The sequence below is a fragment of the Rhodamnia argentea genome, chromosome 5 (assembly GCF_020921035.1).
Source record: "Rhodamnia argentea isolate NSW1041297 chromosome 5, ASM2092103v1, whole genome shotgun sequence".
NCBI lineage: Eukaryota > Viridiplantae > Streptophyta > Magnoliopsida > Myrtales > Myrtaceae > Rhodamnia > Rhodamnia argentea.
This window is the reverse complement of record NC_063154.1, coordinates 27,091,335-27,209,170: the sequence shown is the minus strand read 5'-3', so window position 1 is coordinate 27,209,170 and position 117,836 is coordinate 27,091,335. Positions and strand designations below refer to the sequence as shown.

The 117,836-nt window shown below is 41.0% G+C and overlaps 7 protein-coding genes, 1 long non-coding RNA gene and 7 pseudogenes across 12 annotated transcripts; 7 read left to right on the top strand and 8 right to left on the bottom strand.

Annotated features, from left to right (window-relative positions):
• Window positions 1-7,186: 7,186 nt before the first annotated feature.
• LOC115755141 (glycine-rich RNA-binding protein RZ1A) lies at window positions 7,187-11,622 on the bottom strand. Its single transcript, XM_030694447.2, has 4 exons — window positions 11,414-11,622; window positions 9,937-10,054; window positions 7,524-8,057; window positions 7,187-7,448 (listed from the first exon to the last, which is right to left on the bottom strand). Exons 2-3 carry the CDS (start codon window positions 10,045-10,047, stop codon window positions 7,542-7,544), a joined length of 627 nt encoding a protein of 208 aa, XP_030550307.1. The 5' UTR covers window positions 10,048-10,054; window positions 11,414-11,622; the 3' UTR covers window positions 7,187-7,448; window positions 7,524-7,541.
• Window positions 11,623-12,342: 720 nt separating this feature from the next.
• On the top strand, window positions 12,343-17,143 carry LOC115755138 (tRNA (guanine(10)-N2)-methyltransferase homolog). 3 transcript variants are annotated; one of them, XM_048279422.1, is made up of 7 exons: window positions 12,343-12,771; window positions 13,858-14,069; window positions 15,289-15,606; window positions 15,698-15,772; window positions 15,954-16,028; window positions 16,149-16,205; window positions 16,400-17,143. In XM_048279422.1, exons 1-7 carry the CDS (start codon window positions 12,552-12,554, stop codon window positions 16,952-16,954), a joined length of 1,512 nt encoding a protein of 503 aa, XP_048135379.1. In that variant the 5' UTR covers window positions 12,343-12,551; the 3' UTR covers window positions 16,955-17,143. The 3 variants fall into 3 exon arrangements, with proteins under 3 accessions (XP_048135379.1, XP_048135378.1, XP_030550304.2); XM_048279421.1 differs by having other exon boundaries at window positions 16,149-16,250; XM_030694444.2 differs by lacking the exon at window positions 16,149-16,205.
• Window positions 17,144-18,108: 965 nt separating this feature from the next.
• LOC115755139 (peroxidase 43) lies at window positions 18,109-21,715 on the top strand. The gene is made up of 4 exons (XM_030694445.1): window positions 18,109-18,432; window positions 18,575-18,757; window positions 19,021-19,183; window positions 21,111-21,715. The coding sequence occupies exons 1-4, from the start codon at window positions 18,223-18,225 to the stop codon at window positions 21,530-21,532; spliced, it is 978 nt and encodes a 325-aa protein (XP_030550305.1). The 5' UTR covers window positions 18,109-18,222; the 3' UTR covers window positions 21,533-21,715.
• Window positions 21,716-22,870: 1,155 nt separating this feature from the next.
• Window positions 22,871-25,424, top strand: LOC115755137 (putative clathrin assembly protein At1g03050). The gene is made up of 2 exons (XM_030694443.2): window positions 22,871-24,006; window positions 24,198-25,424. Exons 1-2 carry the CDS (start codon window positions 23,367-23,369, stop codon window positions 25,274-25,276), a joined length of 1,719 nt encoding a protein of 572 aa, XP_030550303.1. The 5' UTR covers window positions 22,871-23,366; the 3' UTR covers window positions 25,277-25,424.
• Window positions 25,425-26,556: 1,132 nt separating this feature from the next.
• LOC115755136 (phosphatidylserine decarboxylase proenzyme 2-like) lies at window positions 26,557-43,927 on the bottom strand. 3 transcript variants are annotated; one of them, XM_048278629.1, is made up of 21 exons: window positions 43,598-43,927; window positions 43,390-43,469; window positions 43,220-43,244; window positions 40,836-40,895; window positions 37,972-38,040; window positions 37,777-37,869; window positions 37,647-37,697; window positions 35,964-36,053; window positions 34,731-34,822; window positions 33,594-33,749; window positions 33,418-33,502; window positions 31,698-31,809; window positions 30,792-30,892; window positions 29,474-29,521; window positions 29,112-29,258; window positions 28,660-28,755; window positions 28,510-28,584; window positions 28,335-28,427; window positions 27,298-27,384; window positions 27,159-27,209; window positions 26,557-26,930 (listed from the first exon to the last, which is right to left on the bottom strand). In XM_048278629.1, the coding sequence occupies exons 1-21, from the start codon at window positions 43,772-43,774 to the stop codon at window positions 26,781-26,783; spliced, it is 1,938 nt and encodes a 645-aa protein (XP_048134586.1). In that variant the 5' UTR covers window positions 43,775-43,927; the 3' UTR covers window positions 26,557-26,780. The 3 variants fall into 3 exon arrangements, with proteins under 3 accessions (XP_048134586.1, XP_030550300.1, XP_048134587.1); XM_030694440.2 differs by having other exon boundaries at window positions 35,970-36,053; XM_048278630.1 differs by lacking the exons at window positions 40,836-40,895; window positions 43,220-43,244; window positions 43,390-43,469; window positions 43,598-43,927 and adding an exon at window positions 39,729-39,832.
• A 2,177-nt stretch (window positions 43,928-46,104) lies between these two features.
• Window positions 46,105-49,253, bottom strand: LOC115755144 (pentatricopeptide repeat-containing protein At1g03100, mitochondrial). The gene has a single exon (XM_030694450.2). The coding sequence runs from the start codon at window positions 49,047-49,049 to the stop codon at window positions 46,686-46,688; it is 2,364 nt and encodes a 787-aa protein (XP_030550310.1). The 5' UTR covers window positions 49,050-49,253; the 3' UTR covers window positions 46,105-46,685.
• A 2,020-nt stretch (window positions 49,254-51,273) lies between these two features.
• LOC115755145 (beta-xylosidase/alpha-L-arabinofuranosidase 2-like) lies at window positions 51,274-56,182 on the bottom strand. The gene is made up of 7 exons (XM_030694451.2): window positions 55,408-56,182; window positions 53,530-53,817; window positions 53,256-53,425; window positions 53,071-53,168; window positions 52,627-52,977; window positions 52,112-52,522; window positions 51,274-52,022 (listed from the first exon to the last, which is right to left on the bottom strand). The coding sequence occupies exons 1-7, from the start codon at window positions 55,852-55,854 to the stop codon at window positions 51,451-51,453; spliced, it is 2,337 nt and encodes a 778-aa protein (XP_030550311.1). The 5' UTR covers window positions 55,855-56,182; the 3' UTR covers window positions 51,274-51,450.
• A 15,193-nt stretch (window positions 56,183-71,375) lies between these two features.
• Window positions 71,376-73,634, top strand: LOC125315051. Its single transcript, XR_007198422.1, has 2 exons — window positions 71,376-71,646; window positions 73,242-73,634. It is a non-coding gene; the product is annotated as an uncharacterized LOC125315051 (long non-coding RNA).
• Window positions 73,635-78,067: 4,433 nt separating this feature from the next.
• On the bottom strand, window positions 78,068-78,955 carry LOC125315287 (annotated as a pseudogene).
• A 2-nt stretch (window positions 78,956-78,957) lies between these two features.
• On the top strand, window positions 78,958-80,303 carry LOC125315286 (annotated as a pseudogene).
• Window positions 80,304-90,926: 10,623 nt separating this feature from the next.
• Window positions 90,927-91,805, bottom strand: LOC125315285 (annotated as a pseudogene).
• A 59-nt stretch (window positions 91,806-91,864) lies between these two features.
• On the top strand, window positions 91,865-93,142 carry LOC125315284 (annotated as a pseudogene).
• A 10,662-nt stretch (window positions 93,143-103,804) lies between these two features.
• LOC125315283 lies at window positions 103,805-108,094 on the bottom strand (annotated as a pseudogene).
• Window positions 108,095-116,642: 8,548 nt separating this feature from the next.
• LOC125315282 lies at window positions 116,643-117,521 on the bottom strand (annotated as a pseudogene).
• Window positions 117,522-117,523: 2 nt separating this feature from the next.
• Window positions 117,524-117,836, top strand: part of LOC125315281 — a 1,342-nt pseudogene continuing 1,029 nt past the window's right edge.

The following is a 117,836-nucleotide window of genomic DNA, read 5'->3' as shown; positions in this document are numbered from 1 at the left end:
ACCACCGCCACGGGTACCACAACGGGTAGCGACGATTGAGGATGAGGTAAGTTGGGGTTATCAAGGTAAAAGAACTACATGGACTTTGATTTTTCTATCCCCAAGAAGATATGTAGGCACTTAATGATAATTCATTAAGTTCAATCCCATTCCTCCTCTCTCTCTTTTTTCCCCACATTTTATTACAATGTACAATTTGGTTATTGATTATAATTTATAATTTATTATGTTTATTTTATTATTTATTATTTTAAAAATTAAAATTAAAATTAAAAAACAAAATCGGAATCGGCCCGAAACCGCCGGTTCCGAGCCGGAACAGGAACCGGAACCAGAACCAGGCCGAATGCGCCGGTTCCGGTTCCACCTTTTCGTGGAACCGGAACCACCGGTTCCGAAGAGCCGGCCATGTCTATTCGGAGGTACACGATGAGGAGACTGCGGATATGGCTACAATTCTCGAAGACGGTGATACAGAACAACCATAGCCTCAACACAATATAGCCACGAACAGATAGAAAAGGCAAATCAAACCACCTGTATGTTATGGTTATTTTGACATTGCCTATGTATTGATTGTAGGTGATGAAGTAGAGGTAGACGAGCCTTCTTCTTACTCTAAGGTGATGGCTAGTGCTAAGTCATCACAATGGCTAGAGGCTATGAGTGAAGAAATAGAATCACTCCACCAGAATCAAACATGGGAGTTGGTCAAAGAACCTAAGAGCTAAAGATTGTCGGGTGCAAATGGGTCTACAAACAAAAGGAAGGCATTCCCAGTGTCGAGGCAGCAAGGTACAATGTAAGACTCGTTGCAAAGGGGTATACTCAGCAAGAAGGCATCAACTACAATAAGGTGTTCTCTCTTGTGGTAAGACATACTTGTATTCGTGCATTACTTGCTTTAGTTGCTACACGGGATCTCAAGTTGGAGCGGGTAGATGTAAAAACGGCGTTTCTTCATGGTTGGAGGAACAGATTTATATGAAGCAACCGGAGGGATTTGCTATTTCGAATAAGGAGGATCATGTTTGCTTATTAAGGAAATCTTTATATGGGCTGAAACACTCTCCTAAACAGTGGTACAAGCGTTTTGATGCTTTCATGGCTAGTCGGGACTATTCGAAAAGTCATATGGATAGTTATGTTTATTTTAGGAGACTAGAGAGTGGATCTTTGATTTATCCGTTATTATATGTTGATGACATGTTAATAGCAGCTAAACAAATGTCCGATATTGATATCCTGAAGCGGCGGTTGAGTGCTGAGTTTAAAATGAAAGAGTTAGGTGCTGTTAAGAAGATATTGGGTATGGAGATTTTAGGTGACAAGGCTACGGGGATGTTACGTCTATAACAAAAGAAATATATTGAGAAGATTGTGGCACGATTTAACATGTAGTTAGCAAAATCTATAAGTACACCTTTAGCTGTACAATTTAAACTTTCTAATAAGTTATCACCGCAGACTCGGGAAGAGGAGGAGCATATGTCCCGTGTTCCATATTCTAGTGTAATGGGTAGTATTATGCACGCCATGTTATGCACTAGGCCTGAAATTTCACAAGTCGTAAACATTGTCAGCCGTTACATGAAACGCCAAGGTAAGACACATTGAGAAGTTGTGAAATGGATCCTTAGATATTTGAAGGGGACAACGGACGTTGGTATCATATACTGAAGGGATGGGAATGGAAGTTAGACCACGGGATATGTGAACTCGGATCACCCCGGTGAGTTGGATGGCCGCAGATCGTTAGCGAGGTACGTATTTAAGCTAGCAGGTGGTGCGGTAAGTTGGAAAGCATCCTTTCGGGATCATGTTGCTTTGTCTTCAACCGAGGCAGAGTACATGGCATTAACCTTTGTAGCAAAAGAGGCGATATGGTTGAAAGGTTTGCTCTCAAACCTTGGATTAGGGCAGAAAAGCGTCACTATATATTGTAACAACCAAGGTGCGATACATCTGGCTTATAACTCGATTTATCATGAGCAAATAAAGCATATTGATATATGGTACCATTTCATCCGAGATGTCATAACGAAGGGCAATATTGTTGTTATAAAAATAGCAACAGCGGAGAATCCAGTGGATATGATGATGAAGTCGGTTCCTTTGGCGAAGCTCGAGCTCTGCTTGAGCTCAATCGGCGTCTGTAGAGTATGAGCGCCCGTCGAGGCGCCGGGAGAGCTAGCATGAATAATTAAGCACTATAACTTGACTGCAAACGTCGAGCCAAGGTAGAGAATTGTTATAATTGTGTCTCGAGTTTGAGCCCATTTACGAGATCCGACACACGTGGAGTATTTATTGCTCAAGCCACGCACATCCTTTCTCTTCATGTGGGATGACAAGCAAAATCAGAAGATTTGTTTTCAGAGAAAAAGAATGAAGGATATGGAAATTCTAACATTAAAGAAGTGCATGCTCAATAAAGATGGGGCTCCATTAGTCTTCTTGCCTTTATGCTCTTATTTCTTTGCTAGCTTTTCATCACTTGGGCGACAAGAGGAAAGTAAAGGTCAGAAGAGTGCACACCCATTTCTTTTGGCATCCATCCACCATCCATTATCATTAGATTCCCCATCGATTATAGTGAACGTGGGAATCGAAAGGTAAGATATCATCATGGACTTTTTCAAAAAGAAATCTAGTGATTATGTTTTCTTGTCTCCTTTATTTATCCCATGAGAAGGAGCAAAGACCTCTGTAAAGAAAGAGGCAAGAGAACAAGAGCTCAAGAGACGATGAGAGTCTAGAGCTTGGAAAGGTTTGTTCATCGCTTCTAGTCCGTCGAGTTGAGTTATTAAACACCGTAGGTATCGGGTGTATAATCTAGGATTGGGAAACATTTGAGCGCAAGTGATTGTAATCCAGTAATTCTTCGATTTATTAGTGGATTATTTTGTTGGCTCTTTCGTGGACGTAAGTTCCGACATTCAGACCAAACCACGTATATCTTGTGCCCTTTATTGTTTCTCGTTTTATTTCTCTGTCGATTTCTATAGCTCTCGATATAATTGCAAAGGTCACGATCCGCTTCTATTGAAGTACCAATTTCGCAACATTTACCATACAGTAATTTTCTTTTCTTGTTTTCTTTTCGCAGTCAAAGTCTCAATTCCACAATAATTCAAACACAAAAACAACTTACTTATTCCGAATTATTTGGTTTTGAACTTTCACATACTGAATAATTCAATTCGGGTTAGGTTCATTAAACGGGCTCAAACTCGAAATATATTTTTAACAATCTTCACTTTGACTCATTTTTTGAGCCAAATTACAATCGCTTCGCTCAAAAATGAACTTTGCTATCATTCCCCCACAGTCCCAACGGGCTCAAGTCTCTTTAGGTGTCCGGGTGACATTGTCTCGAAGCAATTGGCGCAATACATCGACGGGTGATATTCGATGTCAAGACAAAGTGGACGTTGTCAATGTGAGAATAGTCATGACAGATCTTTCATGGGCCCCTCAAGTTGAGAAACTTACAAGGCCGTGATGATCAGGTCAGCAATGAAAGCTAAAAAATCACGTGGCCCTGTTCATCACTTGCGTCCATAACCTCCATTCTACCTTTGAATCTTTGAATTGCCCATGCCGTTTAGTAGGGGGCGACGACTTCAGTCTTTTCCGTGCATATAGGTACTCAGAGCACAATTAGCATGGTCTTCTTCCCAGTCATATTGAGACTAAAATAACGAATGTCCAGGCTCAATGAAACTGTTATATCACTATTTCCTGCCGAGCGTGTAAAATGAAAAGCATAGAGAAAGGTCAAAGTTGCAATAGAAGTGAAGTATTTGAGATCATCCTTTCTACAAATTACAATGTTATGGTAAAATAGTTCATTTCTCTACACAATGGCCCATCTTATGCGGTTGGAATATCATTTGTTTTTTTTTTTTTTTTAAGTTTGAGTATTGATGCCTATAAGCTGCTAATCATGTCACATAGGACCCCTAGCGTTGGCTAGATAACTACGCTGACAATTTCTAGGTTAAATTGGCTAGATAAATTACACTAGAAATTTGTCAAAAGGTTTGAGACTATATTGGCCAAATTTGAAAGATTATGAGTAAATTTGCAACTGGACAATAGATTTAAGAATTTCTAAACAATTTTTCCAAAAAAAAAAAAAAAAGGCACTTCCGAACCAAACCATCAAATGTCAGGTAAAATTTGCCACATGCTCGAACCATACAACATTTGTCTCAACCAAATCATATTATTTTAGCGACTAGCCAATTGAGATATGCTTGCCAATAAATGCTGCACAATGGACTCAAGTAAAGTTTCCGGTCCTTACCTCATTTTCTCCATCTTAAGCTCAATATCTAGGGGCGTCAAAGGTTCTGCTCGATTTGGGTTTTAAAACCCGAACCGAATTGAACCGTTAGGGATGAGCTTATGCTTTGACCCAACCTAGTTGAATTGAAAATCAGGTTCGGGTGGGTTTTTCTTTTTTCTGTTTTTTTTTTTTTCTGTCCCCTTGAACAGGCCTTTGTCCTCCACACTCCTCCACTTGACCACCAAACCACCGTGGACAGATCCCACCCCATCACCTCCGGCAACCGTCTCACTGTTGAGCTTTGCCAAGCCACCCCACACCCCCGCTGCCATTACCGCCGTGTCCGCGCCTCTCTGTGATTTCTGGACCTCACCACCCAGATACGAGCCCTCTCCTCCATCCGAAGTAACCCTAACACTCCACATTCGACCCCGATTTGTAGCGAAGTAACTTGGGCCGCACGATAACACACGAATCTTGCTCTAGCGAGCGCAATACTGATAATAGGTAGTTGCAGCAAAGAGCTCCGGTGGATGTTCAGAGGCGGAAGTTGCGGTAAAGGAACCCGTTGAAGGGGAGATCATGCAACATTGACGTGTACTGGAGTTGAGGAGCCTGGCACAAAACATGTATTGCTTCGTGTAGTGGGTGCAGCTTATGCACTTGGCTTGTCAAGTGAGGGGTTCTCGTGCGACGAAGGAACAAGGAAGATTCTTCACTCCAGTATCTTCTGCCCAAAAATACCCAAAATTTTCTATTTCGATCAGGTTTCGATTTGATTCTAACACCCTGTGACCTATTTTTGCCTCACCAACTTAAATTTCGAAGGAACGGATAAAAATCAACACACTTTAACTCGTGTTCGCATGCAGTACTGGCTTATTCCTTGGCCAAAGTTTCTAGACCGGATTTTATCCTAACAAAAAGGAACAGACTTCCCTAACACGAGGCTATAATTGCATGTATACTTTATATTAGATTAGATTCCTGCGACTTATTGCATAAGTTAGTGCAAATCACATGTAGATCGTAGAATTAGTAAGGAGACAAATTCTAATGAAATAATATGCTAAAATTCTGTCAAAGAAACTACTGAATGGAAAGTCCCTTTAATTAAGTAAAATTCAGTGGATTCCTCGACTGTTGAAAAGTGAGACGAATGGCTCTAATACCTTGTTTTTCGACCCCCCCCCAAAAAAAAAAAAAAACCTCTACTACTATGTTTGGGAGAAAAAATTGAGGATAGAAAGCACACATAGGTGATCAAAATAAAACAGAAAAATGCAATGTCTAGGAACAAGATTTGTCAGTTCCAAATTGATTAGATCTGGAGCTGAAGGGACTTGATTAGAAAAGTTACACAAGCTTAATTGATTGGATAAAAAATGACCAAATCAGGGGCCAAAAGTAGTTTTATCATTTAAAAAGAGAATACGAGGAACATAAAATAAGTTGACTTACCCTTTGAAAAAGGACACATCGTGCAAAACCTAAAGGCACAATATAATCAAACGAAAGGTTCGCACTACTTTCCTAATTGACATGCGTGAACAAGAACTTGAAGAGAAGAGAGAGACAGATCAGCACAACCATCTAGCTCTCTCTCTCACACTTACAAATGAAGCTGGGATAAAACTAATACAAATCACTGCATACAGCTTCCCACATCACAAGTCATACCCCAAGCACCCGCTTCCATTAAAGAAACAACTGTAAAGAAAGTCCATAGGATAACAGAAAATTGGCAGAACTGTCAACCTCTACTTGAAAATTTCCCAATAGTTGGTGAAATTCCTGCTGAGCACATTGATGAAATTGCAAATTTAATCTCTAAATTTTCTGACAAACATAGCAGGGAAATATCCATTTACAGAGCCATTATTGAGAATGCACAATAAACTCAACGAAGTCACTACAGACAAAAAGACTGCCCACTGAAAAGGAGATGATCATGTCCAGTTTTTTCTTATGCCAAGAGTAAACCCTAGAAGTCACAAGCCCAGAGCGAATCTCAGATTGCAGCAAGCACAACTTCTGAAAGACTTGGGGCAAAATACATGAGCAATCACAAACGGCCGGCTCAAAGTGTGCGGCGATGATCATTAATGCAGAGATGCAAGTTGATGCACGCGCAGCTGCCCAAGCAAAAAGAACCACGTATATCAAGCAAATTTGCCGATTCAAAGGGAGAGCCGTCATTACGCCTGAAGGGGAAACTTATCCAGGAAACCTAACAAGATAGCAGCACCATGCACATGGAGGAGACAGATACCAGCAATCTTCCACCGAAGATGGTGATACAAGACAGGAGATTGCTAGGAAGAAGACAATGCAAATCAAATTGCCATCCTCACCAAAGCTTCCAAAGATCTCCGCATTTTACTGAGAAAGGAACTCCTCCATCAGTACAGTGTGTGGAAGGTGAGACGGAATTTTACCGAGTTAATTGCATATAGGAATAGCTTCTTGAGGCCAAAAGAACTTTTCAGAATTTTTAAGACTAAAATCACGTCCTACGACATGAAAGTAACAGGACCGTGTATCAAAACACCACAAACAGCCAAGAATCCTGCCAAAAGCTTAGCAGAGTTAATATAGTGCAAACTATAGACATAAAGCTCACATACTAAATGTGTATGAGAAAAGTTTACCCGCTTAACTCCTTTTCAAAAAGTTAGACATTTGAAAAACCGTAGCCAAAACGGGCATTCATTTCTAAGGCAGCTTCTCTTTTGCAAAGAGAAAAGGCATTACTTCCACAGGTGAACTCTCGCCCTATCCTCAAAAGAGCCATCTAGACACCGCAAAGCTGTCCGCACTCCGCAGTCGCAAATGCCAATGAAGAAGTCAACCAATATTGATCTCGGACGGATTTGCAAGTGCTAAAGCATGTAACCGAAAGCGAATCCAGCACCCATCATAGCATTGATAGAGTAAGACCAAATTTGATTCTTGGAGTCAAGCAAGCAATGTCATCAGACCAAAACATCAAAACGAGCATTCACGGACATTAAACAGTTGAATCTTTTAGCCATAGTTCGCACATCAAAGACTGATCAAGCCGATTGGTCCACCCAGACAGCCATAAAGAAGAGATGCAACAGAAGAGACTTTGACACCTCCAGCAAGTAACAGCAGAACCTCCAACTGTGTCCTACAAGCACAAAATATTTTTCAATAAGCACAGAATCGACTGCTTTACTATGACTGGAAAAAATTGTGTGCATACCTATCAGGAGTATTCTCTCTACCCCGAACGGAAGTTTCCTGTACTGCGACGTTCATAGGGACCAGAACGGTCCCGACTATAGCGGTCATTTCCTGATCCTCCTCGAGTACCACTATCCCTATTGCGCCCGCCAGAGCGATCACCATTTCGATCAGGACCATAGCGACCACCACCTCCTCCTCCTCCTCCTCCATACCTGTCATCCCTCCCCCCATACTTACCTCCTCTGCCCCCTTCACTAGGACACTCCCTTGCAAAATGCCCAGGCTTGCCACACTTAAAGCACTCTCCCCCTCCACCTCCACGTCCACCACCATAGTCCCGACTAGGGCCACGATCACGGCCACGGTCACGACTGCGATCACCATCTTGGTCTCTACCCGAACCTTGAGGCTGAGCTTTTTCCACAATGATATTTCTTCCATCCAAGTCCATCCCATTCATAGCCTCAATAGCCTCTTCCATTGCTTGCTTCTCATCAAAAGTTACAAAACCAAATCCACGAGAGCGTCCAGAGAACTTGTCAACCACCACCTGCATTAAAAATATTCTTCTTGGACTTGGTTTGTGTCATATAACGGAAAATTATCATCCTCAACTTTGCTCCTCATATCAAGCACCCCATTCTTACATTTCAAAACCTACAATTTACCATCCTCACTTTTTGTTTTTATTGGTATCAAAGTTGCATCCCCAACCCCCCCCCAAAAAACCAAAAAAAAAAAAAAAAAAGACAAACAAATACGCACACAAATTTCCCAAAATTATCCCATCCTCAACATTGGATTTTCACGTTATGGGTGCAGATTTCAGGAATGCGTCAGGGCAAATGGGTCATTTTAGGTTGGGGAGATGGACAATGTAGACTTTGAAAGACAAGGAGGATATTTGATATGAAGAGCAAACGGGAGGATGGCTTTGCAATTACGCCCTAAATGATATTAAAATGCTTTTTTCATCCCACATTATCATATGAGGATAGTAATAATACCGAATGAAATTTCAGGAAATTGCAGCAAAGAAGCATCTCATGTTCCAAAAATAAGAAGCTTAGGTTTATAGAGTCAATAGCCTAAACATACAAACTAATCATAATGCTAGAGCACTTATTTCCCGTAATCACTGAACTAGACCTTACCGATCAAATTACAAAATATTGCGACCCACACTAGACCACAATGGAAAATACAACTGACCCACACTAGATCACAATGGAAAATACAAATTCCCACGCACATTTTCCGTCGCTAGATTTTTTCTGTCTACTGATCTATAAAAAGAGTCTACGATATTTTAATAGACAACATAAAACCAATTTGTAGATAAAAGCACCAATGCAGAACTTGTGAGATCTGCCCATGAACATGGAGTATCAACTCTGATCCATTCAAAAAGCAATGCTATTAGCCTCTAGAGCTCTTAACGTCGCCAGTTCAATCTTCAAAAGATAACTTTTTACAGTAGTCCCCAACAGCTTTACTTGTTAGTACCTTTTCACCTTTTCTTCTTCTGATGACAAGGAACCGCACCTTAAGTGAGTAAAACCCAGCTCATGATGTACATCAATGACATCATGGACCAAGTTAAGATGTCCATCGAACGCGTGGCAAATGGTATCTCAACCAAACTCATCCTTATAAGAATAATCACTTTGTTTCCAAAAGACACTGCTATATACTTTTCGCAAGTTGGTTCAAGCAATTATGATGAAGCCAAGGCTGACTAATGACGTGAAACTTAAGTCAAGAGGACAGAGAAAAGGTAAAGTAGTTGCAAGCACCATCTTGGAAAGCAAGAAAACATTGCTTGATCTAAGAATAGTGAAGACATTGCTTGATGTACGAATAGCAGTGTTACCAATCCAAGCCACCTGTATGGTTGAGAATGTAGTAGATCGAGAAGTTTAAATATACTACCAACACTTCGTCCCACTCATCTATCACTAGAATGTTGGTTCAAGCATGTCCTATAAACGATAAGTGCTCACATCTATAAAACGTAACGTGAATGAGTTTCAACAGCAACATAAAACAAGTGTCCATTACTTAAACACAATCTAAGATTGCCTCTTAAGGTAGATTATGCAAGTTGAGCATCTTCTACTTACTCACCACAATAACCCATGCAGCCAACCCTCATTTAGCTGGCATGTATTAATGACACAAAACAATATGTAGTTACCAATTGTCCCAATTGGATGGGGTTCAAATATCTCTTGCATACAAATTAAAGTACCGAAGTTTCCTGATGAGACTAGGCCTGTTGCTTTGGTTGGCAGCTTATAAAGCATGAAGTATCAAATTCTCTACCACCATAAAAGTAATTTCTAGAAGCCAGGAGGCGGTCATACATGTCTAATGGTTACCGTATGGATAAGGACTGTAAACATTTAATAGATGCTAATAAATTGTACCTTGGCCTCAAGCAGATGCCCAAACTTTTCAAAAGCATCTTTTAGACCTCTATCAGATGTCGACCACGAAAGGCCACCAATGTAGCAGCGGTACTCCACCTCTTCTGACATCTTCTAACTATATTTAATGCGTGATGTTAGACATGGAACTAACAAACTGTAGAGAACAAGCATAGCACGTCTAATGCAATTGCCCAAGAAATAGAGCAGAAATCAGCTCAGCCAAAAGTATGAAGTATATATCAAGCATAACTTCATAAATTTAACTTCTCAAGAAGATAAGGCAGAATAAAGAACAGTGAATAATCAAATGAACTATAGCGATCCACAAGTTCAAGTACATTAGTCAATGATTTGATATCAGACCATGCGGGCTTGTGCATCAAAGCGCAATCAACAAGCTTGGACAATAGTTAATACTTCTACAGAATTTTTAGCTCCAAAAGACCATAGCATATATATAAAAGAACCAGAACAAGTAGCTTCTCGAAGTAAGATTTTTAAACTACCATCACACCACAGGGCCTACTTGGCATGGGTTTGCACAAGTATTTATGACTAAATTCTTCAATGCACACATGCAATTTCTTTTACAAACAGCAATGTTACATTTGTTAATAAATTTCTTTTAAACACCTATGAAACTCATCCTTGAAGACAATCTACTTTCTTCATCATGGGAACATGGTGAGAAATGACAATGATAGCAGGAAAAGTCCATTCGAAATGAGAATGGTTCGTCATTCCATTATGACATCTCAGTCCATTCACAGAGAAATTGACAGCAATCGAACAAGTAATCCCACATGCTAATATAATCTTTTATTCAATCAACAGAAGCTTTCTCACAACATCAACGCAGCTAGCAGATTTATCAAGCAAAAAAAAGCTATAGAAAATTTACTCCCGGTGGATAAAGACAGACAGCCCTATGATATGACCATTTTAGGGCAATTCTTGCTACCATACGAGCTAAAATTGAACAGCTTTCCTTTTCTACCTGGCCCAAGGAGGAGGTTTCCCCAATATGAACTAAAAGCCGAGGAAATTGAATTTCAGACCGAAAAAGAAAAAGTTCTTAACCCGAAAGCATTTCGTCCAAGGTAAGTTAGATCTCATAAGAGGAAAAATTTTAATCAATCGGGTTGCTTCGGTATTTCGACAAACTATCGAGAATCATTCACTTTCTCAAGCCCCCATAGCACATACGCTTCGCCAACCTCCGTTCCCAAGTTAAAACATCTTAAACAAAGGAACATAAACGCGAGACGCCAGGCAACGGACGAATTCAAACTCGAAAGGTGATCAATTCAGCACCAAACAACCTCAAAACCAACACTATCAACAACCTCAAACCCAACCCATCATACCCACGAAACCCTCCGACAGAGAGCCAAGGAAAAAAAAAAAAAGCAAGACAAGAAGCAGATCTGGCAAAGGGTCAGCGTTCGGCAAACAAAAGAAGGGACCGACTTACGAAAACCAGACGAAAAGCAAAGCAGGTGACGATCAATAGCCCGGTCAAGCTCGCTTCACCTCGCTCTCGTGTCTGCTAAGAAGACGAAGGAGGAGGAGAAGACGAAGAAGAAGAAGAAACCCTAGAAAAAGTGAGGGAGAGAATCAGCATCAAATGCAAATGGCTTGGCTTTGGCTGGCTTGTGAGGGCAATTTAGGGACGCGCCCGAGAAAATCTCCGGTGAAAGAAGCTGCAGGATACGGTACCCTGCAATTGCATGCTCCCCTCGCTCTCGATGGCACTTTCGTAAATTTCTTCGCCTTTTTTGGTGCATCACGATTTCATCTTTTTTTTTTTTTTCAATTTAGTGCCACAAATTTCATATTAACTTTTTTGACCTTTTCTCTCTTCCAAATTTTGCCCTCCTCCTCATAATTTTAACTTTTATTTAACACAAAATCTATATTTCTTTTAAGATATTTTATATATAATTGTGTGTGCGTGTCTCGATTCATTCTAATTTACACAGCACGCTTTTTTAACTTGTTTATGAATGCGTAATTTCTTAAATCTTCACTCATGATTTGTTTTTGAAAATTTGAATGATATTTCGGGATTCAGCACTATTAATGAATAGAATATATATTTTTTTAAAATTTAATATTTATAAGAAAAAGTTGTGAATGATATTTTGGCGATTCTTAAATCTCGAATAATTTATCGAGTTTAAAGTAAGCATTGAAACCACTTTATGCTTTATGGATTCGAGACAAGTGGTTGATTTTGCCTAGGGTGCAAAAAGCTTTAGAATAGGATTGAGGGCGAAAAAAAAAAAAAGGAATCGTTACAACATTTGGGAATATTGTGGGGCCAATTGTAATAATCTAGGAAATATGGGGATCTAAGTATAATTATTCGAAAGAGTTGTCGTCCTCCCTTCGAGTGCCAGGGTTTTGGGTTTCGCGAAGTGAAGCAAATTTCAGTTCAGGCTGGTCCCTCTTCTCCTTTCTGCTTTTTGCCCTTCCGCCACCTCCTCCTCCTCCTCCTCCTCCGCCGCAACCGCCGCCGCTTCACCACCGGGAGGTATAGACTAGCTTCCGTTTAGCTGAGCTAGAAACAGAGGAACGATCGCAAAACGGGAAGACGGAAGAGCTAGGGAATGTGGTTTCTGTGCGTGTTCTACCACAGGCTGCTGGATTACCGGAAACCGGAGGTCGAATCTCTCGCCCTGATGTTCGGAGCGTTCGATTCCGACGACGGAGGACAGGACGGGGGGGAGCATTTGGAGTGGAGGCTTCCCGAGCACCACCATCCCGACTCTCCTTTCCACTTTGTCGACCTTCCTTCCGAGGACGTCGCTCGCGATATCGCCAATCGAAGTGAGTTTTTTTAACACCTCCATTAGACGTTTTAATAATCTCTTGCCTCTGCAGCTGTATTCGTTGCTTTATGATGTTTGAGTGGGTAAAAACCTGTGGGACTGGGAATGACAACAATTGTGAGTTGTGAATCTTCTGTTTTTACGACGATTGCATTGTGGATGCTGCCTTGCGTCTATTGTCGAATCCGGTGCTAGCGATTATGCCTCAAGTGCTCATCAGATTAACGATCAATAATGGTAGCTGTGGGTAACATCTCCCTGACATTTTCTGAGATGTCAATGAAAAGCCATCGCCAATATAGAGAATGTTAGTGTAATCTGAATACAAGAGAAGGAATGTTGATTCTATGGTGGGCTGGTTTCCTGTGGGCTAAGAAATGTCATGTTACTACGTATCTGATAAAACATTTCTGCCATAAGTTAAATTGATATGGTAATTTTTAGTGGAAGATGAAAGATGTACTTGGAAATTAGATTAAAGAAGAAGATCTGACAAACCAGGGCACGTGAGTAGACTTCAAAATGAACTTTAGGAATTAATGAACCACTCCCTGCTTGAACCATGAGACGGGTTGTTACACTCTACTTTCTATGAAATACTTGCCGTGGCAGTCTACCTTGAAATGAAGGACAATGAATTTTGGGACTTTGTTTGTGGCTTTTAAGGAATAATTCAATTTATTATTTAAACATCATGTGCTTAGATATCGACATGATAGTTATGTGATTCTATCACTTGATATGAAATTATGCTGGAGATGGAACTAGTCGACAAACAGAAATTTTGTTCCTTAACACTTTATCAGCCTTTGCAGCGGACAAGGTTAATTGTGCGTTGTCTACCTGATTCATAGCCATAATTCACCAGCGAGCATTGGGACAAAAACCTTTTTCTTTTCCATAGAATAAGTAAAGGAGCTTTTGTCTGCTGGAAGTACCAGTATTGTTGATGTATTCTTCTTTGTGTCGCTTCCTTCACAGTTAATGCTATAACAGTGGCTATATTTGGCATCTTTTCTTCCTTAGACTTAATTGTGTTTAGCAAAAAGCTTCGCTTTATTTTCTTGGATCTGCATAACTGTAGGTATACTAGTCAAGGGCATATACGAACTCTGGGGAGAAGGGAACAACTACGAAGAACTAGAAGATGCTATAAAAGATTACCCAGATGAGCGTAAGCTACCATATCTGTCTCCTGAAAGCACATTCAGAATCACAGTTGACAGTTTTGGGAAGGTCATTAGCTTTCAAGAGCAAAATGAGCGCATTCAAAGTCTTGCTTACATCCCATTCAAGGTGCCTTAAAATTTTGTCTTAAGGATCTTCAAATGCTAAATTGTGGATTTGAAAGTCGAATGTCTCACTTGTGCAAATTCACATGTGCCTACCAGTGGGAATATGGATGATGCATCTGAGGCTTGAATTTTGAACCTTTTGGTCCTGGGAGCTCATTCCTAATGAAAGATTTTTACTTTGTCCTGAAGTACCAGTGCAGATTCACTGTATGAGATGACGATGCTAATTGATTGATGGCCAAAGATGGAAATTTTTTTTTTGTTATTGTGTTTTTAATATACTGGTTTCCTTTAATTGTTGCTACTGACTTTGAGAGGAGGTAGGTGTTGACTTCTGCTGAGTTTTAGTTGCTGTTCATTTTGAGAAAAGAGAAAATCAAGGTGTTAATAAATGCATGAATTTTCAATGATGTTATGGTGTGTGCATCATCAGAAGTTGGCATGAGCTTTATACAATTAGGCCATGCCAAATATCAGAACGAATCTGCATTTCGGCCAAATTATATGTTAAGGTACTTACATGTACCCTTCAGTCACATAATAAAATTTTGTTATAAATCAGACCTAGATATCAAATCTGAGCAAGTGGATTTTCCCTTTTATCATATCCCTCAAACGCATTCTTGCAGTGTGAGGCCAGGCTGCACTACTCAACTGCCGGTGCCTAGGAAATCATATGGTCACTACCTATCCATAGTCCAACATACATGAATTTATTTCTGTGAAGTATTCATTTTTTACTCTGGTAGATGTGCAAGTATTCTATGAGTCGACAAAAGCAGGAACTGGTAGTTTTTCAGGTTGTTGCTGATTGTGATAGATCACAGTGATTATCCTCCAAGTGAGGACTCAAGACTGAGATAGGGGAATCCTTTTTTAATTTTTTATTGCTGAATGGTGGGAATCTTAATTTCTTTTGGTTGGTGAAGTATGTGGCATACTTGGGTTAGTGAACACCCGGACTCCTGTTCTCCCTCAAACCCAGTCATGTAATGGTTGGATCAATTTTGTGTTAACAGCTGATAATAATCCAGTCAACAAACCTTTTTTTGCTTGTGAATTTCCTTGTCAAAATTGTTGATAAGATAATGAGACTCATAAATAATTGTCTTTTCAAACACTTGATGATTTGGCGGTTATTTTCTATCAGCTTCTCGTTGAAAGAATGTTACCTGTTTGTGGTCCCTGTGGGAAGTATAAGCTGGTGTAAGTTGTCGCAGGGGCAAGTCAATCTAAGGAATCCAGATCACAAGTTCTGGCTCATGGAAACAGATGATTATGGAACCAACAATGGTCTCCCTCCAGTGGTTCAGAAGAGGATATTTTTTGGCCGTGAAGTTGGTGGTGCTGACCGGAAGCTTTTGCCCACATATCAGCTCAAAAGTCGAACCTACCTTGGCCCTACCGCCATGGATGCAGAAATGGCTTTCTTGATGGCCAATCAAGCAATGGTAAAACCGGGGAAACTTGTTTATGATCCTTTTGTTGGCACTGGAAGCATTCTTGTTGCCGCAGCTCATTTTGGAGCAATGACCATGGTTCGTGCTCTTCTCTCCATGTTGAAGTAGACCGGAAGCTAGTTGAATGGAGAAAGATTCTCTTGCCTTTTAACTGACATGAAACTTTCAGGGTGCAGACATTGATATTAGGGTAGTGCGTGATGGGCGTGGACCTGATTGTAATGTCTGGAGTAATTTTAAGCAGGTACCCTTAGCATTTGTTAGTGTGATTTGAATTGCTTTGTGATATCTAGCTGGATCTAGATAACTAAAATACTAACTGCGCACAGGAACTTAGAAGTTTTGCCTTTGGCTAAGTGAACAAAGTTCATGGATGACCATCAAGGAGGCACAAACCTAACATATCACTTATTCCCTCCTTGCAGTATGGATTGCCTACGCCAATTGGTTTGTTAAGGGCCGATAATAACCTGCCTCCATGGCGTCCTGGGTTAAAAGAAGTAAGTGCCTGTGGTCTTTCCTGTTCGTATCTCATAACTGAGTGAAAAGACTTGGTGGCTTTGCTCTTATCAGCAGAATTATTGTGGTGCTTCCTTTGGGAGTACCACCAAGTCCAGTAGTACCTACAGGATCTTGGTTTTTACTCAGGATCTTCCACTTTAAAGATGAGATGGAGGGTAATGTTACTGAACTGTTCGGTTGATCACTACCATGACAAAGATACGAGCTTGATTTCGTTATTTTTGTTAGTGATGCTAATAATAATCACAACTGAGTTTTAGTTGTTTGCTTCAAGTACAACTAAGGTTAACTTTTTCAATTTTGCTGTCCTCCTTTTGTTGGGCAATGATCCCTCATGTTAATTTTGTAGGTATTTGATGCCATAATCTGTGATCCACCTTATGGAGTTCGTGCTGGAGGACGCAAGTCAGGTGGCCGTAAATTACTGAAGGGGGTTGTGGGCCCTTACACTGTTCCCGATGACAAGAGGACAGATCACATACCATCGACCGCAGCTTACAGCTTGGTAGAATGTGTGCACGATTTGCTCGATCTCGCTGCTAAAATGCTCGTACTCAATGGCAGACTAGTGTTCTTCTATCCTGTATTGAGAGAAGACGAGTCCACAGAAAACCATTTCCCTGAGCACCCATGTTTCGTATTGGTTTCCGCATCAGAACAGATATTAAGTTCACGATATAGCCGGGTTTTACTCACGATGGTGAAGAGCAGTCCTTACACCGAGGAAATCGAAGAAGAGGCTAGGCTTAAACATCTGGAGTTCAAGGAAAACCACCTAAAGTGGATGGAAGACGGTAATCTTCATTCTGCGGTTTTTAGCCCAGGGGAGTCGGTATTTGTTGCAGAGGGCGACCCCAAAGTTAGTAAAGAAACAAAGCCGAAGTATAGAGGAAAATACGTGTAGTGCAGTCCTCCTAAAAGCAGAATTTAATAGGCTATTAGACTGAAGAGAGAGAGAGAGAGAGAGAGAGATTTATTGACGAGGGAGTGAAGTTACGAACTTATGATGCGGTACTCTCGTCAGTTTAAAGCAATTCAGTTTACTGATGCATTTTGTTCCTTCTCAATATGAAAGAGACGACCCTGCCTTCCACACCGATTCCATTTAGTTTAGTTGTATTCATGTCACTCGAATTTTGTTCACCAAGTTAAGTTGTGATATAAATGGTCTCTTAGCTGAGTCTTGAAGAATCTATGCATGTATAATTTCCAGTAAGGACATCATATTTGTGATCCTCTAGAACTAGCAAATTAAATCACCGGAACGCGAGCAGTCGCGCTTTCTGATTGTTGGTCAAGGAAAGTTCATCATGGGCTCCGATCAGGGGTGGTGGTAAGAGATTACTGCGATGTTAAGCCTTCAACTCTTTATGAATCTATGCCATTGGAAGTGCCCCTGGAGCAACACAATAGGGCATGAGAACACGACAGTTATATTGATGGAAGGAAGATATGAAGAAAGATCTCCCTCCTAGCCTATGTACAAACTTTCATCAATTAAGACTTCTCATAGAGTTAGGTATTTATCAATGAAATCGACTCCCTCCCTTTTCTGCTAAGATTAAAAATTTTAAATTTTATATATTCGCACAATTGAGTTTTTGGGTTTTCAAAATAGCGTAGAAATAAATAGAAAGAGAAGTGTTTCAAATCATTACTATTTGGCTCCGAGCCGTTCTGAAAAAAACTCGAGACATTTTGAATTGTTTGTCCATACGGGATGCATGTTGGGAAAACAAAGTAGCGCAGGAACAATGTTGGAAAAAACTGGGCGGAAAAAAAAAAAGATATTTCACTGAATTTCTTGAGAAGTTCCTTCAACCTTTTATTGTATCTAATTTAAGATGCCCCTGGGACAAGGCCAGCAGAACTGTTGTCTTTTCCTGGAAAGTCAGATGAAAAGCAACAGGAGAAGCAGCAAAGCAGAGAGGGAGAGAGAGAGAGGAAGGTGACAAAGTGCCATGCAGTAGTTTGGTTGACACATTGCTTCAGAACACCAACGTTGTCAGCTTCCCACCTGCCCCCCCAAAAAAAATTAAATCTCCTCTCTCTCTTCTTCAGTCCTTTCATCTTCATCCTCTTTGTTTCTCTCTCTTCCTCTCAACTTGTGATCTTCTTCAACTTCACATTCACAGTAGAACACTCACCGTATAACGACACAAGCACACTTCCATGGATCGAGAGCTCTTATGGGTTCTTACCCTACTCGCTTATTGTTGCTTGATGGGAACGTGCGATGCCCAGCTCAGGGTCGGCTTCTACGGCCAAACCTGCCCTTCCGCCGAGCCCGTTGTCAGATCCGTCGTCCGGAATGCGGTCGTGTCCGACCCCAACAAGGCCGCCGTCTTGCTTCGCCTTCACTTCCATGACTGCTTTGTTGAGGTCTCTTCCTCTCGCACTGTTGTTCTCATATTATGACTAGTAATACTTCGAAAGTTGAATGATGCCCGTTAATAGTATCCTTTCATCTAGGAATGAGAATGTTAAGGTCCGTCTCATGATTTTGACGATGTGTGCGCTTTAGGGATGTGATGGTTCAATTCTTATAGAGAGCGGGCAAAGTGCGGAGAGGAATGCGTTCGGGCACCAAGGGGTGGGCGGATTCGAGGTGATCGAGGAAGCCAAGAAGCAACTCGAGGCCGCATGCCCCGGCGTCGTCTCGTGCGCCGACATCGTCGCCTTAGCGGCTAGAGATGCTGTCGCGATGGTTAGTCTGCTCTTTCTTTCGGTGCTTTCTTGAGTTGCATGTCTATTAGTTATCTGCTTAGGACTATTAACAAATGTCTGTATCATGAGTCAATTCCCTAAGATCTCTAGGACGGATCGTTCCCGTACTCATGAATCAGGATCATGAAAGAATATGGATCACGAATAGAATAATGCACGAAATTAGTACAATGGCTGGTTACGAAATGATTGTATGAAGGGATGTGACGAACTGACAATACGCCGACATTGACGCGTGTGAAGCTAAATGGGCCGGCTTACGAGGTGCCGATGGGGCGGCTGGATGGGAGGGTGTCGAATGTGTCGCTGGCCGCGGACATGCCGGACGTCGGCGACTCCATCCAACAGCTCAAGTCCAAGTTCTCCCAGAAAGGTCTCTCCGACAGGGACCTCGTCCTCCTAAGCGGTACAGCCCCTCCCGCCTCTCTCTCTCTCTCTCTCTCTCTCTCTCTCTCTCTCTCTCTCTCTCTCTCTCTTACACGGTAGCCATGCTAATTTGGTGAGCTGATGTTGGTTTGGAAGCCTAGAAAACATGAAAAAGGTGTCATCAATCGTCATGTTGGAGTTGGAGCATCAAAAATTGAATTTTGCCAGCGGGTTTTCTAAGGGTAATTAACAGATTATTCTGCTCCCATTCTCAATTTCATGCATAACACATCCTTCAATGATGATCCTTTGGAATTAGACTTGGAGTAGTAAAAATTGCACTTTTGCTTAGTCATACCCCAATTTCGCAGTTCTAAAGTTCATGACTATGAGGATTGGGGAAAGATCAAAAAAGTCCTAAAACTACTTTATTGATATCAATTCGGTCCTAAAATTTTTAATTTCATCAATTTAGTCCTAAATCTCTTGACAAATTACCGGTGTAGTCATTCCAATCAATTTTGATCGAAAATCATTAACATGTACTCTCGTCATATTTAGTCGCTGATAGAGATTTTTTTTTTTTTTTGCATTTTTTAATTGTTTATAAAAAATTTGAATTTCTTTCTTTTTTTAATTTTTTCCTTCTTCCTACACTAGCCGTTGAGCCTTGTCGAATCTCGCAAGGGAAGAACCTTGCCAAATCTAGAAAGGTAGAGCCTCGCCTGAGGAAGGCAAAGTCAGCCTTGGCCGGACTCGACAAGGCCCGGTGACTAGCTTAGGAAGAAAGAAAAAATAGGAAAAAAAAAGAAAAAGCAGAAAAAAGGAAAAAAATTATATAAAAAACGAAAATTTGTCCCCTTAAGTGATGTAGGACGGCCAAAGTCTCTTTTTTTTTTTTTCAGCCAAAATTAGTCGGAATAGCTATATTTACAATTTGTCAAATAGTTTATGACTAAATTGATTCAATGCCTACATTAGGTGCTCTCTCTTTCTTCCATATATGATCAAAATTTTCTAGGAAAAAGCGTTCGAAAAGTCTTAAATATATTGCATTGGCACCAATATAGTCCTAAACTTTTTTACCTGAAGCCAATTTAGTCCTTCACTCTAAATTTTTGTAGGATATTGATGACGTGGATCTTGGATGGCCTACGCGACACGATCGGTGCTCACGTGAACATTTTTTGACAATATTGATATTTTTACTTTTTCTTTCTATTTTTTCCTATATTTTTTCTAGGTTTTTCCGGTGGCCGATGAGGGTGGCCCTCGCTGCACAATAGATGATAGGCCTTGCCGGGCGAGGGCGAATGCACTGTGAGGCCGACCCTTGCCCAAGCCAAGGCATCCCCCGGGCCAAGGCGAGGCTGGGTTGGCTTGGGCGAGGGTTAGCCTCAAGAGAAACCTGGAAAAAAGATAGGAGAAAAAAGAAAGGAAAAAAACAAAATCAAAAATAAAAAATTATTGAAATATTATTAAAGATGCTCATGTCGGCGCCAACGCCTCGTAGGCCGTCCCTAATCCACGTCGGTGATATTCGGCTAAAATTAGCTATGATGATGGAATTGGCTTTAGGTAAAAAGATTCAAGATTAAATCAGTACCAATGCAACAAAGTTAAGCTAAGAGCATGTACTTCTAGCTTCAGTCTTTGCAATATATATAATTTTTATTTTTAAAATGTTCACATGGTTGTAAATGTGAATATATTTTAGGTATTCTGTATATAAAGAACATCGAATTGCAAAGGATAAAGAGAAGGTAACAATGCCAATGTCTTGAACTACACGTTGATTTCTCCTGGACCATGAGCCACTTTGAGATTATTAAGTAAATTTTAAGAGGAGTTCGTTTATTAATTGTGCAAGGTCGCTTGCTTAAGTGTCTAATCCAACTGATTAGTGAAGAAAACAATTTGGTAAATCTCTAGCATGCATAACATCACTTCCAATTTTCATGTTTCAGCCGCGCACACCATCGGAACCACAGCGTGCTTCTTCATGACGGAACGCCTATACAACTTCATGCCCGGCGGCGGATCGGATCCTTCGATCAATCCCAACTTCTTGCCGGAGCTGAAAGCAACGTGCCCGCAGAACGGTGATGTGAACGTGCGGACAGGGATCGATCACGGCAGCGAGCGGACATTCGACGACCGAATCCTCCGCAACATCAGGAGCGGATGGGCCGTGTTGGAATCGGATGCGAAGCTAAACGACGACCCGGCGACGCGGGGCGTGATGGAATCTTACGTGGGTCTCTTCAGCCCGCTCTTCGGGCCCTCATTCCAAGCGGATTTTGCCGAATCGATGGTAAAAATGGGCCAAATTGGTGTCAAGACAGGTTCGAATGGAGAGATTAGACGGGTTTGCAAATCTTTTAACTAATTACTCGATCACATCTTAACTAACATGTGCATTTGTTGGTCTCATTGAATAGGTTGTCCTAGATCATTCGGAGTAATTGCCCCTTTTGTAAAGACATGATGTTAACAAAGTTTCACCACGTTCAGAAATTGTAACTGTTGTACGGATTTTTAGGTGATCTTGAAGTACGTCGGTGTCGTGGCTATCCATATAGCCAATCATAGATTGCTTAAACATTTTTCCAATGATTACTTGGGTGGAATATTACGAGAAAATTATACCAAAAAAAATTATTAAATTTATTGTACCAATATTAATCTCGTCTTAAACTTTTTAATTTGATCAATTTTGTCCCAAACATTTTAATAATTTACCAACATAATCTTTCCTATCAATTTTGACAAAAAATCACAGACGTAGACACTGGTCGTCCTATGTGATATTGCCGGTGCTAACGTGGAGAAATTATGCAATTTTTTCTAAAAAGATTAATTTTTTATATTCTTTTTTTCTTTTTCTTTTTTCATTGTGACCAAGGAGGGTCGCCTAGACCCTAAGTAGCATCAACACACGATACGACATAACACGACACGTTTGTACGTCATTCTCAAAATATAGAGAATTGCAACACGTTGAACACATTGTTATTAAACATATATTTTTACATATACATGATAAATTATATCGGCGACGAGTTTTTTTTTCTTCTTCTTTTATATCACGATTATTTTTTTTTTATTTTGCTAGTTGAGTATATTAATTTTGGAATGGTTGGGTATATATATCTTTGACAAATTTACATTTTGATCTCTAATTTATAGAAAATACTTAAAATTGACCCGTGCATGTCAAAATGAATTATCGGGATGCTGGACTCCTCGTATCGCTGTAGTATTTGGAGTGCTGACCACGGGTCGATCGCATGTCGGAGAGTATTAGACACGATATATAGACCCCCTAGAGCTTCATAGCCTAGACCTCGATATCCATAGTGAAAAAAAAAAAAGTTAAAAAATAAGAAATATATGTAAAGAAAATTCGGAATAATTTCTTACGTCTGAAAAATAGAAGGCACGAAGACAAATAGTCCAGAAACTTCCATTTTTGGTCAAATTCAACGTTTCTATTCGTGGCAATCTGACAGATACGTTTGCTCGTTGTCGGCACCACCCCTCCCACAACAACGTCCGAGCTTCGCGGCTCACTTTGCGGCCAATTCATGGTCGACCGGCAGGAGAAGGCGTTCGAAACAAGCATGGGAACAGAATAACAGAGACTGAGACGAGAGTTAGAGAGAGAAAGAGGGGTTAGAGAGAGAGAGAGAGAGAGAGAGAGAGAGAGGAGGAGAAACGCAGAGAAGAGAGGAGAGAGGCAACTCTCAGACATCTTCCCTTTCCCTTTCCTCTCTTCTTGTGCTTCCTCTCAGACATCTCCTCTCCTGGAGCTTTTAAAGTTCAGTTCTTTCCACGTTTATCTTGCCGGAAACGGTCCGTTTCGAGCTGCAGAAGGACTTTGTTCTGCTGTTATCTTCTGCCTTGGTCCCTACTTCATTTAGACCCGACAAACGGGTGGGTCGCGCTGCGGAAAGTTACCCGGCAAGGTTCGCCTAATCCTGCAAAAATTCGCAAACTTGGGTTGGTGCTTCGGACCTCGAACTGTTCAAATTCATTTAGGAAGTCAAAAAACTAATAATCAGTGAAAGTTGCATTTGATCTTTCACCTTCCAGGATGTATTACCTGCATATGACATGAAAACTATTGTATTTGACTGCTTTTCAATGGTTTCTTTGTCAGGGTTCTCACACAATACCAATTGGTGAGAGCATCTCCTTATCCATCCTTTTGCACTCAATCCATGGGTTCAGGCAAACTGAGGAGAGCCCTCGGAGCGGTCAAGGACCACACCAGCATCGGCCTAGCGAAAGTTAGTACCAGCAGCAGCTCGGTTGCCGACCTGGAAGTCGCAATAGTGAAGTCGACTCGGCACGACGAATTCCCGGCTGAGGAGAAGCACATCCAAGAGATCATTAGCTTGACATCCTATTCCCGTGCGAACATCACCGTGTGCATCGACACCCTCTCCAGGCGCCTCAACAAGACCCAGAACTGGACGGTCGCGCTGAAGACGCTTATTCTGATCCAGAGGCTCCTGGCCAAGGGGGACCCCGCGTACAAGGAGGAGATCTTCTTCGCCACGAGGCGCGGTACCCGCTTCCTCAACATGTCCGACTTCCGCGACATGTCGCGGTCGAACTCGTGGGACTACTCGGCATTTGTCAGGACGTACGCTCTGTACCTCGATGAACAGCTAGAATACAGGATGCTGGGACGGAAACGGAGACGTGGCAAGTACGGCCTCGATGAAGAAGAGGAAGAAAATGGGCAAGCTGGCGATAGATTCACACCGGTTCGAGACATGAAAAATGAACAGATTTTTTCAAAGATGCAGCATTTGCAGCAACTACTCGAACGTTTCTTGGCGTGCAAGCCAACAGGTTAGTCCAACATCAAATGCATCACTCAGAACACTTATGGGGAACTGATCAATTGGAATGTTCACGAATTTTATAGCTATAATTGCAGTACATTTACTAAGAATCCGAAGTAGTTATGAATTTTGCTATTATGAACTACCGCTTAAGTCGATGCTGATGTTGTTCATGTGCAATCTTTTGAAATGGAGCAGGTCGAGCGAAGAACGACAGAGTGATTTTCGTGGCCCTTTACCCAATAGTAAAAGAAAGCTTCCGAATCTATAATGAAATGATGGAGATCATGGCAACACTAGTAGATAGATTCACGGAGATGGAGATTGCAGAATGCATCAAGGTATATGAGATCTTCGCAAAAGTAGGGAAGCAGTTTGATGAGCTCGAAATATTTTACGCTTGGTGCAAGAATGTCGGCATCGCTCGTACTTCCGAGTACCCGGAAATTGAGCGAATTACACAGAAGAAACTCGATCTTATGGACGATGTCATTCGCGACAGAGTAGCAGCAGCGAAATGTGAGAGAGCGCCCAGTGTAGAGCCAAAGAATCTTATTGTGCAAGAAACAGAAGCAAATGAACCAGACATGAACTCGATCAAGGCACTGCCTCCACCCGAGGGCTTTTGCGAATCGACTGTCGAAGAGAAGGAAGAACCAAAGAAAGAGAACACACAGCAACAAGATGACCTGCTAAATCTAGGAGACGATGTGGTTGCCACCGGAGAACTCGGAGATGAACTAGCATGGGCCTTATTTGATGGCGGCGCACCATCGGTTGGTCCTGACCCGACACCCAAATGGGAGGCATTTGGTAATGATACGGCAGACTGGGAATCCTCACTTGTGCAATCGGCAAGCGGTTTATCAAATCAAAAGACGACACTAGCCGGCGGTTTGGATATGTGGCTGTTCAATGGAATGTATCAGCAGGGAGCAACAGCCGCAGCTAGGCCTAGTGCAGTAAATGCAGGCAATGGAAGTGCAAGTAGTGTCATGGTCAGGTCAGCCGACAAGTCGGCGATGCTGGCTTTGCCCGCGCCTCCGGCTCCAGCTGTTAGGGCAACCGATAATTTCGTCGACCCGTTTGCAGCATCACTCACCGTTGCTCCACCACCGTACGTGCAGATGTCGGATCTGGAGAAGAAGCAGCGGCTTTTGGTCGACGAGCAGCTCTTGTGGCAGCAGTACACGAGAGACGGAATGCGAGGGCAGTTCGGGATGGCGAACTTACAGGCTAATACATACAACATGGGAAGTTACACTAGAAGTTATTGAAGGTGTGTTATATTGTTTCCTAAGTACAGAGATCTGAGCAAGTGGATAGCAGAGCAAGATGCAAAGACTAATCATTGGAAGACACCAAGGTTCTGGATTTATGCCTTCTCCACATCTTCAGGCCGAAGAAGAAACCGATCCTGAGCATTGTTCTGAAGTGTTTAATAGGTCCACGGAGAGCTTTTACTTTCCTTTCCTTTCCTTTCCTCGTCCCTCTCTCTCTCCCTTCCTCACTACCTCTTTCTCTGCTAATGGATTCGTTCTCTGAATTCATGTCACTGTACTTTAGTGATGTTATTAATGTAGAGTGACGATGCGAGAATTACCAAAAAAGTCCTAAAATATGTTACATTTGTGTCAATTCAATCCATCGAGACCAAATTTGTCCGGCTGTCTTGACGTGGCACTTACAACCCTTGCCGACCCTAAATGTTGGGAAAATAAAAAACCAGAGAAAAGAAAAGAAAAGTAAAAAACCATAAAAATTTCAAAAAACTATTAAAATTTTATTAAAAGATCCAAGTCAACACCGACCGGCCAAAATTGATTAAATGCACTGAATTGGCACAAATGCAAAAGGTTTAAACTTGAATTGGCAGAAAAAAAAATTATTTATAACTGAATTGATACAATTGCAATAAATTTAGGACCTTTTTAGTAATTCTCCTGGGTGACATTCCATATACATCATATATCTCTATGATATCTACTTCAGAATTTTGCACGAAACTCCAAATTTGGGATAATACGCGGTAATATAAATGTTACTTCCACGTGTGATACTGAAAAAAATTGCAAGAAACGAGCCGTTCAACTGAAAAAAACTTGATTCGGAACTAGCATTACTCCATTGTATGGACTACCTTAATTGTTCTCCGTGCTAGACGAAAACTAGAACGTTTCAAGGTTCACACGTGTAAAAAAAAAAAAAAATGCACACATTGAACAGGAAATTTAACAATACGAAACGGCAGAATACGAACCACACACGAGTACAGTCTGCTGTGTAAGAATATCGTCTAATGATAGAACAAACCTTGAATCACGAATATTGACTGTGGAGTTGTGTCGATATAATAGTTCGACCTCTAACTCGATCAGTTAAAAATAAAGAGTACTTAATCGTAGATCACAATGAATAAGGGCATATACCTGCATTACTTGCAAATTTATCCATGTACAACTTCTTTTGTCAAAATCCATGTATAACTAAAAGCACACAGTTTTTACCATGAAGATAATCATGCCAAGCTTGTACCAGCTAGCAGCAAGGCACCGTTTACAAATGTTTGTCACGTCTGTCTGTTTGCAATTCCTTATAGTTTTTGTTATGGAAGACACGATAAATTGTACAACCTAAACCAACTTCTTGTTCAAATTCTTCTTTACAAACATGCCAATGTACAGAGTGAAGTATCCAGAGCCGATGGACGAGTTTGTCAGAGCTACTTTACAAACAATCAACAGGCAGTCAATTCCAAAAATCAACTGATATGAGCTTTCCTCAAGCTTCTAAGACCATCTTCTCCAGATTTGGTATCCCAGTTTCTGCTTGTTTTCTGGCCGCGACACCCAGCTTCATCCCCACAGATACTAGGGTTTCAAGTGATCTGCTACTATTCTCTAGGAGATCGTTGTCTATGTCAATTACATCCTGTTGAATTAACCGAAAGATGAAATCAGCTGCTAAACTTGCAACTAAGTTCATCTAGAGACAGCATTTGGGCAGAGAACTAGATAATAATGCAGACCAAATACATGAGTATCCAATCAATCTACAGTTACAGGAAATCTTGATTATTCCCTCAAACAATGTAATCTTCTTCAACAAATACATTTTCGAAGCTGAATTAGCAGAATAAAAAGTACATCTGGAACTGACCTTCTCAAAGACACAAATAACAGTGCTTCCTCCAAATGAGAAATATCCAAACTGCAATTTTTACAAATTTAAAAGCAAATCAAAATTCATGCCTTATGCAAATAGAGACAGTAATATTATCAACTTAATAACTGTTAACCTGATCACCCTTCTTAACACAATCACCCTCCTGCTTCAGAAAAGTGATGCTGCCTACCATGGTTGCTCCAATAGCAATGAATGCCACCTGCAGCCAAGATAATACAAAAAGATAAGGAAGCTAAGAAAGGCATACCCAGATTTCTTAAAATAAAGGAAAATGTACATAAAAGGAGGGGCAAAAACATGTAATAGATTAATATATGGACTACAATAAACTCAAAGGTTAAAGTGGATGCAAAGATCACTGGGAGTTGATTGTTTCCACAAGAAGATCAAAACTAGTTTCTAGGGAAAAAAGGGAAAATCATCAAAGAACTAGTCCAGAACGTGTCGAACCCACTCGGCAGCCAGAGTCAGCGACATTGACTTGAAAACATGCCAACCCCGCAAGGATATTAGATACTCTTATCCACACTTCTAATAATCACAACTTTCCAGTGACTGTCATGATAGATTCAAAGGTCACATCTGCTCCATCTTCTCTTGGTCTATCAGATTCCCGAAGAATTCTGTTCAGCAGCAGACCTGGGATCTAATATTCTTTTCAAGTTACTTTAATGAGCAATGAGCAGAGAGACTTCCATATGTCAAACAAGTCATAAAGCAATGCTAAATTTCTTCAGTATTACTGATTAAAGACACAAAGTAACATAATGTACAGATGCCCACGGCAACGATGGATTGAAATAGGTCGATAGTTCATGTAAACAAAAACTTAATATCTGATTTCATGTAAAACAATTAAGCTAGAACATAAAGTAATTTTGCATATACAATTTTACGACCTTTGTCAATCTTCTTCCCGTAAATAAGGAGGAAAGCACCAACAAAATTCATATATACATACACTAAGTACTGCACGCAAAATGGCTGCTGTAGAACAGCAAAAAGAGCGAGTCCAGATGAGTGTACAATTTTGTACTCCTGGTTCAGGCTATGTATGAGAAACTTCAAGGCAACTCACTAGGTCATTTTCGGGGACTGCATGCAACATTTAAAAACAAAAGGATATCCATAATAAGGAAGCGTACAAACCTTTCCAAAATGTTCTGTTGAGATAATAGATACAACACGCTTGTTCTCCGTGAAAACATTGCAGTACTTGCTATTGACAGCTATAGGATTGACCTAGATTGACATGCCAATGCATTCAGAGGATTGACAGAGCACATAGAACAAAGTTCTTTACAAGCACTGTTACTCAACTCACAGTGAACAAGCATCCAGGTATATTCACAAATTGTTCAATGATTCCAGTGACAGGGAGATGGAAGCGATGGTAGTCCTGCAAAAATTGGAATTTTGTGTTCACTATAGAGAAAGAAGCCCTGCATTGCATAGAACAGACAATATTAGTTACCTGTGGTGCCAATCGGAATATCACCAATGACCCACCTTCAAAAGAGCTCGAACTTATCTCATTTCCCAGAAGGCCTTGAACAGAAAACTTTTTACCCTAAGAGCAGCATGAAACAGAAAATGTCAGACAAAGGCACCAACAATTAGTGTTAAGCCACTGAAAATCATTCTCTCTCAGTCTCTTTATAATGTATATATTTATTCAGAATTGACAACTGTGAATAACTGTAGTGCCTTAAATGAATCAGATCCTACAAGCAAAGCATGAAATTAATAACATGTCCCTAGTTGCCTCCATGTGAATCCTATCTGCAAGTCCCACTTTTGGAAAGTCATCTCTGAAATTCAAAAGCGCCCACAAACAGTAGGTTTTTTTTTTTTCCTGGGGAGGGGGCGGACAGAAGTCTTACTACAGACGTTAAAGTTAATTCAGCTCCAGAGAGTAGAAAATACCTTAACCCAAAACCGAGTACTGTCTTCAACGTTGTTGAAAGCCATTAAACGACTATCAGCAGCACAGACAGCAATGTTGTCATGCTCCATGGCGGCAATGGGTCTCGCACAAGGCTTCAACTCTCTTATGAAGAATTCATTGAAAGTCTGTTGATAGAGAGTTAGAAGCCCACAATTGAAAGATTCAACTATATCAAAGATTTTCAGGACAATTACGAAGGTCACACTCAAGATTTATGTACTGAACTTATAGCACAAGCAAGTAAAGATATTCTAGAAACATTGCGATGAATCAGTGTACAAGCTAAGAGAACATTTCGTGGGGCTTTGAAGTAAGAACATATCCAAATCTTGGGGCTTACCTTGAAATGTTCCAACGGATACTTGACTTCAGCCATATTAATTTGATCCTACAACATTCCAGAGAGCAACTCATTAATTAGGGCATGGCAAGGTACTTGTTCGCCATACAATATAGTTTTGTACTTCTTTTGGCTTGGAAACATTACTTTGTCACTTGATATAGATTTAGACTATCTATAATGGTTCTCATGCAAAAGGATATCAACAGTATACATGATGAGAACACCCTTGACAATACATGAAGGAAATATCTTATATCACGAACAATCGCATATGCATCAATGTATGTTCACAACACAGAAAGCACAAGAACGTAACTAGTAGTTAGTCCAACATTATGCATCTAATTTTTGGATACAGGTACTATTTGGCCACACAAAATAAGCAAGCAAATTGCACATACTAGTATTCAGGTGGCTGGTTGATAGATTAGTGACTTGAAAATTCGAAAGAATATGAACTTGTTCAATTGACTTCACTTAGCAAGTGATTTGGAAAATACTGGCATATGTATGGAAAGACATACAACTTCGAGAAAGCCAAAAAGAGCTCAGAAGTCGGAAATTAAATACAGCGAGATTATCTTTAAAAAGCAGCATTTCTACGCTGTAACTAACAATGTCGCAATTACTTTATGCAAGCATTCTTCTTACATTTTCCCTATTTACAAGCAAAACCACGAGGACCGCCCTTAAGTACTAGTGGTCTAACCACAAAATGAATAATTTACAGCAAAGAACATCTAAAGATTACAATAGTTTCAGCTTCTGGGAGTCTAATAACATCGAAAGAATACATCTTCATCTGATGCTTAGTTTTAAGTCTAAAATAGATAGTGAACTTTGCATTTGCTTACTGCGGCTCAAGAGCAGAGAAAAGAAAAGCAAGCAAGCAAAGAAAAATCGATGCTAAAGACCAACATAACTCTGGAGATCTTTATAAAACAGAACTTCAGGGCAATATTAATTTCAAAATTCATACAGAATCACACAGAGTTTGGATAAATAGAACACAAATAAGCCATCCGGCAAAGTGATTAGTGTTAGGAAATTGGTTTAATGGCGAACATCCAATAGCAACTATCAAGCAACAGAACTTCGTTAACAAAGAGAGCAATGGAACAACACCAATCCATGAATGATTCATTGGCTGTATCATCAACCTCATCAATGACATTAGTAGAAACAAGAATAGGTAAGTTATGTAACGGGGAGTAAGCCATCATGTCCTTGCACTGATAACAAATTCATGAGATTACTTTTCCACTTATAATATGATTAAATCCTGAGTTCACCGATAAACATGAGGTCAACGTGCCTTGAAAAATTTAAGGAACTTTGGTATGTCTTCTGCAGATTCTACAGAATTCATTTTCCTGCCGTGCTTTTCAGAAATACTCTGCAAAATCTCTTTTGCTCCTGCAATTCAGCCCATTGTAGAAGTAATGATTTACCACATCTTCTAAAACACAAAATCCAACGAAGAATTTCAAAAGGCACATAAGCTTATGCGCTATCACCAAACTAGCTCAAAACAATCATAGTGAAAACCTTACGGAAAGGTCAGTAAAACTTTTGACTGACATTAATCGGACAAACAGAAGGTTAGGGACACTTACATATGATTTGCATTCTAAGGCTAGAAGTGTTCACCTACTGTACATATGGTCTTATATGAATGTCACAAGACAAAAAGTTTGAGTAGGAGTTAAATCAAGTCAAGCTACTAGCGAGTAGCTGGGGCTCAACTCATTGACCAATAGGAATTGACCTGCCTAATTTCGAGTCTAGCTCGAGTCCAAGCTACTCAAGGCTACTCGAGTATCTTATAGAATTGAGCTTGAGCTTGCTAATACTCAGCTTGATAGGCTCATAAGCTAAAGGAGCTTTCATTTTTTGAGTGAAGCATATTAAATAAATCATAAAAATAGACACACTACTTTAAAAATAATAAATCGAGCTTATAAAACTCGAGCTCCAGCTAAAGATCAATCTTTATTTAAAAATCAATTGCACTCGAGTCAAGCTTGAGCATCTCAATATTTCAATCAAGTTCCGCTCGAGCATGAAAATTAATACTCGACCCATCACAAGTCGAGCGTGAGCTTGGCAGTTTTCAGCTCAACTCTGCTCCTTCACATCCCTACATTCAAGGCAGGAAAAGGCAGGGAAAGAGCTGTTTAAGAAAACCAGCCTCTACTAGTTGGCAGAAGTTATAAGTCACCTGTATCAATAAGGCCTAGCCCAAATTTCGATTGGTAAATGGCTCTCATTGACAATACAATTTTTCCATCAATTATTTCTTCCACTAGTCTCTTAGTCCTCCGGTCAAATACCTGAAAAACAATAACTGTGATGTCTTTCAACTTGGATGAGAAGAAAATGTGTAACCAATGAAAGGCCAGCATAGTTCATATGATATTTGAATGCTCATAGTAAATAAGAAAAAAATAGTTTAGAACAGACCTCAACAATGGCTGCAAATTTTGGAATTTTGCTTCTTAAACAATTTTACAAAAAAAAGCAAAGTTCAGAAGACACAAATGCTAAAGCTTCTTCTTATAATCACAAATGGCCTTACAGAAGAATCATCTTCCAACTGAAGGAAAATAAAGGTCAAAATGGATCACAGAATCACGTATATTGTAGTTCATTAGCATTGTAGAAAGGATGAGATACTGACCTCATGTATGCTGGTGGAAACTAGTCTTAGTACTGCTGAAATAGTGCATATAACAACAAGCAAAGCTTGCACCAAGGTTCCCTTGTCACAAATCGGTAACTTAGCTAGCTAGCAGTTACCCAAGTGCAAATTTTCCAATGCACCGCAGGAAGAAACAATGAAATACCCAGCCGTAGCCCCAGCTTAATGTCCTGCTGAAGCCCTCAACAAATGGAAATAACATGGTTTTACGGAGACCTTTTCTGGAGTTAACTCATTGGTCAAGCAAGTTTGATTCAGGCTTTTGATTATCTATTGAAACGGCTTGTCTAGAAATTACTATTCCTTCAACACATCTCTCAAGCTCCATCTTCCTCTCCAAAACTTATCAAACCGGGGAAATGGACGGAAACAGAGCAGGAATTCATTTTGCAGCCCAGGGTCAAAGCATGATTTGGTAAAAACTGTCTCCTTTGGCAACTGCACATCCTCGCTCAGCCAAAAAAAAAAAAAACACATTCTCAAGAGCTACAATTACAACATGCGCCAATTAGCATTTCCACAGCAATATACCACTGGGCCAATTATGCCACAAGGGGGAGTATTCATTCTTTCCCTTGAAAAGGTTTCAGAACTTCCTGCTCAAGACTTAGAGGTACGCTGAGGTACAGTACAATATCAAAGGCAAGGTGACAGAATCTATTCTTCACCCCCATCCATTGAACACTGAGAGGCCATATGGTCTGAACTAAGCCAATGTAGAAAACCTATATTGTTACAACCCTCGTCAAAGTCAACCTAACTTAGGAGGCCAACCCACTGCAAGAGGGATAGCTTGCGACTCGGGCTTCTACAGATGATGCCTTTTGGCGAAACCAAGTCAATTTTGGGCCACCAAACCCTGTAACTGATGAGAAGTCCCTATGGAGTAAAGGGAAGCGTATATGTTGTCACACTCCCTGCCTTCCAAAGGTGTCTAGAGGACAGCCCAGATGCAGCAGAGCAAAACAGAAGATCCAAAAGAAGGAAGTTTACCATCCACTAAACTGTTTTAGGCTGGTGTCTAAATCCAGTCCCCACATGGCCACTTCATCAGGGCACATAAATGAATGGAACTGCACATCTTACTATTATGACAATTCAAAGGCATTCTTTTGTGTCAATCATGACAATGAATCCAGCAAGCACGTCATTCTCAAAAAGGCAGCCCAATTCATTATATGACCTAGAGTGCAACTTGTTCTAGTAAAGGGAGGACCAGTATCAGTAGAAGGAAACATACCACTATATTTGAAGCACTAGATCCATAGTTCAGGCCAATATCATAAGATGAAAAATGGGCCCATTCACTAAGTTTGAACATCCACCTAAAAGATGATATTTGACCATTAACAGATGAACATGTAAGAAGCATTAGAGCATTTCCAAAATATTAAGACCAGGAAAACAAGGCCTCACCCTGAGGAAGCTTGTTTATCGGTCAAGAATCCCCCAGTCATAACCTGGTTTCCACTCCCTTCATCAAAACAGAGAGTCAAGTGTACTACAGTGTTCAGCTTATCTGAAACATTGAGAATGTCACCACAGACTGGGCAACAATTCACAAGCGGCTCCCTGCAACCGAATGATATGCAAAGTGTCAATGTGCATAAGGGTTTGTAATTCTCGTAATGGCAATGTTAAGTTCTTGATTTGCACAATAAAATTTGTTTTATATTCATCTATAATTCTTTGATTCTTCGCATTTGGCAGCACAATAGATGAAAGTTGTAAGCTGTATTCGTGGCCGAGTTATAGTCTACTGTTGGCCTCTATGAAGAATCAGCGGGGGGGCGGGGCGTGGTGGTTTATCCTATGGTGGATGTCAACAGTTCAAGTCCGCTTATCTCCAACTCGTGAACTTAGCTGCGGATCATCCATATAATATACAAAAAGAAACTCCAAACAACCGATATCTTTCTCTTTGAATGAGGTCTAGAAGAAGGCCTTTGACAACTTTGGATGGGTCCCTCAAAGACAAGAATAGTTTATGAATGCACAAACTAGTAAGAGCCTATATTTATAATGTTCCTTGAGAAGTGGCTGTCTACCATCAAATGCACCATATGTGATGGAAAATCATCTTAGAAATCCACAATTATCATGCACAAACTGGGAGATTTTTTGCTCGTGCCACCTGCTGCTGCATCAAAATTCCCTCATTTTGGTTCTCTTTGCTCTTTCTCTTTTTTTTTTTTTGTTGGTTGTGGGGGGCTGGGTGGGGGTTTTTGCGGCGGGGCCCAAGAGGGGGGAAGGGGGGGGTGTGGTTTGCTTGGTTGGCATGATATCAGCGCATTTGGCTTTAGCACCTGGGAATAACAAAATCACGCTAACACTAAAGAGAACTAATAATTTAAAAAGTCAGTGCTCCAATTGTTGGTAAATCTTCTATAATGTTACACGACTGTGACCAATATTTTATCAATATCTTGAGCTCACTAGTTATAAGAAAAATAAAAGCAAACTGAAGTGCTTCATTCTCATTATAGACATTTGCAAATTTAACTAAGAAATGCATAAAAAATTTAAAGCTCATCAATCAATGCAAATATTTACTTTTCATGTTGAATTGCAAGAAGGGCCGCTAACTCATCCATGCAGACCACACCATCCCCATTTACGTCTGCTGCTTCAAAGAGCTCCTCTTTCTGGCAAACAGCAAACATAATCATTAAATAGACCTTGAAAAATTTCCAAGCAACAACAGCAATCCTTCATTTGCGCAGATTTTGTTTTAAACCTTAACCAGGTATATTTCTACTCCTGCCCCAAGATGGCTTTGCAAGAGGGTTAATTTGAATAGTCTTTTACATAATTTATTGAACGACATCTCTCAAGAAAGACAGAGGGAAGCATTAACCGCCAGACAGTCCAGGTCTTCCCAGAGGCACCATATGTCACTCAAAAGGCGGAATGTTGCGGACCAAATTAAAACGCATATCCGTACATGTCAAGATAAGCACTTGGTTAATTGGTGTTCTTTTCATGTGAATTCATAGAGTAGTCGGAGACCCAACATTTAGATATCTCTGCACAAGCACTGATATCTCTATGCACTTGTCATGTATTTATTTATCGTTAAGGAGTGTAATGAGATGGAGCTTATTGTTGAGTGAATCTCAATCCCATTTATAGCCAGATCAAGCAAGTACAGAGTTAATACCGCAGAGTTGGCTCACTGGGTGTCTACAGTTCTTCCTTTTTATTAGACCTGTTGTGCATGGGTTGTAGATTGAGAAGGAGAGATATTCTTTAATGTGTGTCTAGAATGGTTTTTGCCTGTGGAGTTCAAGATTTGACTTTTATTTAATACTTAACACCTCAAATCTATGAAAAATACTCCGACCAGAAGAAGATAATTATAAATATAATCATGTAGAATATTCTCAGTCACTTTTTTTAAAATCAAATAATTATTTTGTCTTGATGGGAAGCCAAGTCTTGTTATAGTCGCGAAGACTAAAACAAGTAACTTCAGTGTTGTCACTGTATCTGGCCATCAATTTCTTTCATGTATGCATGCTTGTGCGCTGCATGCACGTACAGTTATCCGTTTTGCTCTTACATGCACATTATATATACGCATTTATATATATAACTAGACATATAAGCATGCAAGTGAATATGCATGTATATGTGTGTTACATATGCTAGAGCACAATAAGTGCCCTTACATTCATTCCCCTCCCAAACATATCCGTGACAGATATAACAATTTAAGTTTATGAGTCCTACAAATGAAACGCAAAGTAAAGAGATGCCAATAACTAATGCAGTTCAACAACTGACTCTAACCTTTTTAGCAGCCAAATGATTTCCAAAAGCAATCATCAAGTCAGAAAATTCGGAGAACGAGAGCTTCCCATCTTCATTGTAGTCCTGAGGAAAAATAAAGGGGTCAACCAGTTACGAAAAATCTACAAAAATTTGACCGACACAACAGAAGGCCTACTTTTTAAGAGGAAAAAAAGATGTCCCGTGCACAAGGTGTATGTTCTAGAACAGTTAGATGTACTCATCCTTACCCCTGCTTTTTTAGAGAGGTTGTTCCATGACAAATTGACCTAGATTGTCACCTAACAAAAAGACCTACTTATGAGAGGGGACACAATACAGAACTCTCCATTGTGTAGAACTACTTCCAGAAGCACTAAAAGAATGTCCTAATTATGGCATGGTGGTCAGACACTCCAAAGGAAAAATGTGTGACTGGAACTTGGATCAACCTATGACCCGGAAGGATAGTGGAATTAAGCTTGAGGTACGGGCATTGAGATTGAGACAGAGAGAAGAGATGAAACTTTCCTGCTATATGCGTCCATCTGTTTTTGTTAAGCGCATTTTGTCTATGATTCTGCACAGTCCAGTGACCAAACTAATAGTTAACTTCAGTTATTCAGTTGCTTTTTTTCATCGTGCAGAGGCACACCATATTGCCCATGATTATATAATCACAACTCTCTTAATTTCTCCAGCAAAAGTAGTTTTTATTTGACCCACGCCAATTTAATTAAAGTCTATTTACCCTCATCCACATGGACATAATTGTTTGTGTGCATATGTGTGGCTTACTCAAGCCAAAAGGTTCGGATACCCCATGCTATAGGGAAATGATCATGAGTAGCCACATCATATGTGGCATTACAGGATTGTGAAGAGGAAGAATTTGGATGCCATCGAAACATGGTCAACACCTTCCCACTACTTGATTTTACATACATGAAATTGGTCATTAGCAGTAGCACAGCATGTCAAGTAAGCATGACGCACCATTTTCATTTTCACTTCAAGCAAGAACCAAGTCTAAAATTAACTTAAGATATGCAGAGAGAGAAACCTAAGCAGCCTATCGAAAGAATGGCCAGTATGGTACTGGAATCCTAGACAACTGATGTTATAACATATTTGAAAGTTCAACCACAACTCCCGACTTTTGGTTGAAGAGACCGAGTTTGATTCAATTTATATCTTTAACTTACTTGAAAACAAGATGTCACAGATAAATGAAAAACAAAGTGTACATAACTTATGCATATAAATGGAATATGCAATAAGAAGCTTCACAAATGATAATGGTCTGTCACTTATGACACTCATAAATCTTGGACTTCTAATATTCATAGCTTCAATACCACTATTGAATAAAGACCTTCTTCAAGTTTCCAAGCAAAATCAAATAAAAGAATTACACACCTATTGTCCCTTTCAATGTAACGAAAGTTGAGTGTCTACCCATGCAAAAAAAAAAAAAAAAAATTCTACCCTTAGCCATCATACTTGGATGAAACATAACTTGTTTTTATGGTTTTCCATCCGGCAATGAACATACCGATGAAAATTATTGGACGGTACTAATAAACTTACAAAGTGTTGAAGAAAGAATGGTATAAGGTGCAAAATACCAGAAGCTTAACCCTCCACAACATAACTTGAACTTATGTTAATTATAACAAAGACAACAGTAGAACATACCACAATTGACAAGATGCGCCTTGCAAAACTCTTCTCTGTTTCCACAGGATCCTATTGACATTTCAACATAATGTTGATAACAGACACAATTACATTGGCCCCGATCTAAAATCATGTACTGTCCACTCACCTCGACAGAACATGAAACCAAGATAGTGCCCACCACTTCATCTGATTTAGAAGGGTCTAACAAATTCAAGACCTCAGATTCAGATTCTGAGTCCTGCAAAAAGAAAATTAATGTGGTTCGAACGAACAGGAACTTAGAATAAGAAATATAACCATTAGACAAATTTATGATGGTCAGATATAAATGATCACTCACCTTTCCCAAGACTTCAAGCAGATCTAGCTCACAATAACCAACTAGATTGTTCTTTGAAATCCTATTAGTCTGCACGCCCAAAAATTACACACAAAAGATTGTCATGGAAGACAATAGACCAGGGTATTCAACCAAAGCCATTCCACAAGACACTTATTTTGATTCCTTTTGCAAAAGAAACAAAATCAACCTCTCGACCAAATGCACAAAATGATAAAAGAAGAAATAGGCCATACCTAATACACACCAACTATGGGTGGTCAAGTTTGGTTTGCCTCCAATTAATGGGACATACCAATCGTTATTTAGCCACAAACCTCCTCTTCAATTCCCCCAGGAGGTTTCCCTCATATTTATCTTACATGGATTTTGTCAAAAAGTGCCCTTAGGGAACTTGTAAATAACCAAATGAGGAAAGGTTTGCAACTCCATGGCACTTACGTTTTTTGTGATGAATGCTTTGGAAATCGGTAGTTACATTGTTAAGCATTCTAAAAAAAATCCATTAGGCAAATCAGTGACATGACCTGTTTAATACTTGAAGTTGTGAAGGTAATTATGCCAAGGACTAGCTGGTTCTGCACTACAATGAAAGTTCCTCATATGGACCACACTGGAAAGTTCACATACTAGTTAGTTCCAGTTAACTGAACCTACTATTGTTTTCCAATCCTTTCCTTCTCCTTGGTTTTTCCATATCCTTACTAGATTGTTTCTTTTCTTTTCTTTTTTTCCTCCCCTCTGCTTAGAAGTTTCATATCTTATAACATAATCAACCTCCTATTTTGGCCAGTCAAATCTTCCTATCATTTATCCATTTGTTTATCCTACTTGTTCCCATTGTCTAGTCATCCTTCCATTCCTAGATTCTTCCTATTCATTCAAACAAAACGCTCTAGGTACGCTCAAAATTACTAGACATGATACTTCAGAACAGTTTCTAGAAAAAAAATTGTGACCATGGACAATACTAGAAAAACAACAACTAGCCTTTACAACTGCGTCAAGCCTTTTTCTTCATTGCAACTCTATCTAGTAACAAATCCTTTGTCACAAATCGAGATCTCCTCCCATCTTTTTAGGTCATCCCCTACTCATTTCTCCTGATAATCGAATGAAAAAGTCTCATCATCTTACTAGGACCTCTGATTGTCATCATTTCACACGTCTGAACATCGAAAGAGTTCTCTCATCTGATCCTCGATTGTGTCCACATCAACTTTTGTAGAATAAACTCACTTCCAAATCCATATTTTTTTCTCTCTCATACATGAGAGCAGTCTTCTTTCAACTAATCTCCTTATAGGAGCTTGCTGATAGTTAAGAGCCTTACATGCCCTACAGTACCCTTAGCATCATCTGTCTGACAACTTTTATAGAATTTGCCCTATGGCTACAAGGATAATTTGCTAGTGCTCGAGACATTGGATGTACTTCTTCTCTTCAGCCATTCCGTTTGATTAGTTGCAAGTGACATTTTCAACAAGGTCTCCATTTAGCAAAACAGACAAATACATCAGAATAGCCACCTTTGTCACCTTATGGTCTCAATTTTCACCTTTCCGTTTTAGTATGGAACTTGCATGACCTGTATTTACAATCACAAAAGGCAGCTAACCTATATCTGATAATATGAACTGGAGTTCTACCATTAAACATAAGGCCTTCTAGAAAACACTAACTAAATTTTGTGCACTTGGAAATTACATGCAAAGTAGTTAGTCTTAATGATTACAATGACCCAACTTAAGTACCACATTTGAATCAACAGAAGTATATTCTCGCAGCCAAAAGTCTTTCGAATTTCCTTCTAGGCAGACGCACCATCCAATATCATTAGAACAATTACAACAATGCCTAATAATTGCTTATCTACAAGATATCCATTTTGAATTGTAATTGGAAGAAGTACTTATAAGTTTCTGCAATATTTCTCATGAGTATGACACTGATTATTAACTGTTATTGTAGACCAAATATACTGCTGATATATGATACAACATTTAAAATCCAAACCTAAAGAAGTTTGAATTTGAAAAAATATATGACATTTATTACCTAAAACGTTTCGTTATGGATATATAATGAGATATCAAACTCATATAGGCAAGAAATTGCACTATGACGGGCATATGTCAACTTATACATTCATACTACAGGAAGAAGTTCACAATTTCTTTTTCGCTTACAGCAACAGGAATTACGTGTGATGGTAGCGTTGGTATACTCTCCAGTTCCTCAAGAGGCATTGATTAGAAAAATTAAATCGACTGATTCACAGTTTTATTCAATAGATTAAAATACTAAAGAAAAGAGTATCCCTCTTGCAGCAGCATGCAGAATTTGAAACTAAGAACCAATACATCCATATTCAACAACTATCATAGTTTTAATTAATTGGGAGCTCATCATTCTTCATGCATCTGTACATCATCTACACACCAGTTCAGAAAAATGCTAATCAGTTATGCCACAAAGGTAGCTTATCAAGTCTGAAATGATAGAACACATAGATTAATGTCTTCACTCAATCACATTGCCAAGATCTTGGTTCCTGAAAACACTAGACCGTATAAAAATGATTGCCAATAAGGCTTTTGACGTCATTCAGAAAAATCATTATCATCCCTTAGATTAGAATATCTAAATGAAGATTCCCAAGGTAAGCATTTTTTGACATCCTAGAAACCTTTTTGCCTCAACAGTCTTCCAAGTGCGTCTGCTTTGTTCCTTTTTGGTAGTTTCTCGTTTGTTTTACAGGTCAAGATATGTGCTTCTGAAATCTCCTCAATTCCACAGAACATGATTTTCTCTGGCTTGCTTAGTTGTATTTCCATTCAATAAACAAAGAAATGATATTCAACCTCAAACACGGAGATTCTTGCAATATGAGGCCCATTCCTTTCCAGAACAAGTTTCTTTTCCTGCACAAGGAAGAAAGGCACCAATTAATGATGAACTCGTGCAGCATCTTTTTATAGGTAAAAAGATTAACTACAGGGCCCCAAGGGGGTGCAAACCCATATGCAAAAACAGCTTGAAAACAAAAGACATAGACAAAGAAGCTCTTAAAACCAAAAGTGAGCTCACTTCCGGGGCAAAGCATCAACTATATAAACAAACGCGTTTGCATCCATTTGCAAGTTTCCACCACACCAAAAGCATAAAACTTTAAGCCACTTCTCAATAAATAAATAAAAAAGGAAATGGAAAATTAGTGTCCAACAAAGGCACTCTAGTTCCGCAACCAAAAAAAGAGAGAAGAATTAGAGTCATTTTTCTTTTCCTATTGCACTATAAACAAATGCCCTGCCAAGGCCAAAGTTCTTGCCCAATAGACCCCAATAATCCAAGGTATTACTGTGCAAGCATAGGAAGCTGTCCAAACATTTCTAGTCCAAGAACAATGAAGGAAGCGATGCCGCAAGGTCTCTGCCTCCTTGCAGAGGAAAGACCTATTAACCTGTACTTTGCCTCTTCAGTGTAGGTTATCTGAAGTAAAGATTCCTTCCACAGTTGCTTCCCAAGTAAAAGAAGGAAGTCTTGTCGGAACCCTCACTCTCCAAACCGCTTTCCTAGGGAAATTCATTCTACCACCAACAACCTCCCTATCTAGCAGCTTGAAGTAATATTTTACAGGAAAATTCCATTTCTTCCATTGCTCCACACCAAAACATCCTCAAAAGCAGCAGCAATCTTCATGTCAAACAAAACATCAAAAAAGCAAGCAAACGCTCCGAACTCCCGATCTTGGGCTTGCCTCAAGAATTCCATAGTCCAAGCAATCATCCCATCATTGAAACGATACAAATGCACCACAGAGACTCCTCGTTCCCAGATATGTCAAAGAGATCTGGGGACCAATCTTTAAAGCTGTGCCGCCACTCTAAACGTTAGCGGTCAGACCAAAACAATGTGCTATTTCCTTACCTAATTTAACTGAAGGGAGATGCTCCATGCAACAAGTGAATGAAAAAGCCAAACACACAAAGGATTATGTCTTCTGCACCAAATGCTAGCAATATCAACTAGTAAGACGAGATCACAGTAGTCTTCATACTGCTCAAATAATGCTGACAACAAACCTCGAAAAGATCATGATACATTTACAGAAAAGGAAAGAAAGATATGTATGCTAACATGACTTTTACGGGAAATGTAAGAAGTGGCCATATATAAGAAGAGACATTATTGCTCAAAGATCAAAATCAGAAACATAAGACCCAAAGCAACTTGCAAGGCATATCAGACATGGTGGAATGCTGACAGAAGTATGTATATCTGGAAGAGTTGTAAAATGTCATCAACATGCAGCATACTTTCCCCGGCTCCAAGGCTAGTAGAGAAATAAGAAAGAGTAGGAAGAAGTTGCAGAGTATTAACTGCATAGAGTCCAAGTGGAATTTCTATTCTTGACCGTGTCAAGAAGAGCAGTATGCAATATCATACTTCAAGTTCATAACTACGTGACTAAATTCTCTCCTCCAATCTTAGCAAGTATAAAATCTTTCTCATCATCAAATCCTGCTCATACAGAGAGAAAAAACCTTGAATGTTTTGCATGACTCAAGAAATGAGCAACATGGATTGAGTTTTTGATAGTGGAATTTCCTGATGAAAATTAGATTCTGAAAAGCTGTACCAGAATCGAGATGGGAAATCCGAATCACCAACTTCAAACTTGATCCATGGCTAAAACAGACCCACCACCTTCCAATATATTTCCGAACACCAACTCCTTGAGGGGTTGAGACTTTCTTGGAACACCACTTGCAGGGAATGAAACCATTTTAACCTCGATCACCCTTAGCCCAAAGAGAGTTACAATCTTGGGAAATTCAGATTATCCAGAGCCTCTTTCCAAGAAGGACCTTATTGACCCACAAGCAGCCAGAATATCCCGAAAACATTCTTTCATTTCGGTCGTTCCATCAAAAGATTGTTTGATTCTGGTGTATCAAGCACATAAGCATGTATCCATCAACAGTTGGAAGTGCAACCACTCACTGCTGAAGCACAGAGAATAGGACAAACTAAGACCAGCTTTCCTTTGCCGGTAAATAATCATACCATGTCTGTGTAGAGTATAAACAAGCCTATATGATGTCATAACACTACAAATACATCACAATTACTCTTGTTCGGTTCACTGCGTAAGAAGGCCCAAATGCATAACGTCACATAATATAATTCAACGAACAAACAACGAGTAAAAGGTCAGAGGTGATTGCAAGAAGAGGATACTCACGGAGTTCCAAGTGGGCTTGTCAGTGCTGCATGACAAGTGAAACAAAGGAAGAAGAAAGCAAGCACTTAGTACCAGAGAGGTGGCAAGATCGGAGCATTATAAAGAGAGAGAGGAGAAAAACATGACGAGTGATGATAGAAACTAAAAATGGCCTTTTAAGGAAGCTCAACTGATCTGAGATTGCGGTTCGGAACGTCTGCTCTCCGAAAGAAACGCACGCGAGCCACCTGTCCTTGAACCTCATCTCCGCCTAACCTCATCAAAGACCCAAAGCCACCCCGAAGTCAGCGACGGCCCACGGATCGTCCGAGCTCAAAAAAATCACAATGCATGATGCATCGACCGCACAAGCGCGAGAGGGAGAGATAGAGAGATTACTGAGCGAAGAGTGAGGAGAGCGATCCCGGCGAAATCGTCGGCGCTTTTGAGGAGAGAAGCCGGGCCGCTGTCTTGGCGGCTGTGGCCGCGGTGGAAGCGGAGCCGCTGCCTGAACCGCGACTTGCGCCCGGAGGAGGAGGAGTCGCCATCGCCGTCCTTGGAGCTTCCGTTCCCCATTTTTTCCGCGCGAGCCTCCGCCGTGCGCTTCGCGAACCAAGAAAGGGTCAAAAGGGAGAAGGCGAGAAAGGTACTTGCAAAGGCTTTGAAAAGCTTCGAGATGATCTCTCCCTTTTGCAGGGATCGAAAGGATATTCTACTCTATCTCTCTCTCTCTCTCTCTCTTCGAGAAGGTTGAAGTTGAAGACGAAGTGCAAGTGGAGCAGATATGACACGTGGCAAGGTTTCACCAACTTATTTTATTTTTGCTAAAACGAATATTCAAAAAGCCGAAGAAATTACGAGGGTGGAAAATGAGGACGTGGATTTTCCGACGTGGCAATTGACCCGCTTTGTCGCGTACGGACCGGTGAGGTGACCCCAAGCGCGCCCGCGCGCAGAAGTTGATCGTGGCTGGGACCTTTCCTCTCGAAAATATCGTACCGCACAAATCCTAGGAAATTCGTACTACGAGGATCGCCTCATGTGCAAATCAAACTTTATGCTGTCAGTCCATAAACGGAGAATTTCAAAAAAGCCCTTTGTAAGTGGGGCCCATTTTCTTATAATATAAAATGTCTCTGAAATGGGGGGCGACTCGGTCTCGAATCACCCTCGCTCACCACCAAAGGGCACGGCTTGGATTATGCCACCTGAGGTGCACAAGTTCTTTGGACGGCCAAGAATTGGTTTACCAAGGAGCTAGGAGTGATTTGAGACCGAGCCGCCCACTTCAAAGGCTTATTTGAAGCAAGATCTACTCTGGATACTCCTTCAAGAAAATAGCCCCACTTCAATGGGCTATTTTGAAAATTTTTCCCGTCCCTCAAAAAGCTCGTTGGAAAAATTAGTTATTTAATGGATAACTCTCCTCAATTGGCAATGTTCGAATGATAATCAAAGTAAACACGAAAATTATTATAAACATTACTTGTTTTCGTGTAAATACTTTGGGTATTCTCGAGATCATTTTGTTCGGTACTACAGATTTAATTTGAATCATCCGTTTTTCAAATTTCGTACAAATTTCCTTAAGTCTCATTAATTTATTTTAGCCAAAATTAATGATTTATAATTATCTGAGCAATCCAAGTAGTTCAGACAATGCAAGCTAAGCCACCTTTGGCTCTTTGGGTCGATTATAATTTAGAGTAATTACCATTGTTGAGATGCATGTGAGAAATAACGAATCAAAATATACCCACCGTCAGAGAATGGATAAGACACAAGGCAATCAATGCATAGAGGAATATATGAATGATTTCAGACTTGAATTAGGGATACCCGACTTCTATTGCGGGTCCTCACGGTCATCACCCATTATCACAAAAGGAGCTCGCCAAAATCAAACGCTTATGTACAAAAAAATATATCAAACGCTTGAAAAATGTTGTCCATGGAACTTTACATGGGAGAGGACCACTTCCGCTACTAGTCCGATGAATCCTTTTCTGTTCTTTGTGGTGTTATGTTTTGTTCTTCTTGTCCAGTGCAAAATAGTCCTGCGCACCTGTATGAACGAAAACGGGTGTCCCGGTGCACAAAACTCTGCGCTTCGCACGGGATCAGGGGAGAGGTTGACAGGTTGACGTAACATGCTCGCCAAAAATGGGCAGCCACAGTTGTAAATGGCCCTCATAATCAACGGGAGGCAGCACAAGTCGACTGGAACGCAGCCCAGGTTCCTCAAACCTGAGACCAGGCTCGTGGATTGCATCAACCAGTTAATAAAAACGATTCTGAAATAAGCACTGTCCATGGCACGAAATTAGAAGTAGAGATTGCGCAGCATATTAGTTCGATATGCGCCCCGTTGATAAATGAGCCATCGCTGTTTGCTCTTCAAGTTTGCATTTCAGACGCTCTTTGATGTCCTCGTGAGCTCTATCCAGGGGAAGTTGAAGGCTTGTCCACGTCTTGTGGGGTGCACAATCCGGTGAAATGATATACTCTCTTCTGACTCAATGAGACGCTTCCTTCAGCCTCTGCACTGGACAGTAGCTCAGCATTTGAGAGCGAAAAGATGGTGCCAAAGTCCAAGGTAGAATAGATAGCTGCACGTCCTTGGCCCAAATTCACCAACCCGATCTCTTGAATTCAAAGAAACTAAAGCGAATTACATGCTAATATGAACCTTCAACGGTTGATCAGGGAACTTCCAAATCTGTTCAATCAGGTGCTCACTGATAGGTTAGTCATTGATTACATTGTTCAAGGATGAGAATTTGTATACATATGCTGCAAAGTGCAAACAGCTGTTCGGAATCCTCAGATTCTGTGCGGAGCTGCACACTGTTCTAGATTCACCTGGACTTGTTCTAGTAGTCAAAACTCTATGCCTTTTATGTTTAATTGAATATGCATACCAGAAATGAATAAGAACGATTTCTAACTTCAGAGAGATTCATGTTGATGTGAAAAAAATACAGTAAATACGGTCAGAGGGATAAGAATACAACAGAAAGCATGGATGGCAAAAGAACCTTGTTTTAACTAGATTGGAAGGGTTACAAGGCTGCATACTGTCTATACATACTTTTGTCTGATCCATAATGAGTTAGTGCCCAAAACAAGCCGCAGCTCAAAATGGCATGATTGTCCTCTGAATTCATTTGCTTCCTAGCAAAAAATACAGCAACTAGAAAACAACAACAAAAACATATAAGAAGCTCACCTAGTGAAAAAAAATAATAGAATAGCTGGACCATAAAACTTGCCTGTACATGAAGACATCTTTCTTGTCATCTCTCTCTTGCCAATGTTAAATGACAGTATATTCTCAGAAAGGTGCACTTGGTCCCCTCCCCCAGCAATATGGAGACAGCAATGAATCAACTTCTGATGCCAGCAACTCTGACTGCAGAACACAATCTAGTTTGAGTTATTGCTTGATCAACATCTAAGAGCAACAAGAAGTGTGGTCGATCCTTCTTCAATTCAATCCTACCCATTTTTTGAAAGTCAATGCTGCTTCTCTCTTGTTCAGTTGAGCTTCGCTCTGGAATTTGGGAGCCTTACCCTTGTAAAGTGTTTTATGGTACTTTAGGAAGAGCGTGCGATATTTATACTTGTCAACAAACATGTTTCCTTTTTCCATCATTCCAACAACCTCATTTGCTCGAGCAAAAAACCCACCTCTCACAAAAGTATAGAGTACAGAATCCAAGAGTTCCTGATCAAACTTTATTGGGGAGGAAGCAGAGAGAGCTTTCATTTCACCCCACAGCTCAGTTACCTCCACATATTTTCCTCCGATAGCAGCATACCCAGTCACCATAGAATGGAATGTCTGTGCATTAGGGGTATGCCCTAGACTGCGCATTTTCTTCAAAGCTTTCTCTGCATCCTGCATTAGTCTCTTCTTGCAGAAAAAATGAATGACGTTGTTCCAACCATGAACACCACAATCAAAGCTCTGACCTTCTTTGATTTCCTGCAAGAGCTTTGACATGAGACCTGCCTCACCACTCTCAGCACAACCCTTGACCAATAAATCAAACTCTCGATGACCTAATCGAGGTATTTTAGAATCTTTCATCTCTCTAAATAGGTTAAGTGCTCCTTGAGTATCATCATGAAGAACCCTAGACTGGATCATTGCCTCGTAAGAGCTTGCATCTAGCTGGATGCCTGCTTTACGAGCATCTCGGAGAAGTGATGTCACCTCTGTGGCTCGGTTGGCTTTGCAATATGCTTTCAAGAGAGAAGAATACACAGCAGAACCTGTTCTAACCCCAGCCAAATGCATCTCGTCAAGGAGATCGTATGCCTGATCCAACCAACCAAGTAAAATGCACGAATTAATGACATGAACCAAGGCCGAACTATCATTCGAAACAGGCAAGTCTTCTTTCTCTGCCTTAATAAGGAAATCTGCCAAATCCTTGATGTTGTCAGCTTCAAGAAAAGCCTTAACCAATTTCGCATATATGTTCTCTGTTGGTTGAAGAATCCCACGGTGAGTTGTCACCAGTTCCACTTGCACCTGCAACTTAGCCAACAACCCAGTAAGAGCATGCTCTGCCTCAGTCTGCAGCTTCTCGAACTTACGATCTTTAGAGAACTCTTCATACGATATAATAGCTTGTTGTTTCAATGACACTTTCTCCAGGAAGTCCAATCTGCTATTTTGATCACTTTGACCAGAAACTACTCCACCAGTCAAACCATTACCCTTCCTAGTACCATCGAATGCGAACGTAGCAGCAGCAAGTGAGTTTTTTGCTTCCTTTGCCTTGCGCAGCATATCCAAAACCATGCTGGACGCAGAATGTAGATCCCCAAACTTCAAATGGCAAGTAAGCAAACAATTGTAAAATTGCCGGAACTGCATATCAGTTAGGTTCGGAGCTTCCTCTATGTGCCTCTGAAGCTTCTTCAGCTCCTCTCGACGGCCATTCCTCTCATGTATATGTGCCATAATAATCAATAAGTTTGTGTCAGCTTTAATCTGTATCCGTGGCATCATGTCAAGGAGTTGCTCTGCTTTCCTGCAAGTATCAAACAAGAGGCACCCGGCCAAAGCAATGTTAAAAGCAGTAGTATTGGGCTTCATAGCAACCAAAGGCGCATTGCTCTTTTTACGAGGATCGACTCGTCCATCTTGAAACAAATAACCAATCTCAAGAACAAGTTCAGCTGCGAGATAAGCTCCAGGTGCTGTTTGAGACATGTAAGCCAAGATCGCGGACCAAGCCGCAACGGGGGGATACTCTTCCATGTCGACCAACTTCCTCAACATAGTAGATGCAGCAATTGGTAACCCACCCTTCGTGAGACCGAAAGAGAGATAAATTAGAGTTTCCTTCTCAAACAAGTTCTGCTTACCCTCCTCGAAAGCGCATTCCACCAACCCATACGCTTTCTTGAGCCACTGGACATCGAGGGTTTCGGTGAAACTCACTATAAGCTTGTGCACCACAGACTTTCTGGGAAACCCTTCCATTTGCATATGTAGCTCATACAACTTCCATGCATCATCATGCCTACGCTCGTCAACTGCGGCCACCAATTCACTGCTGAGTTTAGCAGGATCTCTAGCCTGCACCAACACCGTCTCAACGAACGATGAATAGCTAGCTACACAATGCCTATTGACTTCGCTCTCGATAAGTTTCGATGCAAAACCATCTTTCTCCACATTAAACAAAGAACGGACAGACCGATGGCACTTGCAAGCTCGAGGGTATTGTCTGATTGTGGCCCTACCTATAACGTGCTCATCAGCGAGAGGCAACCGCCAATTCAAGAGAGGATCTTTCTTGATCGAACGACCCAGTTTCCTAACGAACAGCATTCCCCTGAGAAATTCTTGCAAGAAGACGGGACAAGGAACACCACAAGTTATGCCAAACTGTAGCAAAACAAGATTCGCAACCCTCACCTGGGAGGAGATTTCAGGCGCCGCTCCTGGTCGATCAAGTATTTTTCCGAAATCCCAAGGAGACGCTCATCACCCGTTCGACCAAATGCCAGAAAGAAGCCGCGGCTTGCTATCTGCATAGTACGCTGTACGGGCTGTTTCCGGGTTTTTCTCTCACGAAACTTGTGAGAGTGAAGATTGAAGAGTACAAACTTATTTAACGCCTTAAACTTATTAAATTCTTATACAAAATTATCAACTTTAATTTGAGTGATTTGTAAATTTTTCTTGAATTTTAATTAACGACTGCTTTTAGTATATTAAATCTATCAGGATCATTTCTCATAAATATTTTATCCGATCGATCTTTTATAGCAAATTACCACGAAAACGCCGATCATCATTTGACTAGTATATCAATTTTTTCTCGAATTGAATTACTAACTAATTTGAGCTTATTGATTTTTATTTAAATTATTAGACCTACATTTTTACGGTCCCTTCGAAATTATCACCTTTTGTTGTAACTATCCCATTAAATTTGCTCTTACCATGTTTTCGAACCTTAGTTTGAATCATTATCAACTTTTATCCGATTAAATTACGAATTGATTTTAGCTCACCAAGTCATATTCGAAATACCTACCAACAGTTTTTTTTCCTTTTTTGTGCTTTTCTCCCTTCAATTACTAAGTTCTATATTTATCATCAAAGTCTACCAATTGTTAAAGTTATTAACTTTTATACGAAATTACTAACTTATAAGTGGAGTGATTTAGTAACTTTTGTCCAACTGACTTGCTAACTAGTTTTACTTTATTAACTCCTATCTCCGTCAATTTCCAACATTATTTGGTCCCTTTGAAGTTAAGATCTTTTGGGGCAACTTCCAACATTGCAACTTACAAACATGTTGCAACTACTAACTTAATTTAGGGTGCGCTTGCTTCGCAAAGAACACGTGATTTGAATCATTTTATAAAATCGATCGCATGTACCACTTACTATAATAATTGAATGAAAAATATTTTCTTCGCCCATAATTATACTAATGTATTAATTTGTATCGATAATGAAAATATCTTTTGATGACTAGTTTTTCTGAGAAATATAACCAATCACTTTTAGGAAAATGATAATGATTTATCAATACTATTTCAATTATGAAATATAACTAATTTGACCGTGTCAACTCGTTTTTGAGTCAGCTACCAAAATTTATTTACTCAATTCCAAATTACCTATGCGAAAAAAAAAATACAAATTACCAACTTTCGTAACAATTTATCAATAGTTATTTACATAACTTATCATCGTGTTAAAATTATTACTTCTTATGCAGTATTACGACCTTAATTTGAATAAGTTTATCTATTTTATCTCCAACTAAGTTACAAGCTAATCTTAGTTTATTGATTAGTAACTTTAACGGACAATACGTTGCACAAATGAATATTGTTAACTAATTGGAATAGCCAATAATTTCGATACAGCCATCGATAATTAGCACTTCTAAAAAGCAGAGATAAGCACGTTGGAAGTCTTAAAAATTGTCACGAAAGTGAAATTAAGTTATAAAACTTGCAAAAAGTGCAATTAAGTCATAAAATTTGTTAGAAAATGCAACCGAGTCCTCAAATTTTAAAAAAGTATAATCTTGGTGAAATCAAGTCTTTCCGTTAATTGCACTCTTTTGAAAGTTCGATGACTTGATTGTACTTTCGTGACAAGTTTTAGGACATCACTGTAATTTTTTTGAAAATTTTAGAATTCGGTTGCATTTTCGTAATAAGTTTTAGGATTTGATTGCACTTTTTAAAAGTTTTAAGGCTCACTTGCACTCTCAGTACACTTACCGCTAAAAGAAAGTTGTCAATCATGATTTTCCCAAACAACTTCTCATGGTTATCAACACTTTGACAAAATTCCCAATTTTATCCACTCAAATCTCCAGAATTGTGAACATTGTGTGGAACTGTGTTGTGCATGACAATACACGCTCCTTTGTTTCTTTGATTTGTGATTGGCTTGGTCTATTGTAATAACTTCACCTTATAGTCATTAGTCACTGGGATCCGGATCGCCTAACATTAGGGTTCCCGCTAGTCACCGATGTAAATTAGAAAGAAAGAAAAGAAAGAAGGTGGCTGCACATGGGAGTAAAAACATCCATTTGCTTTTTGAACAATTTGGATACATGAGAATTGGTTGAGAGACTTCTTGTGAGCATCTCCCAAACTTTTATCACTTTGATTTCCGAGTCATTCGGCAATGTAGCACCGTAAATCGGCGAGAGCTTAAGAATTTCGTCGCGGGTTCGGGGAGAGCCGGGCGGTCAAATCCGCACGCTCAACCCATGCTTCAAGTCCCCGACGTGGAGGACGTGCGCCCCCAAGGCGACCTTCCGGCGGCCGACCTCGTCAACCACGCTCAGATCCTTGCAAACGTCGACCCTGAACTGCACCTGTGCCTCACTTTTTGAGGCCAAGAACACCTTCTCGAAGCCCAGCAGGTGCTTCTGAGGCGACCTGTGCACCGATGGAGGGCTGCTGAACAAGAACACCGTGTGGCTCCCGCTGAAGCTTCCAACGTTCTTGACTCTCAGGTGCACGTCGAAGGTCGAATTCGCGCACGTCTCGCCCGTGGCGTCCAAGGATTCGCATGCCGACGAGTGGCAAACGTGGCCTTCCTCTAAGGGCATGGACACAAGCTGGGGCGCTTGGACTAGACGGTGGCTGAATTTGGAGTAGCTCAGCCCGTCCCCGAATGCGTACACGGTCGGCCCGGTGTAGAAGCGGTATGTCCTGCCCGGGTAGCCCGTGGCGGGGTCGGGCCTCATGTTCATGTTCGTCATTGGGACGGCGTCGGCGTACGACTGCGGATACCATGTCATTGGCAATCTTCCACCTGATTCAAGAAAAAGTTCAGCGACTCGTGAATCAGAATTTGAATGGAGGATTGCAAAATTTGAAGTGGCCACAGACTCTGAATCTTACTAGGATTATGGTTCCCGAAAATCACGTCCGCCATCGCTGCGCCGCCGGCTTCGCCGGGGTAACCGACCCACAAAATGCTTGTGATCTTGTCGTTGTCCTTGGCGAACGACACGTCCATCCCTCCCCCCGACATGATCACGAGGATCACAGGCCCCTTCGACACATTCGCCACTTCCGAGACCAACAGCGACTGCTGGCCTGGAAGGTGGAGGTCGACCCGGTCGAAACCCTCCCTCTCGATCGACTGGTCGGCGCCCATCACGAGCACCGTTGCATCCGCCGAGGCCGCGGCTTTCTTCGCGTCATCTGTCTGGGCCGTGCCGCATCCTACGTCCGCACAGCCGGCCACATACGTTGTCGAAACGACAGCTGCTAGGCCTTGCAAAGGTGTCACGTACTTGCAAGGAGTGCCTGAAAGGAACATAGGAGTACTGATTAAGGTATTTTCCAGGACGGATACAAACAATGAAGCTGATCGAATGTTCCGCCGTCTATCGCATAAACTCTTCGTTTACCTTCGTAGTTCCCGATCATGGTTTTCGTGACATTGGCATTGGGTCCGATCACTGCCAAGGACTTTATGGCGGTCGAGGACAGGGGCAATGATCCTGCCGTGTTCTTAAGCAACACAATCCCTTGCCTCGCGGCTTCCCGGGCGAGCTCCTGGTTGCTCGGTGTGCACACGTCGTCCGGGCCAAGCTTTCCATACAACTGCTTCCTTGGATCCCCATCGAAGAAGCCGAGCCTCATCAGCGTGGCAAAATTGTTAGAGATGGCCTTGTCGACCGCCGATTCATTCAACAGTCCACCTTTCACCGCCGCTTCAGTGTGTTGGCCTAGGAAAGATCCGCAATTGAGATCCAACCCTGTCAAAAAGGGAATCAGAGTCGTCGAACGGCAAATTTTCAAACGCCTTCATCGCAATTGATCAAAGTATGATATGAAACTTTTGTGTCTACCTGCCAAAATGGCCTTAGCTGCAGCCTCTTCTGGCGTTTTAGTATAGTGCTGGGAATTGTAGAACACGTCCACTGAATCGCAATCCGAAACGATATATCTGCATTAACCGATCCTTCCACATAAATAATGTCGCAATAATTGATCGAGTGCATCGAACGGCAATGCACGAGCAGCGGAATGTTACCCGTTTAATTTCCATTCTCCTCGGACGATCCCGGCGAGAAGGTTTGGGTCTGCACACATTGGAATACCATTAACCTGGTTGTAGGAGCACATCACACTCGCGACATTGCCGTCGAGGACACAACTCTTGAACGGCGGTTGAAACGTATCATCTAAATCTTGTTGCGTTACCTAATCAGTCCACCACAAGCGATGCGAGAGATTAACTTGACGCAGTTATGCATATAACTGGTTGATAAATCAAATCAAATAACAACGCAAAATTGTTGTTTTACCACAGCGTTGAAGTGGTACCGATCGACACCTTTCCAGTTATCGATGTCATACGCTGTATAATGTTTGCAGCAGGCAGCAACTTTAAGCCGGTCCGCATTTCCATCGTCGCTCTGTTGTAGGCCTCTGACATAACCCGACGCGTACTTGCTCGAGAGCAGCGGATCTTCCCCCGGCGTTTCCTGGCCCCGTCCCCATCTCGGGTCCCTGAATATGTTGACGTTCGGGGACCAAAATGTTAATCCAGCCAGCCCGACGTTGTGCATCGCCCGGGCTTCTGTCGAAACCACCTGCTTCAACAAAGCTACTGTGTAATTCATCTACTCTTCTCTATATCATTTGCACAGAGCTTAAAAACGTCACTTTTCGCCCCAGTCGGGATAACAAACTTATTCATTTTCCAACCGCAGTCACCGCGATGGCGACAGTAAGCAAGATAGTGTGAATTTTAGGGCATTTGAATGAAACAGTAGTATAAATAGAAGACAAGAAGCGGATCATGATGATCGATGACTGAATCGCTAGGAAAAGACTCAGGCGCGTTTCTTTCTTCCACCTTTCAGCCAAAATTTAAGGTGGCTTAACCCATCATTTTCGTGTATTTTTCGATCACATCTTATCTATCCTTCCCGACATACTCGAAACTCCGGCCAAACCATCTATACTTCTCCTCTTCTTTTGTTCCTTTGGATGAAATGTCTTCTGTTTCCAGCATTAACTATTGAAGTTGGTCCCCCATTGAGTGCAGAGGAAGGAACCATTGTGTGCAAATGATAACAGAAATACTCATGACACACCACCTTCTTGTAAGCTCCATTGTCATTATCATCTCCACCAAATAAAACACACACCAATCAAACCCAAATGATGGTTCCATGCTCACATTAATGCAAAAGTCTTTCTTCTATTTTCTTTTGACTTTAATGTATGCAAAAATTTCCACATTACAGTAACCTTACATAGGATCAAAACCTACCAAAATCTTGGGTCAACATTACATTATTTTCCCACAATAGTACAGACAACTCGGTGAAGGTTGTTTGATGAAGTTTTTTTTTTTTTTTTTTGTCAAACATTGCAGTGGGAACAGGCAAGCATGCATAGACTTTAGCTGGTGCCTTTTAAGCCAGTTAGCTTTCTGTTAATTTCTCTTGGGGAGGTTGCACTTACTGCAATTTATATGGTGTACAGCTAAAAAGGTTGTACCAACTGGTACCAGAGTGGTTGAGGACCCAACCACAAGATCTGCCGATTTCATCACTGCAATTTCACCTCGAAAAGGCAGATCATCTGAAGCAAATGTGTGTGGTGGGTGCTTCTTGATCTCGCAGTTTGTGGGTTCGGATTCAAATCAGGGCTTCTTTGACGCCGCATTTGAGAGAGTTAAAGACATGGAATGGTGATCAAGATGTGGGACACTACAGTTTTCGAGGTACGGCAGCGGAATGTCGACACAAATCAACTTGAATATTAGGGGCAGAGGCGGGCGGGCGGATGCGGATACTTAGATTGAAGGAGTGACATAAACAAAAAATTCATGGGAATCTTAGCACGGCGTAAACATTTACCTTGACATGAAACTTTATATGTCACGGTATAAAGTTACTAAATTCACTGTACGCCCAGCATCTACCGATTCCAGAGTGACGGTGGCCGGTGGTCCCCGCCAGCCGTCACTATGGCCGCAGGTGCTTCGCAACATGCACTTTCTTATCATGTTGGATAGAAGTTTTGGGCCTTTTTTCTATCATGTCTTGCATGATGCGAGCAACTACAACGCGCAGAATCGAATACATTATCCTGCTCCGCATGCGAAAGTCAAAAACAGAGAGGCACAAGAAAGAGAAGCGTGAGGGAGCGAATGATGTGAACTCGCTAACCTTCCCAATGGTCTCGAACAGGGTGGCGTTGAACGAGGCCGCCGTCAGGATGACCTGAGGGAAGCTGGTCGCCCCTGGGACGAGGCTCGAGAACTTGGTCCCGGGCCCGACGTACGACACCCCGTGCAGCGCCTCCGACCACCACTCGTACTTGGGGATCCCCAGGCTGTCCACATTGCCCGCGTCGTTCACCAAGAACCCGATCTTCTCCTGCAGAGTCAGCCGCTTCACCAGGTCCGCCACCCGCGCCTCGACCCCCAACGACGCGTTGCAGAACCCGAAGGCGGCGAGACTCGGGTCCCCGTCCACGTCGCAAGCGAAGACCGGCTTGGGCGACTGGCCCGCGACGAACCGGACGCCGAAGACGGCGCACCAGAACGCATGAATGCAGCAGAGGCAGAGCAAAACAGAGCACACCGTCGGCGCTCTGTTCTGGGCAGAGGTCATGCTGTGTGGGCGGGGGACCTCCCAAAAAAGCAACTCCCCTAAACGAATTCAGTGGCTTGCGCACACGGGGAAGAGGGCGAGCGATTTCGCGGGGTTATATAAGGGGGGAATGCGGTGGTGGAACAGGGGAAGGCAGTTTGTTTTATAGCAGCCCGTGATTGCTAATGGGCGATTGCACGAAAAAGGAGAGGAAGAAAACGAGACCGCGAGCAATGGCGCGCGCTACAGAGGATGCCAACGGGGAGAATCTAATGTGTCTATACATATACTGGTGGGGGATAGTGCACTAGTGGATAAAGCACTACACGAGTCCGTGATTGGGTTTCTCTCTCTCTGTGTCTCCTCTTTCTCTCTCTTCTGTAAAAAAAAAAAAAAGGGCTCTGCTTTTCGTTTGGATGCTTCTGCCTACTTGTCTGAATACGTAGAGAGAGAGAGAGGGGAAGGTGGCAGAGTGGTCAGCAAGCAGTGTCAATGGCGGGAATGACCGTGTCTTTTGGTCTGCTCTTTCGAGTTTTAAGGTTCTCGTGAAAAATAAGGGGCGGGCTAATGAATCGGGCTTCGGAGATGGGCGAGAGACACGGGACGGCGGATTTTTTTTTTTTTTTTTTTGGTTTGTTGGAGAATTTAACGCCGAATTTTCTCGTAGATGGAGATGAATGGCTAAAAAGGAAAAAAAAAAGAAAAAAGAAAAGCCACGTCACAATTTGCACCCACTTTACAATTTTGGGGGATTAAGATTGAATCTAGGCTTTTTATTTATTTATTTTTCCTCCTTCTTTCTACTCCTTCCTTCTCCAATTGCGAGCACCGCCACCGTGTCGCCACCACCTCCCATCGGAGATTGAAAGCTCAATGACCTCCCAAATCTAGTGTCGCCCCGCGAACTATAGTCACTGGTGTCAGAGGGAGAACATAAGTCCTAGGGATAGGGGGAGATGGTGACGGCGAGCTCGCAATGAGCAATTGCTATGAGGGGAGATGAGAAGCAACGAGCGGCTAAGGTGAAGGGAGAAGGGAGGAAAGAATTCGAGGTTTTTTTTTTTTTTTAAAAACCTTGTGCATGTTAAAATGTCAAATTCAGAAATTTTAATTATCGATGGAGAGAGACCGCACGTGTTTGGAGATGTGAAATTTGACGATAAATCAATTGACACATAATCGTTTTCATATTGGGTGGGTTGCTCATGATTCTTGAATCTCAAGTCAACAATCGCATGAACCGAAGACGTTATGTCACATGGAAGGGAGACAATCCCGGTTCGATTTTCTTTCCACCTTATTAGGCAGGTAAATTTGTCATGTTATTAGCATTAACGTCGAGTCATGCAAGAAAACAGAAGCAATGATAAAGATTTTGATCAACGGACGAGGCCGGTCTAGCCGCCATCCCATGAATTTACCGTTCACCTTCTTGGAAGCGAAGGAAACTTTATTCCGAAAAAATCAAAATGAAGAAAAAAAAATCGAAATCTTGTTTACCCTAATAATACTTTGTGACAAAAATTATTAACAAATCATTAGACCTCGCCATAGGTTCGAAGTTCCTAGGACTCTGTAATGATTGTGGCAGAGATTCCTTTGCTTGGGATGATTCGGGTACTATCGAAAATTCCAAATTGATGTACCGCAGCACATCTACCACCGATACCATATTTACATCAAATTAATTATCATTTCATCGAAATTCGTAAACCGATGTAGTTATGCCACATTTACAGTAAATTAATTTTTATGTCATTGAAAATCCAAATCGGTACGATCATGCCGTACACACCGTAAATTTCATACTCACAAAAGAAATCCCAAATTACTAAAATCTTAGATTGGGAAGTCCCTGAAATCCATCATTATGGAGATTTGGGATTTTTATGGCATGAAATTAGTTGAGGGTAAATGTGACCGCCCCTTTTACGATGATCGAAACTGTGGGAAGTTGTTAGAATAGGCTCTGGGAAGTACTTCGTGAAGATTAACGATACAAAATTTAATGCAAACTAGTTTCGCTATTATTAAGAATTAGGGCTGATACCATTAAAAGTTTCAAACTAGTACCTCATGGCACATTTACTCCCACCCATGATCCAAATCTACCATTCATTAATATTCCATCTCATATTTCGTTACAATGCATGTGTGTTATCACATGTGGCAGACGACTACGAGGCAATTCGACACGGAGAATGACAAATCTGACGTGAAAAATCCACGTTATTGACACGTGCGCATTTACGAATCAGTGGATCGAATGCCGACGGAGGATGGATTTGGGTCGTGATGTCCATTTGGTATTGTCAATAAGATGAAAATTAATTTGAAAGTAAACGCGTCATGGGTACCGATTTGTGTCTTTAGGATTATAACTACAAAATTCGACACGCATGCTCAGTTCTCACGATACATTATACATTACACAACAACATGTTACATTACAAAAGAAACGGGAAAGACATGAGCCGACGATGAAGTTGCAATGATCCTATCATGAAAAAAACGAAAGATAACGTTAATTTTGTACCATACCATATGCACAATCAATGCGACCTCAATTGAGCTTTCTAGAAAACGAAATGGTTGGTGCCTTTGGTGGACCGTTCCTTTGGTGGCCCCTTTAGTCCTTCAATACACATCTTGTTCGTATGTACTTTGTTCCAATTTCGAGATGCTTTCGAACTCGAATTGGACAAAATGCACGCCAGAAAAATGGTCCAAAAAATTTGACTTTAAATCAAGAAGAACAAGCGTCTTCTTCGCTCAATGTTGACACGAGAAATTCATTTTTTTTATATTTTTTTTCAAGATGTGGAATCGTGTAATCATTTTTCGAAAAATACTTTTCCAATTACTCATTTTTCACGAAACGGTATGCAAAATCTCCTCATGCGAGAACCAAAACCTACCAAAATCTCGTGTCCAACATTACTCTTTTTTTTTTCCACAATAGTACAGATAACTTGGTTGATGAAGTTTTTGTCAAACTTTACAGCGGGAACAAGCAGGCATGCATAGACTTTAGCTGGTGCCTTTAAAGTCAGTCAGCTCTCTTTCTACTTCTGGCATTGCGAGCACCGCCACCGTGTCTGCCGCCACCTCCGACCGGAGATTGAAGCTCAATGACCTCCCAAATCTAGTGTCGCCCGCTATCCGTAGTCACCGGTGTCAAAGGGAGGACATAAGTCCTAGGGACAAGGGGAGGTGATGGCGGCGAGCTTGCGACGGCTCCGAGGGGCGATGAGAAGAGAGAGACGGAAGGATAAGGCAGGAAAGAATTCGAGTTCTCTTTCTTTTTTTTTTTTTACCTTCTGCATGTTAAAATGTCAAATTCAAAAATTTTAATATGTTGATGGAGAGAGACCGCATGTGTTTGGATATGCGAAATTTGACGATAAATCAATCGACACGGGGAATCGTTTCGTACTGGGTGGGTCGCTCATGACTATCGAATCTCAAGTCAACAATCGCATGAGTCAATGTTGCTATGTCACATGGAAAGAACATAACCCCGGTTCGAATTTCTTGGCACTCTGTGTAGGTAAAATTGTCATGTTATAGGCATTGACCTGAAGTCATACAATAAGACAGAAGCAATGATAAATGATTCGATCCGATGGGCGTGGCTTGTCTAGCCGCCGTATTATTATTCACCTTCTTCGAAACAAGGGAAATTTTATACGGGACAAAGGAAAATGAAAATAAAAATAAAAAAATCGAAATTTGTTTACCCTATTGATACTTTGAGACAAGGATTATTGACATATCACAAGTTCCTAGGACTCAAGAATGATTGTGGCAGTGCCCTTTCGCAAGGATGGTTCGGATCACGCGGGCTCGAAATGCTGAAAAATAGCATTTTTTTCGGAGGGCTAATATTATAAAAAAAAATTGGTAAGTAAAATATTATAAAGTTAATATCACGAAAAATTGTAAATTGGTATATTCATGATAAGTTTATCCTAAATTATTTTTTTGGCATCAATAAATCCAAAATTAGTGCACATGTGACAAATTTAATCCAAATTATTTTTTTTATCTCAATAAACTCCAAACTAGTACATATGTGACAAATTTATCCAAAACTATTTTTTTATCACAAAAAATCCAAACCGGTACACATGTCACAAAATTTACCCCTCGTTGATGTTCGTTAAATCAGGTTAATATCGTGAAAAATCCAAAACTAATACATCAGTAACAAACAAAGGATAAAAATCTCAAATTGGTATACTCATCAACTATCACTTACCACCCAACTCAACAATTTGATTGTGAAATTTAACGAAAATAAACGAAGTTTAAATTTATCGTAAATGTACCAGTTTTGGGTAAATTTGTCACATGTGAATCAATTTGAAGTTTTTTTTGGTAAAAAAAATAGTTTGAGTAAATTTATCATATGTGTATTAGTTTTGGTTTTTTTGTGGTCAAAAGAATAGTTTGAAGGTAAACTTGTCACAAATGTACCAATTTCGGCTTTTTCGTAGTATTAAACCAATACTATAAAAGAATCTCAATTTAATACACTGATGCCACACTTACACACATTAATTATCGTCTCATCAAGGTTCCGAATTGGTGTACTTACATCACATTTACCCCAAACTAATTTTTGTGTTATAAGACTCCCAAAAAAATACATTCATGCCATATTCTCGCCATAACAAAAAATCCCAAATTTCCAAATTCTTAGAATGGGAAATCCCTAAAATCCCTAATTCTGGTGATCTGGGATTTTTTTTTTTGGCATGAAATCAATTTAGGGTAGATGTGACATAGGACTACCGATTTGAGATTTTTTATAGTATAATTTTTTTCTTGAGATAAATATGACAGGGGTGCCAATTTGAATTTTTTATTATACGAGAATTAATTTGGGTAAATGTGACAAAGATATACCAAATTGAGATTTTTTTTTAAAGTACGAGCCATTTTAATGATGATCAAAACTGGGTGGCATTTTTGGAGTTGGCTCTAGTAACTACTTTGTCATGATTAACCATACGGAATCTAATCCAGAATAGTTCCACTCTCATGAAGAATTAGGATTGACACCATTAAAAGTCTCAAACTAGTAATCCATGACACATTCACTCACAAATTAATTTACGTCTCACAAAAAATCAAACCAATACCCATGACCCAAATCTACATCGGTCAGTATTTCATCCAATATCTCATTATTATCCATGTCATGTCATCACACGTGACAGACGATTGCAAAGCGGATCGGACATGACGTGGAAAATACACGTGTGTTAACATGCACGCATTTTGACGAAATACTGGACACAATGCCGACGGAGGATGGATTTGATTGGGGCACCCATTTAGTATTTTTTGTGGGACAAAAATTAGTTTGAAGTAAATGCGTTATGAAGTATCGGCTTGGGACTTCAGGAATATAATTATGACATTCGACATGCATGCTCAATTATCATAATACATTGTACATTACATCACAACATACTATACTCCAAAAGAAAAGGGAAAGATCATGAGCCGACAAAGGAGTTGGAACGATTCTATCATAAAAAATGAAGATAACGTTAATTTTTTATTATCCCATATGTACAATCGATGCGCCACCAATCAAGCTTATATAAAACGAAAGAGTTGGTGCCTTTGGTGGACCCTATTGGTCTTTCAATACACATCTTGTTTGTTTGTATGAACTTTGTTGCCATTTCGAGATGCTGTCGAGCTCAACTAGGACAAAATGCACGCAAGAAAATGGTCCCAAAAAAAGAAAATTTGAATTTCTTTATGGAGTTTGATGTTAAATCATGAAGAGCAAGCGTCTTCTTCACCCAATGTTGACGTGAGAAATTCATTTTTCATTTTTTTTTAAATGTCGAATCGTGTAAGCATAGATTGGGTTCGATGCTACAAGTCGGTTTAAGGCACGAACTCAAGATGCCGCTAAAGATAAGCCGACCATGTAATGCGACGCGAAGAACTCTAAAATAAAATGTTGAACTTATCGTGCGGATGCTAATTTAGTCATAAACTTTTTAATTCGGCCAATTTAATCATACACCTTTTAACGATTTCTCAATGTAGCTCTTCTGATCAATTTTGGCCGGAAATCTTTAATGTGGACACCGGCCATCCTACGTGGCATGACTAGTGTTGGCAGTGACAAATTTTACAAATAAAAAAAAACAAAATTTTTTTCTTTCTTTTTTAAATTCAAAAGACAAAAAAAAAAAAATTATTCACATCAAGACAAATTATGCCACGTAGGACGATCAATGCCCACTTTAGCGATCCCCGATAAAAAATGGCTGAAATGACTATGTTGGCGAATCGTCGGGAGATGTAGAACTAAATTGCTCAGATTAAAAAGTTGGGGATTAATAAATTTAATTTTTTCTTAATTATTTTCTCAAGACCGCAATGACCCTCGTATCGCGCAATCTTGATTTGATCCTTAATAATAATGACCATGAGCACCGAATAACCCAATCGACACTCTATTCGTTTCGCATTAGGTGTGTTGGTCATAATCCTTGAATCTCAAAATCAACAATTGCATCAATGAATGTCGTCGATATGTCACATGGAAGGGACGCGACCCGGTTCAATTTTCTTTGTACTTCATCTCCTTTTCTCTCTTTTGGTCTTCACTCGAGATAACGGATCATTCAAGAAAACGGAAGCGATACCGGTGAGACGTGATCGAATCGAGATTTGATTTACCCTATTGGGACTTTGTGACAGAGATAATCGATATACCTTGCTATAAGTTCAAAGTCCGGTAAATTTATTGAAAAAATTCTTAATCTATTATATTTATGTCAATTTTGATCAGAAACTGCTTATATGAATAACAACCATCTTACGTGGCACGACGGATGAATAACTTTGATGATTTTAGTTTTTTTATTTTCAATATTTTTTATTTTTCTTACCTTTAATTTCTTTTTTTCCCAATTGTGGGTCAGCGAGGTCGCCGGACTAGACCAACCAAGATTTTTTTTATTTTTTATTTTTTATTCCAAAGGAAATCCTAATCAATGCTTCTTTCTTTTCTTTTTTTTTAAATGTTGGGAAACTCCTAAGGGGAATAGAAGAAGAAGAAATCAACGGCTCTAGAACCAGTCCTGGAATTGTTCGGTGCAGTGCCGTTCTAGGATCGGGTGGGCCGATCCTTGATTCCACAAACTGAGAACCTAGCCCGTGCTATCCGGTTCTAGATTCCAGGAAGAAATCAACAGCTCTGGAACCCGTCCCGGAATTGATCGGTGCGGTCTGGTTCTAGGATCGGGTGGGCCGATCCTCGATTCCACATACTAAGAACCTAGCCCGTCCGATCCGGTTCTAGATTCCAGGATAAGAATCAATCCACTTTGAAACCAATCATCCCTAATTACTTCATACCAAATTGTGTTCCGAAAGAGAAGGGGAAAGATCATAAGCCAACAATGGGGTCGGAATGATTCTAACATGAAAAAAAAAAACAAGACCCCATTAATTTTGTAGTATCCGTCCCATACACTCAATCATTGCAATGCCTATCGAGCTTGTATTAAACGAAATGGTTGGTGCCTTCGATTGGACCCAGTTGGCGCTTCCATGACCACCTTTTCGTTTGCGTTTACTTTGTTGCCACTTCAAGATGCTTTCGAACTCCAAAGACAACAAATCGCACGCAACAAAATGGTGCAAAAAAGAAAGGAAGCGAGTTTCTTTATCGAGTCGGGTGTCCAATCAAGAAGAACAGGCGTCGGCTTCACTCAATGTTGACATTAGAAATCGATTTCCCTTTTGCTAAAAGCAAAAGAAGGAATGAAAGAAAAACAATGTGAACTCGAAAAGATCCAAAACTTCACTTATCGTACACACCTCAGCTTCAATTGAGTTGTGCATCACCACGTACGGTAGAAGACACGCAACAGGCCAAGCCGCACCGGCAAAAGACCGCGACCGGGGGAGAACAAGCAATTCCCCTCGACGATTGAGTGGAAAAGGCGCGAAAGGATGGGGATGTGGTCCTGGCTACTTGTGGCTCATCGGTCGACATTATTATCGAACGAAAATCGTTATTAATTTCCGTCCTTCACGTCTATGCATTTTCTTTATCAAGATCGCTCTCTGAGGATGAATGGGATGCTTTCGATAAGGATTACTATTGACTAGATCTAATCGGCATGAGTCGGGCTAGGACAATGACAATGACCCCTAATCCATGATCAGAGGATAATAATGAGCTTTGCTCATAACATGATCGACTTAATTGGGCGGTCCCCATTCGAGAAGGAAACATGCTTTGTACGGGCTAGTTCAAATCTTTGGCTCAAGCTTAGTGGGTCTAAACGTGGTCGAGGGTCATAAGGTACTTGTACAGCTGTCTAAACATCGAAGATTGGTTCTTTTTCCTCTGCCAGAGGAAGAATATTTTCAAAAGCAAACGAGACAATGACATCGTCAATACGTGCCGATAAGAAGTCAAGATTCCTTAATTAAGTAAGATTAGGGGGTACTAAGATGGGCTCACAAGAGATTAATTTTTTTTGTAAATTTCCCCAAATCACCCTCATGATTGTGGCTTCATTATTCCCTGTCATTCACGATAATGAATGACTAGTGGTGAAGGAGAATGAGAGGCGCCGGAAAAGAGGACCAATGAGGGAACGGCGTTTCCTCCTTTCGACGTGGGGCCCGACGAGATACTCGCGGGTCACGGGGGAGGGAGAGTGATTAGGACACGTGGGCCCCACTCCAGCTCAGCTGTAAAAAGAGAGGACGAGGGAAGAAGAAGAAGAAGAAGGGGAAAGTGCGTTAAAAGTGAGTTAACTGTAACGCACTGCGGTTGAAGCATGTGAAGATGATGTACGAGGAGAAAAGAGAAAAAAAGAAAAAAAGAAGAAGAAGAGAGAAATCGAGGGGGGCCCACCTGGTAATTTTGGACACATTTTGCAAGTTGCGTGACGATTCCATCAATTCGTGCAACCCGCGTTGATTACATGGCGTCAAGGAACGGACTTCGTCGTCGGGGTCGGACATGATGAAACGTGAGAAAGTCTCAATGTGGACCCACGTCGCGGTGGTCGAATTCGGCCGAGTCTGGTGCCGAACTCAATGGGGGTCGGACGAGACGTGTCGGATTTTCCGGCCCGGACCGATTTTGGGTGATGGAGATTAAGTCTCGATTGGGATAGGGTTGGGATAGGAATCCGCAACACGGGGCCTGAAATGGAAGGAAGGGATAGAATGGCTGGATACCATACCGAACTTGTTAAGGATGGCCGATAAGAGAAATTATTTACTATTTGGATGGCTCTTGTAAATCGACACAAAAGTCGTCGAGGTATTGCGATTCCTAAGATGTACATTTAAACAACCCGGAACCTCCTACTACGATCTCGTAAAAGATTTGATAGGACCATAATCAAAGTTGTTAAATGAAAGCGTGGTTTGATATTTAATTACTCTAGCAATCGCAACTTCTCTCGTATAAGAAGATCATTTAAACAACTAGCAATTTCGCAATTAACATAGCAAACGCGGAATTTTTACGTGGTTAGGTACTTATCGGTGTCATTCGCAGGTTTCCACGCGAAAAAAAAAAGTAATCATCAATGGATCCATAATTATCTGGTCATGATTAGGAATTTTCCTACGGTGTAAAAGTAACTTTCAATATGTTCATAAGGTCAAGCATTTGACCATAAATTGTAGCCAAGTTTTCTAAGAAAAAATATGTTCTTTCTCGAGAATCGACTATTCTCCATAACCGCTCATTTAAACTTTCCAAAGTGCCTTTTACAATTAAAATGAACAAATCTATGAATGAATGAAATGATTTGAAAGCTCTAAATCTCACAAAATAAAATAATTGAACTTAATTTTTAACCAAAATTCCAGAGAAGTGGATGTTCTTCGGACTGCAGGCTTGTAGCCTTCAACTAGAGGTGCTAATATGGATCTTTGACTCACTTTTTAACCCACTTTTATTCACTTGGGTCATATATGATTCAATAAATTTAAAAAATGGGTCAAATATGGGTTGTGGCTTATAAAGCCTATTTAAATATGAGTCTTAACACTACCCATATTTGATCCATTTTCGGTCCCATGGCTTGCGGCTTCCCAACCTCCTTGTAAATGGGCCTAAACTTAAGTATATTGATTTATATTTTTTAATTTTTTATGAATAAAACAAATAAAAAAAATAAAAAATAAAAACCGTTATAAAATGTTGCCGACCGTTGTTCTCCGATCATCGATCGTCGCCCACCGATGGCGGCTACCCCCATTTGCCGACCACTATCGTCCACCGCCACTGTCCACTAGCTTCCGCCGTCCCCACCATCTGTTGCGGAAGAAAAAATAAGAATTTACTAATAAAAAAATAAATTTAATTACATGAAAGTTTTTTAGTAATCTCATTTTTCTTAATAAATTATAAGAAATAAATATTCCATGATTTAGTTAAATATAGAAGTATTTAAATAATACTAGTCGAGTAGGGTAGGGGTCGTTAAGTTTGTACTTTATGAAAATAGGTCAAAACGGGGTTAAACGCGTCTGATTCGGATCATATTCAACCCGATCCAAATCCGACCCGATCCTACCCACCTGTTTGACGCCTCTACCTTCAACTCAAGATAAAACAATTTGCGAAATTCATTGGGAATTAAAGTGAAACACAGTCGTGAGTAAATCAGCTTAGGACAACTGCAGTAACTTCTCCACCGCAGAACAGAAGATATTAGAGTCATTCTGATTAAGACAATGGGAAGACTGAAGACTAAGAATTGAATGGGGATGGCATGAAAAATCATTTATCAATTGAAGGGGACATGGGCCAATTGCCGCAATTTTCCTCAATTCGGGCGCCACAGGAACATTAATTCGGGTCAGTGGATTATCTACGTCCGGATCGAAAGCGGTGGACCCCCAACCGAGCACAAATTTCAAAGCAAGTGAAAACGTTGTGGAAGAGTCATAAATATAGAAAACCGCCCGGTTGATCCGGCCCAGATTTTTCGGTCTCGGCTTAGACCGGTTCATGCTTTTGGGGGCCTCCACTGCTGTCTTCTTTTTCCTCTACCTGGTGCTCTATAGCACCGACACGTAACTTTTCAAAAAATATAGAATTTCGATACGTTAGGACACATTGTATATTAAATATATATTTATATATGATAAATTATTATTTTATGATTTTATAAATAAATAATAAAAAGAGTCTGTAGAATGAATTTACCCTAAAAAGGGATACCTAATCCGTGAGGTGCTGACTTGTTTTAGTATCATGACCGGCACAATCTCTCTCATTTAGCTTTTCGTTTACTCTTGTGTACCACAAAATGGCCAATAAGTCTAGAAAGAGAGGGAAAGCATAGTACAAAGTGGCGGCTGGCTCTGGAGCAACATGCTTGCGTGGACTGGTTGACGGGCCATCAGGAAAGCCCATGGGGGTAGGGCAAATTATGGCCTCAAAAGTATGAGATTTTCCCAAATTATCTCTAGTGCTCGAGTGTCCTATTGGTTGACCACGTGTCGGAAGCCCTGACAAGTGTTTACCGCGTGTCCAGCCGTGTCCCAGCGTGTCAGACGCGTGTCCGACACTGACACATGTTTGACACGCGAAAATTGCCTTTGGGGGCGTGTCTATGCTACATAGACCCGGTGTGGCTAAGAAGACCAGTTCACAGCAAGTTAGGAGCCGGCTTCGGCCTCAAGCGAACCTGGTTTATTCAGTTCCTGAGTCGATTGAACCACGACTCAAACCCTTCTTTTCTCCCTCTGTGAACATGCCCACCTAGGACATGGAACTGAACCGGTACGCCGGATCTAAAAGGCTGTTGGGTATCCTCTACGGACGACACTTTCACACGGTGGAACGAGATGAACACAACCAACTTATAGCCGCCGAAAATCGACATATGCTGGTATTGGCTTGCAATGAGTCGAATAGGGTGTATCGGGAACGAGATATGCACATCCGGCTTCCGAAGGAAGATACTACGACATCGGCTGAAAAGAGAGGATTACTAAGTTCGAATGTCCCCATTGACATCTACAGGAAAGCTCTTCTTTTAAAAGAACGGTTAACGGCCCTTAAACCAACCTGATTTATTGAGTTCCCGAGTCAATTGAATCGCGACTCGAGCCAAGAATCGAGAAGAAAAATGACCCTAGGAAAGAATTGAACGAGTGTCGAATCAATCCTTTTTAGCTTGGTTTGGCATTAAGTGAAAACGTCAAGAACAAGAACAATTTTAAAAACTAGTCTTGAGTGCTCTTCTTCCTGGATGGCTATTCGACTTCTGAATTTCCACTGCCTCAAATCCATGTATTGTGTTCTGCCTTGGTGAAATTATGCAGAGCCATTAATATTGAAATTACTCCTTTGATTGATATTTCGGATAGGTATTCAGCGGTACATCACAAGATAATCATGCCGAGTCCATTCTGCAGACTTGCAAATCTGTTAATAATAACCGTGGCTATTATTAACAGATTTTTGGTTTTATATACACTTGAGGCTTTCAAAATTGTGTGGAGATTCTTTGTTGCTGATCGGTGAAAAAATATTAGTACTAGTTTAATCTACTCTGATACTCATGATACATGAGTATCGATCCACCACAACTGCATACTAGTTTAATTCTAACCGATGCATCTGTGTTGGATGAATGAGATCACTACAGAATCCCACTCGTGAGGCTGTACACCTTGGTAACCCCTACTTACTAGAAATATGATGCAGTTTAGCTTCATTGAAGCGTTCTCTTTTGTTCGATTTTGATTTGGTTACCATTTCAAGTGCATTAGCTTCGACGGTGGAGAAAGTCTCGACTATGTTTTAGACTGACTGCTGCCATCCTTTGCTAAATAGAAGAATTTATATGAATTAAATGGGTAAAAAAATTTTATCTGAACTTTGTCCGTGGATAAAAAAAGATAGCAGTTTAAGACACCTCGGAAGTTCATGCATATTGTATCCTGTGTACTTAATCCAGCATTTGGTCAGCTAGTAACCTTATGGCACGATCCGTCCAAGTACCCACGCATACAACATTTTAAAGGTCAATGAAATGAGCTCACAAAAGAAGATGTGTGTTGCTTGATTGAAGAAAAATAGTTTCAGTGTACAAGTTTGTTACCATATCAATAAAGTCGTGTTTCTACTTTGGATTAGTTTCAAACTTTGGACTATTCTTACCTGACAACTTGCATAATATTATATGGTTCAATGAGATAAGTGAACCAGTGATGCTGTGAGCTTTAGAGGATGGGAGGATCGTTAGAGGTCTGGACGGAATTTAATTGGAGGGGCCAGTTTTATATGAGATGTAATCTTCTCTATTAGGGTCTGAATTGAACTGGTTTCATCTTTCGATCTGATCTCCACAGTTGGAAGTTCCAGAATCGTTGATTTTGCAGTCGGCGAAGCTCCTCTTCTTCCACGGTCGCTCTCTGCCAAATTCTGAAGCAACACCTGGTATCCAGCTTTATCTACGTAATCCTCCGAATTGGCTATTTATCGGTCTGATTCAGGTTTGAGCCTCAGTTTGATGGAGCTATAATCCAATCCCATCAAAATCTCTGCCTAATCGGGAATTCGGTTATGCTGGCTCCGAGCTTGCGTTGTAAAGTCTCGGATTCAACGCCTGTGCACATCACGCCTCTGTCTTGCATCGTCCTTGTCATATTCATCTCCATCCTCTTCTTCGTTCTCGTTATCTGATTGATTATCACGTTCCTCTTACCTTCGCCTCGTTCATTTCCCACACGGTCACTGTTTTCTTCATTCTCATCCTCGTCCTCATCATGTGCCGCCTGCGCGATCACTTGTTATTGGGACCTGAAGTAATTCTGATGGTTATCTGATTCCTAAACCAAAGGCACATTCTTTTTACGATGGATAGCAAAGACTACGCTCTTTCAGGAATATAGAAAAGGACAAACGCTTGAGGCGTAGTTCTATGACACTTTCCCGATGATGGGTGCTGTACCTGTTTCAGGACTAATTTGTGCAAACTTCTTTTGTCAAAAGTCTCAAGTCTTGCTCTATGGAGATTCACGCACGTCTCCTGGACAGAGCAAGACATGGGACTTTGATGAATAAATTGGTCCCTAAAACATGTACCGCACCCATCATTCGGAAAGTGTCATAAAATCCTGCCTGAAGCATTTGTCCTTTTCTACGTTTCTCAAAGAGCATAGGATGTGCTATCCCTCACAAAAGCATATAACTCTGGTTTAGAAATCGGACAGTCATGGGAACCACTTCAAGCTCTAATAACTTGTGATAGCCAACATATAAAACGAGCCTCTCCGATGGAATCCCATCCAGACCTCTAGCAATTCTCCAATCCTCTAAAGCTGACAGCACAAATGGTGCAGTTATCTCATCAAACCATCTAATGTTATGCAAGTTGTGAGTAAGAATAGTCCGAAGTGTGAAACTAATCCAAACTTGGAGCACGACTATCTTCATATGGAAACCAACTAGTAAACTGAAACTCTTTTTCTTTGACCATACAACACGCATCATAGGCGTGGGTGATCGTGTCTAGCTAACTAAGTACTGGACTAAGTACACAGAACATGATATCTTTTGAACTGTTATCTTTTTTGACCCCCAAAAGAAAGTCCAGACAAAAAATTTTAGCCGTTTGATTCATATAAATTCTTATATTCAACAAGGATTGGTAGTAGGCAATCTTAAACATAGTGGAGACTTTCCACGACGGTAGGAGCTAACGCCCTTAAAATGGTAACCATGGTCAAAATCATCCTCCTACAAAGAACAACAGAGAGCGCTTCAATCAGGCTGAACTGTATTTCTGATGCGCAAGGTTACTTAGGTATATAGCCTTGTGAGTATGATTCTATGGTGACGTAATTCATCAAAATTTCATCCAAGTAGAACGCAATACTTGGATTTGAGGCAGCGGAAGTTCGGAAGTTGGATAGTCATCACGGAAGAATGGCAATCAAGACTAGCAGATGGTTTCTAAATTGTTCTTATTCTTGACATTTTCACTTAATATGGCAAAACAAGTTGGAAAGGAATGTGATGACACTAAAACTTGTTCGGTTCTTTCTTGGGTGATTTTTCTTATCCATTTTATTGAAATGGAGATAGTAGTTTATGTGTAATTCTAGCTTCTGGAAAGAGAGAAACTTACCAAGAAAAGGAAAGAAAAGGAAATGACCAGAGTCATCAAACTTACGGAGATCACTTCTCCGCAGTGCATCATTTAGTCTAGCACATTCTGCTTGACTTGACAGTAGCTTGTCCTTCCCACTAGTATTACTAATCCCAAATTAAATTTGGTCTACATTTGCCTCACCGAAATACACGATGGTTCAGAACTTTAAATAAGAAGTTCATATATCTTTAGAAATAAAGGTTGAAGAGAGGGGACAAAAGGGTGAAGAAGTTTAACGGAGACCAAGCACGTCAAAAGCAGATAGATCACCCAAGAAAAGGAAGGAGATGTGACTGTCATTCTCCTCACAAAATCAAGTTGGTTCAGGCAAAGAAAATGAAGAATTACAGCAAGGGCGACTCAGGATGCGAATGCGGGAGTAGTAATTGTCATGTAGTTAGATGAATTCGGGTTGCGTAGCTTACTACGGTTGCAGCAGGGCAACTCAGGATGCGAATGTGGTAGTAGTGGAGCTTCGAAGTGTGACAATATTGAAGATTACTCGATGGATTACTATTCCCAGGACAGTGGGGAGTGGAACTCTTCTTATGTGAAGAAGCCGTCCCGGCCTGTGCGTAGGATTCTTGTGCCTTCTGTAGGCAGCAGAAGCATAGCTTAGCATTGGGTATATACATCTTCTGTACTGCTCATTTGACGCATAAGTCTCTGTTTGTATTACAAAAGTTAGCCTGTGTAATTTAAGAGAACCTGGCAGAGTTTTTCCCTCGATTCAATTCTTTCGCAGCCAGGACTTTTGCTTCTAGGAAGATTGCTTCCATTTACTAGAGTTTCTTGGGGAACTGTAAAGTTAAGAAATAAGATTTAGCCAATAATTTTAGAGAATGGTTGTGACCTTGATCTTGACAATATGAGTGTGGACACTAAGATCGAATAAGTGGGGCAGTCCAGTGACCACTTCTGGTCCTCAGGATCATGGACTCTTAATGATTTGTGCTAGGAACCTGAAGAGTTATGTGGTCATTAATTTATATGGAGAAGCTAGTTGTATTGCCTGAGCTGCGCATTAGATTTTGTTATTTGGCTTAAATGTTCTTTTTATTGGAGAAACGAAAGTAACATAAAAGCAAAAAAAATGCAACAAGACATCAAGTAGTAAATATTGTTTCTTTTCACATTTTAAGTCATTTTTGTTCTCTTTCTTCAGTTGATTGAAATTGGGACATAGAGAGGAGCAGGAAGTACCATTCCGGTGACTTAATCATGAAAAAGGGAGTTCTCTGAGAATATGAAGACGCAAAAAGAACTGCTTTCAAAAGTGAAGTGAGACTGTATTTTCGTGTTGCTGGCATCTCTGTTGCCATCTTCATGGATTAGGATCCTCGGTTGTTTTAGCACATTAACTCTTGATAAAGCTACATATATTGGCCATGACACAAAACCGGTCTTGGCAAATAGAATCCAGCATAATTAAGAGATTGGCCTTGTCTTTTGTTAATAGTCTTCGCATAGCATGCTCTTATTGGACATTGACTTCAGAAAGGCTATTGTGAAGCTTTTGAAGTAAGACTTATCCTGGAAATCAGGACCTCAGTGCCAATCTTACCTCTGCTGAGTATATTTGCTTCAGTGATCCAAGTGTGTAATGATGAGCCTTTTGCTGTTACAGGCATACATTCTTTCAGCCTCAAGTAAATGACTGGATCTTCCTGGGATGTTAAGTGCGTTTAGGAACTCTGCGGCATAAAAGAAATCTTGTCACGCACGACCATTCTTGTCAGAAGTTCTATGTTTTTTGTGTTCTCCCCTCTCGTCAGATTGAACATGTAGAGAAGTGAATCCCAGAAAGATTACGTGAACTCCTTGGTAATCTTCATCATGTTGATTGTTGGGGTATGTGCTTTCTATTACCTGCTCAAGAAAATCTTCTTTGTATAATGTGAAACTTCTCTGGGTCTTTTTTTTTTTTTCTGTCGATGGTCTTCTCCTTCTTTTCTAACTGTCCGTGCTGCTGCGTCCCCAAAATGCAGGCGTTACCTATTGAATTCTTGTTTGGAGCTGTTCTCTTTTCCATCAATTAAAAGTTGCATGTATCCTCTGGTTATAGAAGCATATAATCCGCATCCTATCTCTTAAGTACGATTCATTTATGCATTCTTGAACAATATCCAGCTGGTTAACTTTCAAAAGCCACCAGTACAATTTGACTGAAATCACCTTTGAGGAGGAGGAATGGCTTTCACTCCAAATGGCTTGTCTCAGCTTTAGATTCTCTGAAATAGTGGTGGAGTCATCTGCACGGTGCCTTATCCCAAATGACGAATGCCGCTTCATCAGCAGCTCCGGTGCGCTAGTATTTTGGTTGATTGAGCATACTAGGTTCAAAGAAGACATCTAGCGGAATGTCAAACCTGCTGTTTGATGTTCTTCCGGGTAGGAGCAATGATGCAATTCCTGGTCATAAATGCGGTGAGTAGCTAACAGTGAGTTTGATTGCGGCAGTTCATTTGTTAAATTTACTTGTATGTAAAGTTCGAAAAATTACCTGACTGTAGTGGCTGCGAAGATGGTACGACCATTTTTCTTCGAGGCCTGAGTCTTTGTAACTTAAGTTATATGTAGAAACGCCTTCCAGGGCCGCCTCCATGACTGTATCCCTTTGAGGGAAAAATTTACAGCTCCAGCATAATTTGTCTCATCTCGATCGATGATGTTGCTGGTCCAAGGTTCTTGTTTGGGCCATCCAATGTTGTAAATGAGCAATTCAGCTCGCTCTGAATCAATTACGCTCCAAAATTCCTTTGTCCGCAAAGGGTCCGTTTCGGGTCAGTCCGTTACCGTCTACTCCGATAAGCAATGGGTTCTGATTTGTTCCTCACACAACTGAAGTTTGGGATGGCTGGGTAATTCTACCTTCTTGCTGAGGATATCTTCTGATAAGAGATCCGAGTTCCCCGGCTGAAGAACAGTGGTTACCTCACAGAACGGAAGAGCAGTGACAAGAGCCCGGTATGCACCATTCACTCTTCCTCATCGAGTAGTGTAATCCTCCTTTTGCCCATTGTCAATTGCAGTGGCTTAAGGATCTTGGACCTAGAACCTTGTTCAATGAGTGGAATTCTGAGATAGTTAAGTTGGAGGTGCATATCTTATTACACCGTCTGAATGTGGTGTCCAATTAAGGACATCCAAATAGCCTTTTAGAACCGGCGGCTATTTAGTTCTATGTACCTGGTGTGCATGCTCAAGGGGAAAAAAGAAGTTCTGTTTAAATGAGGTGATAGATACGGTGCGTTTGTTTTATGAAAAACGAACGATTTGTAAAATATTTTTCAAGAAACAATAATCTGAAATAGAGTTATCAAATAGGTGGGTCGAGTAGGGTTGAATGTGGTTCGATCATATTGATTTATTTAACACATTTTGACTCATTTTCATATAATAAAAATTTGATGACTCATAGCTAATCCGTGAAGCCGTTTTGATTTCCCAACGGCTTGAATGAGGCCAATTAGAACACTGCTAATCGTTAACGTCATTTTGTTTATGCAAACTTTAACAACGAAAAATTTAGAATAAGATGCATACGTCTATCGTTTGGTTTTGGTTAGCCTTAGCCATACACTTTTGTGACAATTTTGGGCGATGCATGACTATTTAACGCAAGTCACATCAGGCGTCATTTCGCATGCAATACTCGATTGACTAATGCAAGAACAAGGTAAAGATTTGTTAGACTTCCAGTTCAACGTCATAAAACAAAGCCCTGTTGGCTAGCCACACCCAAGACCTTGAATAAATAGACTCGTGCACTCTTAGCTTGATATGTGCAGAATATAACATTTTTCTGTCATCAGAATATTCAATTTGGTATCAGAGCCATTGTTGCTTCAAGAATGCCCATCGAGTCTTCTACGCGATGGCTGCCACGATGCCAGCGGTGCTGGCGACGTCGTTCCTGGTTCTCCACCAAGACCGAAGTCTTTAGTTGTTGTTCAGCATACTGCCGGTGCTCATTTCAGAAAAATGACACAACCATCAGACTAGTCTCCCTCAAATGAGTGAAACCCTGAAATGTTGTCGCCAATAGATGCCGGACGCAGCCACACTCCCCGTCGCATCTCTGACCCAGGGAGCCTGCCGCCATTCAATGATGATTTGGATGCCTACCTACACATATTTTGAAAAGCAAAGAGCCACCCACGAACCGCCAGCCTCTGGCGAGTTAGACTCCCTATCAGGAATGGAGATCGGACGCCACCGCTTCCGGCAAACGGTGTGGCACATACATTTTTCAACTAGGATGATATCATGTATGTTCTTCCAAGTTATGGCACTTAAGTGATAGCATGTATATTTTTTGTTCCGTTTTCCATTGGTTGTCTCTATCGATCGTATCTCTAGCAGCTGTTTAATCTATGTAAAGGATAACTCGATCTTTTATTTTTTACTATGTTTTATGTGTTCATCTATAAAACTCCTTTTTGAGGACTACAATTTGAAGCAAGGACTGGCATGTATACAAACTTTTGTCACACGATAAGCAGCGTCCCCGGGAAAGGAATGACTCCAATGAATAGGTTGGATGCATATCAGTGAAGCATTGTAGTTGATACTGGCCAGGTAATACATGTATGTGAGATATGAGCATGTTGTGATCATCGGTTGGAGTCACTTGAATTTTATTGTGATCTGTTCATCTGTTTTGTGATGGAGACATGGCCATGAAACGAAAAAGCGACAAATAAAGAGAAAGTAGATAAATCAAAAGAGGAATATATGATGAACAAGTCAACAGCCCCTCCTCAACTTCAGCCAGACTCATGCAAATAAGTCGGATTCAGTTCCGCAAAAAATGGCGTTTTGCGAGGCTCCTCCAACGGTCCTTACTCATTCAAATCAAAGCTTATCTTACCTTAACTGACTCTGTTCGATCAGCAAAAATCAAGCTGAGTAAGTCCAGAGGTTCTCTCTCTACGACCGTGTGCTCCTTACTGCTCGCTTGACATCAAATCATAGTAGAGTCAGTGATGTTGAGAGCTTACATTCTGATCTAAAAATCCCATGCCAGAGCCAATTCCTTCACTTGTGCGTTTAAGAACAATTCTAGCTCTTCTCTCTTGCATGCTCCCTCCGACCGCCGATGCCTCGCTTCCCTCCCTTTGCGTCATGGCGACAACCTGTACACTAACTGGCAGTACTCTCTCTCTCTCTCTCTCAAAGTTCTCTGTTTCAGGAAGAATTTCGAGAATTGATCGTTAGGTTTGTTTTAATGGTGGTTTTCTTGGGGGGACTCAGATCTGATGCCACGCAGCCTCATTCCGTGAACGTTCAGTTCCAGAAGAAAGTGAAGCTCCAGGTTCGATCATGAGTCTGCTTTACCGGTAAATATTTTCGCTCTATCTGGAAAGGATCGTTGGTGAGTTTCAAAAGCACACTTGATGTTCCTATAGTTATGCAATGCTAGTAGATAATTCACTGCTTTCTATGTATGATTTGATATTAGTACAACATCATACGGAAGACAAAAGCATTTTCAGAGAAATTTTTTAGCTTGGAAGATAGGGTGTCATGTCCTGGAACACCTTTCTGCTTGTGTTTGTTGGTGCCAATCCTTGTCGTATTTACTTTGTCTAACAATTGGGGCCAACATAGGATTTTTCGTCTCTTTTCCTGTTATGTGATGTAGAACTATGAGCACATAATTGCCATGACCTTGTGGAAGCTCGGATACTTACAACTCCGACGACGGATGTGATGCGACCCATTCAGGTGAATTCTGATGTTGGCATGTGATGCCATTTTCTCATGTTTTGAATTCTAATGCTGCACGCCATTTACTCGTTACGCCTAAATTTGAAACTTGTTATTTCATTGCCATACCTATTATATTTGAATTTGGTATTTGCCGTGTCCGTTATCTTCTCATTGAATTTCGAATTTGTCATTGTCATTCTCCCATTATGTGTGTATTCTTGCCATGCCATTTTAGTGTCATGTTTTTTTCTTGTCATATTGAATCTGAATTTGCTATGTCGTTGCCACATTTGGACATATTCAGATTGAATTTCTATGATGCATTCGGAGTTGACATTTTATTTGCATTCATAGTCTCTCACACACATATCCAACACCACAAACGAGAAAATGGCCTCGTAATCAATAACAATGTTAAATAATTTTTTTGGCAATGTCTAAAAATTTGGAACAAAAATGATGCTCGCATGGGAAATTAGATCATGAATAAATTTAGTGCTTCACAAAAAATAGAGCTTCGATACTGAAAGAACGTCGTGAAATATCCGTCCTACAGTTAACCAAATTCTCAGATTTATTATCTCTATTGTTTTTTTCTAACAAAAAAGTTGCTGGGACAAAAAAAAAAAGGGTGGGATCTGCCTCATATAGCTCGGTCTTGATAGTGTAGCTACCCCATATATGCGTGTTGCTAATTATTTGTCGCCGTCGCTACCGCGGCAAAGAAGTAAATAGATGTTGAAATTCGCCAATGTTTAACCTAAAGGGAATGCACTTAAAGTTCATAAAAGTAAGTGGACTTTTGCTAACGTTAGGAAATTTACATTTATGAAACTTGCTAGAATTTGCTATTTTATGTGCCCGCTGTAAACTTTGATGTTTAAGGTCGTGTTTGCCTAGATTTTTACTTTTTACTTTTTATTTAATTTAAATTATGCCATGGACGCATTTTGACTTTATCTTGTCCCAAAACAATGGAAACTTCGCAATATACGAGTATTGACACGTAGTATTATACATGATTATTTCGTAATTATTTAGTATTGTTACTGTTTTGAATTTTGATGGGAAAGCAGAATTTTTCTTATTGCTATGTGAAAGCTTAGGGCACTCATGGCAATACTTATGTTCTAGAAATCAACTTCTAACTAGAAGTTGATTTTTCTACTTCTACTTCTGGAGAAAGTAATTTCTTTTTTTACTTCTTCAAGTGACTTCAAAATTACTTTTGAAGCAAGCGAAAAATCTCAAGAAATAGAAAAATTGAGTAACTAAACAGATTTCTGCTCTAGAAGTATTTTTAGAGCAGAAATTCTGCTCCAAAATTGTTGTCATACGCACTCTGAACCAACCAGGACATTCAACCAGAACCTTAATTAGGTTAAGGCAATGATGATCTGTCCTAAGGTCACTAGCAGCAATCTCCTCCAGTCAACTTTGGTCACCAAAGTTGTGGCTATTATTATCAATGTGATCTTTGTGACGCCAATCCCCACTTTGGCAAGCAAGAGCATTCTTTTGCTAGTCATTTCGACTTTCTTGGAAATCCGTGGGCTATAGAGGATGACTACTTTGGTTCCCTGTCGCGTGCTTTATGAATTGAATCTCGATCGTGGCCAACAAGATCCACCGCACTAAGGGCGAGGGCCTTAGCAAGAGCTCTTTCCACACACCTCCTCCACGAGTCTTCCATGGAAGCTTGACAACATCCTCCTTGCCATTCTTGTTAATCCCACCTATTATCTGTTTGTCTTGGAATCGGGTTTTCACGTCGTGCTTTGAATTACAAATTAGTAGCAAGATCTTTTTCGCCTCGGCTAGCCGGCCTTATAATACCAACCATCTCGGTGATTCGGGCATCTTAAGGACCCCGAATGCCAAACCAAGGGAAGAGATCGTTGTGGCACCTAGCATCATTCTCCACCTTAACTTTACGGTCAATTTCGCGAAGAAGTAATTCGATACGTAGACGAGCAAGATCCTTAGGCTTAAAAATCACATAGGACGGCCCATAGCCCATTAGGACCGAACCAAGTAAGAAGATAGATGGCGGAAGTAAGAATAATGGTGTAACTACGGCCAATGTGGTTTGACAGTCTTCCGGCAATGAGGGAGCCCACGAGGGCACAAATGTTGAGGATTCCAGCGTGGATTTCGATGTTCTCTTTTATTTTGAAGTTCTCTTTTATGAAGATCATGGCCTTGCTCAAAACACCAAGTCGAAATCCCCGCTGAAATCCTCAACATTTTTGCCCTCATGAGCTCTCTCATCACCACAAGAATGTTAGACTACATGGGCGGTAGTTACACAATCATTCTCACCTTCACCATCTTCCTACTCAATTCAATCCTATTGACCGGGCTATGGACCTTCCTAAGCAATTTTGATGATGGGGCGGTGAATCACTCACATCGGGGTTGGGTTCGCCCTAATGATCACGCCGGCGTACTCTGCAGAAATCTCTTCTGCCACACATTGAGAATTCTTAGCCTCTTTGTCGGGGCTATGCATAAGCCTAGGGATCTTGCTTGGCTCTATATCGAATTACTTCTATGTGAAATTGACCCTAAAGCTTGGGTAGAGGATTATGCCAGGCGTTGCGGTGATTCCGTCCCTCGCTCCGGCATTCGGGATCCTTAAGATACCCGAATCGCCAAGGTAGTTGGTAATGCAAGGCTAGTTGCCCGAGGCCAAAAAGGTCTTGCTCCTAATTTGTTATTCAGAGCAAGAAGTGGAAACCCGATTTCAAGACATAACAATGGCAGCTGGGATTGGCGAGAATTGCAAGAAGGATATTTTGAGTTTTCGAGGAGGACTCGCGGCGAAGATGTGTGGAAAGTGTTGTTGCTAAGCCCCTCACCCTTGGTCCAATGGATCTTGTTGGCTGCGATCGAGATTCAATTTTCGAGCATGCAACAGGGATCAAAGCAATCATCCTCTACAATCCACAAATTTTCAAGAAAGTCGGAGGAACTAGCAAGAAAAGGCTCTTGGTTGCCATAGTTGGGTTGGACCGACAAATACCACATTCATAATAATAACCACAATTTCCCTCAACAAAGTTGGTAGGAGGAAATTGATCCTAGTGAGCTCAAGATGGATCATCATGGCCCTAACTAAATTAGGATTTTGCTTGATAATGATGGAGAATGCAATGGAAATTCTTGTGGGCTCTCCTCTTGAGCACCGTGGCCACGTACAAATGCCCAGCATTCTTCTTGATTGGGATTGTCTTGGTCACATGGGTCTATAGCTTAGAGATATTTCTATTAAAGCTAAGGGCTCAGGGGGCGAGCATCAACATCACGATGAACCGGCTTATGAAAGTGGTCAAGTCGATGAGCTTCCTCTCGATATCAAAGCTACAATCATCGGCAAGAGCTTCCTCATTTTTTTGTATATCCTTATTGGCTTTCGGATTGTTCTATTTCTTATTGCCCGAGATAAAAAGGAAGTCCTTATAAGAGATGGAGATGCTCTTCACAAGAAGGAATCGTAAGGCCATGACAAAAGGCATAGCGGTCCAGCCAAACAACTTTAGTTGCAATGAACGTATAACCTATTGAAAATATCACAAGCAATTCAACGCCACTCTGTGCATTGATGATTGCTCCGTAATAGAGGAAATGCGTAAGCAACAACTCAAACATTTCTCATTCTTGACCCAAGCTCATTTACCACACCAGGCGCGCCCAAAAGTCATTAGAAAAAAAAATGTTGCTCCAGAATTCTAGTCTTAGTTAAACTTTTTGTCACGACAATTTGAAATAGACAAACAATCTAAAACTTGTCTATAGGGACTACATTGTCAATGGCTAGATATATCATCACAAGAATAGGGTCATGAATCTAAAAGAAATGACAGGAACAAGAAAAACCTCGGATTTCGCCAATGCATCATCCCTCGCTATAGCCTCTTCAATTAATGCCACATGGTCCCGCAAATCCTTCGCGGAAGGCTAGATTTCATAGAACCTATAAAACCAGATTGAGAAAAGGCATAATCGGAACATGTGACGATGTCCAGCGGTAAATTCCTAGATAGGAATATGTACCCCAAGGTTCTAGCCAAGTGCTCCCACAGCACTTCTCCGGATACGTCCGGGTGATTCCTAGAGTAGTACAGGCACCGCAACGTCATCAACACGGTCCTGGTCGTACCCGAAAGCTCCTTCTCGCCTTATCGAGCTTGAAACAGAGGTTGTCCTTAGAGAGCACCGATACTTGAGGCCTCGAGCTGCCGAGATCAACCCTCTAACACTTGACCTCCCCGTAAATCTTCCCGAGGTCGTTATCGGCAGTCCCATGCAAGAAGATGATCTCGGCCACCGCATCCTTTCCGCCCTCCCCGTCGCTCCACCTCACCGGGAGGACAGAGAATGAGACCGGCTAATCGTCGTGGTCCTCGAAGTAGTACACAAGAACCCTTTCCGGCAAGATGTCGGCCTCGTCATCGGAAGAGGCCATGTTGTCTAATTCTAAGATTACGCAATTCCGGAATGCAGTGACGTGATCGACGATGAACCCGAAGCAAGTGCATGTTAGTTTGGGCGCACGCATTAGAATTTTCTAATTCTTTATTTACTTAATACACTACCAATATTTCTCCCCCCGAATTGTATGGACGGGTTCACGCTTAATTGACTTGCCTCGAGACCCGCATTGGTCCCGACCCGAGTAATAATCGGTTTAGGCTTAGGCAGCCTTGGTGCTGGTTTGGTTTTCGGGGCTCTAGGCCTAAAAAGCGTGGACGACCCATGTGGCGCCTTGGACATTGAACGTCTGTTTAATAGTAGAATTCTTTTTATGGAATGGTTGTGAATTCTAGGTTGTTGCTCCAATTTGGATTCCTAGGAATTAGGTGATGGAAATTGGAAATTTGCCGAATCGACAATGGAATTAGTTGAGGTTTCGATCGTTTAGTTGTCGCGCCTTAAAATTGGAATTCTCGCGCCCGAGCTTAGCCTAGATCGAGCCGGACTTGAGAAAGGTTTAAAATGCCCTCCATTGGTTGGTCAAAAGTCCAATTTACCCTTAGTTGCGAAATAATCGTTTTGCTCCCGACCAAAACTTGAAATGACCAAAATGTCTTTGGGATTTTTATGAGAAACAAGACAAGGAAATTAATGAAGTGGGACCTACCTAATCTCTTAAGCCTCCTTGGTCAAATTTTTCAACACACTCTCTCTCTTTCTTTTTCTTTCTTCTTTCTCTCTCCCTACTCTCTTCTCTTTTCTTTCCACCGCTAACCGACCCTCTCATCCTCTCACTCTGATCGTGCGACGCCCCCTACCCAAGCCACCTACCAGCTTTCAGCCACCATCCCTAACAGCTTCTCGTCGTGCCGCAGCACTTGCCGCTGCGCCTGGCCACCGCCAGCAGCCTTCAAACCTGGCTCGCCCTGATTTGGCCCTTGCTGCTCGCTGCTACCCTCGCTCTGCTGTGGTCTCGATGAGCCGCTGCTACTTTGGTCTTGTGGTGCCAAACCCCAATACCACCTCCTTGTCCTTCCCCGAACACCCCCGGCCACCGATGTCGCCTTCTCCACCGCCGTTCACCGCCACAGTAGCTTCCACAATTGGAGTCCCCTATTTCCATCCCCGCTTCGCTCGGCTTCTACTTATTGCTGTAGCCGCCATTGTTCCGCCACCACCAGCCATCCATCGACCACCTCGGCCACTCCCCTCGGCCGCTCGTCGTCCGCCGTGGTCGCTAGAGGCCATTGCTCGCTTGGACCCCATAACAGCCCCAGCTAACTTGCCCTACCTATGCTTCCCTTTTTTTTTTTTTCGCATGCTGCGGCTTCTATTTGCTGCTGCCGGAGCTCCCTCGAGCCACCATGAGCCACCACCAATCACCATAACCCTTCTCCGACCTCCTTAGTCACCCACGGTCGATCTCGGAGCCAACCACCACCTGTCAACCCACAAAATAGCCCTGGATCCCCTTTGCCTTGCCCCGTTTTGGCCTGGCTTATTCTGTTTTGGGCTCGATCCATGGGTCAATTTGCTGCGCCATAGCCCAAATTGACCTGGGTTGTGTCTTGGAGGGTGGGCCAAGTGTTTAGGCCTGTACGCCCGATCCGTAGGCCAAGTGGACTGAGATTGTGGGCCATTGTTCGAAGTTTGGGCCCGTGATCCGATCGAGTCCAAGTTCGTGTTCAAAGGATTTTGAGGATCGTCGTCGCACTTGACTCGCCTAATTGACTGTGAGTTGATCTCTAATCTTTGGTTAGGACGCTAATTCCGTTTGGAATTAGTTTAATTAGATAATTAGAGTGTTTAAGTAGATTAATTAGGGCCAGTATAGGTTAGAGACTTGTTTTAGGTTAAATGGCCCTAATTAATTAGGATAGTCCGATTGTGGCTAGTTGGGACTAGATCTATTGATTGAATGATTGACATTGCTTGATCGCGAGTGAGAGATAGGTTAGAGACGAGCGAACGATCGAATAACGAATCAGATTGGTTAATAACGATTTGACATAACAATTGGGGTTAAATATGTATGGTTTGATTGAAGGGTCGCAATTGGACTGATTGACCTTAGTGATAGAGTTGATTGGCTCTATTCAATCGATCGCCTATATCAATTGCTTGATTGAGTGTTTTGATTTGCTTGCTGATTGATTTGGACAACTATTTGAGGGTTCCTTTTCTTACGGAATAGAAAATGCCATGAAATGAATCTCTACAAGAAAATTTTGTATGAACGCTTAGCAGAAATTAGGTAGTAAAATCAATTGAACCTCACGTGATCAAATTGGATAATAAAATAAACCTCACTGAATCTGAAAAGACTCTAGTGGAAATACTAGTATAACCAAATCCCCGAATTTTAGATCTCTGGTTGCTTATAATTTTCAGTATGAGCACTATCCAACATGAAACCCGTGATGGGTAGTAAAATATAAATTTTCTTCTTGAGACCTAATTCAATCTTCATAGATTTCTCTAGCTATTTTCTTATGAAGTTTTGTTATAGCATCTATAATCGCCTCTGGTATAGGTGAACAGCTAGTACTGGACATCCCTCCCGTAATTGTACATGCTTCCATAACGATAACGTATTTGGGTTCGGGCATTTATTCATATAATCTCACTAAAGAAGGAGCCAATTTCATTGTTGCTATGACGACTATTAAAATGAGGTCAGCCTGTCTAGGACTCGATCTTGGTACTAGTCCATAACGATATGTTCTCCTTAACAGCTTTTTAAAAATCCTTTCACTCCAAATTGGCTTCGCCAATTGCCCGCGCATGGTCGGCATGTACGAGGGCCAGGCGGCGAGTGTCGATCCTCGGCGGGTAAGACCCCGGTGAACCATTTGGCCTTTGGGCGATGCTGATTGGAACTTAATTTGGTCCTTCTCCTCCCTGGTTTTTGGTCTCTCTTGCGTGCTCGAACGAAGCTTCAAAAGCCTGTGCAAATTGCCGGCCTGGTACGATCGAACCACTGATCACAAATACACCGGTTCAATTCTTCTTTGACCGGTACTTGCAAAACTAAAAGTGCTGATTAATTCGAGGACAAACCGAGGACCTATATATGGTAGAATTTTGCCCAATTGAGGCCATTTGGTGGAATCTTTTTTCCTTTTTTCGCAAGCCGAGACTCAAAATGAGGACGATGATGGTGAAGAAAGGCAACAAACCGGACCAATGGGCCATTACCACATAGAGACTACCAGAATAACATTAAGGAAAAGAAGAGAAAGAGAAGACTGGACCATTTGCTTCCCTCAACGTGAACGACGAAAATGAGACGATGTACATAGCAAAAAACCAAAGGGAAAATTCAAAAATACTGTGATCCCTGCGGGCATATATAAGAAAGCTTCTATCGTTTGCCCAATTACTTGGCGACACGCCAAAGCTTGCGGCCCAGGATGTAATTGCGCATGTACTAGTATAAAAATATAATCAAACTTTATATTCTAAAAGATTGTCCCTAAACTGGACACCAAAACCTCTAGATAATTCCGAAACCCCACAACCCCTCAAAAAATAAAAAATTCTAGATAATTAAAAAAGCCTTATCCTCGTCACAAAAAATGCCTTTTTTGTGAATTCTTTAGGGATACCTTTTCCTTTTTATTTATTTCTTTCAAGTTATTATTATTCTTTTAGGTTTCACAGTTCGTACAATTTGACATTATTTTAATGCATAATACATATGATCTTGGATAATATACGACGTAGAATTATAAATTGGCTTATTATTATGTAACATGGTCATCTAATTTTATAGTTGATGATTAATTCTTAGTTTTTGAATGTAGGAAATTTTTTTTTCACAATGAAGATAAAACAGCTCTATCCTTCATCCGGCCGTATACTTAAACTTTGCACTTAAAAAAAGGAATAAAAGAACATAATTAATTTATAATGCTGAAAATAAATGGCTCTAAACCCTTATTTTGCTATTGGAAATAATTAAAACCTATGTTTATAAATATATTAAAGACCTCAATTAAGGAAAGAAAGTAATGGAGACATTTTCTAAGCCCTCTCTGCCTCGCCCCTCTTGCAAGGATTATTGCCATATTTGAAAACGCTATTATATATAAACATTTTGGATATTTTCACTATTCCCCATAAACATCCTCTTTTTGCTGAAATTAGGGGTAATCGATTTTAGATCCGGTCCAGTCCCAATTCTGAACCAGGAACCGGACTAGAGGGACCGGTTCCCAATTTTAGAACCGGGGTCCGGTTGGGTTCCCAACTAGTCCTATGAAATTGCTTATCTTCCCAAATAAAATCCTGATCAAGCAAGATTTTGAGGATCAACAATCTGTGATCTCTACCTTCCAACAAAAGCCCATCACTCGCTAGTTCCTCTTCTTCATCCTCTCCCTTCCAACGTTCCTCCGAGCAGTAATTTGGTTATGCTGGACATCCGCATTCAAGGCGCTCCCGAGCCCGATGCTATCTAATGGGCCTGGTATGCTCTTACCTTGGGATTAGCATCATTACGAGGCTGTTGCTGTCCTTAACTTTTCACATCTTACGTGATATCTAGTCAAGCCGCCCAATTTGCCTCCATATGGTTTTAGTTTCAGTTTCTTGTGTATGCAGGTATTTCATAGGAAGACAAGTGCATGCTCCTGCATTGTAGTTAATTCCCAACTCCCAAGTCGCTATTACTGGCAAATGAGGTATTATCTTCCTTTGACCATCGTCTTCGGCAATATTCTAAATAAACTAAACCGGTTCACACCTAGCATTTTCGGTCTTGGATGTGCCTTTCTCTCGGCAGAAATTCCATCGATACGTAAAGAATTTGAGGATTTGCATGAGGCAATTGCCGAAAGTCCCACATTTCTCATCGCACCACAATACTTACACGTTGCACATCACTTCCACTTCAGCAAGATTACTATTTGCCTTGCGGCATTTTAGGGTGGTTCCAACTTATTCCCCAATTTACTAGGAAAATTACTAAAACAAATATATAATTGTTGTGCGGATTTCAATTTAGTCATAAACATTTTAATTTGATCAATTTGATTCTAAACCTTTTGACGATTTGCCAATATAGTCATTCTGACTCATTTTGATTGGAAGTCACCGACGCGGGTAGTGGCTGTCTTGCATAGCATGGTAGGCGCTAATATGGATAATTGTTTTAAAATTTCCCTGCAATTTTTCTTTTATTTTTTCCCTTTACTTTTTCTTTTATTTTTTCTTATATCCCTCGGCAACTTTGATGTTTTTAACATTGATTTTAATGTCCCCAAACGCTGACTCTGCCACCTGATTACCTGAAAGTTGATCACGTGATGTCACGCGACCCATCACAGGTGAGAACTTGACGGCAAAATTTTCCTTCTGAGGTGAGATTGCATTTACTATTTTGTCACATAGATTTTGTTACATAACTACATATTATTTCAATATGTTTAAAAAAATTTGCAAAATCTTTTCAAATTCGTTGCAATCTTCCTCTTATGGTATTGGAAAAGAAATTGAATATTCATATAGTCCAATCCCTAGAAATATATGTTTCCTTTCCCTTTTCCCTTTCAGCTTTCCTAAATTATAATCATTTTTCTCATTTTACAGTCTTTACAGAGGAAGGTTGTACAAAATTACAAAAGATCAGCGGCATATGGAACATCACGGGACGATTTACTACAATACGGAAAGTTTAGGGCGCGAATGTAATACTCCTTAAAAATTCTCAAGTGAACACCATCTAGCTACGTGGGAGCACGTGACTAACATTCTGTTTGGTAATAAACCTAAAGCACTCCATGTCTGTTCTCGAGGTTCATTACGACAACCATCAAAACCTCAGGCCAAGTACTCGCAACTTTTCATTAATTCTTGCAACTCCTTGTAATTTCTCGACCCTTTGGCCTCTTGTATTGCCACTTGTCTTGCAATTTTTCATGCTTCTTTTGCTGAGTCAATCCCGAAATTGCGCAACATTTTGCTTGGCCGAGTACAATATTTCCAACCTTGACAATTTCATCGGGCACTCATATCATTATATAGACTATGGCAGCTACCATCTTATATAAAACAAATCTTAGAATAACGTGACATAAAATTGCATACTAGAATAAGGCCTAACGGCTTGAATGAGGCAAGACGTCGTTTCACTTCCCAAAAACAGAAGAGAATGACAAGAAGTCGTTTTGATTTCCCAACGGCTCGAATGAGGCCAATTAGAACACTCCTAATTGTTACCATCATTTTGTTTATGCAAACTTTAACAACGAAAAATTTAGAATAAGATGCATATGTCTATCGCTGGTTTTGGTTAGCCTTAGCCATACACTTTTGTGACAATTTTGGGCGATCCATGACTATTTAACGCAAGTCACATCAGGCGGCATTTCGCATGCAATACTCGATTGACTAATGCAAGAACAACGTAAAGATTTGTTAGACTTCCAGTTCAACGTCATTAAACAAAGCCCTGTTGGCTAGCCACACCCAAGACCTTGAATAAATAGACTCGTGCACTCTTTGCTTGATATGTGCAGAATATAACATTTTTCTGTCATCACAATATTCAACTTGGTATCAGAGCTATTGTCGGTTCAAGAATGTCCATCGAGTCTTCTACGCGACGGCTGCCACGATGCCAGCGGCGCTGGCCACGTCGTTCCTGGTTCTCCACCAAGACCGAAGTCTTTAGTTGTTGTTCAGCATACTGCCGGGGTTCATTTCAGAAAAATGACACAACCATCGGACTAGTCTCCCTCAAACGAGCGAAACCCTGAAATGTTGTCGCCAATAGATGCCGGACGCAGCCACACTCCCCGTCCCATCTCCGACCCAGGAAGCCTGCCACCGTTCAATGATGATTTGGATGCCTACCTACACATATTTTCAAAAGCAAAGAGCCACCCACGAACCGCCAGCCTCTAGCAAGTTAGACTCCCTGTCAGGAATGGAGATCGGACGCTGCCGCTTCCGGCAAACGGTGTGACACGTACATTTTTCAACTAGGATGATATCATGTATGTTCTTCCAAGTTATGGCACTTAAGTGATAGTATGTATATTTTTGTTCCATTTTCCATTGGTTGTCTCTATCGATTGTATCTCTAGCAGCTGTTTAATCTATGTAAAGGATAACTCGATCTTTTATTTTTTACTATGTTTTATGTGTTCATCTGTAAAACTCCTTTTTCAGAACTACAATTTGAAGCAAGGACCGGCATGTATACAAACTTTTGTCACACGATAAGCGGCGTCCCCGGGAAAGGAATGATTACGAAGAATAGGTTGTATGCATATCAGTGAAGCATTGTAGTTGATACTGGCCAGGTAATACATGTATGTGAGATATGAGCATGTTGTGATCATCGGTTGGAGTCACTTGAATTTTATTGTGATCTGTTCATCTGTTTTGTGATGGAGACATGGCCATGAAACGAAAAAGCGACAAATAAAGAGAAAGTAGATAAATCAAAAGAGGAATATATGATGAACAAGTCAACAGCCCCTCCTCAACTTCAGCCAGACTCAATGCAAATAAGACGGATTCAGTTCCGCCAAAAATGGCGTTTTGCGAGGCTCCTCCAACAGTCCTTACTCATTCAAATCAAAGCTCATCTTGCCTTAACCGACTCTGTTCAATCAGCAAAAATCAAGCTGAGTAAGTCCAGAGGTTCTCTCTCTCTACGACCGGGTGCTCCTTACTGCTCGCTTGACATCAAATCGTAGTAGAGTCAGTGATGTTGAGAGCTTACATTCTGATCTAAAAATACCATGCCAGAGCCAATTCCTTCACTTGTACGTTTGAGAACAATTCTAGCTCTTCTCTCTTGCGTGCTCCCTCCGACCGCCGATGCCTCGCTCCCCTCCCTTTGCGTCATGGCAACAACCTGGACACTAACTGGCAGTACTCTCTCTCTCTCTCTCTCTCTCTCTCTCTCTCTCTCTCTCTCTAAGTTCTCTGTTTTGGGAACAATTTCGAGAATTGATCGTTAGGTTTGTTTTAATGGTGGTTTTCTTGGGGGGACTCAGATCTGATGCCACGCAGCCTCATTCGGTGAACGTTCAGTTCCAGAAGAAAATGAAGCTCCAGGTTCGTTCATGAGTCTGCTTTACCGGTAAATATTTTCGCTCCATCTGGAAAGGATCGTTGGTGAGTTTCGAAAGCACACTTGATGTTCCTATAGTTATGCAATGATAGTAGATAATTCACTGCTTTCTATGTATGATTTGATATTAGTACAACATCATACCGAAGACAAAAGCATTTTCAGAGAAATTTTTTAGCTTGGAAGATAGGGTGTCATGTCCTGGAACACCTTTCTGCTTGTGTTGGTGCCAATCCTTGTCGTGTTTACTTTGTCTAACAATTGGGGCCAATATAGGGTTTTTCGTCTCTTTTCCTGTTATGTGATGTAGAACTATGAGCACATAATCGCCATGAACTTGTGGAAGCTCGGATACTTACAACTCTGACAACGGATGTGACGTGACCCATTCAGGTAAATTCTAATGTTGGCCTAAATTCGAAAGTTGTTATTTCATTGCCATACCTATTATATTTGAATTTGGTATTTGCCATGTCTATTATCTTCTCATTGAATTTCGAATTTGTCAATGTCATTCTCCCATATGTGTGTATTCTTGCCGTGCCATTTTAGTGTCATGTTTTTTTCTTGTCACATTGAATCTGAATTTGCTATGTCGTTGCCACATTTGGACATATTCAGATTGAATTTCTATGTTGCATTCGGAGTTGACATTTTATTTGCATTCATAGTCTCCCACACACATATCCAACACCACAAACGAGAAAATGGCCTTGTAATCAATAACGATGTTAAATAAATTTTTTGGCAACGTCTAAAAATTTGGAACAAAAATGATGCCCGCTTGGGAAATTAGATCATGAATAAATTTAGTGCTTCACAAAAAATAGAGCTTCAATACTGAAAGAACGTCGTGAAATATCTGTCCTACAGTTAACCAAATTCTCAGATTTATTATCTCTATTTTTTTTTTCTAACAAAAAAGTTGCTGGGACAAAAAAAAAGGGTGGGATCTGCCTCATATAGCTCGGTCTTGATAGTGTAGCTACCCCATATATGCGTGTTGCTAATTATTTGTCGCCGTAGCTACCGCCGCAAAGAAGTAAATAGATGTTGAAATTGGCCAATGTTTAACCTAAAGGGAATGCACTTAAAGTTCATAAAACTAAGTGGACTTTCGCTAACGTTAGGAAATTTACATTTATGAAACTTGCTAGAATTTGCTATTTTATGAGCCCGCTGTAAACTTTGATATTTAAGGTCGTGTTTGCCCAGATTTTTACTTTTTACTTTTTATTTAATTTAAATTATGCGATGGAAGCATTTTGACTTTATCTTGTCCCAAAACAATGCAAACTTCGCAATATACTAGTATTGACACGTAGTATTATACATGATTATTAGTAATTATTTAGTATTGTTACTGTTTTGAATTTTGACGGGAAAGCAGAATTTTTCTTATTGCTATGTGAAAGCTTAGGGCGCTCGTGGCAATACTTATGTTCTAGAAATCAACTTTTAGCTAGAAGTTGATTTTTCTAGTTTTACTTCTGAAGAAAGTAATTCTTTTTTTGCTTCTTCAAGTGACTTCAAAATTACTTTTGAAGCAAAAGAAAAATCTCAAGAAATAGAAAAATTGCGTAACTAAACAGATTTCTGCTCCAAAAGTGTTTACATACGCACTCTTAACCACCCAGGACATTCAACCAAAACCCTAATCAGGTTAAGGTAATGATGATCTATCCTAAGCTCACTAGCAGCAATCTCCTCTAGTCAACTTTGGTCACCAAAGTTGTGGCTATTATTATCAATGTGATCTTTGTGAGGCCAATCCCCACTGTGGCAAGCAAGAGCATTCTTTTGCTAGTCATTTCGATTTTCTTGAAAATCTGTGGGCTATAGAGGATGACTACTTTGGTCCCCCGTCGCGTGCTTGATGAATTGAATCTCGATCGTGACCAACAACATCCACCGCACTAAGGCCGAGGGCCTTAGCAAGAGCTCTTTCCACACACCTCCTCCACGAGTCTTCCATGGAAGCTTGACAATATCCTCCTTGCCATTCTTGTTAATCCCACCTGCTATCGATTTGTCTTGGAATCGGGTTTCCACGTCGTGCTTTGAATTACAAATTAGGAGCAAGATCTTTTTCGCCTCGGCGAGCCGGCCTTGCAATACCAACCATCTCGGTGATTCAGGCATCTTAAGGACCCCGAATGCCAAACGACGGGAAGAGATTGTTGTGGCACCTAGCATCATTCTCCACCTTAGCTTTAGGGTCAATTTCGCGAAGAAGTATTTTGATACGTAGACGAGCAAGATCCTTAGGCTTAAAAATCACATAGGACAGCCCATAGCCCATTAGGACCGAACCAAGTAAGAAGGTAGATGGCGGAGGCAAGAACGATGGTGTAACTACGGCCAATTTGGTTTGACATTCTTCCGGCAATGAGGGAGCCCACGAGGGCACAACCGTTGAGGATTCTAGTGTGGATTTCGATATTCTCTTTTATTTTGAAATTCTCTTTTGTGAAGATCATGGCCTTGCTCAAAACACCAGGTCGAAATCCTCATTGAAATCCTCAACATTTTTGCCTTCATGAGCTCTCTCATCACCGCAAGAATGTTAGACTACATTGGCGGTAGTTACACAATCATTCTCACCTTCACCATCTTCCTACTTGATTCAGTCCTATTGATCGGGCTATAGACCTTCCTACACGATTTTGATGATGGGGCGGTGAATCACTCACATTAGGGTTGGGTTCGTCCCAATGATCATGTGTACTCTGCAGAAATCTCTTCGCGCAGACATTGAGAATTCTTCTCCTCTTTGTCGGGGTTATGCATAAGCCTAGGGATCTTGCTCGGCTCTATATCGAATTACTTCTTTGTGAAATTGACCCTAAAGCTAGGGTAGAGGATGATGCCAGGCATTGCGGTGATTCATTCCCTCGCTCCGGCATTTGGGATCCTTAAGATACTTGAATCGCCAAGGTAGTTGGTAATGCAAGGGTGGTTGCCCGAGACAAAAAAGGTCTTGCTCCTAATTCGTTATTCGGAGCAAGAAGTGGAAACCCGATTTCAAGACATAATAATGGCAGCTGGGATCGGCGAGAATTGCAAGAAGGAGATTATCGAGTTTTCGAGGTAGACTCGCGGCAAAGGTGTGTGGAAAGTGCTCTTGCTAAGCCCCTCACCCTTGGTGCGATGGATCTTGTTGGCCGCGAACGAGATTCAATTTTCGAGCATACAATAGGGATCAAAACGGTCATCCTCTACAATCCACAAATTTTCTAGAAAGTCTAAGGGACTAGCAAGAAAAGGCTCTTGCTTGCTATAGTTGGGTTGGACCGACAAATACCACATTCATAATAATTACCACAATTTCCCTCGACAAAGTTGGTAGGAGGAGATTGATCCTAGTGAGCTCGGGAGGGATCATCATGGCCCTAACTGAATTAGGATTTTGCTTGATAATGATGGAGATTGCAATAGAAATTCTTGTGGGCTCTCCTCTTGAGCACCGTGGCCACATACAAATCCCCAGCATTCTTCTCGATCGGGATTGCCTCCGTCACGTGGGTCTATAGCTTAGAGATATTTCAATTAAGCTACGGGCTTAGGGGGCGAGCATCGGCATCACGGTGAACCGGCTTATGAATGTGGTCAAGTCGATGAGCTTCCTCTCGATATCGAAGCTACAATCATCGAAAAGAGCTTCTTCGTTTTTTTGTATATCTTTATTGGCTTTTGGATTGTTCTATTTGTTATTGCCTGAGATAAAAAGGAAGTCCTTATAAGAGATGAGATGCTCTTCCCAAGACGGAATCGTAAGGCCATGAATAAAGACATAGCGGTCCAGCCAAACAACTTTAGTTGCAATGAACGTATAACCTAATGAAAATATCACAAGCAATTCAACACCACTCTGTGCATTGATGATTGCTCCGTAATTGAGGAAATTCATAAGCAACAACTCAAACATTTCTCATTCTTGACCCAAGCTCATTCACCACACCAGGCGCGCACAAAAGTCATTAGAAAAAAAATGTTGCTCCGGAATTCTGGTCTCGGTTAAACTTTTTGTCACGACAATTTGAAATAGACAAACAATCTAAAACTTTTCTATAGCGACTACATTGTCAATGGCCAGATATATTATCTCAAGAATAGGGTCATGAATCTAAAAGAAATGACAGGAACAAGAAAAACCTTGGATTTCGCCAATGCATCATCCCTTGCTATAGCCTCTTCAATTAATGCCACATGGTCCTGCAAATCCTTCGCGGAAGGCTAGATTTCATAGAACCTATAAAACCAGATTGAGAAAAGGCAAAATCAGAACATGTGACGATGTCCAGCAGTAAATTCCTAGATAGGAACGTGTACCCCAAGGGTCTAGCCAAGTGCTCCCACAGCGATTCTCCGGATGCGTCCGGGTGATTCCTGGAGTAGTGCACGCACCGCAACGTCATCAACACGGCCCCGATCGTACCCGAAAGCTCCACCTCAGCTTATCGAGCTTGAAACAGAGGTTGTCCTTAGAGAGCACCGATAGTTAAGGCCTCGAGCTGCCGAGATCAAACCTCTAACACTTGACCTCCCTATAAATCTTCCCGAGGTCGTTATCGGCAGTCCCATGCAAGAGGATGATCTCGGCCACCGCATCCTTTCCGTCGTCCCTGTTGCTCCACCTCACTGGGAGGACAGAGAATGAGACCGGCTAGTCGTCGTGGTCCTCGAAGTAGTACGCAGAAACCCTTTCCGGCGAGATGTCGTCCTCGTCATCGGAAGAGGCCATGTCGTCTAATTCTAAGATTACGCAATTCCGGAATGCGGTGACGTGATCGATGATGAACCCGAAGCAAGTGCATGTTAGTTTTGCTGCACGCATTAGAATTTTCTAATTCTTTATTTAATTAATACACTACCAATATTTCTCCCCCAAATTGCACGGACGGGTTCACACTTAGTTGACTTGCCTCGAGACTCGAATTGGTCTCGACCCGAGTAATAATCGATTCGGGCTTAGGTAGCCTTGGTGATGGTTTGGTTTTCGGGCTCTGGGCCTAAAAAGCCTAGAAGACCCATGTGACGCCTTGGAAATTCAACGTCCGTTTAATAGTAGAATTTTGTTTATGGAATGATTGTGAATTCCAGGTTGTTGCTCCAATTTGGATTCCTAGGAATTAGGTGATGGAAATTGGAAATTTTCCGAATCGACAATCGAATTAGTTGAGGTTTCAATCGTTTAGTTGGCGCGCCTTAAAATTGGAATTCTCGCGCCCAAGCTTAGCCTGAATCGAGCCGGACTTGAGAAAGGTTTAAAATGCCCTCCATTGGTTGGCCAAATGTCCAATTTACCCTTAGTTGCGAAATAACCGTTTTGTTCCCGACCAAAACTTGAAATGACCAAAATGTCTTTGGGATTTTGATGAGAAACAAGACAAGGAAATTAATGAAGTAGGACCTACCTAATCTCTTAAGCCTCCTTGGTCAAATTTTTCAACACACTCTCTCTCCTTCTTTTTCTTTCTTCTTTCTCTCTCTCTCCTCTCTTCTCTTTTCTTTCCACCGCCAACCGACCCTCTCATCCTCTCACTCTGATCATGCGACACCCCCTACGCAAGCCACTGCCCAGCTTTCGGTCACCACCCCCAACAGCTTCTTGTCGCCGCCATCGTGCTTGGCCACCGCTAACAGCCTCCAAACCCGGCGTGCCCTGATTTGGCTGCTGCCGCTTGCTGCCGCCCCTGCTCTGCTGCGGTCCGCATGAGCCGTTGTTGCTTTGGTCTTCCGGTGCCAACCCCGATACCACCTCCTTGTCCTCCCTCGAACACCTCCAGCCACCGATATCGCCTTCTCCACTGCTGTTCACTGCCACAGTAGCTTCCACAAATGGAGTCCCTTATTTCCATCCTCGCTTCGCTCGGCTTCTACTTATGGTTGTAGCTGCCACTGTTCCGCCACCACCAGCGGTCCATCGACCACCTTAGCCACTCCCCTTAGCCGCTCATCGTCCGCCGTGGTCGCTAGAGGCCATTGCTCGCTTAGACCCCATAACAGCCCTAGCTAACTTGCCCTACCTCTGCTTCCCTATTTTTTTCGCTGCTTGCAGCTTCTATTTGCTGCTGCCCGAGCTCCCTCAAGCCACCATGAGCCACCACCGACCACCATAACCCTTCTCCAACCTCCTCGGACACCCACCGTCGACCTCGGAACCAATCACCACCCGTCGCCCCACCAAATAGCCCCGGATCCCCTCCGCCTTGCCCTATTTTAGCCTGGCTTATTCTGTTTTGGCTTGATCCAGGGGTCAATTTGCTAGGCCGTAGCCCAAATTAACCTGGGTTGTGTCTTGGAAGGTGGGCCGAGTGTTTAGGCCCATACGCCCGATCCGTAGGCCAAGTAGACCGAGATTTTGGGCCATTGTTCAAAGTTTGGGCCCGTGATTCGATCGAGTCCAAGTTCGTGTTCGAAGGATTGTGACAATCGTTGTCGCACTTGACTCGTCTAATTGACTGTGAGTTGACCTATAATCTTTGGTTAGGACGCTAATTCCTTTCGAAATTAGTTTAATTAGATAATTAGGGTGTTTAGGTAGATTAATTAGGACCAGTATAGGTTAGAGACTTGGTTTAGGTTAAATGGCCCTAATTAATTAGGATAGTCCGATTGTGGCTAGTTGGGACTAGATCAATTGATTGAATGATTGACATTACTTGATCGCGAGCGAGAGATAGGTTAGAAGCGAGCGAACGATCGAATGACGAATCGGATTGGTTAATAACAATTTAACGTAACAATTGGGGTGAAATGTGTATGGTTTGATTGAAAGGTCGCAATTGGATTGATTAACCTTAGTGATAGAGTTGATTGGCTCCATTTAATCGATCGCCTATATCGATTGCTGGATTGAGTGTTTTGATTTGCTTGCTGATTGTTTTGGACAACTGTTTGAGGGTTCCTTTTCTTACAGAATAGAAAATGCCATGAAATGAATCTCTACAAGAAAATTTTGCATGAACGCTTAGCGGAAATTAGGTAGTAAAATCAATTGAACCTCACATGATCAAATTAGATAATAAAATAAACCTCACTTTGAATGAAAAGACTCTAGTGGAAATACTAGTACAACCAAATCCCCGAATTTTAGATCTCCGGTCGCTTATAATTTTCAGTATGAGCACTATCCAACATGAAACCTGTGATGGGTAGTAAAATACCGATTTTCTTCTTGAGACCTAATTCAATATTCATAGATTTCTCTAGCTATTTTCTTATGAAGTTTTGGTATAGCATCTATAACTGCCTCTAGTATAGGCGAAAAGCTAGTACTGGACATCCCTCCTATAATTGTACAAGCTTCCATAACAATAACGTATTTGGGTTCGGGCATTTATTCATATAATCTCACTAAAGAAGGAGCATTTTTTCATTATTGCTATGATAGCTGTTAAAATGAGGTTTGCCTATCTATGACTCGATCTTGGTACCCGTCCATAACGATATGTTCTCCTTAACAACTTTTTAAAAATCCTTTCATGCCAAATTGGCTTCGCCAGCTGCCCGCGCATGCTCGGCATGTACGAGGGCCAGCTAGCCGGTGTCAATCCTCGGCGGGTAAGACCCCGGTGAATCATTTGGCCTTTGGGTGATGCTGATTGGACCTTAATTTGGTCCTTCTCCTCCCTGGTTTTTGGTCTCTCTTGCGTGCTCGAACGAAGCTTCAAAAGCCTGTGCAAATTGCCGGCCCGGTCCGATCGAACCGCTGATCACAAATACACCGGTTCAATTCTTCTTTGACCGGTACTTGCAAAACTAAAAGTGCTGATTAATTCGAGGACAAACCGAGGACCTATCTATGGTAGAATTTTGCCCAATTGAGGCCATTTGGTGGGATCTTTTTTCCTTTTTTTGCAAGTTGAGACTCAAAATGAGGACGATGATGGTGAAGAAAGGCAACAAACCGGAACAATGGGCCATTACCACATAGAGACTGCCAGAATAACATTAAGGAAAAGAAGAGAAAGAGAAGACTGGACCATTTGCTTCCCTCAGCGTGAACGATGAAAATGAGACGATGTACATAGCAAAAAACCAAAGGGAAAATTCAAAAATACTGTGATCCCCTATGGGGGCATATATAAGAAAGCTTCTATGGTTTGCGCAACTACTTGGCGACACGCCAAAGCTTGCGGCCCAAGATGTAATTGCGCATGTACTAGTATAAATATATAATCAAACTTTATATTCTTAAAGATTGTCCCTAAACTTGACACCAAAACCTCTACATAATTCCGAAACCCCACAACCCCTCAAAAAATAAAAAATTCTAGATAATTAAAAAAAGCCTTATCCTCGTCACAAAAAATGCATTTTTTGTGAATTCTTTAGGGATACCTTTTCCTTTTTATTTATTTCTTTCAAGTTAGTATTATTCTTTTAGGTTTCGCAGTTCGTACAGTTTGACATTATTTTAATGCATAATAGAAATGATCTTGGATAATATACGACGTAGAATTATAAATTGGCATATTATTATGTAACATGGTCATCTAATTTTACAGTTGATGATCAATTCTTAGTTTATGAATGTAGGAAAAAATTAGTTTTTTTTTTTCACAATGAAGATAAAACAGCTCTATTCTTCATCCGGCCGTATACTTAAACTTTGCACTTAAAAAAAGGAAAAAAAGACATAATTAATTTATAATCCTGAAAATAAATGGCTCTAAACCCTTATTTTGCTATTGGAAATAATTAAAACCTAAGTTTATAAATATATTAAAGACCTCAATTAAGGAAAGAAAGTAATGGAGACATTTTCTAAGCCCTCTCTGCCTCGCCCCTCTTGCAAGGATTATTGCCATATTTGAAAACGCTATTATATATAAACATTTTGGATATTTTCACTATTCCCCAGAAACATCCTCTTTTTGCTGAAATTAGGGGTAATCGATTTTAGATCCGGTCCGGTCCCAGTTATGAACCAGGAACCGGACTAGCGGGACCGGTTCCCAATTTTAGAATTGGGGTTCGGTTGGGTTCCCAGCTAGTCCTACGAAATTGCTTATCTTCCCAAAGAAAATCCCGATCAAGCAAGATTTTGGGGCTCAACAATCCGTGATCTCTACCTTCCGACAAAAGCCCATGACTCGCTAGTTCCTCTTCTTCATCCTCTCCCTTCCAATGTTCCTCCGAGTAGTAATTTGGTTATGCTGGACATCTGCATTCAAGCTGCTCCCGAGCTTGATGCTATCCGATGGGCCCGGTATGCTCTTACCTTGGGATTCGCATCATTACGAGGCTATTGATGTCCTTAACTTTTCACATCTTACGTGATATCTAGTCAAGCCGCCCAATTTGCCTCCATATGGTTTTAGTTTCAGTTTCTTGTGTATGCAGGTATTTCATAGGAAGAAAAGCGTAGGCTCCTGCATTGTAGTTAATTCCCAACTCCCAAGTCGCTATTACTGGCAAATGAGGTATTATCTTCCTTTGACCATCGTCTTCGGCAATATTCTAAATAAACTAAACCGGTTCACACCTAGCATTTTCGGTCTCGGATGTGCCTTTCTCTCAAAGAAAATTCCATCGATACATAAAGAATTTGAGGATTTGCTTGAGGTAATTGCCGAAAATCCCACATTTCTCATCGCATCGCAATACTTACACGTTGCACATCACTTCTAGTTCAGCAAGATTACTATTTGCCTTGCGGGATTTTAGGGTGGTTCCAACTTATTCCCCAATTTACTAGGAAACTTACTTAGACAAATATATAATTGTTGTACGGATTTCAATTTAGTCATAAACAATTTAATTCGGTCAATTTAATTCTAAACCTTTTGATGATTTGCCAATATAGTCCTTCCGACTCATTTTGATTGGAAGTCACCGACGCAGGTATCGGCTATCTTGCATAGCATGGTAGGCGCTAATATGGATAATTGTTTTAAAATTTCCCTGCAATTTTTCTTTTATTTTTTCCCTTTACTTTTTCTTTTATTTTTTCTTATTTCCCTCCGCAACTTTGATGTTTTTAACATTGATTTTAATGTCCCCAAACGCTGACTCTGCCACCTGGTTACCTGAAAGTTGATCACGTGATGTCACGCGACCCATCACAGGTGAGAACTTGACGGCAAAATTTTCCTTCTGAGGTGAGATTGCATTTACTATTTTGTCACATAGATTTTGTTACATAACTACATATTATTTCAATATGTTTAAAAAAATTTGCAAAATCTTTTCAAATTCGTTGCAATCTTCCTCTTATGGTATTGGAAAAGAAATTGAATATTCATGTAGTCCAATCCCTGGAAATATAAGTTCCCTTTTCCTTTTCCCTTTCAGCTTTCCTAAATTATAATCATTTTTATCATTTTACAGTCTTTACAGAGGAAGGTTGTACAAAATTACAAAAGATCAGGGGCATATGGAACATCACGGGACGGTTTACTACAACACGGAAAGTTTAGGGCGCGAAATGTAATACTCCTTCTTAAAAATTCTCAAGTGAACACCTTCTAACTACGTGGGAGCACGTGACTAACATTCTGTTTGGTAATAAACCTAAAGCACTCCATGTCTGTTCTCGAGGTTCATTACGACAACCATAAAAACCTCGGGCCAAGTACTCACAACTTTTCATTAATTCTTGCAACTCCTTGTAATTTCTGGACCCTTTGGCCTATTGTATATCCACTTGTCTTGCAATTTTTCATGCTTCTTTTGCTGAGTCAATCCCGAAATTGCGCAACATTTTGCTTGGCCGAGTACAATATATCCAACCTTGACAATTTCATCGGGCACTCATATCATTATATAGACTATGGCAGCTACCATCTTATATAAAACAAACCTTAGAATAACGTGACATAAAATTGCATACTAGAATAAGGCCTAACGGCTCGAATGAGGCAAGACGTCGTTTCACTTCCCAAAAACAGAAGAGAATGACAAGAAGTCGTTCTGATTTCCCAACGGCTCGAATGAGGCCAATTAGAACACTACTAATCGTTAACATCATTTTGTTTATGCAAACTTTAACAACGAAAAATTTAGAATAAGATGCATACGTCTATCGTTGGTTTTGGTTAGCCTTAGCCATACACTTTTGTGACAATTTTGGGCGATGCATGACTATTTAACGCAAGTCACATCAGGCGTCATTTCGCATGCAATACTCAATTGACTAATGCAAGAACAACGTAAAGATTTGTTAGACTTCCAGTTCAACGTCATTCAACAAAGCCCTGTTGGCTAGCCACACCCAAGACCTTGAATAAATAGACTCGTGCACTCTTTGCTTGATATGTGCAGAATATAACATTTTTCTGTCATCACAATATTCAACTTGGTATTAGAGCCATTGTCGCTTCAAGAATGCCCATCGAGTCTTCTACACGATGGCTGCCACGATGCCAGCGGTGCTGGCCATGTTGTTCCTGGTTCTCCACCAAGACCGAAGTCTTTAGTTGGTGTTCAGCATACTGCCGGAGCTCATTTCAGAAAAATGACACAACCATGGGACTAGTCTCCCTCAAACGAGCGAAACCCTGAAATGTTGTCGCCAATAGATGCCGGACGCAGCCACACTCCCCGTCACATCTCCAACCCAGGGAGACTGCCGCCATTCAATGATGATTTGGATGCCTACCTACACATATTTTCAAAAGCAAAGAGCCACCCACGAACCGCCAGCCTCTGGCGAGTTAGTCTCCCTGTCAGGAATGGAGATCGAACGCCGCCGCTTCCAGCAAACGGTGTGGCACGTACATTTTTCAACTAGGACGATATCATGTATGTTCTTCCAAGTTATGGCACTTAAGTGATAGTATGTATATTTTTGTTTCGTTTTCCATTGATTGTCTCTATCGATCATATCTCTAGCAGCTGTTTAATCTATGTAAAGGATAACTCGATCTTTTATTTTTTACTATGTTTTATGTGTTCATCTGTAAAACTCCTTTTTCAGCACTACAATTTGAAGCGAGGACTGGCATGTATACAAACTTTTGTCACACGATAAGCGGCCTCCCCGGGAAAGGAATGACTACGATGAATAGGTTGGATGCATATCAGTGAAGCATTGTAGTTGATACTGGCCAGGTAATACAAGTATGTGAGATATGAGCATGTTGTGACCATCGGTTGTAGTCACTTGAATTTTATTGTGATCTGTTCATCTGTTTTGTGACGGAGACATGGCCATGAAACGAAAAAGCGACAAATAAAGAGAAAGTAGATAAATCAAAAGAGGAATATAGATGAACAAGTCAACAGCCCCTCCTCAACTTCAGCCAGACTCATGCAAATAAGTCGGATTCAGTTCCGCAAAAAATGGCGTTTTGCGAGGCTCCTCCAACGGTCCTTACTCATTCAAATCAAAGCTTATCTTACCTTAACTGACTCTGTTCAATCAGCAAAAATCAAGCTGAGTAAGTCCAGAGGTTCTCTCTCTCTACGACCGTGTGCTCCTTACTGCTCGCTTGACATCAAATCATAGTAGAGTCAGTGATGTTGAGAGCTTACATTCTGATCTAAAAATCCCATGCCAGAGCCAATTCCTTCACTTGTGCGTTTAAGAACAATTCTAGCTCCTCTCTTGCATGCTCCCTCCGACCGCCGATGCCTCGCTTCCCTCCCTTTGCGTCATGGCGACAACCTGGACACTAACTGGCAGTACTCTCTCTCTCTCTCTCTCTCTCAAAGTTCTCTGTTTCAGGAAGAATTTCGAGAATTGATCGTTAGGTTTGTTTTAATGGTGGTTTTCTTGGGGGGACTCAGATCTGATGCCACGCAGCCTCATTCGGTGAACGTTCAGTTCCAGAAGAAAGTGAAGCTCCAGGTTCGACCATGAGTCTGCTTTACCGGTAAATATTTTCGCTCCATCTGGAAAGGATCGTTGGTGAGTTTCAAAAGCACACTTGATGTTCCTATAGTTATGCAATGCTAGTAGATAATTCACTGCTTTCTTGGTATGATTTGATATTAGTACAACATCATACGGAAGACCAAAGCATTTTCAGAGAAATTTTTTAGCTTGGAAGATAGGGTGTCATGTCCTGGAACACCTTTCTGCTGGTGTTTGTTGGTGCCAATCCTTGTCGTATTTACTTTGTCTAACAATTGGGGCCAACATAGGATTTTTCGTCTCTTTTCCTGTTATGTGATGTAGAACTATGAGCACATAATTGCCATGAACTTGTGGAAGCTCGGATACTTACAACTCCGACGACGGATGTGATGCGACCCATTCAGGTGAATTCTGACGTTGGCATGTGAGGTCATTTTCTCATGTTTGGAATTCTGATGCCGCACGCCATTTACTCGTTACGCCTAAATTCGAAACATGTTATTTCATTGCCATACCTATTATATTTGAATTTGGTATTTGCCGTGTCTGTTATCTTCTCATTGAATTTCGAATTTGTCATTGTCATTCTCCCATTATGTGTGTATTCTTGCCATGCCATTTTAGTGTCATGTTTTTTTCTTGTCATATTGAATCTGAATTTGCTATGTCGTTGCCACATTTGGACATATTCAGATTGAATTTCTATGTTGCATTCGGAGTTGACATTTTATTTGCATTCGTAGTCTCACACACATATCCAACACCACAAACGAGAAAATGGCCTCGTAATCAATAACAATGTTAAATAAATTTTTTGGCAATGTCTAAAAATTTGGAACAAAAATGATGCTCGCATGGGAAATTAGATCATGAATAAATTTATTGCTTCACAAAAAATAGAGCTTCGATACTGAAAGAACGTCGTGAAATATCCGTCCTACAGTTAAGCAAATTCTCAGATTTATTATCTCTATTTTTTTTTTCTAACAAAAAAGTTGCTGGGACAAAAAAAAAGGGTGGGATCTGCCTCATATAGCTCGGTCTTGACAGTGTAGCTACCCCATATATACGTGTTGCTAATTATTTGTCGACGTCGCTACCGCGGCAAAGAAGTAAATAGATGTTGAAATTCGCCAACGTTTAACCTAAAGGGAATGCACTTAAAGTTCATAAAACTAAGTGGACTTTCGCTAACGTTAGGAAATTTACATTTATGAAACTTGCTAGAATTTGCTATTTTATGAGCCCGCTGTAAACTTTGATGTTTAAGGTCGTGTTTGCCTAGATTTTTACTTTTTACTTTTTATTTAATTTAAATTATGCGATGGACGCATTTGACTTTATCTTGTCCCAAAACAATGCAAACTTCGCAATATACTAGTATTGACACGTAGTATTATACATGATTATTAGTAATTATTTAGTATTGTTACTGTTTTGAATTTTGACGGGGAAGCAGAATTTTTCTTATTGCTATGTGAAAGCTTAGGGCGCTCATGGCAATACTTATGTTCAAGAAATCAACTTCTAGCTAGAAGTTGATTTTTCTAGTTCTACTTCTGAAGAAAGTAATTTCTTTTTTTACTTCTTCAAGTGACTTCAAAATTACTTCTGAAGCAAAAGAAAAATCTCAAGAAATAGAAAAATTGCGTAACTAAACAGATTTCTGCTCCAAAAGTGTTTACATGCGCACTCTTAACCACCCAGGACATTCAACCAAAACCCTAATCAGGTTAAGGTAATGATGATCTGTCCTAAGCTCACTAGCAGCAATCTCCTCTAGTCAACTTTGGTCACCAAAGTTGTGGCTATTATTATCAATGTGATCTTTGTGAGGCCAATCCCCACTGTGGCAAGCAAGAGCATTCTTTTGCTAGTCATTTCGATTTTCTTGAAAATCTGTGGGCTATAGAGGATGACTACTTTGGTCCCCCGTCGCGTGCTTGATGAATTGAATCTCGATCGTGGCCAACAAGATCCACCGCACTAAGGGCGAGGACCTTAGCAAGAGCTCTTTCCACACACCTCCTCCACGAGTCTTCCATGGAAGCTTGACAATATCCTCCTTGCCATTCTTGTTAATCCCACCTGCTATCGATTTGTCTTGGAATCGGGTTTCCACGTCGTGCTTTGAATTACAAATTAGGAGCAAGATCTTTTTCGCCTCAGCGAGCCGGCCTTGCAATACCAACCATCTCGGTGATTCAGGCATCTTAAGGACCCCAAATGCCAAACGACGGGAAGAGATCGTTGTGGCACCTAGCATCGTTCTCCACCTTAGCTTTAGGGTCAATTTCGCGAAGAAGTACTTTGATACGTAGACGAGCAAGATCCTTAGGCTTAAAAATCACATAGGACAGCCCATAGCCCACTAGGACCGAACCAAGTAAGAAGGTAGATGGCGGAGGCAAGAACGATGGTGTAACTACAGCCAATTTGGTTTGACATTCTTCCGGCAATGAGGGAGCCCACGAGGGCACAACTGTTGAGGATTCTAGTGTGGATTTCGATATTCTCTTTTATTTTGAAGTTCTCTTTTGTGAAGATCATGGCCTTGCTCAAAACACCAGGTCGAAATCCTCGTTGAAATCCTCAACATGTTTGCCCTCATGAGCTCTCTCATCATCGCAAGAATGTTAGACTACATTGGCGGTAGTTACACAATCATTCTCACCTTCACCATATTCCTACTCGATTCAGTCCTATTGATCGGGCTATGGACCTTCCTACGCAATTTTGATGATGGGGGCGGTGAATCACTCACATTAGGGTTGGGCTCGCCCTAATGATCACGCCTGTGTACTCTGCAGAAATCTCCTCTGCCACACATTGAGAATTCTTAGCCTCTTTGTCGGGGTTATGCATAAGCTTGGGGATCTTGCTCGGCTCTATATCGAATTACTTCTTTGTGAAATTGACCCTAAAGCTAGGGTAGAGGATGATGCCAGGCGTTGCGGTGATTCCGTCCCTCACTTTGGCATTTGGGATCCTTAAGATACCTGAATCACCAAGGTAGTTGGTAATGCAAGGCTGGTTGCCTGAGGCGAAAAAGGTCTTGCTCCTAATTCGTTATTCGGAGCAAGAAGTGGAAACCCGAATTCAATACATAATAATGGCAATTGGGATCGGAGAGAATTGCAAGAAGGATATTGTCGAGTTTTCGAGGAAGACCTGCGGCAAAGGTGTATGGAAAGTGCTCTTGCTAAGCCCCTCACCCTTGGTGCGATGGATCTTGTTGGCAGCGATCAAGATTCAATTTTCGAGCATGCAACAGGGATCAAAGCGGTCATCCTCTACAATCCACAAATTTTCAAGAAAGTCGAGAGGACTAGCAACAAAAGGCTCTTGCTTGCCATAGTTGGGTTAGACTGACAAATACCACATTCATAATAATAACCACAATTTCCCTCGACGAAGTTGGTAGGAGGAGATTGATCCTAGTGAGCTCGGGAGGGATCATCATGGCCCTAACCGATTAGGATTTTGCTTGATAATGATGGAGAATGCAATGGCAATTCTTGTGGGCTCTCCTCTTGAGCACCATGGCCACATACAAATACCCAGCATTCTTCTCGATCGGGATTGTCTCGGTCACGTGGGTCTATAGCTTAGAGATATTTCTATTAAAGCTAAGGGCTCAGGGGGCGAGCGTCGGCATCACAGTGAACCGGCTTATGAATGTGGTCAAGTTGATGAGCTTCCTCTCGATATCGAATCTACAATCATCAGCAAGAGCTTCTTCATTTTTTTTTATATATTCTTATTGGCTTTTGGATTGTTCTATTTCTTATTGCCTAAGATAAAAAGGAAGTCCTTATAAGAGATGGAGATGATAAAAAGGAAGTCCTTATAAGAGATGGAGATGCTCTTCACAAGAAGGAATCGTAAGGCCATGAATAAAGGCATAGTGGTCCAGCCAAACAATTTTAGTTGCAATGAACGTATAACCTAATGAAAATATCACAAGCAATTCAACACGAGTCTGTGCATTGATGATTGCTCCGTAATAGAGGAAATGTGTAAGCAACAACTCAAACATTTCTCATTCTTGACCCAAGCTTATTTACCACACCGGGCGCGCCCAAAAGTCATTAGAAAAAAAAATGTTGCTCCAGAATTCTGGTCTCAGTTAAACTTTTTGTCACGACAATTTGAAATAGACAAACAATCTAAAACTTGTCTATAGCAACTACATTGTCAATGGCCAGATATATCAACACAAGAATAGGGTCATGAATCTAAAAGAAATGACAGGAACAAGAAAAACCTCGGATTTCGCCAATATATCATCCCTCGCTATAGCCTCTTCAATTAATGCCACATGGTCATGCAAATCCTTCGCGGAAGGCTAGATTTCATAGAACCTATAAAACTAGATTGAGAAAAGGCAAAATCAGAACATGTGACGATGTACGGGGGTAAATTCCTAGATAGGAATGTGTACCCCAAGGTTCTAGCCAAGTGCTCCCACAGCGCTTCTCCGGATGCGTCCGGGTGATTCCTGGAGTAGTGCGGGCACCGCAACATCATCAACACGGTCCCGATCGTACCCGAAAGCTCCTCCTCAGCTTATCGAGCTTGAAACAGAGGTTGTCCTTGGAGAGCACCGATACTTGAGGCCTCGAGCTGCCGAGATCAAACCTCTAACACTTGACCTCCCCGTAAATCTTCCCGAGGTCGTTATCGGCAGTCCCATGCAAGAAGATGATCTCGGCCACCGCATCCTTTCTGCCCTCCCTGTCGCTCCACCTCACCGGGAGGACAGAGAATGAGACCGGCTAGTCGTCGTAGTCCTCGAAGTAGTACGCAGAGACCCTTTCCGGCAAGATGTCGGCCTCGTCATCGGAAGAGGCCACGTCGTCTAATTCTAAGATTACGCAATTTCGGAATGCGATCACGTGATCGACGATGAACCCGAAGCAAGTGCATGTTAGTTTTGGCGCACGCATTAGAATTTTCTAATTCTTTATTTAATTAATACACTACCAATATTTCTCCCTCGAATTGCATGGATGGGTTCACGCTTAGTTGACTTGCCACGAGACCCGAATTGGTCCCGACCCGAGTAATAATTGGTTCACGCTTAAGCAACCTTGGTGCTGGTTTGGTTTTCGGGCTCTGGGCCTAAAAAGCTTGGAAGACCCATGTGACGCCTTGGAAGTTCAACGTCTGTTTAATAGTAGAATTCTGTTTATGGAATGATTGTAAATTCCAAGTTGTTGCTCTAATTTGGATTCCTAGGAATTAGGTGATGGAAATTGGAAATTTTCCAAATCGACAATCGAATTAGTTGATGTTTCGATCATTTAGTTGTCGCACCTTAAAATTGGAATTCTCGCGCCCGAGCTTAGCCTGGATCGAGCCGGACTTGGGAAAGGTTTAAAATGCCCTCCATTGGTTGGCCAAATGTCCAATTTACCCTTAGTTGCGAAATAACCATTTTGTTCCCGATCAAAACTTGAAATGACCAAAATTTCTTTGGGATTTTGATGAGAAACTAGACAAGGAAATTAATGAAGTGGGACCTACCTAATCTCTTAAGCCTCCTTGGTCAAATTTTTCAACACACTCTCTCTCCTTCTTTTTCTTTCTTCTTTCTCTCTCCCTCCTCTCTTCTCTTTTCTTTCCACCGCCAACCGACCCTCTCATCCTCTCGCTCCGATCGTGCGACGGCCCCTACCCAAGCCACCTGCCAGCTTTCAGCCACCATCCCCAACAACTTCTCGTCTCCGCCGCGGCGCTCGCCGTTACTGGTGGCCACCGCCAGCAGCCTCCAAACCTGGCGTGCCTTGATTTGGCCGTTGCTGCTCGCTGCCGCCCTCGCTCTGCTGCGGTGCGCATGAGCCGCTGCTGCTTTGGTCTTCGGGTGCCAACCCCCGATACCACCTCCTTATCCTCCCCCGAACACCTCTAGCCACCGATGTCGACTTCTCCACTGTCGTTCACCGCTACAGCAGCTTCCACAATGGAGTCCCCTATTTCCATCCCTGCTTCGCTCGGCTTCTACTTGTGGGCGTAGGCTGCAATGTTTCGCCACCACCGGTCATCCATCGACCACCTCGGCCACTCCCCTTAGCCGCTCGTCGTCTGTCGTGGTCGCTAGAGGCCATTGCTCGCTTGGACCCCATGACAGACCCAGCTAACTTGCCCTACCTCTGCTTCCCTATTTTTTTTCACCGCTGCAGCTTCTATTTGCTGCTGCCCGAGCTCCCTCAAGCCACCATGAGCCACCACCGACCACCATAACCCTTCTCCAACCTCCTCGGACACCCACCGTTGACCACGGAGCCAAGCACCACCAGTCGGCCCACAAAATAGCCCCGGATCCCCTTTACCTTGCCTTTTTGGCCTGGCTTATTCTGTTTTGGGCTCGATCCACGGGTCAATTTGCTGGGCCGTAGCCCAAATTGACCTGGATTGTGTCTTGGAAGGTGGGCCAAGTGTTTAGGCCCGTACGCCCGATCTATAGGCCAAGTGGACCGAGATTTTGGGCCATTGTTTGAAGTTTGGGCCCGTGATCCGATCGAGTCCAAGTTCGTGTTCGAAGGATTTTGAGGATCGTCGTCGCACTTGACCGTAAGTTGACCTCTAATCTTTGGTTAGGATGCTAATTCCCTTCGGAATTAGTTTAATTAGATAATTATGGTGTTTAGGCAGATTAATTATAGCCAGTATAGGTTAGAGACTTGGTTTAGGTTAAATGACCCTAATTAATTAGGATAGTTCGATTGTGGCTAGTTAGGACTAGATCGATTGATTGAATGATTGACATTGCTTGACCGCGAGTGAGAGATAGGTTAGAGATGAGTGAACGATCAAATGACGAATCGGATTGGTTAATAACAATTGAACGTAACAATTGGGGTTAAATGTGTATGGTTTGATTGAAGGGTCGCAATTGGACTGATTAACCTTAGTGATAGAGTTGATTGGCTCTATTTAATCGATTGCCTATATCGATTGCTTGATTAAGTGTTTTGATTTGCTTGCTGATTGATTTGGACAACTGTTTGAGGGTTCCTTTTCTTACAGAATAGAAATTGCCATGAAATGAATCTCTACAAGAAAATTTTGCATGAACGCTTAGCAGAAATTAGGTAGTAAAATCAATTGAACCTCACGTGATCAAATTAGATAATAAAATAAACCTCACTGAATCTGAAAAGACTCTAGTGGAAATACTAGTATAACCAAATCCCCGAATTTTAGATCTCTGGTTGCTTATAATTTTCAGTATGAGCACTATCCAACATGAAACCTGTGATGGGTAGTAAAATACCGATTTTCTTCTTGAGACCTAATTCAATATTCATAGATTTCTCTAGCTATTTTCTTATGAAGTTTTGGTATAGCATCTATAACTGCCTCTGGTATAGACGAAAAGCTAGTACTGGACATCCCTCCTATAATTGTACATGCTTCCATAACAATAACGTATTTGTGTTTGGGCATTTATTCATATAATCTCACTAAAGAAGGAGCATTTTTTCATTATTGCTATGACGGCTGTTAAAATGAGGTTTGCCTGTCTATGACTCGATCTTGGTACCCGTCCATAACGATATGTTCTCCTTAACAGCTTTTTAAAAATCCTTTCATGCCAAATTGGCTTCGCCAGCTGCCCGCGCATGCTCGGCATGTACGAGGGCCAGCTAGCCGGTGTCAATCCTCGGCGGGTAAGACCCCGGTGAATCATTTGGCCTTTGGGTGATGCTGATTGGACCTTAATTTGGTCCTTCTCCTCCCTGGTTTTTGGTCTCTCTTGCGTGCTCGAACGAAGCTTCAAAAGCCTGCGCAAATTGCCGGCCCGGTGCGATCGAACCGCTGATCACAAATACACCGGTTCAATTCTTCTTTGACCGGTACTTGCAAAAATAAAAGTGATGATTAATTCGAGGACAAACCGAGGACCTATCTATGGTAGAATTTTGCCCAATTGAGGCCATTTGGTGGGATCTTTTTTCCTTTTTTCGCAATCCGAGACTCAAAATGAGGACGATGATGGTGAAGAAAGGCAACAAACCGGAACAATGGGCCATTACCACATAGAGACTACCAGAATAATATTAAGGAAAAGAAGAGGAAGAGAAGACTGGACCATTTGCTTCCCTCGGCGTGAACGACGAAAATGAGACGATGTACATAGCAAAAAACCAAAGGGAAAATTCAAAAATACTGGATCCCCTGCGGGCATATATAAGAAAGCTTGTATGGTTTGTCCAATTACTTGGCGACACGGCAAAGCTTGCGGCCCAAGATGTAATTGCGCATGTACTAGTATATAAATATATAATCAAACTTTATATTCTAAAAGATTGTCCCTAAACTTGACACCAAAACCTCTACATAATTCTGAAACCCCACAACCCCTCAAAAAATGAGTTTTTTGTGAATTCTGTAGGGATACCATTTCCTTTTTATTTATTTCTTTCAAGTTATTATTATTCTTTTAGGTTTCGCAGTTCGTACAACTTGACATTATTTTAATGCATAATACATATGATATTTGATAATATACGACGTAGAATTATAAATTGGCATATTATTATGTAACATGGTCATCTAATTTTATAGTTGATGATTAATTCTTAGTTTTTGAATGTAGGAAATTTTTTTTTTCACAATGAAGATAAAACAGCTCCATCCTTCATCCGGCCGTATACTTAAACTTTGCACTCAAAAAAAGGAATAAAAGAACATAATTAATTTATAATGCCGAAAATAAATGGCTCTAAACCCTTATTTTGCTATTGGAAATAATTAAAACCTAAGTTTATAAATATATTAAAGACCTCAATTAAGGAAAGAAAGTAATGGAGACATTTTCTAAGCCCTCTCTCGCTCGCCCCTCTTGCAAGGATTATTGCCATATTTGAAAACGCTATTATATATAAACATTTTGGATATTTTCACTATTCCCCATAAACATCCTCTTTTTGCTGAAATTAGAGGTAATCGATTTTAGATCCGGTCTGGTCCCGGTTAGGAACCAGGAACCAGACCCGAGGGACCAGTTCCTCATTTTAGAACCGGGGTCCGATTGGGTTCCCAACTAGTCCTATGAAATTCTTATCTTCCCAAAGAAAATCCTGATCAAGCAAGATTTTGGGGCTCAACAATCCGTGATCTCTACCTTCCGACAAAAGCCCATCACTCGCTAGTTCCTCTTCTTCATCCTCTCCCTTCCAATGTTCCTCTGAGCAGTAATTTGATTATGTTGGACATCTGCATTCAAGTTGCTCCCGAGCCCGATGCTATCCGATGTGCCTGGTATGCTCTTACCTTGGGATTCGCATCATTACGAGGCTGTTGCTGTCCTTAACTTTTCACATCTTACGGGATATCTAGTCAAGCCGCCCAGTTTGCCTCCATATGGTTTTAGTTTCAATTTCTTGTGCATGCGGGTATTTCATAGGAAGAAAACCGCAGGCTCCCGCATTGTACTTAATTCCCAACTCCCAAGTCGCTATTATCGGCAAATGAGGTATTATCTTCCTTTGACCATCGTCTTCGGCAATATTCTAAATAAACTAAACCGGTTCACACCTAGCGTTTTCAATCTCGGATGTGCCTTTCTCTCGGCAGAAATTCCATTGATACATAAAGAATTTGAGGATTTGATTGAGGCAATTGCTGAAAATCCCACATTTCTCATCGCATCGCAATACTTACACGTTGCACATCACTTCCACTTCAGCAAGATTACTATTTGCCTTGCGGGATTTTAGGGTGGTTCCAACTTATTCCCCAATTTACTAGGAAGATTACTAAAACAAATATATAATTGTTGTATGGATTTCAATTTAGTCATAAAAATTTTAATTTGGTCAATTTAATTCTAAACCTTTTGATGATTTGCCAATATAGTCCTTCCGACTCATTTTAATTGGAAGTCATTGATGCGGGTACTGGCTGTCTTGCATAGCATGGTAGGCGCTAATATGGATAATTGTTTTAAAATTTCCCTGCAATTTTTCTTTTATTTTTTCCCTTTACTTTTTCTTTTTTTTTTCTTATTTCCCTCCGCAGATTTGATGTTTTTAACATTGATTTTAATGTCCCCAAACGCTAACTCTGCCACCTGGTTACCTGAAAGTTGATCACGTGATGTCACGCGACCCATCACAGGTGAGAACTTGACGGCAAAATTTTCCTTCTAAGGTGAGATTGCATTTACTATTTTGTCACATAGATTTTGTTACATAACTACATATTATTTCAATATGTTTAAAAAAATTTGCAAAATCTTTTGAAATTCGTTGCAATCTTCCTCTTATGGTATTGGAAAAGAAATTGAATATTCATATAGTCCAATCCCTAGAAATATATGTTTCCTTTCCCTTTTCCCTTTCAGCTTTCCTAAATTATAATCATTTTTCTCATTTTACAGTCTTTACAGAGGAAGGTTGTACAAAATTACAAAAGATCAGGGGGCATATGGAACATCACGGGACGATTTACTACAATACGGAAAGTTTAGGGCGCGAAATGTAATACTCCTTCTTAAAAATTCTCAAGTGAACACCATCTAGCTACGTGGGAGCACGTGACTAACATTCTGTTTGGTAATAAACCTAAAGCACTCCATGTCTGTTCTCGAGGTTCATTACGACAACCATAAAAACCTCGGGCCAAGTACTCACAACTTTTCATTAATTCTTGCTAACTCCTTGTAATTTCTTGACCATTTGGCCTCTTGTATTGCCACTTGTCTTGCAATTTTTCATGCTTCTTTTGCTGAGTCAATCCCGAAATTGCGCAACATTTTGCTTGGCCGAATACAATATATCCAACCTTGACAATTTCATCGGGCACTCATATCATTATATAGACTATGGCAGCTACCATCTTATATAAAACAAACCTTAGAATAACGTGACATAAAATTGCATACTAGAATGAGGCCTAACGGCTCGAATGAGGCAACACGTCGTTTGATTTCCCAAAAATAGAAGAGAATGACAAGAAGTCGTTCTCATTTCCCAACGGCTTGAATGAGGCCAATTAGAACACTGCTAATCATTAACATCATTTTGTTTATGCAAAATTTAACAATGAAAAATTTAGAATAAGGTGCATACGTCTATCGTTTGGTTTTGGTTAGCCTTAGCCATACACTTTTGTGACAACTTTGGGCCATGCATGACTATTTAATGAAAGTCACGTCAGGCGTCATTTCGCATGCAATACTCGATTGACTAATGCAAGAACAACGTAAAGATTTGTTAAGACTTCCAGTTCAACGTCATTAAACAAAGCCCTGTTGGCTAGCCACACCCAAGACCTTGAATAAATAGACTTGTGCACTCTTTGCCTGATATGTGCAGAATATAACATTTTTCTGTCATCACAATGTTCAACTTGGTGTCAGAGCCATTGTCGCTTCAAGAATGCCCATCGAGTCTTCTATGCGATGGTTGCCACGATGCCAGCGGTGTTGGCCATGTCGTTCCTGGTTCTCCACCAAGACCGAAGTCTTTAGTTGTTGTTCAGCATACTGCCGGTGCTCATTTCAGAAAAATGACACAACCATCGGACTAGTCTCCCTCAAACGAGCGAAACCCTGAAATGTTGTCGCCAATAGATGCCAGACGCAGCCACACTCCCCGTCGCATCTCCGACCCAGGGAGCCTGCCGCCATCATTTGGATGCCTACCTACACATATTTTGAAAAGCAAAGAGCCACCCACGAACCGCCAGCCTCTGGCGAGTTAGACTCCCTGTCAGGAATGGAGATCGAACGCCGCCGGTTCCGGCAAACGGTGCGGCACGTACATTTTTCGACTAGGATGATATCATGTATGTTCTTCCAAGTTATGGCACTTAAGTGATTGTATGTATATTTTTGTTCCGTTTTCCATTGGTTGTCTCTATCAATCGTATCTCTAGCAGCTGTTTAATCTATGTAAAGGATAACTCGATCTTTTATTTTTTACTATGTTTTATGGGTTCATCTATAAAACTCCTTTTTCAGGACTACAATTTGAAGCAAGGACTGGCATGTATACAAACTTTTGTCACACGATAAGCGGCGTCCCCAGGAAAGGAATGACTATGATGAATAGGTTGGATGCAGATCAGTGAAGCATTGTAGTTGATACTGGCCAGGAAATACATGTATGTGAGATATGAGCATGTTGTGATCATCGGTTGTAGTCACTTGAATTTTATTGTGATCTGTTCATCTGTTTTGTGATGGAGACATGGCCATGAAACGAAAAAGCGACAAATAAAGAGAAAGTAGATAAATCAAAAGAGGAATATATGATGAACAAGTCAACAGCCCCTCCTCAACTTCAGCCAGACTCATGCAAATAAGTCGGATTCAGTTCCGCAAAAAATGGCGTTTTGCGAGGCTCCTCCAACAGTCCTTACTCATTCAAATCAAAGCTTATCTTACCTTAACCGACTCTGTTCAATCAGCAAAAATCAAGCTGAGTAAGTCCAGAGGTTCTCTCTCTCTACGACCGTGTGCTCCTTACTGCTCGCTTGACATCAAATCATAGTAGAGTCAGTGATGTTGAGAGCTTACATTCTGATCTAAAAATACCATGCCAGAGCCAATTCCTTCACTTGTGCGTTTGAGAACAATTTTAGCTCTTCTCTCTTGCGTGCTCCCTCCGACCGCCGATGCCTCGCTCCCCTCCCTTTGCGTCATGGCGACAACCTGGACACTAACTGGCAGTACTCTCTCTCTCTCTCTCTCTCTCTAAGTTCTCTGTTTCAGGAAGAATTTCCAGAATTGATCGTTAGGTTTGTTTTAATGGTGGTTTTCTTAAGGGGACTTAGATCCGATGGCACGCAACCTCATTCGGTGAACGTTCAGTTCCAGAAGATAATCCACTGCTTTGCCGGTAAATATTTTCGCTCTATCTGGAAAGGATCATTGGTGAGTTCCGAAAGCACACATGATGTTCCTATAGTTATGCAATGCTAGTAGATAATTCACTGCTTTTTATGTATGATTTGATATTAGTACAACATCATACGGAAGACAGAAGCATTTTCAGAGAAATTTTTTAGCTTGGAAGATAGGGTGTCATGTCCTGGAACACCTTTCTGCTTGTGTTGGTGCCAATCCTTGTCGTGTTTACTTTGTCTAACAATTGGGGCCAATATAGGGTTTTTCGTCTCTTTTCCTGTTATGTGATGTAGAACTATGAGCACATAATCGCCATGAACTTGTGGAAGCTCGGATACTTACAACTCCGATGACGGATGTGATGGGACCCATTCAGGTGAATTCTGATGTTGGCATGTGATGTCATTTTCTCATGTTTTGAATTCTGATTCTGCACGCCATTTACTCGCTACGCCTAAATTCGAAACTTGTTATTTCATTGCCATACCTATTATATTTGAATTTGGTATTTGCCGTGTCTGTTATCTTCTCATTGAATTTCGAATTTGTCGGTGTCATTCTCCCATTATGTGTGTATTCTTGCCCTGCCATTTTAGTGTCATGTTTTTTTCTTGTCATATTGAATCTGAATTTGCTATGTCGTTGCCACATTTGGACATATTCAGATTGAATTTCTATGTTGCATTCGGAGTTGACATTTTATTTGCATTCATAGTCTCTCACACACATATCCAACACCACAAACGAGAAAATGGCCTTGTAATCAATAACAATGTTAAATAAATTTTTTGGCAACGTCTAAAAATTTGGAACAAAAATGATGCCCGCATGGGAAATTAGATCATGAATAAATTTAGTGCTTCACAAAAAATAGAGCTTCAATACTGAAAGAACGTCGTGAAATATCCATCCTACAGTTAACCAAATTCTCAAATTTATTATCTCTATTTTTTTTTTCTAACAAAAAGGTTGCTGGGACAAAAAACAAGGGTGGGATCTGCCTCATATAGCTCGGTCTTGATAGTGTAGCTACCCCATATATACGTGTTGCTAATTATTTGTCGACGTGGCTACCGCGGCAAAGAAGTAAATAGATGTTGAAATTCGCCAATGTTTAACCTAAAGGGAATGCACTTAAAGTTCATAAAACTAAGTGGACTTTTGCTAAAGTTAGGAAATTTACATTTATGAAACTTGCTAGAATTTGCTATTTTATGAGCCCGCTGTAAACTTCGATGTTTAAGGTCGTGTTTGCCTAGATTTTTACTTTTTACTTTTTATTTAATTTAAATTATGCGATGGACGAATTTTGACTTTATCTTGTCCCAAAACAATGCAAACTTCGCAATATACTAGTATTGACACGTAGTATTATACATGATTATTTAGTAATTTTTTAGTATTGTTACTGTTTTGAATTTTGACGGGAAAGCAGAATTTTTCTTATTGCTATGTGAAAGCTTAGGGCGCTCATGGCAATACTTATGTTCAAGAAATCAACTTCTAGCTAAAAGTTGATTTTTCTACTTCTACTTCTGGAGAAAGTAATTTCTTTTTTTACTTCTTCAAGTGACTTCAAAATTACTTCTGAAGCAAAAGAAAAATCTCAAGAAATAGAAAAATTGCGTAACTAAACAGATTTCTGCTCCAAAAGTGTTGACATGCGCACTCTTAACCACCCAGGACATTCAACCAAAACCCTAATCAGGTTAAGGTAATGATGATCTGTCCTAAGCTCACTAGCAGCAATCTCCTCCTGTCAACTTTGGTCACCAAAGTTGTGGCTATTATTATCAATGTGATCTTTGTGAGGCCAATCCCCACTGTGGCAAGCAAGAGCATTCTTTTGCTAGTCATTTCGATTTTCTTGGAAATCCGTGGACTATAAAAGATGGCCACTTTGGTCCCCCATCGCGTGCTTGATGAATTGAATCTCGATCGTAGCCAACAAGATCCACCGCACTAAGGGCGAGGGCCTCAGCAAGAGCTCTTTCCACACACCTCCTCCACGAGTCTTCCATGGAAGCTTGACAATATCCTCCTTGCCATTCTTGTTAATCCCACCTGTTATCTGTTTGTCTTGGAATCGGGTTTCCACGTCATGCTTTGAATTACAAATTAGGAGCAAGATCTTTGTTGCCTCAGCAAGCCGGCCTTGCAATACCAACCATCTCGGTGATTCGGGCATCTTAAGGACCCCGAATGCCAAACCATGGGAAGAGATCGTTGTGGCACCTAGCATCATTCTCCACCTTAGCTTTATGGTCAATTTTTTGAAGAAGTAATTCGATACATAGACGAGCAAGATCCTTAGGCTTAAAAATCACATAGGACAACCCATAGCCCATTAGGACCGAACCAAGTAAGAAGATAGATGGCGGAGGCAAGAACGATGATGTAACTACGGCCAATGTGGTTTGACATTCTTCCGGCAATGAGGGAGCCCACGAGGGCATAACCGTTGAGGATTCCAGCGTGGATTTCGATGTTCTCTTTTATTTTGAGGTTCTCTTTTATGAAGATCATGGCCTTGCTCAAAACACCAGGTCGAAATCCTCGCTGAAATCCTCAACATTTTTGCCCTCATGAGCTCTCTCATCACCGCATGAATGTTAGACTACATTGGCAGTAGTTACACAATCATTCTCACCTTCACCATCTTCCTACTCGATTCGGTCCTATTGACCAGGCTATGGACCTTCCTACGCGATTTTGATGATGGGGGCGGTGAATCACTCACATCAAGGTTGGGTTCGCCCTAATGATCACACCCGTGTACTCTGCAGAAATCTCCTCTGCCACAAATTGAGAATTCTTAGCCTCTTTGTCGGGGTTATGCATAAGCCTGGGGATCTTGCTCGGCTC

Excerpts from the sequence above, each read along its gene's own strand:
- LOC115755139 (XM_030694445.1), top strand. The coding sequence starts at position 18,223 with ATGGATCGAGAGCTCTTATGGGTTCTTACCCTACTCGCTTATTGTTGC. Across the intron at positions 18,433-18,574 it reads TCCATGACTGCTTTGTTGAG|GGATGTGATGGTTCAATTCT; the intron begins GTCTCTTCCTCT and ends TGTGCGCTTTAG. Across the intron at positions 18,758-19,020 it reads CTAGAGATGCTGTCGCGATG|CTAAATGGGCCGGCTTACGA; the intron begins GTTAGTCTGCTC and ends ACGCGTGTGAAG.
- LOC115755137 (XM_030694443.2), top strand. The coding sequence starts at position 23,367 with ATGGGTTCAGGCAAACTGAGGAGAGCCCTCGGAGCGGTCAAGGACCAC. Across the intron at positions 24,007-24,197 it reads CTTGGCGTGCAAGCCAACAG|GTCGAGCGAAGAACGACAGA; the intron begins GTTAGTCCAACA and ends GAAATGGAGCAG.
- LOC115755138 (XM_048279421.1), top strand. The coding sequence starts at position 12,552 with ATGTGGTTTCTGTGCGTGTTCTACCACAGGCTGCTGGATTACCGGAAA. Across the intron at positions 15,607-15,697 it reads ATTTTGGAGCAATGACCATG|GGTGCAGACATTGATATTAG; the intron begins GTTCGTGCTCTT and ends TGAAACTTTCAG. Across the intron at positions 16,029-16,148 it reads GGCGTCCTGGGTTAAAAGAA|TACCTACAGGATCTTGGTTT; the intron begins GTAAGTGCCTGT and ends CAAGTCCAGTAG.
- LOC115755141 (XM_030694447.2), bottom strand. The coding sequence starts at position 10,047 with ATGTCAGAAGAGGTGGAGTACCGCTGCTACATTGGTGGCCTTTCGTGG. Across the intron at positions 8,058-9,936 it reads GGCATCTGCTTGAGGCCAAG|GTGGTGGTTGACAAGTTCTC; the intron begins GTACAATTTATT and ends TTTTTAATGCAG.
- LOC115755136 (XM_048278629.1), bottom strand. The coding sequence starts at position 43,774 with ATGGGGAACGGAAGCTCCAAGGACGGCGATGGCGACTCCTCCTCCTCC. Across the intron at positions 40,896-43,219 it reads ACAAGCCCACTTGGAACTCC|GAAAAGAAACTTGTTCTGGA; the intron begins GTGAGTATCCTC and ends TTCCTTGTGCAG. Across the intron at positions 28,428-28,509 it reads TACCTGGATGCTTGTTCACT|GTCAATCCTATAGCTGTCAA; the intron begins GTGAGTTGAGTA and ends ATGTCAATCTAG.
- LOC115755144 (XM_030694450.2), bottom strand. The coding sequence starts at position 49,049 with ATGCTGTTCGTTAGGAAACTGGGTCGTTCGATCAAGAAAGATCCTCTC.
- LOC115755145 (XM_030694451.2), bottom strand. The coding sequence starts at position 55,854 with ATGACCTCTGCCCAGAACAGAGCGCCGACGGTGTGCTCTGTTTTGCTC. Across the intron at positions 52,523-52,626 it reads CATGATCGGGAACTACGAAG|GCACTCCTTGCAAGTACGTG; the intron begins GTAAACGAAGAG and ends TGTTCCTTTCAG. Across the intron at positions 52,023-52,111 it reads TTTCGGGAACCATAATCCTA|GTGGAAGATTGCCAATGACA; the intron begins GTAAGATTCAGA and ends TTCTTGAATCAG.